The 144,179-nt window shown below is 34.0% G+C and overlaps 2 protein-coding genes and 1 non-coding gene across 4 annotated transcripts; all 3 read left to right on the forward strand.

Moving 5' to 3' along the window:
• Positions 1-7,377: 7,377 nt before the first annotated feature.
• LOC126778137 (thyrotropin-releasing hormone receptor-like) lies at positions 7,378-108,498 on the forward strand. 2 transcript variants are annotated; one of them, XM_050501546.1, is made up of 5 exons: positions 7,378-7,572; positions 67,682-68,234; positions 83,462-83,642; positions 93,751-95,241; positions 107,120-107,232. In XM_050501546.1, exons 2-4 carry the CDS (start codon positions 67,790-67,792, stop codon positions 94,829-94,831), a joined length of 1,707 nt encoding a protein of 568 aa, XP_050357503.1. In that variant the 5' UTR covers positions 7,378-7,572; positions 67,682-67,789; the 3' UTR covers positions 94,832-95,241; positions 107,120-107,232. The 2 variants fall into 2 exon arrangements, with proteins under 2 accessions (XP_050357503.1, XP_050357502.1); XM_050501545.1 differs by lacking the exon at positions 93,751-95,241 and having other exon boundaries at positions 107,120-108,498.
• A 1,587-nt stretch (positions 108,499-110,085) lies between these two features.
• Positions 110,086-110,159, forward strand: Trnan-guu (transfer RNA asparagine (anticodon GUU)). The gene has a single exon. It is a non-coding gene; the product is annotated as a tRNA-Asn (tRNA).
• Positions 110,160-124,723: 14,564 nt separating this feature from the next.
• On the forward strand, positions 124,724-128,734 carry LOC126778063 (zinc finger protein 433-like). Its single transcript, XM_050501411.1, is given in 3 exon segments — positions 124,724-124,754; positions 126,875-127,074; positions 127,076-128,734. Coding segments are annotated over 3 exon segments (1,470 nt in total). The 3' UTR covers positions 128,315-128,734.
• The last annotated feature ends 15,445 nt before the right edge of the window (positions 128,735-144,179 follow it).

Raw genomic sequence — 144,179 nt, forward strand, 5'->3', positions numbered from 1 at the left:
AGCTGATAAAGCTGCGCGGCATTGACCCATACTACGAGTCCGACGTTGAATCATTTTCATATGAAATAAGCGGGATTTGGTTTTTATTGATGTTATAAAACATTTTAGGCATATGAATGTTTTTCCTCGTGTCGGATTCGAATTCAAAAACAGTTACTTAAAAAAATATATATTATTGAACGAGTATGTAAATATTGTCTATGATAAAATCTGAGGTACAACAAATTCAGTATAATTTATTTTAGGTCCTTTTCATTCATTCATTCATATTCAGCCCACAGACGAGCCGGTTGGCGTGGTTGGTAGATACTTGCCTTTCACGCCGTAGGTTGTGGGTTCGATTCCCACCCAGGACAGACATTTGTGTGCATGAACATGTCTGTTTGTCCTTAGTCTGGGTATAATTATCTATATAAGTATGTATTTATAAAAGAAAAGTAGTATATGTAGTATATCAGTTGCCTGGTTTCCATAGCACAAGCTTTGTACAAGCTTAATTTGGGATCAGATGGCCGTGTGTGAAAAACGATCCAGGATATTATTATTATTACATTAATCCACTGCTGGACATAGGCCTCCTCACATGATTATATGAGTTAGAACAATTAAAGTAAATTAAATATCAGGTTCAGGGTAGCGTTTTGTCGTACTGACCACTTTGATCTGAAATATCTTTGATTAAGAATTCTAAATTCAAATTTATAAATTAATTTAGCTGGTGCATTTGAGTATTGAAAACAGTCATTTATTTGTTTTTTTTCTGGTGCATACTTCGATTAATTAAATATATTTTACAAAAAAAAAAGATTTTATATTCCACCCGTACAAAACGCCAATTTCATATGTAAGGACCTGATATTTAATTTGCTTTAATTGTTCTAACTCATATTATAAATGCTGTGTATTTAGTTATTTGTTATTTATATACAACTTTTGTCCATTTGACACAGGCTACCTATTACTTGACACGTCACAAACGTTTGACATATATAGTTTGTTCCTTTATTAGTCAATTGATGGTTTACGCCTCTGTCGTATCAAATACTCGGTTGAACGATTACTCGATTTCTGTCCCTGATGTTGACACATCGTTCTGTCGTATTAATTGATGAACATTTTTGGTTCGGGCTGCTCGGTGTACATATTATTGTGATTTGTTTTGTTTTCTGGCGTTCTGGAATTTTATTGGAAGCGTTTTGACTATATTTGAGTGGGTATTTTTAACTAATGTTTTTCTGTAATTCCATTTGTATGTGATGTTATTTCATTGTGTTTATATAAATATATAGGGTATTTGAAATTTTAAGTATACTTATACTTATACTATATACTTTTTTAAGTATTATTAATTTGTAATTTTATGTATTACTGAAGTTCAATTTGTGTTGATCAAATATTTGTCTTTAGTCTATAATTAGACATAATGTCCCACAGCTGGGTTAAGGTTTCCTTTCCTCGTTTTTTAAGAAGGTGCTTCATGACATAAGCTTAGACTATCGTTGCTCTAAAGCGGATTACTGAATGGTCATGGCATATTTTAGTTATCTTAGAAAATTTCATTCTTCGGTTTTACGTAGTATCTAAAAAAAATATATAATAATATTCTTTAAAACTAGTACCAAAGACGTTTAAGCTAATAAATTTTGCTTATTTATACTAATTTATATAAATAAACCTTCTCTATAACTGGACCGATTTTGATGCTACTTTTTTAAATAATACCTGCCCCCTCCCCCTAAACGTTTAGTTTTAAGTACGTTGCACGAACGTTACGTTCGTGCAACGTACAATGCCAATGTCTATGGGCGTTGATGACCACTTACCAGGTGGCCCATATGCTCGCCCGTCTTCATATTCTATAAAAAAAATAAAAAATATTGACGTGATGTCATAATTCATCATTTAGTGACAAAATGATCCATTTACCGAAACCAGAGAAAACTAGATGGGGAACGAGACGATAAACTAGTTTACGTGCATTTCAAGACACGGGTGTGTAATACTGTCAATTTTGTGACTCTAGGATGTTGCTGAGAAGTCCTTAATATTTTAGTGGTCTGACCGGAAACCACCAACGACGTCATTTACGTAAACACCTGCTATGAAACTTTCAATACTAACATTGTGATTATATATATTATGTTATTAAAAATTACCTATCCTGATCCTGTGTGATTCTCGCAGATAAACATACGGCCAAACCATGGTAATAATTTATAATTTACAGCAAACTCCAAATTCACCGCAGAACGATCGTGAAATGTCAGATAGTGATGCGACATTGACTGTAATAACTATAACATTTGAAGGAACACGAATCAAAATAGCGTATCACTATATTGCGGCTTTTAATACTTTACGAAGTGAGTTCTTATAGATGATGATGTCACTCCTGATTTGCTATATAACCAGTAACAGCCTGTGAATGTCCCATTACTGAGCTAAGGCCTCCTTTCCTTTTTTGGAGCTTATTGCACCACACTGCTCCAATGCGGGTTGGTGGAATACACATGTGGCAGATTTTCTGTGAAATTAGACATGCACGGTTTATTGATATTTTCCTTCACCGTCAAGCACGAGATGAATTATAATCACAAATTAAGCACATGAAAATTCAGTGGTGCTTGCCCGGGTTTGAACCTACGATCATCGGTTAAGTTTCACGCGTTTTAACCACAAGGCCATCTCGGCTTTTATAAATATATAAAAGAAATAATATTTATAAATTAAAACTATGCAAAAATTTTGTCTCTTGTTATCAATGTCGCACAGACGTGCGTGTTGAAATGAAACGATTTTCACGAACATTGTTGTTCGTAATATTTATATGCCAATTTAACCATACATACATATATTATTAGCTGCATGTCCCGACGGGTGATTTTTTTTGTTTAATTTAAATCATCTCTGAAACATATAAAAAAAAACATTGAAATCGGACCAGCCGCTTAAGAATTCAATACACACTTAAAATAAGCAAAATCGAACAGCTATTGTCCTGCCTGTGTATAGTATACTAGCTGTCATGGCAATCGGTTGAACGGTGTAGAGGTGCTGCAGCGCAAGCAGAATAAAAAGGATATGATACAGCACAAACCAGAGTATATAATATATTTATATTCATTTTATAGACGCTTGTACACTTGACTCCATCGAGTCAAGTCGAGTGTGAAAAATTATATAACCGCAATTTTCATATCATAACTTAATTAGGAGTTATCAGAAAAAAAAAAACTATTTTCAAGGATGGTGGACGTCATGGGAATCACACAATCTTCGTGGATAATTTTAAGTATATTTAGTTTTTGGGTGCGATTCAGATTTTTTTATATTGGATTGTATATATGATTACTTAGTTTTACGATCCTGTGCAAGCTTGTCTGCGCTTAGACATCAGATACTATTACTACTGGTATATCTACTGGTGGTAGGGCTTTGTGCAAGCTCGTCTGGGTAGGTACCATCCACTCATCAGATATTCTACGGCAAAACTGTAGTACTTGGTATTGTTGTGTTCCGGTTTGAAGGGTGAGTGAGCCAGTGTAATTACAGGCACAAGGGATATAAAATCTTAGTACCCAAGGTTGGTGGCGCATTGGCTATAAGCGATGGTTGACATTTCTTACAATGCCAATGTCTAAGGGCGTTTGGTGACCACTTACCATCAGGTGGCCCATATGCTCGTCCACCTTCCTATTCTATAAAAAAAAAAAAAATATTCTACACATCAGATATTCTACCGAAAAACAGTAGTAGTTAGTATTGTTGTGTTCCGGTTTGAAGGGTGAGTGAGCTTGTGTAGCTACAGGTACGAGCGACATAACATCTTAGCTCCCAAGCTTGATGGTGCATTGGCGATGTCTATGGACTGTGGCCATCTTGCCATCAGGTGGTACCAATTTGATCGTTCGCCTATTCTATATGTAAAAAAAAATACAAGATTAATTATATTTATATTCAAAAACAAATAGAGCTGTTCTACAAGGACGATAATTTCGTTTGATCTGAAATTTGATTTTAATATAAATTGTTTGGACGTATATTAATTATTATCTAAGCAGTCACAGATTTATGTGATATCTAATGCTACACTTACAAAGCATTTAAACAGAGCTTCATCTAGATTAATTGATAATAACATTTTAATATGAAAATATATTTGAATTTGATAGAGTTCTAATTATTATATCGATGATTTTAGTAATTATTTTGAAAGAGCGTTACAGTTCTTTTTTTGAATGTACTTTTATTTTTCTCTTTACATACATTACAAATATGATATTGGTTAAATGTAACGGGTCTCACATTTTTTTTTATAGTATATGTAGGCGGACGAGCCACCTGGGGTATATGGGCCACCTGATGAAAAATGACCACCACCCATGGACCTCTGCAACACTGAACGGCCTCCTGCGAGAGCATTGCCGGCCTATAGTAGGGTCCTTATCTTTGTTTCTATGACATATCGGTTCGGAAAAGCCGATGAAAGCTGATTTTACGACGAATTTCTAGTTTGTTTTTGAAAAATAGCCTGCCGATAATATATATTAATATTGTATCTGGTTCGTAGTAATAAATTTGTTATGACTTTAATTCTGTTTCTATGAAACATTAAATTACGTTTACATGTATTAATCCGTGTTTGTTTTCATTAGTTATTACATATGAAAATAAATATGCCCCAGTTATTACCGTTGTGATCATTTCAAATAAAATTTAGTTAGAAATATTATTAAAACCTTGTGGAAAAACTTAATTTTATTGAAGAGAAAACTTTTTAGGTCTGTAACGCAAAACATTTTCATCCTCGGGAAATATACTTCTCGCAATTTTTCTTTGCTTCTAAAATTACATATGTTTTAAGTTCTTACTTCCGTTAAACCATCTGATTAGACCTGGGGCGATGGAGAGATGTCTTATAGACTGATACTTAGATATATTGGCCCGTCTTAAGTCAAAAAGCCACCCTAAATGTGAAATAGGCGGTTGATTTTTTAAAATTATATCTTAGGACATTTCGGCATAGAGTAGAAGAGGAAATATATCAATAATATTAAAGTAATTAACAAAGAATGGATGTATCAATTCAATTTATTCGTTTATAAATAATATGTACATATAATCATGATCATTACATAGGATTTGATTTAAATTTACAATATTAATTTTTATTATTTTAGTCAAATTTTAAAATAGTCCCTCCCGATTTCTACCCGACGCAAAGCTGCCCATAATGCAGGCCGCATTTCCGCGTTGTATGGCAATGGACAACCTTTGTGCCAAGTGGGACTCGGAGCGACTGTCAAATCCCCCGCTCCCGCTCACGCTGCAAAACAATTATAATTCGTTTATTATAATTGTTTTGCAGCGTGAAAAAAAAACATTTTTATTATTTCATAATAACATTAATAATTGACCTTTATAACATTCATCGTTACTATACGATTTAATTTTTCTACTTTTTTTTTGTTATTTTCTCTGTGAGTGATTTAAATGTAAATCTCTTAAGAAAATAAATATCTAACCGTAACACAATACATAAAATGGCTCTAAATCGATCTTTTAATTATGTGGCCACTGCATTTATTAAGATCGTTCTTAACGTTACAAGGGAGTTTTTATATCGATTTAAAAACCCAATTTTTTGTCTATAGACGAACATTACGTACTCTGAATTGCTTTGTTGCGGTTCAAAGGTTACTGAGTCGGTGTAATTACAATTACAAGGTATAAAAAATCCCAAATTAGTGGGGCATTGACGATGTAAGGAATGTCTTGAGTTTCGTGCAGTTCCAATGTTTGCACACTGAGTTTCTAGAACTTTTGCCAAACTAAGATTTACTTACCAAATAAACACTGAACGTTCATTGGTCGACTTTTACGTCATCAGCTGCCATTAACCAATCACAATTAAGATTAAAGTAAAATTAGTTAATTTTAAATTTCGGTGTTTCAGAAACTCAATTTATATTCTCAATTGCATATAAACCGTACTCCAGCTTTATATGTAAGTTATTTGTTTTACTGTAACAGTTTTTCTTAGTGTGAAATAAAGTGTGTTGTTATTTTATTGAAGATAGTTAATTTATATACAAGTATATAAATTAACAAATCTTATTTTTTTATGTTCCTTAGCATTATTACATAATACTCATAATAATTAACATATGTTATAGATTCTTTATTCCTTATACCCTTATTCATATATATATGTCATATGTCATATTTATATATCTGTTGACTTCAAAATTTAGGAATTATATCAGATTTCATTATATCATATTTATATATATCATATTTTAGAAAATCTCATCACAAGTAGTATGTCACTATATTTTATGATAAAAATCTCTAGGAAAACTGCAATATTCATATTAAAGGCCGTATCTAAGTCCATTCATTGCTGTTCTAGATTAGCCTGAGCATATAGACAGGAGCGCTCATATATTTACGACTTCAGCGCAGTCAAGGAAGATATTACTTCCCTTTTTGCTTCCTCTAAGCATTGTAAAAAGGCAACAGATTAAATAAACTGTAAGGATGAGCGCTATGTTAATAAAACCTCTTTGAAGGCTTTTAAAAAAAGATACATTCATTAATGTGCTCTAATAGAAATAAAATAATAGCCGAAATGCTCACGTAATAAAATTCTGAGTTTTCATATGCTTATAATCCCTTTTGTATGTTAAGGAAAACGATCGAATCTATTTATAATAGTATTACGTTAAAACGAGCATACACACATTTACTAATTTTTATCAATCAGTAGTACAAAAAGCAATACACAAATTAGATTTAAGATTATTAAAAAAAAAACCTTCGAATTCGTTAATAAAATGTTCGATCGCATCAAGGATGGTCCACTATAATCAATCAATTTTTTTTAAAATTATTTATGTGCAAACAAATAAAATAAATAAGAGAAAGATAATTCGCACATTGGTAAATTAATTATTACAATTAATTTCCGAAGAATTTAAATGTACGTAATACTACTTTTTTACATTATTCTATCCCTACACAGTTAGAACAGCAAAATAAGTGGAAATATTTTGTCTATAAAAAAATTAAGGATTTTGTTAGTTGACTTAGCACTTAAACATTGAGCAATGATTTAGTATTCAATTATATAAAGCCATCAAGGCCATACCAAGCGAAGAAGGTTCGACTGCTATCAAAACAGATAAAATTACAATAATAGTGGGCGGAATCGAGAAGACCTTTGTCCTTTTTTCGATAAATAGAAACAATTTGACCAAAGACAATACGCGACTTACATTCATAGTTCGAATGATATTTCCCGCCCCTAATGCGTAAGCGAAATAATATGAAAAATTAGGATTTCTTTCAGTCAGTCAGTTCAGTAGACGCGTGACAAGCGCCGAGTGCAGACGTGTTCAAAGTTAATGCTCAACGATCCAAAGTTTCCCGCGCGAAAGTTTCCGATCCATTGCTGAACAAAGTGACTCAATATAATTTTATGACCGTGTTAAAAAAGTGTTTTAAATACGTTTTTATTAGTGCACCCGTGTTCCGTGATTAAAAATTGCTCGGCCGAATTTTTTGATGCACGTAAGTTATTTTAATAATTTAATTTACTTTAATGTTTATAATTAAGTCGTTTTGAACTCGAAACCTACAAAATGAGACGTGCATCGTTTTAATTACATCATAAGTTCTAAAACGGCCGTTGAGAAAATAAATGGCATACGAAATTTATTGATATGGGCTTTCGAGATTTTAATTAAATTATAGCAATGTTAGTGTCACTTAAGATGTAAAATGTTTGTTATTTATCATTTTGATAGAAAAAAAGTAATAATTACGTCGCTGTCTATTTTAAAAAAAGGGTTTTATTTTTTATAGAAAACCGTTTTTAACTTTAGAATTAAATATATAATTATTATTTTAATCATATACACATATTTTTCATTTTTTTTCTTATACCAAACAATTAAACAATAAAATTATATGATTAATGGTATTGTCATTTAATTTTATTTATATATTATTTATAAACTTTATTATATATAACCATTATATATTGGGCTCAAATTTGTAGTCTATTTGACAAAATTGTACAAATAAAAAAAACATATTTTAGTATGTTATTTTATTATACCAAAGCTACTAACATACATTAGTCATAATATTATGTCTAGTGCATAAATGCAAACAGCTATTGTCTTTTCAGTTGTTATCAGAAACAGCAATTTATTGTTTCTCGACCATAATGGTTTAAGTGACCCCTCATAAGTCTTCATTGAGAACAAAATAAATGTAGGGAAACAGTTTTATTGCATAGATTAAGGAGTAAACTACAATTTACATTCGAAATATTTAATCTATATTTCATATTTTTTATATTATTTTTTATATGATGGTGTTATACTGAATCTAGTTAATATAAATTTTTAATCTGTATATATATAAGCTTTTGTCATTTGCAAAAACATCTATTAATAATTTAAAAAAATATATAAGTATCAAGCGGAAAATTGCGAAAAAAAATTACTGTGTGTGATCTACATCTTTTGTGGGGCTAAATACGACTATCCCAAAAACCCTAAAAATGTCACATGTTTTCTTTACTATTTTTTTAAAAAGGAAAGGGACTTCCTTTGCAATTGATTATTAAACAATAACTGACTTTATAGAAAATAACGTGTTTTGCGAATGAAACAAATGGCTATTTCTTATATTGAAAATAATTATTATGAAATTTGACAAAAATACATTTAGTTTCTTTCTAATGAAGTTTGCTTTAACTTTTTTTCTATTTTTTTTTTTCAAGTGGGTGGTAGTTTTTACTTTTACTATAATAAAACCAAAATATACATTACAAATGCATAGCAAAAACACGCAGTCTAAAAATTATCCTGTGGCATTGTACCCAAGACGCTGGCACTATTGCCTCTGCACCGCTACACTTTTTGTTTTTTTTTTTTTATATATTATTAAAATGACTGTACATAGTTTTTTTACTATTAATATTGTAGCGACTATTGTAGTAACTGTACTGCATCGTAGTACCGAGTTACCGACCCAGTGGTCATCATCATATTCGTCTTCTTTTTTTTGGCATTAAAAGTACGGAACACTTCGTATATAATAATAATAATTATTATAATGTCCTCCAGACCGATTCCGGCCACGGCGGCCAATCTCTAGAGAGATTAGCCACCTACGCAGGAGATATTATAGTGCACAAGTGTGTGCGCAAACACAGGTGCACTCTCTATTCCCTAACTCTCATAATCCGATGGGACGGCAATCCGGCACGACCGGAAAAAGTTCAGGTGCAGGACCAACGGCTTTACGTGCTTTCCGAGGCACGGGAGTGTACACACTTCCAACTTCCAGAATCCGGGCTGCTACTGAGAATTTTCTGACAGAAAAATCCAATAACTTTTTATTGGCCCGACCTGGGAATTGAACCCAGGACCTCTGGGTCTGCAGCCTTATATCAAAACGACTAGACCAACGAGGCAGTAAATTTGTGAGCTTCAAGATAGAGGTCGTCAACCTTTTCGTAGTCAAGTACTGGATTAGAAAAAGGAGACTATTCGTAAAAATAAGTGTAGTGTGTAGTAATTAAGGTGAAGTAAATACTGATATTGTATTACTATGCATACTATGACAGCCCCTTGCAAGTGTTACTTTTATAAAATTTTATTTATATAGTTTTTTGATCTGGCTGGAAAAGCGCTTTTCGCGTTTTATCTCCTTGTAGTTTATGTGGGACTCGCCAACGCGGAGTACGCCGAAATACCCTCGTATAGTAATCGCTCCGTAACTTCGGGGAGCGTCATGGGATCGCTTGCGCATACCGTGATGCTACCTACTACCAAGTTGCCTGACACTTATCACGCATATTGTGCAAGTCACACAATTTAATCATGCCAATGTTGCCAACTAAATTAAGTAAAATGTATTGTATTTATTTTAATCTATTTTTTTTTGTTTTAATATTCAGATTTATTTTTAATATTTGTTAAATTTAGATTGTTATTATGTTTATAATTTTTTCATTGTCTGTAATATGTGCTTTTTGAATCTAACTTTTTTTTTCTGTATACATTTAATATTCTTTCGAAAAACTTGTAGTCAACCATTAGATTTATCACAATTGATTAAGCATCCCTGAACTTCTGTAATAGAAGTATCATATACGACCACTATTAAAAACATGGTAATTTTTTAAAACCAATCCAGCAATTTATTCGCGACGTGGCATAGACTGAGAAACGAATTAAAAAATACGTTTATTGCCTTTATCTCTATATTAATGTCCCACAGGACCACTATAAAAAAATCGTACTATTTTTTTGTATTTAAAAGAGACGAGCGAGTGGGGCACGTGATAGCAATTGGTGACTAATGTAAATATTAGCAATTTCTTACATCGTCAGTAATTTAGTGTTTTTTGCACAGTGGAGCATTATAATAATAATAATATCCTGGGACATTTTTCACACACGGCCATCCGATCCCAAATTAAGCTTGTACAGAGCTTGTACTATGGAAACCAGACAACTGATATACTACATATACTATTTTTCTTTTGTAAATACATACTTATATAGATAATTACACCCAGACTCAGGACAAACAGACATGTTCATGCACACAAATATCTGTCCTGGGTGGGAATCGAACCCACAACCTTCGGCGTGAAAGGCAAGCATCCACCAACCACGCCAAGCGGCTCGTCCTATTAGCATTTATGTGTTGTTTTAAGATTATAAGTTGTTGAGGTATACACAAAGCCATACAACCAAATTGACTGTCATCGTGAATGTTAATTGCAGTTGTATTTATGATTATAATTAATTTCGTTGGTTTGTTGAAAATTTTGACACATATTATGAATATTATGTAATAACTACGAAGCGATTGGAATAACAAGAGGGAAAACCTTTATCCAGTCATTTATGGAATGGTGTTTAACATGATACTATTTTATTATATTATTAGCAGAAACCGCGGCTTCGCCAGCGTGGAATTCAGTTTGTTACGTAAATCCTGCAAAATCTACCGTTCGTTCGAACATAATGCATGTTTAAATTATATATGATACAAAATGTTTAGACAGCAGTGAGATAAAAAAAATGTTTTGGTTTTGGTAACTCACAAATAGCCATATTAACTTTAAAAGGGCAGTTATTTTAACAAACAGTCATTTCAATTTTATTTATTTGTATAGAATTTGTTAATGTTTGATTTCTGTATATTTTATGTTATACAATCTACCCGTTCCGGCTTAGCAAGGTTGGTATAAGGGTTTATATAAAAAATTGTATTGAAAGAAAAAAAATCAAAAAATAATTCTTGTCTTTTCTTGGGCAGGGCTTTATCCATCGTCACTTTAGCATGCGAAAGCGATCCCGTGGCGCTCCTCGTTACGACGGGAAGGGTACCGCTGGTTTTTTAGTGGGTGTTCCGTTGTTCGGGGCGCACTCGGCGCCTTGGACACTGGCGAGCCCCACATACCCCCCACTGTTCCCGTGGGGGAAACGGGTAACGAATTATTCCAGCGTTAAAAAAAGGGCTTTACAGTTTCATCAAAATTAGATAAATAGTTTAGTAACGCATAGAGGACAATTATACAAACACTTTTTATTTATTTATTGAGAATATATTTTAAACGATGCATATTCGTTATGTATTTAAAATACAAATACAACACATATTTAAATAAGATGCGTTGATCGACGGATGTACTTTTTGTACCATTTGTGTAGTAGGAATTCCAAATCTAGCCGCGGGCGTTGCGTTGCAATTATTAAAAAAAAATGATAAATACATACTTTTAACGTTCACTAAACTGTTACTATCATTAGAACGAGAATAAGTCAAAAAATTAATTAATGTTTATATTATATGGAGTAATTTAAATTATCGTATTTTTTTTTAATTTATGGTTAAAATCCGCTACGACTTGAATTTTACGGAACAAAATGGTAATTTAATCAGCTTTACTAACTTGGTGTAGATGTGCTTCGTAATGTGTAATATAGTAATCAATTGTGTACCTTAATCTTTAAATTAAGGTATTCTTTTGAGAATCCACGCAGGCTTTAATTATCAAAACTGTTTTAATTAGGAGAGACAGATATATTTATTATATAGACAACTTTTTATTACAGTCAAATGTTTGTGACATCGCTGCTACTAATAGACTGAGCCGTGTGATCTAGAATAATAAGTGAAACAAATTAAAACAACACAAACGAAATCTTGGTACCACGCAATTTATTTTATAATATTAGCATTTTTTATATGCTACATTAAAAAATCTTTAATAAATCTTATATTTATTTAATTAATTAATTTATAATAGCACACTTACAACATACATATAAAGCATTAAAAAGATTAATTTATAAAACAATAATAGTATATCTAATATGCATGTCAATTATAAGTGTACATAGCACTTTCAGATTCATCTAATCAAATTCAAATTTAAAGTAACAAAAAAATCATCAGCAATTTAAAAAAAAAAGTCAAATTTAAATAATAAATAATGTCATTATATAATAAAAAATCAATCGGCGAAATCATAATTAAAAATTATTAAAAGTATTAATTAAAACTAATCATGCATTTTATAATAATTAAGTAACTTATTTCTAAAGCTTGAGGGAGAGTCACAAAAAATGTCAATGTCCGGAATTGATTTAACGATATTGTTATATATTTATATGAAACAAGATGATGGTAGATTGCTTGAGATGAAAATATATTGACATTTTCATGGAGAAAGTTTGTTTAAGAGATGGTCAACAAAGTATAGTATTTATTATTTACTATTATATATATCTATACGTTATAGGACTAGAATTATAACGAATAGTATTTGGCTTCTGAACGAATGATAATGTCCTTCTGACTGACTTCGGCCATGACAGCCAATCTTAAGAGAGATTAGCCAACCGTTTAGGTTGTATTATACAGCACTATTGTGAGAACACACTCAGATGTACTATTCCTTCACTCTCCTAATCCGATGAAAGAGAAGATAGAAAGAGTTTAAGCGCAGGACAAATGACTTTATGTGCTTTCCGAGGCATGGATGTGTACTCACTTTCAACTTCCAGCCTCCGGGCTGCCACAGATAATTTTCGACAAAAAAACCCAATAAATAACCTTGTGTAACCAACGAATGTTTGCTTCGCAAATAATAATTTGGCTTCAATTATACAATTTTTCTGTTTTTGATCACTTGATAGAATAAATTCATAATATTTTACTTTCCATTGATATTATAGATATGTATAGAGTAAAATTGCGCTTTCTAGAGCAACGTAAATGTATGATTAGAAATAATAAAAATAATTAATTTATTGTATTTTTGTTATTCTTATTCGTAGGTTTATGACGAATATTGAACTAAACATTCGTTGTAACTTTTATTTATTATACTATCTACACTTTGTTGTAAATCATCCCTAATTACACTCTACAGCATCAACTTGAACACTGTTCAACAATTGCCGTTACAATTATAATAATAATATTCTGAGACATTATTCACACACGGCCATCTGATCCCAAACTAAGCAGAGCTTGTGCTATGGAAACCAGACAACTGATTTACTACATATACTACTTTTCTTTTGTAAATACATACTTATATAGATAGTTACACCCAGACTCAGGAAAAACAGATATGTTCATGCACACAAATGTCTATCGTGGGTGGGAATCGAACTCACAACCTTCGGTGTAAAAGGCAAGTATCTACCAACGACGCCAACCGGCCCGTCAATTGCTATAAACACACAGGGAGGACAACCTACCATTCACTCATCGCATATTCTGTCACCAAGCAGCAATACTTATGACTGTTCCGGCTTAAAGGGTGAGTGAGCCAGAAACAAGGGCCATAAAATCTTAGTTCTCAAAATTCGTGGCGCATTGATGATTAATGTTATCTTACAAAAGCCAATGTCTATGGGCATCGGTGCCCACTTATCATCAGGTAGCCTACTTGCCAGTCTGCTTACCATTTAACGTCTTTATTTCTAATTTAATACTAGACAATTGTGACAGTTCAGATACATGAGTCTAAAAAGATAACCAACATATTCAAAACAAATTTACGACTTTATTTAAATAATATATTAATATTTTTAAATCAGCTGTTGAATATTTCAAGTGTCAAGGACATATTGCGTGATGTTATTAAAATTCGCGATGCTCACGGATTTTGTAATATTACAAAACATTCTTTAACTCATAAAACTATGGTCTTTATGTATTAGGTTCATTATTATATTATTAATGTAAATAATTACTTATTATTTATTTGTTTTTATTCGGTTCTTCTTAGTGGAATAAATTTCGAAACTAATTTCAATGTTAAGTTAAAATCATGATTCAAAATTCAAGTCAAGAGCCTAAAAAAATATATTTTGATTTTGATATGAACGCTCGTCAATCGCGTCGGCCATCGCCTCGCTCAAAATACATTCGCGAATCGCGTGATAACGCGTAATGGTGTGATAACGCTCTTACAGTTTAACCATTTTCAACGCATCGTCATTTCATTCGTACGTGTTTTAACCAAATTGTGTCTATTATTTATATGTATTATGGCAAAAATACATATTTAACACATATGCAAGTATCCGAACACGTGTTATTATTATTATTATTTTTTATAGAATAGGAAGGCGGACGAGCATATGGGCCACCTGATGGTAAGTGGTCACCAAACGCCCTTAGACATTGGCATTGTAAGAAATGTCAACCATCGCTTATAGCCAATGCGCCACCAACCTTGGGAACTAAGATTTTATGTCCCTTGTGCCTGTAATTACACTGGCTCACTCACCCTTCAAACCGGAACACAACAATATCAAGTATTGCTGTTTTGCGGTAGAATATCTGATGAGTGGGTGGTACCTACCCAGACGGGCTTGCACAAAGCCCTACCACCAGTTTAGCTAACCTCCTAACACTGACAATGTTAGCCGTTGCTTCTAAGTAATGCTTCCGGTGCCTATAATTACACTGGTGGTAGGGCTTTGTGCAAGCCTATCTGGGTAGGTACTATCCTACTACAAACATGTCTAGTAGTATTGTTGTGTTCAGGTTTGAAGGATGAGCAAGCCAGTGTTACTACAGGCATAACAAATCAGTTCCTAAAAAATAATAATATTTAATTGTTTATTTATTACCTAACATTTTAAAGTAAATAAATACAGAGATATCAATAATAATATCCTGGGACTAATAATGTCCCACACATGACCATCTGATCCCAAACTAAGCAGAGCTTGTACGATGGAAACCAGACAACTGTTATACTTCATATACTACTTTTCTTTTGTAAATACATACTTATTTAGATAATTACACCCAGACTCAGACAAACAGACATGTTCATGCACACAAATGTCTGCACTGTTCTGGGTGGGAATCGAACCCATAACCTTCGGCGTGAAAGGCAATCTACCAACCGCTCCAACGACCCGTCTATAAACTAAGTTCTTTTTTATTTAATTTAAATTGTGAGTTGCATACATATTGCGTACTATACAATTACTAAGTTCGAAGAATCAAATTAGATAAATCTCTGTGAACAATAATACAGTTGTCCCCTGCTAGGATGTGCCGGCGATTGCACTGACCGCTTGCTATAAATTTACACAACCAATTTATTCTGCAACTACTTCTAGCCGACAGTATTCTACTTTATTGAATTGTTATATATTTTTTTTTAATTGTCTCAAATAGGTAGGCGCGCTGTGATAAATATTACCGACTCGACAATACCATACCAACTTGTAGTTATACTGGCTAACTAACCTGTCAAACCGGAACACAATAATACTAAGTTGGCTTCTTTGGCAGTGGAATATGAGTTTGTTGTTTAAAGTGATATATATATATAAGGATTAACAAAAGTGGCTAGAAGTGCCAAAGGTGGCCATAGTGGTCAAAGCAGCGATTTCCAGGACACTTTTGGTTGGTGAGAAAAACAAAAATTGTGCCCGTCACGGGACATCATCTAGCAGGTGTGAAGCATCAAACTCAATGGCTATTAAAATAAATTACAATTATAAAAAACTAAATATAATATTTAGTGAAATAAATAAAAACTAAATTTCATTAATAAAATAAATATATAGCAACGCAGTATAAGCACATCACACATAATGAAGTTAAAACCGGCAGCGACGAAGGGATGTGACGGCATAAGAAAGCATCACGCCGTTAGCCGTCATGGCATACGAGACACCCAGGGAATGCCAATATATATAACACATTAAAATGCCCTTTGTGGGTGTACTCGTTTGTTTTGTAGCGCTCGATACAAATTTCAATTTACCCAATTCTAAGATTTAATATCAAGAGACTTCTTGTGATGAATAATTAAATATAGGTTAACCTTTCGAACCATTGATTTAACCCTTTGAGATGTGTATTAACAATTCATGAGTTTTTAAAGTTATAGCGTTGCCTAATATTAATTAAAAAACCCGGTTCTCACTCACAACAAAATCACTTTCGGTCCAATCTATCAACGATTTTCCCTAAAGTGCTGCAGTCTTAATAGATTTAAGGCCAGCAATTCAGTTACCCTTTGATAAGTTCCCTCAACACCATAGATCTCAAAACTAGATCATTAGAACGGATGCTTAGTAAATATCGCTTACTTATACGGAATCAATACGCCCTTTCAATTCCTAAATTATAATGTCGAAAACATTTTGAATAAATTTATCCAGACTTTTTAAGGGTTAGAAAATTGGTTAAAATTGACACAACTTGAATATTAACGAGTTAGTTGAAACTGTTTAAAATTAAAATGGTCCAATAAAAGGGTAAACTAACCAAAAATATAATAGGACACTGTCATTTTGTCCTGTAAACTTCGCTGTTAAATTATTATTCATCACGTCCAGGCCTCATGGAAGTGGTAATGGGCTGACCCTAAATTGTGATGCGTTGAATATAGAATTATTTTTGATTAACTCAGATTTATACGAGTGAGTTCTTCAAAGAATTTTTTTTTTCATAAAAATACAAATGAAGCCGAGACAGAACGTGTAACTTGATACAATATGGATATTTTCTTTCACCATCAAACACAAGACTAGAGATGAAGCTTAACGAATAATAAATGTTATAATCAATAGTGGGGTTTTTTACCTATAGCAATATCAGTGTTTTAGAAATCTCTATTATAATATAATAAAGCTCAATAGTTTTTTTTTTGTTTGAACATGCTAATGCTGTGATACTTATTCTTGCTTTGATAGTCTAATTCCTAAGAAAGGTTATAGACTATTTAACCGGGTTTTAACGCCGGTCGGCGTGGTTGGTATATAGTTGCGTTTTACGCCGAAGGTTGTGGGTTCGATTCTCACCCAGGACAGATATTTGTGTGCATGAACATGTCTGTTTGTGCTGAGTCTGGGTGTTATTATCTATATAGGTATGTGTTTACAAAAGAAAAAATAGTATATGTAGTATATCAGTTATCTGTTTTCCATAGTACAAGTTCTGCTTAATTTGGGATCAGATGGCCGTATGTGAATAATGTCCCAGGATATTATTATTATTATTATTAACTTTATGCTACGGCCCGCGGGGATGTAGCAGGACTGTTCAACGCGAGTGAAACTAAACTATTATAATTAATATTTCTATTTTTCGAGACGACAGGAAACCTAAGATCAGTACCAGATGCGGAGTAGTAAACGTATTGTAAAGCCGGTTGAGCTACTGAGGTCTTAAGAATCACGTACAAACTTGCAGTAAAGACACAACAGGGCAGATTAAACATGGATTGATTTCTAAGTCTAACAAGATAAGGGTTGCAGAGATTGAATATTTGTATATGCTCAACAACCCCTATTGCTCTACAAATCAAACTAATTAAGTTTTACATTGTTGGACTTGACAAATATGTTAAATGTATTTTATGTACATATATAATTAATTTAATCATAAAACTACTAAAAATTTATATAAATTCGTCTACGTAATTGAGAATAAATTGTGTGGTATCAACTTTATGAGATGTAATTTTTTTTTATGTAAAATGATGTGTTACCTAAAAAAGTGTTGAGTGGGCTTTTATTTAAGCACTTTTGAATTGACATTTTAAAGGATAATATGAAATGTAAAGCTAACATCGAATTAACCGAGAAAAACCTGATAAAACTCAGTCGTTACTCTTTTCCTCACATTAAATAACAAAGTTATGAGCATTTAATACAACTAAGTTTATACAGGAAATTCAACAAATACTAACTTTTTTGTCATCTACATAATCCTGTGTGATTACTTATTTATTAATGTTTTTTTTAACAAAAGATTTAAATTTATCAATTGGTAAAGTTAACTTAAGATGAGTATTGGCCTTGAAATTTTACAGAAAAACTAACAGTACTTTCTGTCACTGTCAAGTAAATGTCATTCGTGACATTTGACGTTTATTTTTTTTAAAGTTTATCTCTCACTCTCTCTCTGTACTCCTACCATCGGGTACAGTTGCTTAGATACCTTATGATACTCTTAAGGAATGAAATCCTTTTTAATCCTTGCGGCTGATTTTCTTTATATATAACCTGAACTGTTCTATATAAGCTAGTCTTAATCACGGAAACGAACTGCGAACTTTTCAAATATGAATTCACCTAAAACATTGCTTCTTAAATTATTAATTTACTCACGTACGACGCGAACGAGTTAAACTTACAACTGAGAAGCTTATCTCATAGACCAATAAGTAGTATTTTAAACATATATATCAGCTGCCCGTACCGACGTGAAAATGATTTTATTTATATAATTTTTTTTTGTTTAAAAATATCCTTGTACATGATTGCTGCGCCACTTACCATATATAATCTTAGCCCACTCAAACATACGCATTTTTATTTTATCAAAAATCGGTCTAGTGCCTTTTATGAGTTGATTGACATACACACTCACACATGTTATATTTGTGTATAGATATATTATTTGGACTTGAAGCGAAATTTTGTACACTTCCAACTCAGGGCTGCTACTGAGATTTTTCGACAAAAAACCAGATAACTATTTATTAGCTCGACCTGGGATTTGACCCTAACCTGCGGGTCTACGGTCTTATATCTAGCCACTAGACCAACGAGGTAGTCAAAAAATGTAATATAATAAATCGTGATAAGTTACATATAGTAAATCGTGAAAGGTAAAAGAGAGTAAGAAATATTTTATTAAGTAATAGCAAAAGATTTCACACATTTTTATACATAATTAGATTAAAACTCTTTTCTTTCGGTTTTCCCAAAGACTGGCCGAAAAAAAACTATTAGCTTCATAAATTAAGCCTTCTCTTCTTAAACCTTGTTTTTACGTCTTAACGCAAAAAGTGAGAGTTTATTGCGAAGCCTTTGTCTATCGCAATTCGCGGGCAAGTTTTACAGCGATTTACAGCGCTGCTGAGTACGGGGATGAATTATGGACAAAATATTCCTATATGATAAACTTGTGGCGCTTTTTCCGATATAAATGCATGATATTTAATAAAAGATATTTTCATTTTGTTACGACACTTATTTCTAGTCCTTTATTCAATAGTAAAGCGTTACACTTGTAGTATTGCGGTTACAAACTCAGGCACTATACTACATGTGTCTAATTTCACTAAAATTCTGTCACATGTGTATCCATCAAGCCACATTGGATCAGCGTGGTGGAATAAGCCAGCTTTCGCCACAAAAGAGGTAGCACATAAGTGACATACACAGCTTTTAATATACACTAGCCCAATGAGTCAGTCTAACAAACAACATGAATATTAATAGTAAAGTAGGTTCTATACACATTGAGTTATCGTTTATAATTTTATGGGGATAAAGCCAAAGCCGCAAGAAAGCGGTTGCATTGGTAGACAAATCAATATAATATACACTATATATATATACGAAACATATTAATGATGAGTTCTAAATTTGCTCATTTATAAAATGAATTATATTAACTAAACATTTATAACTTAGGATGATATGTAGTTAAAAAGCATAAAATGAGTACTTTGTTGATTTTCATATATACATACATACATATATGTATATAAATAAATTGTATTGAAGTAACACAATTATGTAATTTAATATAGGTTACTTTGTAAGTTCACGAAACCTTAAAATACGAAATCTTGAAACCTAACGCTAATCAAAGTGGAATCATTCAAGTCTAGATTAATCTTATCGTATTACGTTTCCCTAATTTACCGACTAGACTGAGTGATAAATAGAAAATTAACAAGCTTAAGTTATCGAGAAAATTATATTTTTTTACAAATTGAAATTACTTTAAACAATTTTTTTTTTACTTCAAAATATTTGAATGAAATTTAATTACTAAAAGTTGTGTGCGGATTAATCTGTGCGTGAAATTCTGTCGTAAACAGAGGAAGACATACTGTTTTGTAAAATGGTTCGAATTACGTAGACATAAAAACGATCAGAAACGCTTGTTCATATTAACTTTATTAATAAAAACAATCCCATAATTGAATTCACATTGTAAATTTAAAGTAACTTCTCTAATTCTTCAGCTTCAATAAACAAGAGGGTTATAGAGGGATGAATTATAGTCGAAATAAGCAGTAAAAGTCATTCTTGCAATTTAGTGGTTGGTTTCTAGCAAAAATTTTTAGTCGAGTTAATTTTCTTTACTTGTTTGTGACTTCATCCGTGAAGTTTTTGAAAATAAACTTATAGGGCTGTCTAAAGTTTATAGGGCACTTGGAATAATGAGAATTGCTGTCGATTTAGCTTCAGACTGCATGATGCAAATATGAGCCATAGATATATATAGAGATAGAGGCCGCGAATAAAACAAAAACCAAAATTACTCCGACCGTTTATCGTTAACTTTACCTTAAAATTGTTGATTAAATATGAATTCGAATTAAAATAATAATATAATAAAATATATATAATAATAATATATATAAGAAAAATAAAATACTTTTAAACGAAACGAAATATGTGTTTTGTACGGCTCTGTGAATCTTGACTCTTAAAGAGTTTTTATAATTTTAAATGGTTTTTTTCTGCTGTGCTACGAAGGCGGTAAAGTACTGAATACGTATGAAATTATTATATTTATTATATTATAATTTGTAAAAATTATAATATAATAACTTTATATATTAACTATATTATGGTTATTAAATTAGTTAAATTGTTTACTTTTAAAGTAAAGTAATAGCTTATAATGTCCTACTACTGGGCTAACGCCTCCTCTCATTTTCGAGGAGAAGGTTTGAGTTTACTTTACCACGCTCCGATACGGTGGGCATATAAGATGTATTATAATGAAATTGTGTATTATGATTTGAATAAAATATTCTTTATAAAATATATAAATATATGCGTATGTATTATTATTCATAATTGTCGACCAATGAAAAAAGAAAAAAAGCCGAGATGGCCCTGTGGTAAGAACGCGTGAATCTTAACCGATGATCGTGGGTTCAAACCCGGGCAAGCACCACTGAATTTTCATGTGCTTAATTTGTGATTATAATTCATCTCGTGCTTTACGGTGAAGGAAAACATCGTGAGGAAACCTGCATGTGTCTAATTTCACTGAAATTCTGCCATATGTGAATTCTACCAACCCGCATTGGAGCAGCGTGGTGGAATAAGCTCCAAACCTTCTCCTCAAAAAGAGGAGAGGAGGCCTTTAGCCCAGCAGTGGGACATTCACAGGCTGTTACGGTACGGTTACGGTCGACCAATGAAATGTGAAAATTTTGAAGATACTATACTTCATTCCAAACTTTTAGTCTCCTATAACTGGTTAAGGCATTATTAAGAAAACTTTTTCTATATCAAACGATTACTTGAATCAATTGATACTTCGATTTGCTTTCAATGAGTAAAGTTTGTTAGAACTGTTTTGAGAGTAAAACAATTTATAACACGAGGAAAAAGCATTCAAACGTTGTTTTCGTAATGATTCCGTCAGCTGATGTTAATTTGCACTTTTCTGCAGCTCCATTTGTATAATAGTTCCATTCGCATTCACTACTATTAAAATTAAATTGTGTTTGTGCGAGTTTATTTTTAAATACAATTAATGATTATACATCTGTATATAAGAAAATACAAATACTTGGATATACTTCTATTTTTAGTTAGATTATAATTTGTTAAAAGTTACATGACAAATATTGTAACTTTGCCGCTCTGAAGTTGGTTTGTCGAATTTAATTAAAAATAAGAATTCCAAAAATGTATTTATTTATTTTATAAAACTGGTTGTTTTTTTAGTTTTTTATTTATTATTTCAAGTAATTAGGCTGAATGACTAGACAAGGCAACATAGCACTGCAAGAACTCTTAACAATCCCTTGCACCACCAGTGCATCACCAACATTGGTAAATAAGTTGGTATATCGCTTGTACCAGTAGTTACACTAGCTCACAATCCCCTTCAAACCAAAACACAACAATACTAAGTACTGCTGTTTGGCGTTAAAATATGGTACCTAGCCAGCTAGCTAGATGGTCTTGCACAAAGCCCTAAGTAACAGCCTGTTAATGTCCCACTGCTGGGCTAAGGCCTCCTCTCCCTTTTTGAGGAGAAGGTTTGGAGCTTATTCCACCACGCTGCTCCAATGCGGGTTGGTAGAATACACATGTGGCATAATTTCAATGAAATTAGACACATTCAGGTTTCCTCACGATGTTTTCCTTCACCGTCAAGCACGAGATGAATTATAAACACAAATTAAGCACATGAAAATTCAGTGGTGCTTGCCCGGGTTTGAACCCACGATCATCGGTTAAGATTCACGCGTTCTAACCACTAGGCCATCTCGGCTTTTTATGCCACAAAGCCCTACCACCAAGTAAATAAATTAGCTGATCGATATACCAAACAACTAAAACATTAAACAAACCTGCATTTTGTCGCAAGAAAATAACGAAATATTTTAAGAAATCTAATAAAAAAAGTAATAAGACATCTGGCTTAATAATAATAATAATCTTGAAAGCTTAATAACATGCAAATGTTATTGTGTCATTTCGTTGCAAAAGAACAAGATTTAATTAAAACAACAAATAAATTTAACATGAAGCACACGTACAACTATTACAGATGAGTTAATTGTTCAGAAGTAAAAAAAAACATGAAATACCACAGATAAAGAGAGTGATTTAAAATTCGAATATGTTTTTTTGGTTTACAGTGGCCATAGTATAGACAAATTGACGGGTCCTACATGATGTACATAACTATTTCAATATTGCAGGTTTATTAAAGTTTTTATCCCATTGTATGGTATCATATAATAATATGTTTGTAAACTATGTTTGGTGAATTCCATATCTAGTTTTGTAGATCGATACGATATATCTGACAATAAGATTTCTTAATTAATTTTACAACATACTTACAATTATAGCTCTAAAATTAGTTCTATTCTTTGAAAATGGAAATTGAAATATTATTTATTCAAGTAAGCTCTTGAATAAAAAAAAAAGCCGAGATGGCCCTGTGGTAAGCACGCGTGAATCTTAACCGATGATCGTGGGTTCAAACCCGGGCAAGCACCACTGAATTTTCATGTGCTTAATTTGTGATTATAATTCATCTCGTGCTTTACGGTGACGGAAAAAATCGTTAGGAAACCTGCATGTGTCTAATTTCACTGAAGTTCTGCCACATGTGAATTCTACCAACCTGCATTGGAGCAGCGTGGTGGAATAAGCTCCAAACCCTCTCCTCAAAAAGAGGAAAGGAGGCCTTTAGCCCAGCAGTGGGACATTCACAGGCTGTTACGGAAGTAAGCTCTTACAAGAACTTTAGAATTTTCGTGTATTTATTATAACTGACTATAGTTTCTATTGAGAACAACTAGAAAGAAACTCAATAGTTGATCGTTACTACCAATTATTTAATTATATAGGTACGTTATTATATAGCCGAGATGGCCCAGTGGTAAGAACGCGTGAATCTTAACCGGTGATCGTGGTTTCAATCCCGGGCAAGCACCACTGAATTTTCATCACTAGCCCAGTTGTGGGACATTCACAGGCTGTTACAGTACGTTGTTCAATGTAATTAAATATTTACTTCCATTTAATCAATGTATACGTTTTCTTTGTTAGTAATAAGCCTTTTATATGTAAGGTCTAGATTGGGATAAACAATAAATAATACAAAATACAATACATACAAAAAGTCCGAATCATGTCCAAATTGGTTTTGTTTGATTTAAAAATAACGTACGTGGGACGCTATCTGAAACCTAGAAATTGAATTTGTAAAGAACGATTGCGATGTTCTGAATACTCGCTATCTTTCAATTTGAAGTTTCTCGGCGTTCTTCAATGAGACTTGAAACAGAATGTCGAATTATCAGAAGTGACATGACACATCAGCGCAAAAATTGAATGATGTGATTGAATAATCGAATATTTCTTGTGTCATAAATTGAAAGATCATTATGAACTTAAAAGTACTTATATTTAATTCCTGTTATAAAAAAAAATTAAGTACTTTAACATTATGATGTCACAAACATGGTAGCCATTCAGAGCGTTATACATATGAATTGTAATTAATTATCTTTATTTAAAAACATGCCAAGTCTTCTTGTCTATACTGGGTCACCAGTAGATTCCTGTCAAGAAAGGCTAGTTAATATTTCACCCAGAGGATGGGAATTGCCATTCACAGGAGAAATGTTCCAGTGTGTATTTGTACAGTAGCTATTTTTTAATTTATATTCATATATATTAAAGTATTTAATGTGAATAAAATAAATTACACCAATAAAAAAGTTTTGAAATCAATAGTTTTAAGAGTTATGTAATTATGATAACGGTGTAATGTAAACGAGAATCCTGTTACATATCCCATTTCTAAACACTAAGGCAAAAACCCTCTTTTGCTCAGAAGGTCCCCAGAGAAGTAGCAGAAAACCCTCAGTTCAATAATTTATTGAGTATAATGCAAACATTATCATGCTCTTCAATAAACTAACGACAAGCCAAGTTAATAGATGGTTCTCAAATCGGTTGGGCATTTTACTATAAATGAGAAATATCTAAAATTATATTATTATATGTTTTTGTCAAATTACGCACGAAATTGGAATATGTAAAAATTAAAAAAAAATGCATTTATCGAATGAATAAAAAGAGTAGTTTTTTTTGGATTATTTGCACTAAAGAATCTAATTGAAATAAACTTTTGAAAAATAGGTGTAAACTCTATTGTTGGGTTATAGGACTCCATATCTATATCTACTGGTGGTAGGGCTTTGTGCAAGCGCGTCTGGGTAGGTACCACCCACTCATTAGTTATTCAACCGCAAAACAGCAGTACTTGTAATTGTTGTGTTCCGGTATGAAGGGCGAGTGTGCCAGTGTAATTACAGGCACAAGGGACATAACATCTTAGTTCCCAAGGTTGGTGGCACATTGATTGGTAGTTCCTATGGAGATACTATTTAAAACAAACTAACTATTGCTAAATTATACATAATTAGTCAATTATCTGGCGATAAAAAAAAAAAAAGCCGAGATGGCCTAGTGGTTAGAACGCGTGAATCTTAACCGATGATCGTGGGTTCAAACCCGGGTAAGCACCACTGAATTTTCATGTGCTTAATTTGTGATTATAATTCATCTCGTGCTTGACGGTGAAGGAAAACATCGTGAGGAAACCTGCATGTGTCTAATTTCATTGAAATTATGTCATATTTTTTTTTTTTTTTTTTTTATAGAATAGGAAGGCGGACGAGCATATGGGCCACCTGATGGTAAGTGGTCACCAACGCTCTTAGACATTAGCATTGTAAGAAATGTCAACCATCGCTTACATATCCAATGCGCCACCAACCTTGGGAACTAAGATTTTATGTCCCTTGTGCCTGTAATTACACTGGCTCACTCACCCTTCAAACCGGAACACAACAATATCAAGTATTGCTGTTTTGCGGTAGAATATCTGATGAGTGGGTGGTACCTACCCAGACGAGCTTGCACAAAGCCCTACCACCAGTAAAACATGTGTATTCTACCAACCCGCATTAGAGCAGCGTGGTGGAATAAGCTCTAAACCTTCTCCTCAAAAAGGGAGAGGAGGCCTTAGCCCAGCAGTGGGACATTAACAGGCTGTTACTGTACTGGCGATAAGGTCGTCGAATGATCTTGTATATTTTCCTGTCGTGCTCGTCTATAAGAAGTAACTTCTCTCACTCGTAAAATGTTGGAATTTGATATGGGATTTTGATGCTTATATCATTTAAATGTTATATTTATATGGCCAATGTTGCATAACACTTTCTGACATTTCACGATTGTGTTCTGCGGTGAGTTTATAGTTTGATCTTATAGGCTTTGAGAGTCTTCTATGTCTTCTAGTCTAAGTATAAAGAAAAATATTTGTACTGTATTGTATCGGATGAATAAAATTGTTTTTATCAAAATTATTAAAATGCAAATAATATAAGATTCAAGAATAATATAATATAGCATATATACACTGGCCGCCAAAAAAATCGACCCACCCGTATTTTTTTACTTACAAAGTTGTTATCTTAACTATGCGACGACCTAGGTGGATTGTTTTACTTATGGGACATACGTTTAACATTTTATTACCCACTTGATATTGATTTGGAGGAGTTGTAAGTGTTATTGAGGATATTTGGAATATTTTTAAAGTATTGATAAGAAAACGTTACTTTGTGCACAAAGTGCATGGTTAGTTTATTTCCAGTTCTTAACGCGGAGTCATCTCGGTTCGATGTTTATTATTGATTAAGTGTATGAAACTTTGTTGAAACAATAATTTTAATAAGTTTAAACATAAAAAATGGATACTACTGAAGCAGAAGCTGCTCAAGTCGTAGCTCTTATTCATGAGGGGTTAAGTCAGCGAAATGTGGCTAGAACACTAAAATTAAGTCGTTCAGCGATGCGAAGAGTGTACAAACGCTACTTGGAGACTGGGGAGTATCGCCGGAGACCAGGATCTGGCAGGGGGCGTGTCACGAACCCGACCGATGACCGTTTTATTGGTTTGACGTCTTTAAGAAACCGACATCTTTCGGCTGTTGACGTTCAAGGTAGACTCCGAGAAAGTCGTGGAGTGTCTGTGAGTGAAAATACTGTAAGAAGAAGACTTCGAGAGCAAAACTTAACCCCTCACAAGCCAGCAACAGGACCAAAACTCACAGCATCCCATCGACAAGCAAGACTACAATTTGCTAGGCAGCACGTCGATTGGACACTGGACCAATGGGAGACAGTATTGTTCAGTGATGAAAGCCGAATGTCTCTAGTAGGCTCTGATGGACGACGTAACGTCATGCGAAGGCCAGGAGAACGCTACTCTCAGTGTTGCATTCGAGAAACAGTCCGATTTGGTGGAGGCTCTACAATGTTTTGGGGAGGTATTTCTTTGACGGGACGCACAGAGCTGGTTTTTTTCCGTAATCGTGCTGTTAATGCTGAAACTTACATAACGGACATTCTGGAGCCTCATGTGATGCCTTACGCTGGATATATTGGGGATAATTTCCAACTTATGCACGACAACGCACGACTTCACGTCGCTAGAATTGTTAAAGACTATCTCAGGGAAGTCGAAATTCCAGTTATGCAGTGGCCAGCCAATAGTCCGGACTTAAACCCGATAGAGCACCTCTGGGACCAGCTAAAACGTACGGTTCGAGCACGAAATCCAATTCCAGAAACCCTGAATCAACTGGAAGCTGCCCTAACTGAAGAATGGCAACGGACCCCACAGGAAGACATTAAAAAGCTAATCAGGTCACTTAATAGGCGTATGCAGGCAGTGATTAGGTCAAGAGGAGGAAACACTCCCTATTAAAGTAAGATTTAGGCACCCAAATTTAAAAACAAACGGCATAATCGTTTTGTACACAAAAAAATAAAATTGCGTAAAATTTTGTGTTTTCGTGTTTTGTCACATATTTACCTAAAAACCTATTTTTTGCGCACTATTTCTGTTTTTGTACAATCCTACAATTGCATTTTTTCATTATCAATCTTAAAAATATAAATATGTGGTAGTTTTAAACCATACGATAGCTTTTTTACAAAAAATGTAGGTGGGTCGATTTTTTTGGAGGCCAGTATATAATTATATATATATTATTATATATATATAATATATAATAATAAGCATTTATTAATCATCATTTTACGAGATTGATTTAACGTAAAAATATGTAATTGATTACTTTTTGCTAATTATAATACACAAACACATTAATTTTTATTTTGCATTATTAACTGCTGTTAAATGTACCAACACAAGGCTTCCTTTGCTTTTGAGAAGAAGGTTAGTGAACACACGTGTCAGAATTTTACCCAAAACATCCTCGCGATGATTATAAATAAATTATAAATATAGATTAAGCACATAAAAATATCTACTTACCTGGATTTCAACTTGCTATTGTCGGTGAATATCCACGCGCTCTATCAACTGGGCTATTACGGTTTTAATTTAAGTCATCTTTAATTTACTCAAACCTTAATGGAGACTCAGATATCGGGGTTAAACTTAATAAAAGTAAATGACCAATCGACTTCGTGATGTTAAAAATAAACGAAAAAAATCTTACAAAGAAATGAGTGTTCTGAAAAGCGTGAGATCCACTTTCAAAGCGATGAAGACTATTTCATTATAAGCCTTAACTCTTGTTACATTGCATTTTGTAAAATACCTGAAATTAATTAAAATATAATGGAATTGCTTGTTCTACCCGACAGTTGAAGTAAGGATGGTAATTGCTTTGTATGCACAGCACTGGCCCACTGAAACTTCATTTTTTTTTCTGCGGAGCATTTAGACTCAATTATAAATCATTTTACGTATATAAGCGTTTAGCAAAAATAAAACTAATATTCGTGACATTGTTATTTTATATAAAATTGGTAAGTAGTCGGTCAAATGGGTCACGTGACTTTAAGTCGTCACCACCGCCTACAGGAGGCTGGTGTTATACTCTATCTTTTTCTCTACTCTTGACAACGTGTATGCAAAATTTTATGTTAATGAATGAAGTAATTAGGGCGTGAAAGCGTAACAAAGAAACAAATAAAAAAAAACACGTTTGCAATTATAAATTAGTGTGATATAAGAACTCGCCATACGTCTTTCTTGCATCCACCTCGAACGAACACTAATTACAGTAAAAACTCGTTTTCCCCGCACGTTTCGTACAACTCAATTTTAAATTGAACAATATATATTTATTTACGGCATCTTAAGAAACAGTTATTGCAGGAAATCGTAATTGCTAATCATCACACTTACACACTTTTTAACACACTCAAACAAACACTGTGTCTTCTTCTTTCGAATGTCAAATCAATAATTATAGAAAGAGAAGAAAACCAACGTATAAGGCCGTAATGTTTTATGTTTTAATTATCATTTGGTGATATTGTGTTTTTTGAATATCAGTTTTATATTCTTACAAAATACTAAACTTTTTTTAAGTGAAAACTTTTTCAATGGACTTTGGCTTAGCGCATATTGCACAATTATTTTGCAAAACATAACCATTAATGGTTTCCTTTCTTATCAATGCATTTATGCATTTCCTTTTAAAAAGGCAAAACATTTTTCAGGGCCATAATTAGTGTCATTAATCCTGACACTAAAGAGCATTTTCCTTCGACAATGGGTTGAAAGTTACACCTAAATGTAATTGAATTTAAACCATACGATAGAGAAAATAAAGTGTATTTTTAAATGTTTTTCTACTGTAAAAATGAACCGGTTATGCGAGTCAAGATAATCGCTGTAATGACGTTGAAGTATTTTGATAAGAACTTCAGCTGAAGTTTAAAATTTTCTTCGTTGACATAGTTTCCAAACGATGTGTTTGTCAAGAAAAGTTATTATTAAGATATTTTCGCGTATGTTTTAAATATGGAACGAATTCTTTATGACCGGTGTTTTTTTTAATTCTTTTATGTATGTATGTACAGAAGAAAGTATATTATTAGACTTGATTTTTTTCGTAGTACCCATTGCTATGTTTTACCACATTTTTGAATTTGGAAATTGAAAATAATTTAAAAATAAACATTAGCGGTCTTACTTATTAACGTTGTTTAGTTAAACATTGGTTTCGCTCTTTCTGTCATCATTGATTTGACATTCGAAAGAAGAAGACAGCATTGTTTAACGTGGTTCATTTCATCACCCGCTAAGCAACGTTTAATATTAGCAAGGCCGTTTAACATTATACCAATAAGTGAGCATTAATAATTCATTCAAACATAATATAAATGCAAAAGTAACTCTTAGTTAAGTAAAAGTTAGATATTAAGTTACTTACCAAAATAATCTAATGATTTAGTCATATACTTCATTTTTAAACTAATTTTAGGCAGCCAATCCATAAATGTTTTAGCTGGGTATAAAAATAAAACTGCATTTTCCATTAAAGAGAAGGTCAATAGATCCGGGTATAAATAAATTAAAAAATAATAATTTATTATACATGACAGTCGCTCCGGGTCGCACTTGGCACAAAGGTTGTCCATTGCTATACAGCGCCGAAATGCGGCCTGCATTATGGGCAGCTGTGCGTCGGGTGGGAATCGGGAGGTACTATTTTAAATTTGACTAAAATAATAAAAATTAATAATGTAAATTTAATAATAATAATAAATTATAATATTGGTCATTAAAGACAATTGCAAGCTTTTATATAAAATATATTATTGTAATAGTTATTAAGTATTGTGAATAAATTTATAGAAAGATAAAATTTAATATATGTAACTATACAGTAACAGTAACAGCTTGTTAATGTCCCACTGCTGGGCTAAGGCCTCCTCTCCCTTTTGAGGAGAAGGTTTGGAGCTTATTCCACCACGCTGCTCCAATGCGGGTTGGTAGAATACACATGTGGCAGAATTTCAATGAAATTAGACACATGCAGGTTTCCTCACGATGTTTTCCTTCACCGTTAAGCACGAGATGAATTATAAACACAAATTAAGCACATGGAAATTCAGTGGTGCTTGCCCGGGTTTGAACCCACGATCATCGGTTAAGATTCACGCGTTCTTACCACTAGGCCATCTCGTCATATCATATGTAACTATACAGTCAATCATATACAAATTAAGTATAAGTATAGTGTGGTTTGCGTTAAACGTTACAGCTCCTCCTTCAAAGGTAGCAACACGATCTTAAATAATTTTAACCTCTAAATGGACTATACATACTATACAGATTATCGCGTTCTTACAAACAACGCTTCAAAGCTATTAGCATAAATTGTTAAAGAAGTTTGATAATTTAAAAGAAATTGCTTATCATAAAACCGTTTATATAAGATGGATTTATTTTTCATTATCAAGAAAACTGTATAATTTCGTTATCTTGGACGTAGAATTAGTAGAACTAGTGAATGAAATAAAAAAGGCAACATAATGTATTGAAAAAAAAACTTAAGAAACCTTTATATAGCTTGCAGACGAATTTCAATCTAAAGATATATTAGCGGACACAAATTGAACAAGATTTGCATTCATCCTATTAGGTCTTTCTTTGGATAAAGTAGGATTCTGACGTACGGTCTATTGGATGAAAGCTAATGCTGATTGATCGAAAAAGTTTTCAGTCGAATGCTGAAGATAATTCTTAGTTTAAATTAACGCGTATTATTTTGTCAGCGTGTTTCAGTAATGAAATATTTGAAGACAGGGATACCAAATACTACTTATTTATAGGTGTATGCTGCCAATTCGACGCCGAAACGAGTCTAAAGTTTTTATCGAAATCTTTTTAGCAGATGGATGTTATTGTGATTGTATTTTTGATGGAACCTTTCCTACACTTAAAGTTATAGATGAGCAATAAAAAGTTTTCAATTTGTATCATTTGAATACCTATCCATAAGTATTGCCTAACTGGATGCCCACCCTTTCTCCTGGCTAAGACCAAAATCTAGAGCATTGGTAAACCGTAAGGCAATGGTGTAATCTAAGATGGTTCATTAATTAATATGGTTCATTAAATTGGTTCATTAAAAAGTCATATGGCAGTCCTCCTGTCTAGTAATAACCGGTGTAAACTGGATAAAAGTGGATAGCAGCAAGTTTTGTTAAAATTTTTGGGTAGAAGCGAAAATTAATCTGCTTAACTAAAATGACTTTCTTGTATTTTGAATATAAGTCGAGTTAATTATCAATAATCGTTACTATTATTAAAAACCGTTAACAATTGTTAAAATGACCACAGCGGTCAATCTCAAGATAGATTTTCCTACAGTGCAGGGCTTATTAGAGTGCACAACTGTGCCAACAGATGCACTGTATTACTTCACTCTCGAAATTCGATATGACTTCAATTCGACATGACTGGAAAGAGTTCAGGCGCAGGACCAACGACGTTATGTGCTTTCCGATACAGGAGAATGTACACATTTTCAACTTACATATTCCGGGTTGACACTGAGATTCTTCGACAGAAGCTCTACAGACCAGTCTCTTCTATTTGTCAATTGATTTTCGCCTTTTTCGTTAGTATTATCATTAAAAAAAAATAAAAATTGGAATTGATTTTCGATTTTTTTTAAAACGATTATGATCAAATTTCGAACACTGGATGAAAACTTGTTTGAAGTGTGAAAAAAATTAGTGTGATTAAATTACCCACTCGAAAATATATTTTTAGTATTTGTGTTACGAAGTTACGAACATTCTCATTCATACATCATAATAACGGATCTTAAATACGAGGAAAGATAGTTATTTTTATTAGTTCAATGACTGTAGTCTTTCGATTAGCTTCGTAACTTAAATGTCGAACCAATAAAATGTTTATAGAGTCATAGTCAGCATTAGATAAGGCAGTTGTCTATTTTCTTTTAATGGAGTATTTATAATGTGGTTTTCTGTATAGCGTTTCGTTATAGCATTGTATGTGGTTCACGGCATATGCTTGGGCACAAATTTGATCTATGAACTTGTCAGTCATCCCTTTTATATTAATTCATATAATTCCATGTTTATTCATTTGTTTTTTGTCGCAAAACTATAATGGTGTCAAGTAGAGTAGTATGTATATTTTCTTTTATCACCTATCGGAAGTCAGACGAGCGAGGCTACGTAAATTGTCATGTCTACCATAGACATTGGCATATCAAGATATAATAGACATTGCGTTGTGAGCGTTAGAAGTTGTACCTTTGTTTACTGGCCCAGTATGATTACAGGCACAAAGGCACAACAAAGGTCCAGCTCACCGTGCAAATTGAAAAAAAACAATATGAAGCATTCATATTTTAAAATAATAATTGAGCTCATAGAGATAGGTCGGCAAGAAAAAGATTCAAATATATGCATAATATATGTTGCAGGATTTTTTCTTAATTTTTAAATATTATTCATTGTTATCTTACTTAAATATTCAACTGCAGGTAATGGTTTCCTCTCCTTTGGTTAGGAGGAGGTTATTCCACCACGCCACTTCAATGCCGGTTGGTGGTTACAAATGTGGCAGTACTTCATGTGTTACATGCGGAATTCCTTACGATGTATTTCGTTCATAGCTCACCGGTACTGGCCTTGGGATTGAACGCGATCTTCGTTTAATAAGCAAATTAATCTTTCGAATCTGTGGTAGCTTTTGACGATGGTGATGATGATGGTGATAATGTTCATAACGTTCATAACTCAGGAAGGTATGCCCATCAAAAGTGTAATTCTATTAAATTTCCTGACCTTTACAACACGTGTTTAACGTTTAAACCTTTTATATGCGAATATAAGCGCTATAAAGGTGATGAAAATGTAACAATACAAGCACTTTGACTTAAATGCAATTTTATCTTCTATCTACGAATAAAACGCTTATAGTGCGGGATATAATGTGAAAATTTCATATCTCAACAGATAAATGTTCATTTTGTATTATGTTTTGAATCTTGTTCTTAGCGCAGAAGTATTAAAATCGTAAATCGTATTCCAGCTCAATATTTCCTTAATTATTCTTTTTCAAATAGACCAGTACAAATACGAGTTATGAAGTTACAAATCAAACTACCGGTTCGGAATGCTGGTTTTTACAATAAACTGTTAAAAATACTTCGTTTTAAAATTGTTTACACATCAATATCATTATTCAAGTAAACTCTTAAAATTACTATTATTTTTGAAACAGTTTGCAAGATTTAAAAATACCACCGGTTCGGAATGTCGATTCTACCGAGCAGTGCTCTAGAAACTGTATTTACTTTTTCTAGTAAAGACGCAAAAGCTACCATTGAAAATCAAACATGAGTTTTTCAAACTTAATATAAAAACTGAAGATTACATGTAAAACAGATTTATTTCATTGTGTGTTTGTTTTATTTTTATTTTTTAATTATACAAAAATGTGGTATTATTATATTTTTAATTTGATACAATTTAATTTTAAGTCATTACTCTGTATCTGCGATACTTATTTTCTTCTCAATATTTGTTTTCTATCTTACATCTACGCATATCTATTATATATTATTGTTGTCTGATAGTTAAATTATTTAACTATCATCTCTTAAACTTTATGATTAATGTTCGGAATGAAGAATTGTCATTTAATTGCGACTATAAAATACTTAATTTAGTTTTCTTAACTATTTACTGAACTCAATCAGCTTGCTAGGGCGATTAGGGTTACCAACTGATCTGATTTTGTCCGCTATGACGGTTACCAACCGTTATGGTTTTATAAAATAATTCCTGATTTTGAGTGTGTTTAAATATATGGTTGTTATATTAAGCAAAAAAATAAATTTAACAATAATAAACACAAACTCGAGTTTTTTTGGTTGAAATCACAGAAGTTTTCAACTCCGTAAAGTCAATAAACCTTTCCTGTGGGAGGAGTTTTTATCGCATAATTCCAATGATATTTTTAATTATTTCGTTCTTTAAATTTAAATCTGATGTTAAAATGGCATTAGGCGTATAACTCAATACAAGATTATAATATATAGATGATAAAAGGGTTTGTATTTGTTGATGGCTATATGTAAAAATTAACTGTTTAACATAAAAATATTATTGAGAAATAGTAACCAAAGAGTTCCTTTTCGGTTTTTTTGCCTAAACCTCGAAGCCAAATAAAATAACTTATATTGAAGCAATTTTTCAAGTGTTGGGAATAAAATAAAGCGCGTCCAATCAGTGTGCCAGAAGTTTTCGGACTAGTTGTAATCTTGGAGTTAGTGACTCCCAAGGGGACGTTTTTAACAAAGTCGATTTACTTATGGTAGCGTCACATAATATTTTTTTTTTATAAAATAGGTAGGTGGATGAGCGTATGGGCCACCTGATGGTAAGTGGTCACCAACGCCCATAGACATTGGCATTGTAAGAAATGTTAATCATCGCTCACATCGCCAATGCGCCACCAACCTTGAGAACTAAGATATTATGTCCCTTGTGCCTGTAATTACACTAGCTCACTCAACCTTCAAACCGGAACACAAAAATACCAAGTACTGCTGTTTTGCGATGGAATATCTGATGTGTGGGTGGTATCTAGCCAGACGAGCTTGCACAAAGCCCTACCACCAGTATATTAACATCGGTGTTGTATAAAACACCAACAAAATCTTTTATTTTGATAGAAACGATGACAAATATTATATTAACTCAATTAGTAATAATAATCTTGCATTGATTCTGCAAAATTATTACATACTTCCTGGAGCAAAAGTATTTGATTTTATAATAAAATTAGTTTTCGTCAATGTATTGGGGGGTGGGTAGGTGTTAGGTAGTAGTAGTATATCTCCTTGGGGTTGAGGTTTCTTCATATCAAATTTTATCAAAATCGGCTCAGTGGCTTAGCCGTGAAAGCGTAACAGAGAGATAGAATTACTTTCGCATTTATAATATAAGCATTGATCAGGCAGATACTAAATATGATTTCGGATTACTACCCCTTAGTAAGTTTGCACAGAGCCCTGACACTATCTACCGCAACATTACTAGTCTATGAATATGGCTCTATATAATGAAAGAAATTCATAGTCCAGGGTACATGTGTATACAGATTATTTTAGTACAATTCTATTGTAAGTACATTCGTAAATAATAATAAATCAATATTTCAAAAACAGAACAGCAATGGAAAGCACTAATATTATTACAAAGGCCACGAAGGAATGGAAGAACGTTGCAACCGTTAGAATAACATCGAGCTTGGAGATTAAATTCTATGACGTCACAAGTTTCAATATCTGCGGAAAATATTTAAGCGATAATAATGGTTACGTCGTATATATGTAGAGGCGATAATAGCCTGTAGTAAATGTGTAAGTATCATGTCAATATGAGGGATATGGAAATTTTACATACCTAGTAAGTGTTAAACGTCAACTGTTTTGTTTTCAAATGTTCGTTTTAACTTGGAATCTATTTGTTGTTGATATAACATAGTTTTAAAGTTTTTGTATTAGTTTTGTATGATAGCAAATAATCTATTGAATAGGAATAAAGTCTTAATATATACAGTACAGTAAACAGTAACAACCTGTTAATGTCCCACTGCTGGGCTAAGGCCTCCTCTCCCTTTTGATGAGAAGGTTTGGAGTTTATTCCACCACGCTGCTCCAATGCGGGTTGGTAGAATACACATGTGGCAGAATTTCAATGAAATCAGACACATGCAGGTTTCCTCACGATGTTTTCCTTCACCGTCAAGCACGAGATGAATTATAAACACAAATTAAGCACATGAAAATTCAGTGGTGCTTGCCTGGGTTTGAACCCACGATCATCGGTTAAGATTCACGCGTTCTAACCACTAGGCTATCTCGGCTTTTTCTTAATATATACAAGATAAGTATAATATTAATATAGATAGATAAAATTTATATTTTGTAACGATAACCATTATCAACGGAGAATGAACTACGCAGAATATATTACATTTTTTTTTTACGAAATAGGAAGGCGGACGAGCATATAATCTACCTGATGGTAAATGGTCACCAACGCCCATAGACAACGCTTACATCACCAATGCGCCACCAACTTCGGTGTCTTGCTCCCTTGTGCCTGTAATTACTCTGGCTCACTCATCTTTCAAACCAGAACACAACAATATCAAGTACTGCTGCTTTGCGGTAGAACATCTGATGAGTGGGTGGTACCTACCCAGACGAGCTTGCACAAAGCTCTACCACCAGTATGATTTATTGTGTGTGCAAACACAGGTGCACTCTTTGTTTCCTCACTGAGCCTCACTCTCATAATTTACTTGGCTTTGTGCAAGCCCATCTGGGGAGATATCCCTTCATCACATATTCTACTTTCATCAAGCAAAACTTTTTATTGGTGTTTTGTGTGTTACAGTACCAATGTCTATGGGTGGTTACCATATACCATCAGATTGCCTGACCAGACGAGCCGGTTGGCGTGGTTGGTAGACTTGCCTTTCACGCCGAAGGTAGTGGGTTCGATTCCCACCCAGGACAGACATTTGTGTGCATGAACATGTCTGTTTGTCCTGAGTCTGAGTGTAAATAAGTATATAAGTATGTATAGTGGCCGAAATCGGTCTGGAGGACATTATTATGTATTTACAAAAAAAAAGTAATATATGTAGTAGATCAGTTGTCTGGTTTCCATAGTACAAGCTCTGCATACTTTGGGATCAGATGACCGTGTGTGAATAATGTCCCAGGATAGTATTATTTTTATTTATTATTTGCTAGTCTGCCTACCTATTGTAATAAATATAAAATATAAACGCGAATAAACTAGTTAAAAATGATAATAATCCAAGTGTTAACTAGAAACGTAATGTCCATACACTAATGTGCAGGTAAGAGAACCCGTTACTCTTAAGCCGTAAATTGATCTCGAATGAGCCAGAGGGGTGACATTAAAATGTACGGTACACACTAACAACATTGAATAACATTGAAATAGATTCATTAAACGCATGTCGACCCACACAGCTTTAAATATATCTGATATAATTTTATCTCGTTGCATTTTCATTAGTATGTCTAAGTATATATATTTGTCCTTATTCATAACACTAATAATATATATTTTATGTTATTGTATTATGAAGCAAACTGATAAGCGGTAGTCACCGTCAATAGACTTTGGCATTGTAAGATATATTATGTGGTGATCACTTTCCATTAGGTTATTCAATGGCCCGTCTACCCATATTATAAAATACAAAAAATCATCAACAACAGCATTGATAAAATTAAATGAGGCGACAAGAAATATTTAAGAATTATTTAAGCTGTTAGACTAAATTATGAATGAAACTAGATTTTTCTTTGAAAACATTTATTGATATTTGTTCTTGTTTTAGAAGTTTTATTAAATAGATCAATTTATTAAGCAATTTAGCCTTATAAAGCTAATATAAAATTTCACGTAAATAAATTCAGCGTGATTGACATCTAACGCAATGAGCGCCATCTATTGATTTTTTGGAACATCATTATCAGCAGAAACTATCGTGTCTTAAGCTTAAATTATTCCTAATACCCAATTTAAAAAAAAGGTTTTTACGGGACTTCCCCGATGTGCCTCACGTTTATAATTTCTACGATATTTTTATTTAATTCGTAAATGTCAGGTTCGTTGTTGATATCTGTAAATAATTGAATAAAAAATATTTCTAAAAGGTTAATAGCAAATTGAAAGAGAAATTCCACGAAACACGACATTGGACGTCTATTTGGCTAGATTAGAGTTCAACATCAAAGCATTGGAGCTCGGCCAACTAGTCATACTTCTGTTTTTAAAGGTGGTTCTACACTCTCGCGTAAGTCAATCGGAGGAGCGAATAGAATATAGTGGCTGGGATTTCAAGTGTTCCCTAGTGTAAAAATTTACATTTATAATTTATATTTATAAACATAATTGACGTTGGGCCTATATGTCCAGGGGCTAGAAGACGTGCATCTCAATGGAAAATTGTGATTTCATACCCGTGCAAGCACCACTGCATTTTTCTGTGCTTGATTTTCGTATATATTAATAAAAATATCCTGAAACCTGCACGTGTCGGATGAAATTGTGCCACACCAATTTGTATTTGAGCTGCGTATAAGCTCCAAATCTTCTTCTCAATAGACATGTGCCGAGCTGTGGGACATTTACATTCTGTTACTTTATTGTTACCAGGTCCGAATTTAGAGAGGGCCTCCAGACGAGAGGGGTGATTTCTAAAACGAAATATCCTACTTTCAGAAGTCTGCACATTCAATTACTATATATGTATATATATAGTAATATAAAAGAAGAATCCTTGTATTTTACTATATTTTTATATGTTTGTTAAAATAATTTATTTAGTTCGCGTTAAATAATTATTTAAAGAACCGAATGAAATAACTTCTTTCAATTGATTTGGAAAATAATTAGACCCGGACTTGGTCCAGGCCTCTAAATGCGGCTCAGATTTTTACAATATATAATTATGATTTAATACTTACATTAATTGAGAATTGTACAAATTTATCGGTTGTAAGTTTTTCTGTTAAATGTTGAAGTTTGTAGTTGTATTACTATTTTCATTCATGGGTTGGTAAAATTATTTTAAATATTGAATTTTGAAATGGAGATGATACGTATCCTCTAAGTAAGTATTTCTTTTAAACAATTAACATCAAATAGAAAAAAGCTTTATACATAATTTTATAACATATTATGCATAACTTGGGCTAGAACCCTTATTTACAAAGAGCTATACTTTGTATGTCTTCCGGTTTGACCTGTGAACGAGTGAGTGTAGTTACAGGCACAATTTATATAATTAAGTTTTGCATTGTTCTCATAGAAGTCGTTATGTCTTATTTGTGAATAAATATATATTTAATCAGATAATGGATATCATCTTAGATAGACATATCTTAACGGCATAAGAGAGCGTACCGTTTGCCCCCACGGCATACGTGTAGCTGTTACCTCCAAAAGGCGCCAATTTTTTATAAAAAATCGGTGCTGTATTGTACATAGTCTCGAGTAGTCTCATGTCTCGCCGAGAGTGTGCACACGATATAAAAGAATTATTAAGACCTCTATGATTTATCGCATAATAGCGATTATTTACGCAGCTTTAGAGATGGCAATCAAGAGAAATGGTTGCTCAGTATTTTTTTTATGATATATTTATTGATGGTATCGAAATGACCGCCTCGTATCGGATGTTTGTGATGAGCAAAATGTAGATAAGTATCTAACTGATGCTCTTGGAGATTATATGTGAAATATCGTTTTTACTGTGACATACATTACTTTGAGCGGAGATTGACCAAGGTTTTTAGGGTTGCCATATCAAATAATGATGGCCTGGATAAAAAGCGGGAAATCCAGGACGTATTTATTCGAAGCACTTAGTAAAAACTGTTCCCAATTTTGCTGTAATCTATTCGATTTTTGAGCAATTGTAGGTTAGTTTGATTAAGTCAAGATGGCCCAGTGGTACGAACGCGTGAATCTTAACCTATGAACGTGGGTTCGAACCCGGGCAAGCACCTCTGAATTTTCATGTGCTTAATTTCTGTTTATAATTCATCTCGTGCTTTTCAGTGAAGGAAAACATCGTGAGGAAACCTGCATGTGTCTAATTTCATCGAAATTCTGCCACATGTGTATTCTACCAACCCGCTTTGGAGCAGCGTGGTGGAATAAGCTCCAAACCTTCTCCTCAAATAGGGAGAGGAGGCCTTAGTCCAGCAGTGGGACATTTACAGGCTGTTACATGATTAAGTTAAGTTACCAGTTATTCAACCAAAATGATTAGTATTCTCTCTGCTATGACATGTCAGTAATTACAAGTACAAGGCACTGCACGATCACACTAGTCTTAAGGAACTGTTAACATGTTATGCAGATGTTCCTCGCATAGCTTGTTCGCTCTACTTAATTGCTTAGGCAAGTGAGGAATTGTATTGCTAACTTAAATTATAATAATTATATAATTATTTTTTAATGTTTTATTACATGTCTACTGGCGGTAGGGAGCTAGGATCTTTGTGCAAGCTCGTCTGGGTAGGTACCACAAACTCATTAGATATTCTATCGCTAAACAGCAGTACTGCTGTGTTCCGGCTTGAAGGGTGAGTGAGCCAGTGTAATTACAATCACAAGGGATATAACATCTTAGTTCCCAATGTTGGTGGTGCATTGGCTATATAAGCGATGGTTAACATTTCTTACAATGCCAATGTCTATGGGCGTTGGTAACCACTTACCATCAGGTGGCCCATATGCTCGTCCGCCTTCCTATTCTATAAAAAAAAACATGAAAATTGTCACAAGCAATGATTTTCCATGCTCATTTGTCCGTACTCAAATGTGTCGATTGCTTTCGTTGAAAATGAAGTATGAATTATAATTAATGATGCTGTTATATAATTAAGAACAGAAACAGGGTAAGTGCTATTTTAAGGTGACTTTCCACGGTGCATCAGTGCGGGATGATAGGCGCTCGTCCGTAACATCAAGCACCGTGACAAACCACCTTTTATTTTTTATTTTTATTTTTTTTTTCGGGGAGGAAAGGCATTTACGCCTGCCGCCCGGTCCGGAGGGACCGGGACGGGTATGTGGGACTCACGGGGCAGAAGGCCCCGTCCTACCCACTAAAACCTCCCCGGATTTCCGCCTCTCCGCAAGGCGGCGGGGTCACGGGAACGTTGTGACTTACAACCGCAACCCCGCCAGCGACCCATCTCGAGAGCGCGCCAGGATGTTAGGGCGCGCCTCCCTCCTCTCTGTGCCTCCGTCCTGTTACGTGACGGACTCCCCCGAGTCCGCCACTGGAGGCTGGGCGTCAGGGCTTGAAGCCCCGCGGCAGATCAACAGACTGCCTCCGCCGCCAACCACACCTTAACTCTGCGGCAGCGTCCGGCCTGCGAAGGCACGTCGCCGTCGAAGAGGTCTCCTTCTTCGTTGCGGGAGCGAGTCCACGTCGTCCTCTCGCTCCCGCTCTGCCTTCTTCTTTTGCGACATGACGCATGCGCTGAACCGGGACACTGCCGCCCAGATCTCTTCGCTTCCGGCCATCTTCTCGACGACGGCCGGAAGCGACAGGTCTCCACCTACGGCTGTGGATAGGACCGCGCGAGGCTCCGCCCAAGCCGGGCACTCTACGCGCGTGTGTTCCGCCGTATCCACGGCTCCTCCGCCACAATGGTGGCACTCTACCGTCGCCTCCCTACCGACCATCTCACACAGGTACCGGCCAAAACAACCGTGGCCGGTCAAAAGCTGTGTGAGGTGATACGTGGGTGGGCCATGCTTGCGCTCGACCCACTTCCTCAACACCGGCCGAATGGCCGCAACGAGGTCCCGGCTAGCACCCGGGACACCCAGACCGTGACAAACCACCTTTATGTACTGTAACTTCCTTGTTGATCGAGTGGTTATTTATGTGGCCATTTAACTAGTCGTTGGAATTTTCTATCACATTTTTTTCTGAAAAGCCATTAAGATAGAAAAATGTCAGTTTTATACTCGTGTGTCTCGAAAATAACGTAAAACTGCTGGTGTGCCCGATTTGTCTATGAGACGATGAAAGTCAGGGAATAGAGAGTGCACCTATGTACACAATCTTATATACAGATCTTTGAGAGTGAACGTCGTGGCGGAATTTGGTCAGAAGTATATTATAATACGTTCTTTATGCATTTTTCTTTGTAGATATTTACTACATTAACAGCCTGTTAATGTCCCACTGCTGGGCTAAGGCCTCCCCTCTCTTTTTGAAAAGAAGGTTTGGAGCTTATTCCACCACGCTGATCCAATGCGTGTTGGTAGTATACACATGTGGCATAATTTCAATGAAATTAGACACATGCAGGTTTCCTCATGATGTTTTCCTTCACCGTCAAGCACGAAATGCATTATAAACACAAATTAAATTAAGCACACGAAAATTCAGTGGTGCTTGGCCGGGTTTGAACCCACGATCATCGGTTAAGATTCACGCGTTCTAACCACTAGGCCATCTCGGCTTACTAAACATTAGTTTTTTGGATTGAAAATATGTATATATATATATGGAAATGAACATCTTATTTTAAATAAATATAATACAATTTTAGTTTGGATTTATTAGTAATCAATACTAACATTATGAGTTTTTGAAGAAGAATTATGTATATAAATATATTATAATCAAATAGATTTCGCAACAAATATACTATACCAGAAGCAATATTTTGTACATGTATGTAGTAATAGTGTATGTAAAGAAAATTATTATATACAAACGCTTTTCTTAAATCTGCGTCGAGTTATCAACTGACAGTTGTCAAATTTAAAAAAAGAATAAGATTTATAATTTTTAAGTCAAATGATGAATAAGAATAAAATGTAAGGAGACACATTAAAAAAGTCTTTAAAAGTTGTTTTTGTGATTTTTTCAGAAAAACGCATGTATAATTTTATTTATTCCTAGATACTCCAAGAAATACATATAAACAAACATTATTATATTCATAACATGGCAATGGTACCCACATTTATCGTAATTTAGTCGTACTTTAATAATAAACATTTAACTGGATATTACGTCGTACAACTAAACATGAGTGTATTACTGTTTAATAATTAAGTCAGTACACATGATGTTTATTATCTATTGTGCCAGTATTATTTATAGTACTGCCTCGTTGGTTTAGTTATATAAGGCTGCAGAACCCGAGGTCCTGGGTTCAAACTCCCGGTCGGCCATTATAGAGCTTATTTTTTTTTTTTTTTTATAGAATAGGAAGGTGGACGAGCATATGGGCCACCTGATGGTAAGTGGTCACCAAACGCCCTTAGACATTGGCATTGTAAGAAATATCAACCATCGCTTATAGCCAATGCGCCACCAACCTTGGGAACTAAGATTTTATGTCCCTTGTGCCTGTAATTACACTGGCTCACTCACCTTTCAAACCGGAACACAACAATATCAAGTATTGCTGTTTTGCGGTAGAATATCTGATGAGTGGGTGGTACCTACCCAGACGAGCTTGCACAAAGCCCTACCACCAGTATGTACAATATTATGTACAGTCTTGTGTACTACAATAGCCAACGTGGACGTAATCATCCAGGGGAACATATCGATATGTTATAGAATTTTATCAGACACATGCTTTCCAGAAAAAAAAATCCAACTCAAAACATAAATTATAAACACAAATCAAGTGCATCAAAATTCTTCATCAAAATTCAGCGTACCTGGATTTCACCTGATCATCGATAGATCTACGTACGATATATGTTTCTCAATAGTTTTCTACTCAACCCGGTATTTGAACCCGCAATCTTTGTGACCTGCAGCCTTATAAGTTAGTCACAAGATCAACGAAGCAGTTCAGCCATATATGTGGAAGAAAGAACTTCAAGTCTTTTCCTTAACAACAGCCTCCTCCTTTGCCCAGCTTAGGGACATATACGCAATTATAATATTATATTGCTGTAAATTATATTTATATGACCGTCAAAATAATATTAATATTTAATGGCTGTATGACGTAGCGTCTCCATTAAATTAAAAAAAAAACCAACAAAAATCTATTTTAAAAAATTGTTTTCAGTGTAACTTACACTGAAAACTAACATTTTCTTCGATGTTTTAATTTTAAACAAAAGGAAATGTAAATCGAGCGAGATTTCAACCGAGTGACAGACGAGCGGACAGTTGACATTATTAGTTGAGATTAGGAAGTAATGGAGTTGTTTTTAAACTAAAATAATTAATGTCAGACGAACGCGTCATCCCATACAACTGTCTTAATTACACGGCTATTTTAAGATATTAAACTTTGCTAAAGGTCAAATGTTTGATAGTAAAGCTTTGCTTACATAGAAAACAAATAGAGTATTTCTATTTAAACGTATGTATAATAAATACATACGCTATGAAATAACCTAAAAACTTTTTCCTTAATAAGAGACGAAGTTTTAGCTCAGCAGTGAGGCTGTTTACAGGTTCTTTGGCAGCTATATGATAATCAATTGGTGGATAATTGAGAGTAAAACATTTAGGACGCGTCATGTTACATTTCGTTTCATTAGCGAGAACAAATATATGACGAAGAGAAAGAGAGAAGAGAGAGAAGATATATATTTGAGAACATTCACTTCAAATAGAGACTAAACATCTTAATTAATTTATAAACAATGTCTAATATGATTACGGACGCGTCTCAACTTTCCAACTGACGTCAATAAAAATCGAACATGATGAATAAATTCAGATAAATTTATTTCAGCAATCAGCTAGTAGTAAGAGTTTAATATTTTGAATTATCATTCTAATCTTAATGTAGTTAATCTTACCGCAGACATCGCTGTAAAGCGATAAAGCGTTTGAAATTGTTAAATTGTTTTATATATTGTTGTTCTTAAAGGCTTAACCATTTATTAATTATTACAATTATTGAAATCATTATTTAATAACCTGGGACATTATTCACACACGGTCATCTGATCCCAAACTAAGCAGAGCTTGTACTATGGAAACCAGACAACTGATATACTACGTATACTACTTTTCTTTTGTAAATACATACTTATATAGATTACAATTACACCCACAATCAAGACAAACAGACATGTTCATGCACACAAATGTCTGTCTTGGGTGGGTATTGAACCCACAAACTTTGGCGTGAAAGACAAGTATCTACCAACCACGCCAACCGGCCTGTCATAAAAGATCATTCAACACATAAAAATCCAGAGGTGCTACGAGTTTGAACCCAAAAGATCAATATTCACATATTGTAATCATTGGGCCATATCATTTTACTAGCACCAAATCCAAGCAACCAGAAATCCAGGGTCTTAGGATAGATAAACTCGCCATTATCGAAGAAGTTTAAGCCGACAAAGACTTTATAATTAGCATTTTCTATAATGTACTTGTGCCCATACCTTCAAGACTACCCACATTCTGTTATTGGACGTGACAAGCAAATTAATATAGTCAACAATTAACATCGTCTCGCTCACTTGAGACAGCATCACTAATTCATTTCGTTGCCAAAACATCGATCAAAATGTTATCGCCTCGTAAATGACTTGGCTCTCAATTTTAAACTGGATTCATCTCTATTACAATTTATTTGTAATATTGAAAGGAAATTGTCACTTCTGTATTTCTTATTAGAGTTAAAAGTTGCTATAAATTTGTAATAGTATGTAATTCCTCCGGACCGATTTCGGCCACGGCGGAAATTTCAAAAAAAATTAGTCAACTGCGCAGGAGATATTACAGTGCAGAAGTGTGTGCGCAAACACAGGTGCACTCTCATAATCCGATGGGATGGCAATTCGACACAATCGGAAAGAGTTCAGGCGTAGGACCAACGGTTTTACGTGCTTTCCGAGGCACGGGAGTGTCACACTTTCAACTTCCAAATTCCGGGCTGCTACTGAGAATTTTCTGACAGAAAAACCCAATAACTTTTTATTGGCCCAACCTGGGAATTGAATCCAGGACTTTTGGGTCTGCGGCCTTAGATCAAGCCATTAGACCAATGAGGCTGTCAAATAGGAATAGTTATAGTATAGTTGTGTAATAATATGTATTTAATATATAAGATAATAATATGTTATTCGTTTCATTATTTTATAATAATTTAGTTCTTAATATCACACTTTACTTGTTATAAATGTTTTTATTTTAATTTTATAAGTTTTGTAAATTTGAATTTGAAATTTAGTTATATTTTGCAACACGTGTAATTAAGAAGACACTTGATTTATATAACTTTACGATTAATGACTCATTTGTATTTATTAGTGTACTCCTTGTTGGTGTTGATATTTTAATAAATAAATAATTATAATACAATTTGTTATTTTGGATATGATCAGCTTTGAATGGAAATGAAATGCTTTCGAAACTTGATAATTAATTATTATTGACATTTATAAAACGATTAGATGTCTGCGTATTAGTGTTTATTTATATAAAAAGCTGAGATTTTTAAGTGGATATAATAGATAGGTCGATCTTCTTTCCTCGTTTCTGATACGCACCGCCAAGGTCTGGAATACCCTCCCGACCTCCGTTTTTCCTACCACCTACAATATGGGTACCTTCAAGTCAAGAGTGAATAGGCATCTTCTAGGCAAGCGCGTTTCATCTTAGACTGTATCTCACTTTCCATCAGGTGTGATAACAGTCAAGCGCTAACCTATACATTTTAAAAAAAATCTTAATCGGAAGCTACGAATTCCAATCTGAATAAAAATTACTAATTATATTTTTAATTTATAGTTGTAATAAAAAAGGCTGTTATAAAAACAGCTTCACGGAAACTCGGAGTTCTGAACAAGGTGCGGCATTTTTTCACGCCACAACAACTGTGCCTGCTGTACAAAACACAGGTACGGTCTTGCGTGGAATATTGCTCGCACCTTTGGGATGGCTCCGCTAAGTACCTACTTGAAGCCTTGGACCGGTTGCAGCGACGTGTCATATGCATTATTGGCGACGTAAAGGTCACAAACACCCTTGAACCTTTACAATTGTGTCGTGAGATAGCAGCACTGAGCGCTTTCTACCGACTGTGTCACGGCGAGTGCTCTAAGGAATTATTCTCTCTAATTCCTGCTTCCCCCTTCCTTCTTAAGTCCACGCGAGCTGGTTCTCGATGTCACCGCCTAACTGTGACATCAATTCCATCGCGAACAAAAAAATTTGGCAACTCCTTTCTTTGTCGCACTTCCAAAAAATGGAATTCCTTACCAGCTCACGTGTTCCCCTCCTCTTACAACCCGGGTTCCTTCAAACGAGGCGTGAAGAGGCATCTTGCGGGCCGGCAAGGCGAAGGCGGCTAGTGCAGAACGTTTTTCCCGTCTGTACTGGCCGTCGTCGCGTTTGGATTCTACTACCACTTACCATCAGGTGGAGTAGAGTCATTTGCCCTCCCGGCGAATATAAAAAAAAAAATGTAATATAATAATAATTTCGATTCTGGCGGTGAAGGAAAACACCGCAAAGAGACTCACGTATTGGAAGATCATATGTGTGCGTTGGATTAGGAGAGAAGACGTTCGAACTGTGCTCGTTGAGAGAGAAGAATGGTTAAATGCCTTTGCCAGTAATAGGAGCATTATGAACACAAATATTTGTGACGTTTTATATTTATAATTGTGTTCTAAGTATAAATTGTATGTGATACTGAAATTATTTAAGATATTATTAATGCTTCAATGAAAATCAAAAGTTGTCTTCCTGAAGTTATTGGAAAGTTCCATCATTAGGTATACAAAGTTTTTATTGAGTCTGATCATTTCGTTTTGAATATTTTTTATAACAAGCTTTACATCCGCGTTAAGAGTTAGTAAACCAGCGCCCTCAGTGTATTTATTTATTATTCTTTGGATCACTTACCACCAGGTGACCTATTTACTAGTCATCCTACTGATTATAAAGAAAACATTACATTACACCTACATATAATTTATGATCTAAACAATAACAAAAATAAATGAAAAAAATTTACCAAAACAAAGATTTAAAAAATTGTTTACAAGAACAATTATATTGCTTGTTTACATTTTTTTTTATAGATTAGGAAGGCGGACGAGCATATGTGCTACCTGATGGTAACTTGTCACCAATGCCCATAGACATTGGCATGTAAGAAATGTTACCCATCGCTTACATTACCAATGCGCCACCAACCTTAGGAACTAAGATGTTATATCCCTTGTGCCTGTAATTACGCTGGCTAACTCACCCTTCAAATCGGAACACAACAATACCAAGTACTGCTGTTTTGCGGTAGAATATCTGATGAGTGTGTGGTACCTACCCAGACGAGCTTGCACAAAGCTCTACCACCAGTAAACATTGCATGTATTTAATATAACAAAAGGAGGAAGCGATATATAAAATTATATATATAAAATTCTCCCTTAAATAAATATTGTATGAAAAAAAAACATTGGTAGCATCTCTTTTATTCTCACTCAGTTTTGTACCTGAGACTATACGATAAGGTCCTTGCTCTTAAATAAAATTAATATCTATCAAAATTAATATAAACTACATAATATGTTGCAGATTTTAACAAGAACTTTTGTCGTAATTTTACAGGATTATATTTATTTGTTTCAAATGGGTAGACAGACTGCCAAATGTGCCTGATGGCAAGTTGACATCACCGCCCGTAGACATTTGCACTAAGAAATATTAATCATTCCTTACATCATCAATGCGCCACCGACCTTGGGAGCTGAGATGCTATATCCCCTGTGCCTATAGTAACACTGGCTCACTCACAGTTCAAACCGGAACACAACAATACGAAGTATTCCTGTTTGGCGGTAAAATATATTATGATAAGTGGATAGCAGTCCAAGTAAAATGTTATATTATTAATTATATTAAATATAAAAACCAAAAACTTATCGTAAAGTAAAGTCTCATATTGTTTTAAATTAAGATAAAAGGTTTATCATGAAATAGGTACAATAACGTTATTTAAATAAAATGCTCAAGAGAGCCACTGGCGAATAGATTACTATTTAAATATAAATAAACCTTTATTTTATTAAATGGAGACAATGTTTCTATGATAATCTTGCGTGGGATTGTGGGAAACTAGAGCGTACTTAGAAAATATTATTTACAAAGTATAATAAGAATCGCTATACATAATTGACTACAATTATTCTATCGCAACTTCGCTCGCGTCTTGTAAATTATTTCTTAAACAACCCAAATGCTATCTATTTATTTATTTTATATATTTTTTGACATATATAAAATAAAGTAGCAGCGGTTTTCATCTCCTTTTAATGAGTTTTTCTTTGAGCTTATTCAATGACGTCGTTTTTATGTACATATGGCAGAATTTTATCTGACACATGCAGGTTTTCTTCGCGAAATTTTATTATATATTTATAGTGGTTGGGCTTTGTGCAATCACGTCTGGATGTCTGGTAGGTACCACCTACTCGTCAAACATTATACCGCCAAACAGCTATACTGTTGTGTTCCGGTATAAAGGGTGAGTGAGCAAGGCGCTAAACGTACTAGCAAGATACGTGTCATCTTATATTTCTTACATCGCCATTTTCTATGGGTGGTGGTGACCACTTACCACACAGTAGCCCATTTGGCAGTCAGCCTCAAAATTATATATTTTTTTTACCTTGATTTAAACCAAGGTAAAAAATGGCTGGTCATGTAAATTGGGTTTAGAATAAATTTGCAAGAATCTATGTACCTAGTTAAGAGGAACAACGTTATAAAGATACAAAAATAATTTCAACTTAAATATTACGCATGTATTCATTTATTTAGTAATATCAGAACAATATGATCATAGCAGACTTAAGATCGATCTTTGGTACATTCATGAGTTATTTTATACGCCAAGATTTATATTCTAGTACACTTAGGTTGAAAAATAAGTATCTAAATATGTACTCCCAATGCTTTTAATGTAATGCCAATGCTAATATAACATACAGTACAGGCAGCCTCAAAAATATCAAAAATTATATAAGGCTTTCGCTCCAGGACATGAACTCGTTCTGGTCGTTTTGCGTTTTGTTTGCTCACACACACTTGTGCAGTACAACATTTGCCAGTTTTTTTTAAATTATTATTGTTGCTCGCTATTCACAGATGTGATGTCCGTACCTTTATTGTATAGTTTATATAATCTGTATTTACGCGATTATCGTTACGTTATGTCAACAGATAAAAAAAGTTTGACAAACATTAGAAAAGGGGGCTTTATAAAGACAGTCATAGTCACAATTTATGACATGAAATATTTTTTTTTAAATTATATATTAAAAACTACTTAATAAAAAATCAATATAATATAAATGTTTACGAAGTATTGATGTTGACTGTATGTTTGTCTAACGAGAAGTCATAAGATTATACAAATCCCTTATATTTGATGGACATACTAACCATAAAATTTTGTATCGTACCGACCACTTCATGTTTATTAGCTGAGCTTACTGTGACGAATAAGTACAATACTTTTCGTTTATATTATCTGTCGTAATATTTCTTATTGTAACCGCTAATGAAAGGAAAACCGGACTATTTTTGAAGTTTTAGATCTTACCTTTAGATCTTACGTTACTAAGCTCAAAGTCGAATTTGAACAATGTTTCTTTTTACTGTTACTTGGTGGTGGGTCTTTGTGTCCGTCTGGGTAGGTCTCACCCATTTATCATATATTCTACCGCTATATACTCCTTGTGTGTGTTTGTGTTTTTTTTTATAGAATAGGAAGGCGGACGAGCATATGAACCACCTGATGGTAAGTGGTCACCAACGCCCTTAGACATTGGCATTGTAAGAAATGTCAACTATCGCTTACATATCCAATGCGCCACCAACCTTGGGAACTAAGATTTAATGTCCCTTGTGCCTGTAATTACACTGGCTCACTCACCCTTCAAACCGGAACACAACAATACCAAGTACTGCTGTTTTGCGGTAGAATATCTGATGAGTGGGTGGTACCTACCCAGACGAGCTTGCACAAGGGCCTATCACCAGTAAAAAGTTGTTGCGGTTTAAAGTGTGAGTAGGCCAGTCTAACTACAGGCACGAAGGGCATCTTTGTTCTTAAGGTGGTTTTTTTTATATAACAGTAACAGCCTGTTAATGTCCCACTGCTGGGCTAAGGCCTCCTCTCCCTTTTGAGTAGAAGGTTAACCATATACCACCCATTTATCATATATTCTACCGCCGATAGTTTTGCTGAATGAGTTATGTGTATGTTATGTGCGATATTTGACGTGTGAGTGGACCAGTGTAATTATTATTATTTTTTTTTTTTTTATAGAAAAGGAAGGCGGACGAGCATATGGGTCACCTGATGGTAAGTGGTCACCAACGCTCTTAGACATTGGCATTGTAAGAAATGTCAACCATCGCTTACATATCCAATGCGCCACCAACCTTGGGAACTAAGATTTTATGTCCCTTGTGCCTGTAATTACACTGGCTCACTCACCCTTCAAACCGGAACACAACAATATCAAGTATTGCTGTTTTGCGGTAGAATATCTGATGAGTGGGTGGTACCTACCCAGACGAGCTTGCACAAAGCCCTACCACCATATGACAATCCATGGATTATCTTAAGCATAATAATATAATTAATTAGGGCCCATAATTGGATTTGTACGCTGTGCCTAAAAATATATCGTTAGGAAAAATAACGATACAGATTTGGTATGAGTATAAATATAGTCTTATATACTACGGGATATCCCCCAATATATAAATTGATGTTTGAAATATCTTAATCTTTTTTTTAAATCTAATGCCTGTTGTATTTAATAGTCGGTATAAGGGTTTTTACTTGTTTGAGAGATTGTGAATTACAGTCAGTTAGAATGATCATCAAATCTTGTAGTTTCTGAGTTATGTGAATGTTTTGTTGTCTCTATTAATGACAGTATTAATAATAGAGACAACAAATATTCACATTTATGCCTATGTAGGCATTTTGAAACAATTTTTGGCGTTGTTTTCTTTTTGGCGGATGGTTAATATTTCTTACAGTGCAAATATATATGCGTGATGATGCGTATTTTATATAAAAAACAGCCCTGGGAACTAAGATGTTATGCTCCTTGTACCTGGCTTGTCGCTGGCTCACTCGCCTTTCAAACCGAACTCAACGATACCAAGCATTGCTGTTTGGGTATCTACACCGAGGGGCTTGCACCAAACTGTATCGCCAAATAAATTTGTCGTTATATATTTACGTAAACAAAATTACAGAAAAAGCTTAATATTACCTGAATTTTCTTTTAAAATATATTTATAAAATAAAAGACGAAAATTACAAATGCTCATTACTAGCCATAAATAATTGTCCGCAAGTGTACACAGCCTACAGAGTAACGCACTTAGCGCCACTGTTAACATAACCCGGCTTAGACGAAATCAATATTACGATTCCATTACGTCACTATTAACTTAATGCTTAATTCGTATACTCGATAGTTTTATATAAAACCTTTTTTTATTGAAACTTCATAATCGTTAAATGCCAAGATGGCCCAGTAATTAGTTGAGTGATAGTCAGTCACTTGCAGTCATACCGTGTGATGTACGCGACACACGACACGACAGGTGCACTCTCTATTCCCTAGTTCTCATAATCCGATAGGACGGCAATCCGACACGACCGGAAAGAGTTCAGGCGCAGGACCAACGGCTTTACGTGCTTTATGAGGCACGGGACACACTTCCATCTTACAGACTCCGGGTTGCTACTGAGAATTTTCTAATAGAAAAACCCTATAACTTTTTATTGGACCTCCGGGTCAGCGGCCTTATATCTAGCCACTAGACTAACGAGGCAGTTGGAGCAATAAAACCTATTCAGACAGATTTACAAATATCCGTGTATCGGTATTACATTATATTTAAAAATTTCTTTGCAAAGTATTGCAAAGAGACATTATTCTTTGCACGTCACGAAGTTCTCCAACATAAAGCTGACTTCGTATAACGATTTTGAACGGAAATGACCGAAGGAAAAGTTTACGACTCAACGAAAACTGTCAATTACAAAAGTTTTCATCGTTTGAAGTTTTATTTATTACATGTTAAACAAGTTTTAAGGTATATTATACTTTTATAAAATGATTTGCGCCGAAATATATTCTACGACATTTGAGTAACGCCGTAAACAAACTTCGTGGGCCAATCGTCGGCCAGGCAAGTTATTCTATCCATATTTTTTTTTAAATAACATTTACAGCCATGAAATGTCCCACTGCCGGAAGTACTTTCGTCTTGTTACGGTGAAGGTTTCGAAGTTATTTTACTACGCTATCTGGTGTATGCATGTATTTAAGTGTTAGAATAGCATCCAACGCGTACTGGTTTGTCTCACGATGTCTTCCCTCGAATAAGCAGTGATTTTTAAAATGTAAAGCCGCGATGACAGTAGTTAGAACGCGTGAATCTTAACCTATGACTACGGGTTCAAGCGCAGGCAAGCACCACTGAATTTTCATGTGCTTAATCCATCATAATTGTGTTATTCATCTGGTGCTCAACGGTGAAGGAAAATATCGTACCTGCATGTGTCTAATTTCATTGAAATTATACTACTTGTGTATCCACCAAACCGCATTGGAGCAGCGCTGTGGAATAAGCTTCAAGCTTTTTCCTCAAAATACAGGCCTTAGCCCAGCAGTGGGACATTCATTTGCTGTAAAGGTCTTATCACCATTAATTTCTTACTACTACTTTACTAAGCATTGATAAGCTTTATTTGTGTTTATGTCGTTTAGAACATAAGTTTGGTGGGTTAAAATTTATAATAGAAGAAAAGGAGGCCATTGTACAGCGTTGACACTGTTATTTTGGTTTCATTTTATTGTTTAATTATTTATTTTTCCACACTTACACCGAGCGAGTGCAATCAGTTTTTAATTAAAAGTCGGGCAGTCGGTTTGTAGCTAGCCTGGAATGTTCTGAATTGAATTTAAATTTAATTAAGTGCAAGAGTTTCCTGTCAGGTTGATCAGAACAGATGCAACTGCAATTAAGTATCTTGTAAAGACCAAAAATTAACGTTTTAATATGCGATATTGATACTTACAGTCTTCAATTGTAATCATTATTATGTTCAATTTTGTATGCCAAGAAACTTCGTTACTACATTGCATGATCGAGTTGATGTGTAGTTTTAAAGTTAACCTTTATTTAACTTGATATTTATTTCGTTATTTTATGGGACAATAATGTGCGTTTCATTGCAATTATTTTATGTTTTGTTGGGGATTGTTTGTAATTGGGAGTGAATTATTAAAATCTTTTTTTTTTCAATAAGGTATGAGCTAACATACATGCATGAACATTTTACTGGCTTTGAGCAAGTCCCTCTGGGTAGGTACCACCCACTCATCAGATATTCTACCGCAAAACAGCAATACTTGTTATTGTTGTGTTCCGGTTTGAAGGGTGAGTGAGCCAGTGTAATTACAGGCACAAGGGACATAGCATTGGCGATGTAAGTGATGGTTAACTTTTCTTACAATGCCAATGTCTATGGGCGTTGGTGACCACTTACCATTAGATGGCCCATATGCTCTTCCGCTAACCTATACTATAAAAAGAAGCAATTTACACATTCTAGCACTTTTGAAGACACATTTTGAAATAAGCAGAGAAATAACCGACGTATAATGGAAATTCTATTGAGAACAGGGGACCATTTCTGCTATCAAATTGTCATTTTTGCAATCGAATCGGAGCGTTATCGTTGCCGTTTATTAATTTTCCTATTCTTTAATTTTATTGTATACCATTGATATAAAATTTTACAATTAAGTTTAGTTGGTAACTTGTAAAAGATCACTTTTTGTCACAAAGGTCTTATCACCATTAATTTCTTTTTTTTTTTAATTTTTTTTTTCTGTTATGTTTGAGGACTTATCGTTATCGTTTTTATTCGTTCTTATTGTTTATAGTATGTGTATTGTTTACTTGTAATTTTGTATGAATTTATAATATAATTTATTTATTGATATATGTTATGTGTGTTTTATATTTGCATTTATTTATTATTTTAATCATAAATTATTGTTATCTTATTTATTGTTGGAGCACCACCTACCTCATATCCTATGAGTTATCACTTACTCCGTTGGTTGCCTGGAAGAGATCGCTATATAGCGATAAGGTCACCAAAATTGTATACTACTTTTATTTAGGCAGTATCCATGTAATTTTTTTCTCTTTGTGGTGTACAATAAAGTATAAAGTAAGTAGGCATCGTCATATCGGTTTGTTTCAGATCTAAATATATATAGAATAGTCAAAGTTGGACTGGAATTGAATCGGGAACGTATCGTAATCGTTATAAATTAGTTGAATTGATTCCCAGGTAAGACACTCAGTGATTATAGTAATCATTTATATCATTAAATAACATAGATATTAATAAAATACAATTTTTTTTTTCTCGCTGGAAAAACACATTTATGTGTTTCCCCCACATGAGGTGGGGGGTATGTGAGACTCGCGGGCGCTGAAGGCGCCGGAATACCCACTAAAAAACCAGCGGTACCCACTCCGTCTTGTCGAGGGACGTCACGGGATCGCTTGCGCATACTACCGTGCCGTCCCGACGGTTGGCCCGCTTCTGCGAGCCTCCAAATCCTAGGGGGTACTCGGGGTACAGAGACCCCCTGGCCCCGGCGACACTCACGGTGGGAGGAGAAGATGCGCATAGCGCCGACGTCTTCTCCCTGGTCTTCTTCGGCGAAGCGGGTCAGCGGAGGCATTCTTCTCGCGCTCCCGCTCCGCGGCCTCCATCTCCATCCAGCATCTTTCGCTACCAAGCATGGCATTTATCACGCTCGGCAGCGAAAGGTCTCCGCCGATTAAAGTCGCCAGGGACAGGCGCTGTGGCCCCCAAGCGGCACAATCCATCAGAGTGTGGCATGCCGTGTCCGTAGGCGCACCACACTCATGGCAGGAGGGCGTTACCTCCCGCCTGACTATTCCGTGCAGGTACTTACCAAAGCACCCATGTCCAGTAAGCACCTGAGTCAGTCTGAAGGTCAGTGTGCCGCCTTTTCTCGTTACCCAGCGACTCAAGTGAGGACGGATCGCCTCCACTGTCGCCAGGCCTGCTGATGGGGACCTCAGATCCTCCTCCCACCTGCGAATCAGGGCTTGCTGGACGAGAGTCCTGATTCGCATAGAGACTATTGGGGAGGCACCCCGTGGTATCGGAGTGCCTCCTCAATAGTCTCGAAAGGAAGACTATTGAAGGCGTTCGCAACATCTATCGATACTGCCAGAACTACGTCCCCTCGGGCCACCGCATCCGTGGTCCGGGTTTTCAGGGCGTCCAGGGCGTCGATAGTTGATCGACCCGCCTTGAACCCGAACTGAGCCTCTGACAGACCCGGCTCCACCTCGTCGAGGTGCTGAATAAGACGGGCAGCGAGAATTTTTTCGAAGAATTTGCCCGTCTCGTTCAGCAGCACAATCGGCCTGTATGCCGAGGAACAATCTGGCGGTCGACCTTGCTTTGGCAACAGGACCAACTTTCCCTCTTTCCAAGGCTTCGGAAACTGCCCTCTGCACAGACATTGGTCGAACAGCTCCCGAAGCATTACGCCTAGGTATATTTATTTTTCCTGCTTCAAAATAAATAAATACCAATTTCAAGCTTTGTTTATAATCTTGTATTGATTAATAAAAATGGTAAAGCCTGTAAATGTCCTATAGCTAGGCTTGGAGTTTATTCCATTCCGCATCTCCATGGGGGTTGGTGGATTCACATGTGGAAGATTTTCACCCGACACGCACAAATTAATTACGTGAAAATCAGTAATTCAGTAATTCCAGAACTCTGGACTCTGGCTATCAAATATTATTATTCATTAACATAAGATTACAATTTATTAACGGGCATAGTTAAAAATGATTACAAGCCCGAATAATATCCTCGTACTTGTAACTGATTAACAAAACGAGAGTTCAATGAACTTCATGAACGTAATAATATTTACTATTGACAGGAATTAAAATCAAACTAAGTAAATGTTTATTTAACATGAAAACAAAAAGCATTCGAGTATTTTAATTGGCTACAATATTATTAATATTCTTGAAAATAAATACGTATTATCACGACATGTCGAATAAGTTTACTTTTAATAATTATATTGAAGTATAAATCCGGGCTTAAGAAACTTTATTGTTTTCTAGAAATTTATATTCACTTACATGAAATTAGAAATACTTAATAATATTTATTCAATTACTTGCTAAACAAGAAAAGAATGTATTTTAGAATTACTGACTTCAAACCTCGGTTAGGGCAGATAAAAAGTTATTGGGTTTTTTGTTGAAAAATTAATTTTATCCGTAGCAGCCAGGAGTCTGTAAGTTGTAAGTATATACGTGATCACGTAAAGCCGTTGATCCTGCGTGTGAAACTTTTTCGTTTGTTACGTATTTGACGTTCCATTGGATTATAAAAGTAAGAGAATAGAGAGTGCATATTGCGCACACATTAGTGTGCTATAATATGTACTACTAAGTTCGCAAGCTTCCCTTGAGAATGACGTGGCTAGAATCGGTCAGGAGAACATCAGACATGTGTTAAAACTTTATCAGCTTTTTTCCGTACTTTTATTCAAGTATAAAATATAGAATAAGCTATTGCATTATTGCACAAATCCGTTTCTAACTTCAACCAATCTCCCGTTCAAAGTTTCGGTATATCTGTTTTAGTTTCACCAGAGTTTGCCAGAAACGTACTCGGATCGTCGTTTTTTTTTCTGAGTACAACAACGTGTTCGGTACTTCTCATAAAATATAGAACATACTCATATAACTAACATACATATTATATATACTCTCATAGCTTAGAACTATTAACTGTCTTGGAACTATTTGGTATAATAATGTCAGAATTTAAATATTAGTTTTTTAAAACATAGTCATATGCAGTTGTGTTCAAGTAATTTTGGTATAAATGTCCTAATAATTGTAATTTTTAATTGTTTTTGATGACACGAACAATAACATTCTGATTAAAAAAGTGGTGGGGGGATCTCTAAACCAATACAGCTATTGTATCAAAATTCCAACAGAATGATGTAGCTAATGATTATCTTAAAAATTACGTTAAGAAAACATGTACATGTTTCCTATGTAAAATTTGAAGAATAATTTGTGCACTTCTTGGCACAACTAAAAGTCTTCTTATCGGTTCTTATAGAATAGGAAGGCGGACGAGCATATGGGCCACCTGATGATAAGTGGTCACCAACGCCCATAGGCATTGGCGTCGTATGAAATGTTAACCATCGCTTACATCACCAATGCGCCACCAATCTTGGGTACTAAGATGTTATATCCCTTGTGCCTGTAAATACACTGGCTCACTCACCCTTCAAAACGGAACACAACAATTCCAAGTACTGCTATTTGAATTGACCAACACTTGTTGCTGCACAATATTGAATACGAAAAAAATACAATTTGAAATTAAATGAATCAAAGTCGAAAGAGATAATTAAATTGAAGCGACAACAATCCATTCAGGATTGTAATCGCTTCAATTTAATTTAAACTTTATCCAAATACTTCAATACACTATCGACTTAGCAATTGCTCCACTAAACGGTTTTTGCAAATAATTGAATTCAAATTTTTTACATTTTCAATTTGTTTTTTTTTTTCGTGTTTATACAAATTCTCGCTCGAAAGTGTATCTGCAGTTGTCGTGCACTCGATTCCCTTTGAATCGCGACTTTAGTCAAGTCGTATAATAGAACAAAAGCACTGAAACATTTCACTAGAAATAGCGTTACTGCTATGAGATTTATTTTTTGTTCAAACTTCTCTTTTAAAGAAATGTATTTTAAAGCCGCACACATTAATTCCGTAAAAATTGACTCTTAAATTATTTCATTCTATCTAGTTGGTACCAATGCTTAACTTATAATTATATAGCTGCTGGGTTTCATTCAAACTCTGGGCAAGGCCATTATTTAATTACTGATCTTTTCTGTCTAGATATTCCTAGCAGCAGTCTGGGAGTTGGAAGCAGTCCGTTGTGTCGTGCCGTCTCATTGATTTATATGAGTGAAAGATTAGAAGAGTGCACCGGTGTTTTCGCACACACTTGTGCACTATATTACGTACTGCGTGCGCAGTTGGCTAGTCTCTCTTGTGAAAGGCATCGCCGAAATCGATCAGGAGGACATCTTAACTATATTAATTTAATTTCAAACCGTACGACGATTTGCTTTTTGCATAATTTTATTTTATATCTGTCAAAAAAAACCCATTGTGTTTCTTTCATCGGTTCTCAGGGTAGGGTATTCTCTTCCGAACTGTTAGTAATTTTTATTTGACAAACAATAAGTGTAATGTTTCTGTGTATAAAAGATTTTGAATTTGTTATCCAAAAAAGTAACAATTTATGTAAGTCATCTACGTGTTAAATTGGGGTCGAATTTTTCCTACACTATTTATATAGCCTTTTAGAAAGGTCTTAGATACCATCTAGGGATGTGAAATATTAGGCACGATTTTGACCCCTGGGGTCTAGTTGTTCTATATAATAAAAACAATGAGTTTCGTTAATTAAAGCAATATATTTCTCTTATAATTATTTTTATATACTATCTTAGGATATAAATGAAATATGAATTAAAAATAAGTAATACATCACAAAATTATGAATTATTTTATCAAGACACGTGTTAGACATACTTATTTATGTACTTCACTTAATATGTTTAATAATTACATATATATTGTATCTGATTTAATAAAAATATAATCGGTTTCAGAACGTCATTGGTATTGTTTGGTAAAAAAAAGTTAAAAAAAAAGTTTTCCCGCGCATATATAAAAAAAAAACGAGAACTGAACGATTGTCATCGAATTAACAATATATGATATTTTATTTTAATTAAATTTAAAAATATCTCATAAGTTATTACATTAAAGATATTAAAATTAACAAATAATAAAATTTATTACTTCTACTGGTGTATTTATTTTTTATTTTTTTATTTTATAGAATAGGAAGGCGGACGAGCATTTGTGCCACCTGATGGTAAGTGGTCACCAACGCCCATAGACATTGGCATGTAAGAAATGTTAACCATCGCTTACATCACCAATGCGCCATCAACCTTGGGAACTAAGATGTTATGTCCCTTGTGCCTGTAATTACACTGGCTCACTCACCCTTCAAACCGGAACACAACAATAACCAAAAACTGCTGTTTTGCGGTAGAATATCTGATGAGTATCAGACGAGCTTGCACAAAGCTCTACCACCAGATTTATTACACGAAAGGAACAATTCAAATTAGCTAATTATGCGATAAAAATCAAATCGATATATTACACTGACAGTTAACAACTACGCGCCAAAAAACATAATTAAAAAAAAAAAGAAACCCGTGACGGCTACGATGTGTGTGCTGCCAGTGTTATTGTCCACAGATAATCGCTAACAATATATATACGCGCCACACATGATGATTAAGAAAGCATTATGTCGTCTGCCGTTACGGCACACAGTCATGCCCAGCAGCAATACATGTTTTATATCAAAAACCGCTCAGTAAATACGGCACTGCATTATTTATTGTCTGAAAACAATGTTGAGTAATGCAATGCTGCTATCTTTCAATGTAAACTGTATTTATTACATCGTTTATCAATAAAATTAATTGATGGTGTACTATGTTATCCTGTGGTTGTTCTCGTATTATGAACTCTAATACTAATTACCGTTTAAGCATGATTAACGTTGCTGTAATATATCTGAACCCTAGTTGGTTATACGAACTTGCCAAAATTGTTTTTTAAAATTCGTTATAGCGATTTAATACTCAAATTAAGCACATGAAAATTCAGTGGTGCTTGCCCGGGTTTGAACCCACGATCATCGGTTAAGATTCACGCGTTCGAACTCGTGATTATAATTCATCTCGTGCTTGACGGTGAAGGAAAACATCGTGAGGAAACCTGCATGTGTCTAATTTCATTGAAATCCTGCCACATGTGTATTCTACCAACCCGCATTGGAGCAGCGTGGTGGAATAAGCTCCAAAACTTCTCCTCAAAAGGGAGAGGAGGCCTTAGCCCAGCAGTGGGACATTAACAGGCTGTTACTGATTTAATACTATATTTATAGGATAGTTTTTATGAAAAATACTCAACATTCACACACGCTGACATATTAACTTAATTGTATTTTATATATTATAATTATAAGCATTTGAATCTACGATCCTTTCGATTCCTTGATTGTCTCTGATGTGGACCCACCGTTACTTTTTTTTTTTTATAGAAAAGGAAAGACGAGCATATGGGCCACCTGATGGTAAGTGGTCACCAAACGCCCTTAGACATTGGCATTGTAAGAAATGTCAACCATCGCTTATAGCCAATGCACCACCAACCTTGGGAACTAAGATTTTATGTCCCTTGTGCCTGTAATTACACTGGCTCACTCACCCTTCAAACCGGAACACAACAATATCAAGTATTGCTGTTTTGCGGTAGAATATCTGATGAGTGGGTGGTACCTACCCAGACGAGCTTGCACAAAGCCCTACCACCAGTATACTGGAAAATTTTACTTTCCAAATCTCCAGCTCTAGTATGAACTTTCGTCACAGTGCAGAATCTGCCACGTATTGCTATTGTGGTGTTTTTTTATCTTTTCTATATCAATCTTCTTTTTTATATCAATTTGTAAAAAAAAACAATTTCAAAATTAAATTTAAATAAAATATTGAAATGATTCACACTTCGTTTTATACTTTTTTAATGACTAGAAATCCAATACATCTATGTGATGATAGTTGAAGTGACTGCTCCAATGTCCGCATATATTTCCATTCTCAATAACAACGTTAATATACTTCTCTATTGTCCCTGCTGATTTCATTACCAAGTAACAATGGGAGGCAGCCCTTATATAGGGCACTGGTAGTGTCAGCATAATAATTATTAAGCAATAAGTATATGTATCAAAAAACTTTACTACTCAATAATACTTTTTAAAGTAGATTATGCTCTAGTTTCGGAAACGCTGCTCATTTCGGCATTTCATTTAGGCTTAGAACTAATAAGCTGTTAACAGTATACTAAGCTGTATTGAGTTCTCGGGTAAACTAGAGGAGTAGAGAGTAGTAGAGGGAATACTCTAAATGCGAAAGTAACTCTGTCTCTTACGCTTTATGAAATTTGCTATGAAGCAAACTTGAAACCAAGAAAGAGGCATAGACATTACTTTTTTATACCTAACATCTCACAAAACCCCCCCTTCCTCGAAATACGCAAGCAAAGCCACGGGCGAATAATAACTTATAATTAAAAATAATTTTGTTATTTGGCAAATTTGGTATATTTACTTCTATAGGCTCCTTATTTTCATCTCATTACATTACATATATATTTTTGCGCACTGTACCACGTGACCATAAGTTATACAATTAAACAAGGCATAACCGAAAGCAATATCCATGTTAACTTTAACACGTTCATGACGAGTTACTGAATCCCTCGTAAACAAACTTAAGCGAGGGAAGTAATGTTTATACAATGAGATTATGAATATAGATGCGTTGGTTTTGTAGATCTGTGGGCGTGTACATATGTTCTGTGATTGTTTGTTAGTGTGTGTGTGTGAAATGTGTATGTAGTACACAATAAAATATGCAATACATTATGCGTTTACATATCTAAAACTAATTAAGTAAGGCGGTGTTAAAATATCCTAAAAACATATTTCTGTGAGCCAATTAAAGCCTTCCAATTCAGAGCGATTCGGGATAATTCAGGTGTCCTTTTTCGTAACGACCAGTTACTTTCCGGAATAATATATTCCTTCCATATTTCGAAATACATTTTATAAATTCCTTCTGAGCGTACTGCAGGTTTCTTTACGATATCTTTCTTCACCGTTGAGCACGAGATGAATTTTAAACACAAATTAAGCACCTGGGTTTGAATCTAACCATTGGGCCATCTGGACTCTTCAGAGTTAAGTGCAAACGAAAAACGAGAGCAAAATTAAAATCATACACTTGACTTCTTAAGCTGCTTATGAAGTAATTTAAATTAATAGGTAACGTACGCTCGCCTTTCTAACACAACTTTACTTTAAACTTGCTTTTTCAAGAAGCGATTCTTAAAATGATTTTGTCTATAAATATGTATAACATTATAATAGTTTATATTCTGGGTACATTTTTTATGTTATAGGTAGGCGGACGAGCAAATGGGCCACCTGATGGTAAGTGGTCACCACCGCCCATAGACATTGGTGAGGTAATAAATAATTACCATTCCTTACATCGCCAATGCGCCACCAACCTTGGGAACTGAGATGTTAATATAGATTAAATTAATATTAAATTTATTTTTATTATTACGTTAAAGCGTATTTAATTAAAATAACATATTAACTTAATAACTCTAATGCCTAAAAGTTGTAAATTGTTGAATAAAATTGGATTTAACAACTTCTACACTATAAAGTTGGGACTTAATATAATTGGGTAAAATACGTAATAAAATTCAATAAATACTATTAATAATTGTAAGGTATTAAAATAAATAATTTAACTAGCAAATCAGCTTTGTCAGAAAATATATGAATAATACATACAAATAAATAAAATTAAAGTGTTTCTCTGTAATTTTAAAATACCTTCATCTTTTTTATTTAATATGGCTATTTGCGAGACCGAAACAAATATTTTTTTCTTTAGACTACCATAAGCCGAGATGGCCCAGTGGTAAGAACGCGTGAATCTTAACCGATGATCGTGGGTTCAAACCCGGGCAAGCACCACTGAATTTTCATGTGCTTAATTTGTGATTATAATTCATCTCGTGCTTTAAGGTGAAGGAAAACATCGTGAAGAAACCTGCATGTGTCTAATTTGACTGAAATTCTGCCACATGTGTATTCCACCAACCCACATTGGAGCAGCGTGGTGGATAAAGCTCCAAACCTTCTCCTCAAAATGAGGAGAGGAGGCCTTTAGCCCAGCAGTGGGACATTCACAGGCTGTTACGGTTAGACTACCGCTGTTATATAAATATATATATAAGCATTGTGTAAAAAATATGTGATTTTAAAGGAATTTTGTCACTAACTGAATTCTACGCAGGCGAAGACACGGGTTTTGCTAGTCTATTAATAACTTGACCACCACGGTATACTGTATACTTACCGAGTATGATTTTATGAAATATTTATAAATAAAGACGAATCTTAAACGATGATAGTTGGTTTAAACCCCGGCAAGCACCACTGAATTTTCATGTGCTTAATTTGTTCTTATAATTAATCTCGTGCTTGATGGTGAAGGAAAACATCGTGAAGAAACCTACATGTGTCTAATTTGACTGAAATTCTGCCACATGTGTATTCCACCAACCCACATTGGAGCAGCGTGGTGGAAACCTGCATTTGTATAATTTCACTGAAATTCTGCCACATGTGTATTCCACCAACCGGCATTGCAGCGGCGTGATGGAATAAACAAGTACACGGACGCTTCGTCTCTGGAGATTTAACAATATATACGTAATATGTATGTTTACTGGTGGTAGAGCTTTGTGCAAGCTCGTCTGGGTAGGTACCACCCACTCATCAGATATTCTACCGCAAAACAGCAATACTTGATATTGTTGTGTTCCGATTTGAAAGGTGAGTGAGCCAGTGTAATTACAGGCACAAGGGACATAACATCTTAGTTCCCAAGGTTGGTGGCGCATTGGTGATGTAAGCGATGGTTAACATTTCTTACAATGCCAATGTCTAAGGGCGTTTGGTGACCACTTAGCATCAGGTGGTCCATATGCTCGTCCGCCTTCCTATTCTATAAAAAAAAAAAAAATAGCAATGAAGATCATTTCTATATATTACATATAATTAAATCAAGTTAAAAACAAAGGCTTAGTCTGTTAGTACTATATAAAAAAAATAGTTGATATATATCAACCAATCAACGCTGTCGCTTTAACGAATTTCTCCAAGTTCGCCAATCACATTTTAGATTTATACTGTGCCATCGCACCCTTTAAATCTAACCGGTCTATCTTACACCATAAATCACGAAGGTACACAAGCCGATAGATTTGTACAAATATTGGCTGAATTTATTGGTTATTTTTTTGTGGGCTCCATGGGGTTGACATGTTTATGTACTTCTGTAATGGATAAATACACTGACATGTTGACTGATCCTTTAAAAAAATGTCAATAAATCAAATAAAGTGCACTATAAGGTTTGAGTCGTCATGATACAGTATTGAATTAAATGTAAAGCTACCACCCGTTCCAAATGTGAGATTCTACTGAGAATGACCAGCAAGAAATTCAGTTGTTACTCTTATTCATCTTTTTGAAATTCATGAAAATGTTTTCATAAATATAGTTAAAACGAATACATACACTGATATATTGTGTTTGTGTGCGTGCGTATAATATACAAATCCTTACTAATATTATAATTGCGAAAATGACTTTTTTTTTTATTTATTTATTTAGGATCACCAACATGGCATACAATTATAATTACAAATTAAAAGTTTACAAACTAATAGGTCTAAGGGTAAAAGTTACCCTTAGACCTATTAGTAATATAGGTAACCACGACGTGCAAAAATGACACCAAGCATCTTAAATAATAATGAAAGAAAAGATAAATAAAGTTAAAATAAATTTCACATTATGGCATCAATATTAAAATACTACTAAAACTACATAATAACAAAATAAAAACACTTTGTTTGTTTGTTACGTTTTCACGTCTTAACCGATCATTATGCAATTTTACATATTCGTTGTTAGGGGTACAGAAAAGGACATGAGTACTACTATCTCCCTTAAGCTACTGATCCCCTTTCACTCACGGACATGGCGTGGTCGGAGACTAGTGCTATATATTATATAGAGTTTTCTTCAAAGTAAATTATTTATGTATACAAAAAAAAATTGTTTTAAGGCAGGCGCCTTGACAAGATTGAATTGCCATAAGCAGCTTATATAGTGAAAATTATTTAGTCATTTTGATTACAGAATTCACAATTTTATTATAATTTTATCAAAAATAATAATATTTTATTGTAATACCATATACAATTAACGGTCGTGCTCAATCAACTTCGGATATTTCAAGATCATGTTCTGTAAGCAGGCAGCAATGTCTCCTTTACATGTATTAGTACTTACGTCAATGTAGTTATGTGCCAAAGCCTTGTATGAGTGTAGTTCCTGGGAGCAAAGCTCGTGTCGGGACAGTCAAAATGACTTTTTGTCAAAAACTCACATATTGTACTAACATTGACTGACTTCGGAAAGCACTTAATGGAAAGCGCTGTTGGTCCGGTCGTGTTGAATTGCCGTTCCATCAGATTAAGAGTGAGAGGCCACTGAGCACTATAATAATTAATGTCTTCTTGTCTGATTTCGGCAAGTGTGTACGCAAACACAGGTGCACTCTCTCTTCCCTCATTCTCATAATCCGATGGGACGGCAATCTGACACGACCGGAAAGATTTTAGGCGCAAGACTTACGGCTTTACGTGCTTTTCGAGGCACGGGAGTGTACACGCATCCAACTTCCAGACTCCGGGATGCTACTGAGTATTTTCTGACAGAAAAAACCAATAACTTTTTATTTGCCCGACCTGGGAATTGAACCCAGGACCTACGGGTCTGCGGCCTTACATCACTACAAGCCAACGAGGCAGTCAAGTCAGTCAGTCAGTCGCACTATAATATATCCGCAGTTGACTAGTCTACGTAGATAATGGCTGCTGTGCCAGAATTCGAAACCAAATTACCATCATCACCGTCTTAATGAGTCTGAAGGTTTACATTGGGTTCAAAAATACTATATACTAAAGTTTTCAATATACATAGTGTATCTTTACATCCATGTGTTTTATTTTCATTGCTAAAATTAAAAATATACTCACGTAATTTATGCAAGAAAAAATATGGAAATTCAGCGTCAAAAATAATCATTCCCGGCGATCCGTACAACAGTCCAATTCGTCTCAGTCGCAGCGTATTTTTAATGTTGTCCCGTGAAATGAAGTAATCAATCTGTGTATATTGTTTCAGATCACGAAAAGAATTCCTTTGACGTCAGAACTCAAGCTAAACTGAATTGCCAAAGAAGTCGAAAGAAAAATGTGAAGCTCACATGTCCACCCACACTCTCGCACGCACATGATTTCAATAGCAAATTTCACGCAAACAAATACCCAAACACCGTTACAGTACAATACAAACACATATAAAAATGCCACACAAAACCGCGAAAATACTGAAAACTTATTCGATAGATTCGAATTTCAGAATGTTACGTTCTCAAATAACTCAATATCGAATTCAACGTTCGAAATGTCGAATAACTTCACCGAGTACGCTGAGATACCTTATTATATAAAGGCAACATCGATGACGTTTTGCATAGTGATAATGTGCTTGGGCGTGATAGGCAACGTGATGGTCCCTATAGTGATATTAAAGACTAAGGACATGAGGAACTCCACGAACATTTTCCTGGTGAACTTAAGTATAGCTGATCTGATGGTGTTGCTTGTTTGTACGCCGACTGTGCTCGTCGAAGTCAACTCGAAACCCGAAACATGGGTGCTGGGGAAGGAATTATGTAAGTATGTTTTGTGTTTCATATTACACATGTATTTCAATTAGAACAGACAGACATATGGACTATGTACATAAAATAGTAAGTATGCATATAATACTATGGTTTCAATACGCTATCAATCAGCCTATTGGCTCATTTTGGTTTAGTTACAGCAATACAAATTTTGTTTAAGAATGACTTATAAGTGTGTTACCTACAAAGCACCACCAAAATAAAACACAATTTGCGCATTATATATATTCGACGTAACCAATGCTTTGTGCATTGTAAACAGTGTGCATACATCCTAAGGCGAGTTCGATCCATACGCAAAGACCTTGCACTCTTCTTTCAGACTCTTCCTTCCAATTGTTTTTCTTAATTAACAGAAAATATTTATTAATTATCAATTTAAAGTACATATTTGTCAAAGCTCTTCATAAATCTTGAAAGTCACTTTCTAAATTTTCTTTATAATATATTAGTCAAAGAAAAATACTTTTATACATAACATTATAATACTAAAATAATTAAACGTGTACGAAGTCACGATGCTGTAATGGTCTTGTGTTTGTTCAGGTGGTAAAGAGTTTATTATTATAAAAATATCGTGTTCGTGATGGAAAACATCGTAAAAACCTGTATGAGTCAAAGGGAATCTTAAAAGTGTGTATCCACAGAGCGATCATCCATAAGTGGGATATTTATGCGCTGTTAAATAAAACGTGCTTAGTAATAACGTTTGTACGTGTATTGAAAGAAATCATGAATTTCCATGGTAATTCTGATGTCAAAACACCAACACATTGGCACTGTAAAGTAACCAATTCAAGTGCCTATAAATGTCCCACTGCTGGGCTACGGCCTCCTTTAGAAAGTTTGGAGCGTACCTACGACGCTGCTCCTATGCGAGTTGGTGGATACAGATGACAGATTTTTGTCCGCCACGTGCAAGTTTCCTAATGATATTTTCCTTCTCCGTTGAGCACGAGATTAATTATAAACACAAAATAAGTACATGAAAATTCAGTGGTGCTTGCCCAGGTTTGAATTCAGACTCGTCTGTTAAGATTCTCGTCTTCTAACCACTGAGCCTCCATGACCGATAGTGCTTAGAAGATGAGCACTGTAAGAATTATTAATAGTCCCTTACATCGCCAATGCGCCACCAACTTTGGGAACTATGATCTTATTACCTTTTGTCTATACTAACGGCTCACCCTTCAAATCAGAACACAAATAAATAAGTATTGCTATTTGGAGGTATATGTCTTCCTCTTATAACCTGGCAGGCAAAGTAGTAAGTAAATAAAATTACGAAAAATTTCGAGCCAGTGTCGTCACAAACTTAATATTTTTTTTTAATTTAACTTCTATATATGAAGTTCCTAAATATTAAAGTGAGCGTGATAAGTCATTGACGCGTGCCTTGACATTGACTTTTCATTGGAGTTCACAATGAGTTATGACTGAGTTTCGTCGAATAGCGTGAATACTTATGTGATTGACGATTTCTATTCAATTTCACGTTTTTTTGCTTTATAATAAAATTTAGTATTGCGTCGACAATAATTCACGAGATCGATGCTCGTGTGTTGCATACTGATGAATATTTTCATATGCGTTCAAATGTTTTAATATCATCTATATGTAAAAGAATAACTGATTGTGATAACTGGCCCAGTGATAAAAACGCGTGAATCTTAACCGATGATCGCGGGTTCAAACCCGGGAAAGCACCACTGAATTTTCATGTGCTTAATTTGTGATTATAATTCATCACTTGCTTGACGCGTGAGGAAACCTGCATATGTCTAATTTCACTGAAATTCTGCCACATGTGTATTCCACCAACTCGTATTGGAGCAGCGTGGTTGCATAATTCTAAACCTTCTTCTCAAAGAGGGAGAGGAGGCCTTAGCCCAGCAGTGGGACATTCACAGGTTGTTACTGGTTACTGGCTACTGGCGTATCAACGCACAGTCGTAACTACTGCTAGCACTATGAAAATTTACATACGGGTTCCTTTAACACAGAAGGAAAATTTGCATTTATCTTTTACAAAGAAGGCTAGCAATAAGGAAATATTTTATAAAAGGGGTGAAAACTTGTATGAAAATCTTTTATTTTTGAAGATAAAGTTGCTGCAATTGGTTTCTAATGAAACAATTCTGAATTACGACGTGAGCAAAGGCTTTTTTCCGTAAGCGCTTGGTCTGAATAAATGACCAAAGTGTTGAGAGGTGTCAACGACCTTTAGAATAAAAGCAGATAAGCCTTTATTACTTCTTATTTTACGTGATATCCCCAATCGCACTCTCACGAGTACTTTAAATTGGATCAGATGGGAAGTATACCCAAAATTGTAGAGATCACACAGACTAAATAAAATCTAATTAATTAAAATTTGACGTTCGATCAAGGATGAATCGAATCGTATTAGTAGAATAGTAAAAAGCTAACCTAACATAACACAGTAAGGATTACGTCAACAATTATGTTTCGATTCGATTGCGAAAATGTGATAATAGTAATACCCTGGGACATTTTTCACACACGGCCATCTGATCCTAAATTAAGTACAGGGCTTGTACTATGGAAACCAGACAACTGATATACTACATATACTATTTTTCTTTTGTAAATACATACATATATAGATAATTACACCCAGAGTCAGGACAAACACATATTCATGCACACAAATATCTGTCCTGGGTGGGAATCGAACCCACAAACTTCAGCGTGAAAGGCAAGCATCCACCAACCACGCCAACCGGCTCGTCAAATTATATAATTTGTTAGTAATATCGACGCCCACAGTTTTAGATGTTTCTATTACTAATCCAGAACCTTCAATAAAACCGCAGAATTATATAATTTAAAATAAGAACGACGTAGCATCGTTTACTCGATTTAGTATTTTTCGTTCCCCTTAACATAATATACAATAGCAGCAAACATTTCACGATATTTCGAAATCGGCTTAATCAAAAGCAAAATTCGAACAGTAAACTTTTTAAACGGAACTCATAAAACAGTTCCTTTGCGTCTTTATTTTAGCCTTAAAAACAAAAATATACGTTTACTCTCAATTATGAACTGTTATGCTTTTTATTGGAGCTCTGACCACCCCAATATAATCTGTATTACAGACTATAATATGTACCGGCGAACAAATATTCTTATATCTTCATGCAATTATAGATCTTATTGCACGAGAATAAGGTATGATTTATTTTATATATAATAGAATAATATCAGTTCTTTTTGTTTTAAAATAATAATTTTAAAAATCGATTTATTCTCGATTCCGCGATGGAATCCGAAAAGCCACGGAACGAGCGATTTTATGACATTTCAAAGAACGTATAACAATTAAAAATGGACGATGATTTTTTTTATTAGTCATCATAAACAATTATATCAGTATATTGGAACGTTAATGAAAGGTCCATATAAAAGGCTTATGAAGATATAAGTAAGAATTATAGTAATAATAATAATCATTATAAAATACTTAAACGATTAAAGTAAAAGCATTACTTTACTCAAAATTACCGTAATGAAAATCGTTATAATAAAATTCGAAGTTTAATTAGATGCTTATATTTTTTTAAAGATCTATAAATATAATAATTTATTGAAAAAACTGAGCTGATTGCACGTTTAATATTTTAACTTCAATTAAGTACTTTTATTTAAAATTTTTGTTGAAGATTAATGTGGAGACAATTTATTTAAAATGTATATTATGTTTTTTCAACTGATTGATTTAGTAATTCGGTTCAATTCAGTGTTATTGTATTAATTAAAAAATAAACAAATAATTGCTTTAAAATATGTGGTAGGCAGCAGGTAAATGCTTTTTTAAATTTTGTATTTATTACTCCTTTTTTTTAAAGTTTACTTATATCTCCTCTATCTCCTTTATTTTTGAACAAAACAAAACTATGAATTAAAAATAATAATAAAATATATTTATAATTTAAAAAAAAATATCTTTGCTTAAAATATCGCTTTATTTATGACCACACTTTAAACTCCTTAAAGACGATCACATATTAATATTCAAGGACACTGCCCAATAACAGATTTACAGAAACATTTATAATCATCCTTATGCTAATATACAAAAGGTTAAAACTCCTTTGTCGAAATAATATTTTATATTTGTAACACGCGACCCAATTAAAAATACTAAAGTTTCTGTAAACTTGAAGAATTTAAATAAAGTTCAAAGAATAATTTGAGAGGATCCTATACGACTTTTTTTTTATTGTTTAGCCGTGATTGTTTCGAAGGTAAATGACTGGTCTGTGTCGAAATATTCCTATCGTTATTGATACTATATTTTTTCTTAATACATGAAATAAACTTACTATACATTTTTTTTTTAATAGAGGTTGCCTGGATTTACTCTGTAAGGCCTTGTGATAAGCCATGCTTTATGAATTATCTGTTCTTTCATATACTGTTAGTAAATTGTGTGCAATAAGACTTAATAAATAAATAAATATAAACTAAATACAAATATATAAAGCCGTCTTAGTTATTTGTAATTTTTTTTTCTTGTCTTTAACAAAACAGGCGAATAAACTAAACTGTTGTTACCTAAGTATATCCGCCCATAGATATTTGCTATTATATACCATAAACAAGCTACAAATTTTGTGATCCAAGATATTTATTTAAATGATAAGTAAAATACAAAATAAAATCATTTTATTTTTTAAAATTATTTTTTTGAAAATAGAATGCAGTTCAGTAATGTTAGCCTGTAAGAACAAATTTTAAACTCATCGCAGTAAACGGTCGTGAAATGTCAGAAAGTGATATGCGACATTGATCATAATAATTGTAATATTTCAAGAATACACGCATCAAAATAGTATATCACTATAAATCGGTTATAATATAATAACATTTCATGGGTGAGTAATGAATTTAGTTAGTAATTCAGTTAGTAACCACTTGGCCATCAAACGCACCGTAACAGTGTAATTACAGGCACAAGGGACATAAAATCTTAGTTCCCCAAGGTTGGTGGCGTATTGGCTATAAGCGATAGTTGACATTTCTTACAATGCCAATGTCTAAGGGCGTTTGGTGACCACTTACCATCAGGTGGTCCATATGCTCGTCCACCTTCCTATTCTATAAAAAAAAACAGCCTGTGAATGTCCCACTGCTGGGCTAAGGCCTCTTCTCCCTTTTTGAGGAGAGGGTTTGGAGCTTATTCCACCACGCTGCTCCAGTGCGGGTGGTGAAATACACATGTGGCAGAATTTCGATGAAATTAGACACATGCGGGTTTCCTCACGATGTTTTCCTTCACCGAAAAGCACGAGATGAATTATAACAGAAATTAAGCACATGAAAATTCAGAGGTGCTTGCCTTGGTTTGAACCCACGTTCATCGGTTAAGATTCACGCGTTCTTACCACTGGGCCATCTCGACTTCAATGTCGGCCATCAAACGTAAGAAAGAAAATAAACTGTAAACAAATACTTACAAGTAACCATACTGAATGAACCAAATGAAATAACTGTCTGTACGATTTTAAAGTGCTCTCAATAAACACCAACAGAACAGATGTGACATTTTAGTTTCGGCACAGAACTATTCGACTAATGAGCGAACGCTTCGATCGAATTTCGCTTGCTAACAGCGATATTAAATTTCGCGAGCTAGCTACCAAATTGTTTTGGCAAGATTCGTACTGTCTAAGAGCAATTTCATTTCAAGTGCTTAAATCGCTAAGTTGTCAGATATGAAAGGTTTCATTTTGAATCAGTTAGTTTAAAATAAGAATCTTTGTTGTAGTTATTAATTTCGTTTTGAATTTCGAATGTTATTATTTTTTTGGAATGATACAAAGTCAATGTTTGTTCTGTTGGTACAATTGAATTACTTTTTAAATATACATTATGAAAGTTAATTTTGATTGTGATTCGAAATGTAGACTATAAATAACAAATCGACGAGCCGGTTGGCGTGGTTAGTGGAAGCTTGCCTTTCACGCCGAAGGTTGTGGGTTCGATTCCCACCCAGGACAGATATTTGTGTGCATGAACAGGTCTGTTTGTCCTGAGTCTGGGTGTAATTATCTATGTAAGTATGTATTTACAAAAGAAAAATAGTATATGTAATATATCAGTTGTCTGGTTTCCATAGTACAAGCTCTGTACAAGCTTAATTTGGAATCAGATGGCCGTGTGCGAAAAATGTCCCAGGATATTATTATTATTATTAATAAATATCCTATATGAAAATCAATTAATAAGCAAAGCAATTAATTAATTTGTAAGACAGTCAGTAAGGACAAATATTTTGGGTAACTTTTAATTGGTACAAGTACTCAATATTTTAATATAATAATTATAATTGTACCATGTGTGTGATATATTGTATTGTCTTCGTAAATAGAAACAAGGTTCTATCAGGATTTAACAGTTAAGGGTTTGTAAACAATATTCTGACACAAGCTTTCAAGTTGTGTGGGACAGTTGGAACTTGTTCAAAATTTACTATTATTTATATTCTACACTATGCTTCGTCTCTTCTATAGTACAGAAACATTAAAATATTAAATTTCATTATTACTTACATTTCTTTAAAATTATTTATTAGTAAAGGTATTTTTTTGTTATGTGGTAGGGCTTTGCAAGCTCGTCTAGGAGGGAAACACCCACACATCAGATATTCTACCGCAAAACAGCAGTACTTGGTATTTTTGTGTTCTAGTTTGAAGGTCTAGTGAGCCAGTGTAATTACAAGCATAAGGGATATATTATCTTAGTTCCCAAGGTTGGTGGCGCATGTAAGCGATGGTTAATATTTTTAACATCGCCAATGTTTGTGGGTGGTGGTGACCGCTTACCATGGTCCATGTATTCATCCGCCTACCTATACTATAAAAAAAAAAAAATTAATTTCGAGTTTTGTCTGTTTTCAACCGACTTTGAAAAAAGAGTATCTCAATTAGTCTATATGTGTTTAATTTTTTTTAAGTATAATATGTTCGAGTTTAACTTTTTTATTATATATTTTGTCTAAGGCTTAGTATAGCTGCAAGACAGTCCTTTATCAAATTTGGCATTGGGCATTACTAAGTTTTTGAAGCGACATTCGGGCAATTTTTTAAAGTCGGTTGTTTTATGTTTATTATTTTTATCTCAAATACCTACAAGTCTTGTTTTCTATAGTAAAAATGTTTAAAATATTTTACAAAAATTTATATAAATTAGGTTTCTTATATTTGTTCCTCCTGCTATTGGACAAGGCTGTATGTTGTATATCTGTATTCATAATCGACGATTAAAAAAATGAGTGCAAAGATACTTACGAGAATTTATCTGTAAATAACAACTATAACGCTGACGACTTTTGACGATCGAAATCTTACGCTGACATCTTTTGACGCTCGAAATCTTATGCTGACGTCATCTGACGTTTGAAATGTTACGCAGACATCATTTAATGTTTGAAATTTTACATATACTCGTCTGACGCTTGAAGTCTCAGTTAGTCAACCGTTTGCCGAGCGCTAAGATAAAAAAGAGGCTAGTCAGAATTTGAACTAGTGGCATTCTGTTAACATCGTGTAGTTCTTTCCATTGGGTCATCTTATTTCTATATCATTTCGTCGTTATATAAATGGTTTCAACTTTAAATGTAGTTAGCTAGTAAGTTTTAGCGGATTTAAACATCTCAACTCGACTTTAAAACATTCACAGTGGTAATACCTTGGAGATATCAGGCATTTCCTGCTCACATAGTATTTTCTTATATATTATTTATTTATGGTTTAGATTTTTATATATGTGTAATTGGATAAGCTTAAATTTATATTTATCCAATCAAATAATTCCTTATTCGAGTAGACTTATAAGCACCGGTACGGAATGTAGATTCTACCGAGAAGAACCGGCTAGTAACTCGGTGGTAACATAACCTTAAAGAACATTTATTTTGGGTTATTTTAATATTGTGATCTCTTATCGCGTCGCAGCACTCTTAGCCTTCCGGATGAATAATGTTCTGCGATTAAATTGTGGTTTTGGAAAATGTGGTTTCCATGAAGCTGACCGACTGGTATTCGTTATTCAATCTGACTACACGTAAACTTCAAATCCACGTTTTTACCATTTAGACACAATTTAAAAAATAATAATTAATATATGTTATAATTATAATACTAATTAATTAGATGTGATTTTTTTTTATAGAATAGGAAGGCGGACTAGCATATGGGCCACCTGATGGTAAGTGGTCACCAAACGCCCTTAGACATTGGAATTGTAAGAAATGTCAACCATCGCTTATAGCCAATGCGCCACCAACCTTGGGAACTAAGATTTTATGTCCCTTGTGCCTGTAATTACACTGGCTCACTCACCCTTCAAACCGGAACACAATAATACCAAGTACTGCTGTTTTGCGGTAGAATATCTGATCAATGGGTGGTATCTACCCAGACGAGCTTGCACAAAGCTCTACCACCGGTAATTGATGATGATATGATTATAAAGATGCCTCTCATGGTGGCGTATCTGCGGATAATTCATGCACATACGTGGAGTATGATCACGGACAGCCACGCACCGTCAGTCTGTGTCGGTCTTGAGATTCGATGCCGTTTTGTCATTCCAAAATGTAAAATACGAGGAAAATAATTGTACAATTATTTTCCATGTATAAAATAATTGTACAATTATTTTCCATGTATTTCCATTACTGGAGGTAGGGCTTTGTGCAAGCTCGTCTGGGTAGGTACCACCCACTCATCATATATTCTACCGCAAAACAGCAGTGCTTAATATTGTTGTGTTCCGGTTTGAAGGGTGAGTGAGCCAGTGTAATTACAGGCACAAGGGACATAAAATCTTAGTTCCCAAGGTTGGTGGCGCATTGAATATGTAAGCGATGGTTGACATTTCTTACAATGCCAATGTCTAAGAGCGTTGGTGACCACTTACCATCAGGTGGCCCATATGCTCGTCCGCCTTCCTATTCTATATAAAAAAAAACAAACATTTTTTTAATTCGTCAGTACTGTAGCATAAGTGGATATCAAAAATAAATATAAAGAACGGCAAGGACTCGAATTGAGATATAAATAATGCGCGTATATACGACTTTAGCTTGAACTTCTACTTACTAAATTGTCAAAGCTTTGTCAACTCTGTGTATATACCAGATCACATAATTTTACGCTATGAGCTCCGGAATTAAACGATCGCCAGGCCATTTTAAATATAAATATGAATAATTGCTTTCTAAATAATAATTGTAGGAAAAGAAGAAAGAGAAACTGAGTTTCGCACCGGATCTTCTCAGATTCTCAGATTATTTATGATAATCTACTTATTTATTGTCATAAAAAAGTATAATGCTTTTATTTTGAATGAAAGTCAGATGATTGAATATCTATACAAAAAATTGCTATGTTATTATATGAATTATACCTAGGTATCTAGTGAAAAAGAATTATCCACTTAATGAAAACAATAAAAATGTAATATATTATTTTTTGATTTTTTGTCATCAGAACATAAATGTATTAATATAATAATTATTTATATATTATTATTATAACCTAAGGTGTATTCTAAAATACTGTTCAAAAGGGTTTACTCAGACTGATTTAAAATTAGGTCGCATTTTACCCACAATATAATTTAAAATATTAAATTACAAGTTATTGTTTATATGTTATATTTTCCCTATCGATTTGACTCACTTTGTGTTTTCGCGTTACTTTCTATAAACTATAACGTGAAGTTAAATTAAACCACAAGCTTGTACAAGCTTATAGCCAGATTTACTACACGGAAAACTCTGTCATGCTAGATTTAAACCGCGGTCTTTTGTTTAGATTTACATGTTATATGTTTAAATATTTTTATTCCCATCCGGCTAGGAATTGGTTGACCTCGAAACTAGGTTAGCAGATTAACGGAGTTAAGAAACGTTCCTCACCCCTAAAGAGATCAAGGGTCACCCTTAAGGGCTTTAAAGTTGAGTATTTTAGGTTCAGTAAAAATGTATGCAATGCAAAAGTGAAACTGTTAGTTTATTACGACTTACGTACCAAGTTGATCGCAATTAAATTTTAATATTACAGTAAAGTGGGACTTGAGTAACGATATAGGTAATTAAGTGTATGTATTCAGTAACAGCCTGTGAATGTTCCACTGCTGGGCTAACGCCTCTTCTCCCTTTTTGAGGAGAAGGTTTGGAGCTTATTCCACCACGCTGCTAATCATGAATAATTATAATCACAAATTAAGCATATGAAAATTCAGTGGTGCTTGCCCGGGTTTGAACCCACGATCATTCGTTAAGATTCACGCGCTCTTACCACTGGGCCATCTCGGCTTTTTTGTGTATGTATTGAATTTATTTATTTGGATCTCCAACAGTTGTATATAACACACATTCAAATCACTTTTTACATTAAATTAAAACTAACTAAGCACAACCGATTATAGGAGAACACACCATTCCCGAACACAATTACAAAAAGAGGTAACAAAATATCAATTTTGCGCGTATGAAGTCGCGGGTAACATCTAACGCAACTGTAAATATAATAAATTGTTCTAGATTATAACCTAAGTCAGCATGCATTCTCTTTAAATTTATTTTTATTTCATCTTAATAGAGAGAGACTCAAAGCCCCGGGTAGATCGGATTTCGATTCCGCAACACATTAAAGTTCGGAGTAAAAATAATTAACAATACATGTGTGAGAATCGTTTTAATAAAACCTTAGGTTTATTTTGTAGTTATTTAAAAAAAAGATAATCAGTGTCAGCTTCCTAACAAAACGAACAAAATAATAAATAAAAGAACATACTCACTTTTGCATTTATAATAGTAGTAAGAATAAACAAGATATACATCCTTTTTTATATAAAATACGTAGGCGGACGAGCCTATGGGCCACCTGATGGTAAGTGGTTACCAACGGCCATAGACATTGGTATTGTAAGAAATGTTAACCATCGCTTACATCACCAATGCGCTACCAACCTTGGGAACTAAGATGGTATGTCCCTTGTGCCTGTAATTACACTGACTCACTCATCTTTCAAACCGAAACACAAAAATACCAAGTACTGCTGTTTTGCGGTAGAATATCTGATGAGTGGGTGGTACCTACCCAGACGAGTTTGCAAAGCTCTACCACCAGTAAAAATCTGTTTTGTTTGTCTATTCTATGTGTTATCTATTTTTTTGGTCAATATTATATTTCTTAGGTATGATATTTGGTATTGTGTTTGTAACTTATAAGTATGTTGTCTTAATAGTTGAACTGTCTTTTTTATATCTGATTATCATAAACGTTGAATGGTAGAGAATGCCTACAGGCATTAAGTTTTGCCTTCAGGCCGTGTTTTAACTAAACAATTTGGTTGTTCAATATGGTTTTTAATAAATAAATATAATAATTCAAGTAAGATGTATAAATAGAGATGTATATATTTCATTTAGTAATATTATTGTGAAATGAAAACGATATCGGGACAGAACGAAGCTGTTCTTTGTCAAATTATATTTTCCTGTTCAGATTTTTTTTTGATAACTTGAAAGATATATATTTATATTATAAAATATATATAGTAATGAATATTCAGAAAGATCTTCGTTACATCAATCCATGTATATATATATATACAATTATTTACAATAAAGCCTTAAAATACAAATAAAAGAAAAAATAGCTAATGTGCAAATCGTGACTGCGTGAAATGGTGGCAAACATAATAGCGACATTTCTCCTTTAAATCGCAATTCCGATCCTCTGGACGAAAAATGAACCAGCCCTCCTGTCACCAGTAGAGGCAATAAGACGGGTCGTTATATTTTTACTGAAAGTTTTTGCACTATTACTCCAAGGTCCAACTGATTGTTTCAACTGTAAACGGAACAAAAGTAAATATACATAGATATGTAGGATGTCGGTATATTTGTTTGAGATTTTTTAAGCCTTAAATAAATACAAATAAAAATTAAAAATAGTTACAGTTTGAGATTAATATACTTTAAACACCCTTAGACTGTTCATCATGAAAAGATTTAGGTAAGTCACGAAATAGTAGGCTCTTCGTGACTAGCGTGAAGCCAGTCTGTCTGCGGGCCAAAAAGGTTTTTTCCTTTTCCCGGGCAGTTTTTCACCATACATTTATTCTGAAAAAGGTCAAGCGCAGGAGCAACGACTTTATGTGATTTTAATAATTATACTGTACCCGATAATTTTGTAATATCCCGACCTTGGGTTTTGAACCCAGGACCTTATATCGAGCCACTAGACCAACGAGGCAGTCAATATATAAACATCCAAATTTAGAAAATTCTAGTTAAAAAGCTTGCCTGTTATTTTTATCTATGAACGTTAGTTTTAAATGCGGGCCTAATTTATAGATACGTCATTTACTCCGTATAAATTTTTAATCCTAATTATGCTGGTAGTGACTGATTAAACAATGTCATTATTTTCTAAGTATAAGGTTAGAAATTTATTAAAATTTTATGAATAGGTAGCAAGTCCGTCTGAGTATATACCACCCACTCCTCAGATATTCTACCGCTAAACAGCAATTAATATTGCGTTAGGGTTTAAAGAAGTGAACCAGTGCTATAAGCAAAAGAAACAACATCTTCGTTCCCAAGGTTGGTGGCGAGGTAAGGAAAAGTTAATATTTTTTACATCGCCAATGTATGTGGGTGTTTGTCATATCAGGTGGCTTTGCTCGTCCGCCTAACTGTATAGTAAAAGGATACGAAACAATTTAAATTCGACTTTGACGTCACAATTTTTGAGGGGACAAACGTAGCGAAAGAAACGCTCACGAGCTTATCGTAACCCCGTTTGTGACGAGGCTGATACAGCCGAAATAGTCGCATCTCGTCGGCCCGGCTTTGTTTTCACAAGACAATGCGACAATTACAAATAGAGATTGCGAAGTTAACTATATATATTTATTTTATTTCATTATTTATCTGTGAAAAATGTTTTTTAAAGAAATTTAAAGTTTCCTTTTCCCTTTTTTAATTACAAAATATGTATGTTCGTTATTTCATTAAATTAAATTAAATTGATCATGCAAAGCCGAGATGGCCTAGTGATAAGAACGCGTGAATCTTAACCGATGATCGTGGGTTCAAACCCGGGTAAGCACCACTGAATTTTCATGTGCTTAATTTGTGTTTATAATTCATCTCGTGCTTAACGGTAAAGGAAAACATCGTGGGAAACCTGCATGTGTCTAATTTCATTGAAATTCTGCCACATGTGTATTCTACCAACCCGCATTGGAGCAGCGTGGTGGAATAAGCTCCAAACCTTCTCCTCAAAAGGGAGAGGAGGCCTTAGCCCAGCAGTGGGACATTAACAGGCTGTTACTGTACTGTAAATTGATCATTTGTCATTTTGAAGGTTAATTGTTTTTAGTATATTAGCGATAATAATAATAATAATAATAATATTAACACGGCCATCTGATCCCAAATTAAGCTACAAGCTTGTGCCATGGAAACCAGACAACTGATATACTACATATACTACTTTTCTTTTTTAAATACATACTTATGTAGATAATTACACCCAGACTCAGAACAAACAGACATGTTCATGCACACAAATGTCTGTCCTGGGTTTGAATCGAACCCACAACCTTCGGCGTGAAAGGCAAGTATCTACCAACCACGCCAACCGGCTCAAATATGCTCGGATGCTTATATATATGGCGGCGCGTTGATAAATTCAGTGGGAGATTAAGTAGTATACATATTTTGCCCCTTTTTAATGGTCTGATAATTGTTATAACAAATTGTTTATGACAGTTAGTTATTTGTGATAATATAATTATTTTAAGAGCGGGTAATCCCGAATAGGGTAGTGTGTTGTAAAACGTCACACGACGCAGACACTTTCTAACCTATTGGCTCTCAATCCAAGTTGATCAACCGAACCGTATTTTATTGTGTGTATTTTGTACTGGGAAATTATATAACAGTGTACTGAACAATTAAAAGGTGTCTTATTTCGAATATTCCGCCATTATCACGCCCACCATGTAGGATAACAGCCAAGATCATTTTAAAGGCCCTTCTGAAGTTCCGACATATATATATATATATATATATATAAGCGAAATACCACTTATCACATCTCCTAAAGTATCTATAAATAGTATAAGTATCTATAATAAGTTACTTGTGGTAGGGCTTTGTGCAAGCTCGTCTGGGTAGGTACCACCCACTCATCAGATATTCTACCGCAAAACAGCAATACTTGATATTGTTGTGTTCCGATTTGAAAGGTGAGTGAGCCAGTGTAATTACAGGCACAAGGGACATAAAATCTTAGTTCCCAAGGTTGGTGGCGCATTGGCTATAAGCGATGGTTGACATTTCTTACAATGCCAATGTCTAAGGGCGTTTGGTGACCACTTACCATCAGGTGGCCCATATGCTCGTCCACCTTCCTATTCTATAAAAAAAAAAACCGATTGACTTGAAATTTGTCACATTTCATCCTTTCCCGACGTATACACTCACTTATAACAGATTATATGCAAATCCTATCTAAAATACATTTTTCTTCTCATCTACCCGTGCAAAGCCGGGACTATTAGGTTGTTTATTATATTTGTAGTCTGAATTATTATAATTATTTGGCGTCTAATACTGAAAAAATTATAAGAGATCTTTCAAAGATACTGGTGCATACTACTGGTGACCCAAGAGCTGGTGCTTACTTAGCCCAAAGGCTGAGTCTAGCGGTGCAAAGAGTGAAAAGTGTCAGCGTCTCGGGTCCAATGCCATGAATATGGTATGACTATTAAGCATACTTATATAATATTGTATTTAATAGTACCTAAAAATCAGTAAAAGTAGTACTCGTACATAAATACACATAAATTATTATAAATAATTTCAAAGGCGGGAATTAAAATTTAAGTCCTTAAATCATAGAAAGTATCTTTTGCAATTAAATTTAATTGTGCAATTACATTATTAAATAAATATCCTTATTAACGTTGTGTTTGTTTTTTTTTTTTGAAATATCTATGATAATAATTTATCGATAATAAATGAAAAATATAGTTTTGCTTCGTAATTGAAAATATTAAACGACGAACATTTTTTTTAATTTTGAAACTTTTAAATTTAGAACGTATAGTTTCTATTATAATATACACTTATTTTTTTAAATGTGATAATTCTTTTTCAGGCCTAGCAGTTCCATTCGTGGAGCTGACGGTGGCGCACGCTTCGGTACTTACAATCCTGGCGATAAGCTTCGAAAGGTACTACGCTATATGTGAGCCGCTCCGAGCTGGATACGTCTGTACGAAAACTCGCGCCACGCTTATATGCGCATTGGCGTGGTTCTTCGCCGCCTTATTTACTAGGTATGTTTACAACTTTTTTTAAATTATATATAATATAAATGCAACATAAGGCTTGCAGCTTTCATCGTTTGCAAGACCTGAAATAGTGATCATCTACTTGTGGTAGAGCTATTACTGGTTTTTCCTATCTTGTAAGGTATGTATGTATCTAGGTATCATTAATTCTCAGTTATTGTACCAATAAACCTATTTACTTTGTAATAATACTTTTTAAAGAGTCAGTGAGCTAGTGTTATTACAAAAAAAGGTATTTACCCTATGGATAAGGAGGCAAGTGCCTGGGGTGGGAGCACTTGGAGGGGCATTATAAAAGGCGTATCGCCTTTTATAATATTACTGTTAATATTAGTGTTACTTTTTGATTTGACTCGACTAAATAAACTTGAACCTACCTAATCAAAATACTTACTTGGTGGTAGGGATTTGTGAAAACTCGTCTGGGTAGGTACTACTCATTCATCAGATATTCAACCGCAAACAGCATTACTTAGTATTGTTGTGTGACAGTTTGAAGGGTGAGTGAGCCAGTGTAACTACAGGCACGAAAGACATAAAGTCTTATTTCCCAAAGTTCGTGGCGCATTTGCGATGTAAATGATGGTTAATATTTCTTTCAGTGCCAATGTCTATGGTACCTACCTATACATAAACCCATATATAATTAAGAGTATAATACGTCTTTTTGCTTAATTTGTTAGTTTCGAACGATTAAAATACGGTACAGCTTAGATTCTTTAGTCGTTAGCATATTGTGAGGAATGCCTTATACTTTAACCAAGTGAAGATGAACACTCTTAATCAGGTGGTCAATTTGCCCATTGCCCGATCAAATAAAAGGGGTAAATAGGAATATTTGTAATTTCCTTAAAAAGGGAATTGCTGATATTTTTTGGCCGCTTAAGACAGAATATAATTATTTAATTATTATTATTTACCTAATTATTTTACCTATAAATGTCTTTGAGTCGAGATGGTCCAGCGACTATAACACGTGAATCTTAACCGAAGATTGTGAGTTCAAACTCGGGGAAGTACCACTGAGTTATAATAATTTTATTAAGAGTTTATAAGTTATCTCGTGCTCGATGAATGAAAACACCGTGAGGAAACCTGCGAAATATTTATCCATCCTAATTGAAGCAGCGTGGTGTAATCTCCAACCTCCTCAGGAGGCGAAGACCTTCGTCCAGTAACGGGACTTTCTGTTACTTAACTTTCTTTAAGTATATTGAGGCAATGACATCTAACGCAATGTTTAAATATAATATACAAAACGAAAGTAACTTTAGCAATTTTACAAAAGCGTGGTCGAGATTACTCCGTATGGATAGAAATTGAAAGCGTTTCAGCTAACAAAAGATTTCGAGATCATTATGTATGCTTGTAACAAAATTGTCCACATTACATCACTACGTGTATAAGAGAAATGAGTAATGACACGCAGATGACACGCTGTAGGGTTCCGTAGAGTGATATTTGAAGGGACAAAGCTGTTACATACATATACAAGTAAATACATTGATTTATTTAACTATTTACTTTAACGCAAAGAAATGAAAAAGGCGCTTGTTAGATGTGATAAATTGAAATTCATGGTTAATTTAAGAAAATCAATTAATAAATATGGAGTAGAATAAACAAATAAACATAAAGTTTCGGTTATAAATATTCGTCGATAAATATATATACAAAGTATATAGTGCACTCTTTCTACTCTCTATCGGCGGTGAGAGAGAGAGGCAAGATGACATGCAATAGGTGCTTTTTCAAGTTTCAAAGTTTATTCAACAAGTATTTATAAATAATACGTAGGGTACATAAATACATAAAAAATATTTTATATTATGAATTTGACATATTACATATACACGCCTTAAGGTTACCAAGAATTCATTTATAATACATTCATTTTTGCACAAAATTCGAGCTGACGACATATTAATACTTCTATTCGAGCATGCACAAGATTCAAGGCACATATGTACCAAATCTAAGGAGATCAAATACCAACAATTGCATTGAATTGCAACAACAAATCAAGAGTTTTCAAACTTGGCAACACCGAAATCACAACTTGGCCACGGTCACCGCCCAAGTTTTAATTGTGTTTACCGATTTCCAACTTTACATACAACTCTAAATAGTTTTAAACCACAGCTGTACTTGCTGCCATTTTGTTATCCTGGGTACCCTAATAAGTTACCAGTTTGATTCTTCATTCTCAATCATTGTAATTATAATCTCTAGGAATTATTGGACCCTTAAACGTATTTTATAAACAAAGTCTATATATTATAGCCCGTCTTTTTATCGTAGATTATATTAATTTTATGATGATGTCGAAGTATCCATACAAATATTTGTATTTAGTATGAATTATTATATAATATAAAAGAATTTATTTAATTAGGCTTTGATAAAAAGTTATTATTCTGCTGTATTGGTTTAAGGCTATGAACACACAGATTAAGCCAAAACCTTTCTTGCTTTATGTCAGTTTATTTTAGGCAGTGGATACGCCTATACTATGTTTATCTAATCGTAAGAGAACTTTTAAAATCATAGTTTTGTTTTATATTTTCACTAGCTTCTCCTTCCTTCACAAATAACGCGTGCTGGCTCTCGATGTCACCGCCTAACTGTGACATCAACTCCATCGTGACCGAAGAAATTCGCAACTCTCTTCTTTGTTGCACATCCAAAAAATGGAAGACCAACACACATGTTTCCCACATCGTATGACTTGGGTTCCTTAAAACGAGGCGTGAAGATGCATCTTGCGGGCTGGCAAGGCGGAAGCGGCTAGCAGATGATCCTTTACGACTGTTCTGGCAGTCGTCGCGTTTCGACTTTACTACCACTTGCCATCAGGTGGAGCGGAATCATTTGCCTTCCCAAATCTATAGAAAAAAATATCATCGTCAGCATTTATTTATAACATTTCATTTATTATAATTATGCCAAAATTAAACAAATATATGTTACCACTCTGGGATTTTAATTCTACCACGGTTTCGAACAGCGATAAGAAACAATAAAAAATTCTAAAAGAAAGCAAGTGAACTCATAAATATTTTTCTTTGTAATACGGATGAAATGTTATATAAAATTTACATTGTTAAACTACTCGTAAAATTATATTGCGTATTTAGAATAATTTTCTTTTAAAGTCTTTGCGTGCAGCTGTTTCTAGCCTTTTGGTCTGAAAGTTTTAGTAATTATAACACCATTATAACCGCAAACAGCTTGCCGTTTTTTGCGAGCTTGCTGGAATATAGATAAAATGTTTCTATTTGTTTTACAATAAATATATTTAACCATTATACGAAAGTGGTTTCATAAAGATCAAGCTCTGTAAACATAAAAAAGTACTAATAAACTACATCGAACAGGATTTTGAATAATATCTTTTAATATTATGAGCAATTCTTGCGTATAAATATATATTCTGCTTATCTCGTTTTCCTTCAAATTATGTATTTAGATAAGGTTTTGCTTTTTAAATTTATCTATTTAGGAATTTCCTGAAAAAACGCAGAAATAAGTGAAATAAAAAATATAGTCAATTATTATTAATGCCGGGCGATCCATTGCCCAGGTACTAATAAAAAAGACAGTTATTGAATAAATATTTTAACAGGTTAGTAAGCCGTATTTACTTTTTTAAATATGTTAGAATGGTACCAAATGAGACACATGATGGTAAATGATTACCATATATATATAAACTCTGGCGCTGCAAGAAGTATAAACCACTCCTTATATCGTCAATTCGCTGCCAAACATGGGTTTTAAGATATATCTTTGCCTTTAAACATTGCTGGTTTATTTACCCTCTAAGCCAGGACATAGCAATACAGAGATTTTTAGCGGTTGAATAATTAATGGGTAGCCACCCAAACGGGCCTAAACAAAGCTCTACCATCGGGCTAATTGGTTGATATATTGAAACAGATTGATTTATTTGACTTTACTTATTTTACGTATTATTATATTTCTTACGTTTAATTCAGTCAAATTGTAACCATAAATTTATTACACTTTAATTTATGACAAAAGGTTTTCATAACTTAAAACAACTCTGTAGGATAAGAGAGTGTGATTTTAATACAGATCTGATATAAACAAAACATTTATTGTAAGTTTTAGTCGAGATGGCCCAGTGGTATGAACGCGTGAATCTTAACCGATGAACGTGGGTTCAAACCAGGGCAAGCACCTCTGAATTTTCATGTGCTTAATTTCTGTTTATAATTCATCTCGTGCTTTTCGGTGAAGGAAAACATCGTAAGGAAACCTGCATGTGTCTAATTTCATCGAAATTCTGCCACATGTGTATTCTACCAACCCGCATTGGAGCAGCGTGGTGGAATAAGCTCCAAACCTTCTCCTCAAAAAAGGAGAGGAGGCCTTTAGCCCAGCAGTGGGACATTCACAGGCTGTTACGGTTGCGGTATATACCGTTATGTCAAAATTCATCTTAATTGTTAACTTTTATTTCAATAGTCGATAATTAAATTAAAGAATAGGAAAACGGATAAACGGCAACGATCACGCTTCGATTCGATTGTGATAAAGTGACAATTTGTTACTAGAACTGTTCCCCTGATCCGACATCATAATAGCATAATTTATTATACTTATTTTTGGAATAAGCACCAAACCGTCTCCTCAAAAAAGTAGAGGAGGCCTTAGCCCAGCAGTGTTACATTTACAGGCTGTTACTTACTTTTACTTTTTACTTAATAAAAGCTCTCGAAAATGCATGTCGAAAATCAATTACAGAAATAATATTCAAAGTTTTTATTAACTTTAATAATTTTTGCAAGCTAGTAAAAGTACCTCGTTTCGTTCATTGATCCTCTGAATACCGAAGCGTAAACAGCGTCCGTGAAATATAATTAAAAAAATCAAATATCAAACAAACGAAACCGATTTATCGATATCAAAAAACAATTTATTTGAATAAACAAAACTTACCAATTGCAAAGTCGACTGCCGATATTATATAAGTGAAATTTAATTTCCACGCAAAATTGTTTTTACATTTTCCGCTTTTTTTTAATTAATTTCCGACCTCGAGTCTCTTAGGTGTTATAACTTCTCTCGTTTTCTATACTACCTTACAAAAGAACTTATACTTCTTACAAAAGAAAAATAGTATAATTAGTATTTTTTTTTTATAGAATAGCAAGGTGGACGAGCATATGGGCCACCTGATGGTAAGTGGTCACCAAACGCCCTTAGACATTGGCATTGTAAGAAATGTCAACCATCGCATATAGCCAATGCGTCACCAACCTTGGGAACTAAGATTTTATGTCCCTTGTGCCTGTAATTACACTGGCTCACTCACCCCTCAAACCGGAACACAACAATATCAAGTATTGCTGTTTTGCGGTAGAATATCTGATGAGTGGGTGGTACCTACCCAGACGAGCTTGCACAAAGTATATCAGTTATCTGGTTTCCACAGTACAAGCTCTGCTTAATTTGGGATCAGATGGCCGCGTGTGAAAAATGTCCCAGGATATTATTATTATTATTACTACCGACAACGTGATCGCGAACGTACCTGGGGCCGAATTCTACTCATCAATGTCTATTACGATACGTTCCCGATTCAATTCCGATCCAACTTTGAATAATCTATATTTATTCGAATCGGAACTAAACCGGTAATATGTTAACATATACCGTTATATAAGAGCCGAGATGGCCCAGTGGTTAGAACGCGTAAATCTTAACCGATGATCGTTGGTTCAAACCCGGGTAAGCACCACTGAATTTTCATGTGCTTAGTTTGTGGTTATAATTCATCTCGTGCTTTACAGTGAAGGAAAACGTCGTGAGGAAACCTGCATGTGTCTAATTTCACTGAAATTCTGCCACATGTGTACTCTACCAACCCGCATCGGAGCAGCGTGGTGGAATAAGCTCTAAACCAGCCAACCATTTTCTCCTCAAAAAAGGAGAGGAGGCCTTTAGCCCAGCAGTGAGACATTCACAGGCTGTTATGGTTACGGTATATACCGTTAGGTCAAAATTCAACTTAATTGTTAACTTTTATGGCAAATGTCGATAATTAAATTAAAGAATAGGAAAACGAATAAATGGCAAACGATCACGCTTCGATTCGATTGCGATAAAGTGACAATTTGTTTGTGGAATTGGTCCCCTGATCCGACATCATAAAAGCATAATTTATTATACTTATTTTTAACTATAAACATTGTTTTAAGAAAATTGGGCTAGTGCCTGACTTAACCAGAATTCAATTGAATTAATTACTTCAATTACTACATTTTATTGCTACAATCGTTTTCAAGTAATCTTATATTTTTATATATAAATATGAAATAGCACTTACTTATTCAAAAGATATAATCATTTATTATAATTATAATATAAATCATATAAATTGAATTTGTTTTCTTATTATGGCTCGCGATTGACCCGTGGTTGGAACACGTGAGGAGTTCTTCCGTTGTAATTGCCCTGTTTCGTTTTTGTAATACATCTCGTTGATGAAAGAAAACTGGTGGTAGGGCTTTGTGCAAGCTCGTCTGGGTAGGTACCACCCACTCATCAGATATTCTACCGCAAAACAGCAGTACTTGGTATTGTTGTGTTCCGGTTTGAAGGGTGAGTGAGCTTGTGTAATTACGGACACAAGGGACATAACATCTTAGTTCCCAACATTTTTTACAATGCCAATGTTGGTGGCCACTTAGCATCAGGTGGTCCATATGCTCGTCCGCCTAACAATACTATAAAAAAAAAAAAACTTCATAAATGAAATTCTTTCACGTGTGTCCACCAACAATTAGAAAAACATGCCACCAGACGCTTTTTACTTAATATGAGAGTAGCTTTTTTATAGACCGTTACTTTTTTTTAATTATTATCGTATTTCCATTTATATACGTTAATTACTAGTCCATATTACAGTTTAAGCTTTTAAACTCGATAAATCTAACATCAATCGTTCTACACATGATACTTACTAGTCTTAAGAGTTTTCAATACTTCAAGTGCTACAAATTTACAGACTAGTTATGAACAGATGCTTTGTGTAATATACTTTTTTTTATTTAATCGAAACATAGATTATAATCTACTGAAAATAATGCGTTAAATTGTAAGCAGAATGTTACGGTTCACAATCTTTCAACAGTTTACAATCTCGCGAGATAGATTATAATCTATAGGTTTACAATTTTACGGTGACATATGTATACAATATCATAATGGTGTTGCCAGGCAAACAAATAAATAAATTATTTAATGTCATAGTATTACCATACAAACAAATAAATTATTTATTCTTAAAACAAAGATTAACTGCATATGTAGACCATAATATTCGCAGCTTAAAATACGTACTAAAATCACCATTTTCAGGATAATTACTCTAAAAGCGTTATGAATTTAATGTACCGTTCAAGGGTTAATCCTTAAATAGTGAGGCGTGAATGAGGTAGTAGGGAGGTGAACCATTTATTATTTCATTACGATTACAAATCTCTATGCTCTAATTATTTAATCACTTCGTCTTATATATATATATATAAGACGAAGTATATATATATATATATTTTCAAAGACAATTTTTATTCGTCACCGTTGTTCCACAAACAATAATTCAATTTTTTATTACCCATTAATAATCTTTATAAACATAAATGTGAAATATAATTTGATAAAGATTATTATGATATACAATTTCGAAAGCAAGATATATATTATAAGATTTTTGAATTTACAATGAAAAAAAGCGTGGTGTTATGTTAACTATGATTTATTTGCAGAGAATGAATATCTCGATCACAAATTTGGATTATCATATGTATAATATCGTTTGGACTCTACTACCACTTACCATCAGATGGAGTAGAGTCATTTGCCCTCCCGGCGCATATATAAAAAAAAGATATCACTCGATACTCATTGTAAATAGTATTAACAACCGATAGACGTTGTCCTGTCTGTATACACCAGTTGTCATGGCGACCATTTGAAAGGTCTAGAAGTTGATATGCTGCAGCCCCAACTGATCAGATACAATAAAGTGGATATAAAAATCTTCTCCATGAAAAAAAAGTCATATTTTTCAACGTTCATTATAATCGGTCAAAATTTGTCGAAGTGTATTTATTAATCTCAATATAATTTTTTATATAATTCAGATGACTGTTAACGATGTTTTCTTATGCCCCATGAGAGATTTGAATGGGCAATATCTCTCGCAGTTAGAATTTCTTTTCTAGGTAATATTATTTTGCGAAAAAAAACAATGGCTTTCTCAAAATAGGATCTATTTTTTTCATGTAAATAAATTATGTACTGATATGTCATCGTTGTTATCGAACGAGTTCTTCTCAATAGCAGCAACGATTCATATCATATATGTGATATATAATACGCCCATTATTTAACTTTATGAGAGCAAACAAATATTAGTTATGAGGTGCAATAAAGTTGTGATAATGTCATTTTCAAAGATTATGTACTGACTAAATAGCTAAAAAAGTGTTTTAATTTTTTTTTTAAACAATAAGATTAAATTTTAAAGTAAAAGTGAGTGAAACATTTCCAACGAAAAAAAGTTTTTATTAAATCGCCTATTTTATCATCAAATAAAATTTGATATTCCGCAAAACCGTATAATAATATTTACTCTGTGCAAAGTCGTCGACTCGTTACTCTCCGTGATATTGGTTCGGTCCGTAAATAATAGATGGCGCGACTGGTAATGTGCTTCTGATAGAATGTCGGTCCATATTGCATTGGCACATTGGCACATTTTTCTCTTGAACAAATGGTTAAGAATAAATTGCTTCCTATTGAATTTTTAAATATTGCGTACTATACTGATATCAATTTATCTCGTCTTATAATAAAAAAGTAAATATAGCTTACTTAGTTCATGTACATTAAAAAAACATAGAAAAAATAGTTGAGGTACAGTAGTTAAAAAAAAGACTGCTGCTTATAATATAGCTCCATACACAATTCATGTAGGTAACTCTTATGCTTACATTGAATTTATGCTATTAATTATAAGCCCATTAACCAAAATTGAGATACTTTAAGCTTAGTATAGTCCACCTTATAAATACCTTGTTCGCTCAATTTTTTAAAGAATCACAGATCCGATTAAATGTTTTAGGGTACCTTAAGAAATCAATTAAAAATTTTATAATTACCTTGGTTGTTAAATTGCATGGGTAGATTTCTTACACTTACCGTTACTTTACCACCCATCAGTGCTTTATCTATCCATGCATGAATGGAAATGCATACTTATAAATAATAATATAATTACAGGCACAAGGCTTAACAACCTTAGTCATATAACCTATTGACAATATAGAATAATAAAAAAAAAAAAAAACTAAATCCTCTTTGTTATTTAAAAGTAGTTAGTTAATAAATAAATAGGTTTCTTCAATAACAAAGAATTAATTTAGTGTATCGATAGATCTTAATCACAATACTTTTACATCAGCGACAGTAAAAGTGACCTGCAACGTGTGTGTCACACTTCACCTTTAAACAGACTCGGTGGAAGTGCTGATGGAATTTTGTTCTTCATAATAATTCCAGGAACATGAAATACGGACATGTTCTAAAAAGCTTTGAATATTTAACCGAAAAAAAACCCTTTGTGAAACAAGGTTCGTACATCCTTTAATATATATGGCTTATGTACGGAATGCTTACATGTCTTCGGGGCACAGTTTTGTTTACCACCAGCTTCTTTGCACACTTCTTCTAATTTAAATATTTATTTATGTACCGCACCTGCCATTTACATTTAAAAACTTAATCAACATATTTTTTTCTATCTTTATTTTCTTTATATATTTTGTTGCGGTTTTAATCTCATTTAATTAAATGTATTTACATTTAGATGTATACAAGACTTAGATGTATTTCACGACGATATGGTCTCATCTACTAAAATGTATAATTATGTATTTCATTATGAAAATATTTCTAAATTAACATTATTCTATCTATAATATATTCATAGATGAGATTATTACGTCATTAATAGATTAAAATGGGGTATATTTTTATTGGCATTTTTTCTTCTTTTCAGTCCAATCCTGGCAATAGCTGAGATGAACACCGTGACGAGACAAGACGGAACCTCTTACCAATGTCTAACTCAGGCCGTCACTTTCTGGCAAATCACATTCTTCGTCATGGTCATCATATTTCTCTATCTCCTCCCTCTAATCATCCTTATTGTTCTGTATACGGTTATAGCTAAAAATTTAATATCAGCCGCTTCCAAAGTAGTTCTAAATAAGACTGTAGATCCTTATAATACTAGAGCGAGAAAGCAAGTTATCTTGATGCTTGGTACCGTAGTTCTATGCTTCTTTCTCTGTTTAATGCCTTATAGAGTACTTGCTCTTTGGATTATTATAACTCCATCTGAACTATCAGACAATATTAGCCCAGAAAAGTGGTATAATTTACTTTATTTTTCTAGAATTATGCTGTACATAAACTCCGCTATTAACCCTATCTTGTATAATCTTATGTCATCTAAGTTTCGAATTGGCTTCTGTAAAGTATGCATCTGTTACAAGAGAACATCGGAAAGAACTCAAATACGACGAGCTCATAGAACCGTAACTAATGGTTCCACAACTAGCAGCAGTTTATCGAGAACAACGAATAGTCTTAAAAAGCTGTTCACACATAGAAGTAGCTTAGATAGAAGTGACACAGAAGCAGACAGCAAAGATGATAGAGACGCAACGGTTAAAACCAACGGATTTTTCGATAGAATGTTTACGAACAAACGGTTTATTCGACAGCAATCGGCACCAGTTTGTTCCAATCCAAAAACGAAAGTTTTTACTAGAATGAAAAGTGAAGGCAGTATGCTTGAATCAGAAGATAAGAACAGAGAGTTCGGAGATACCAGAAAATTTATAGGACATTCCAATATTAGTGGTAAAAATAGGTTGGAAATAGAATTGGAACAGTCCACTCGTAATCACGGATCGCTGAGACGTAGTGTTTTAATAAATAGTGCAAAAGCAAGGAGTGTGGAGGGCGACCCTAATAAAAAGTTTGTGTCGTACCAAAAGATAAAAGTTGATTGCGTCGTCGGCTTCCAAAAGTCTAAGAGTGTGGATTATGATTTTCCAGAGAGTTTTGTGTGATTGATATAGTTTTGTATGGATAAATTTATCGTGTGAAGTTTATACATTGTTGAATAAAGCAAAATGGCATTTTACGAAGTTTTGCTTTCATATACGAACAGTTTTTTCTTGATAGTTATTTGTGTGGACCAAATGAACATTGAACGTGTTCTATTGAATATTAGTTGAAATGTTAGTTTTTCGATTTTTAAGCCATTGCTGTGCCAAAAAAGTTTTATATAAAGTTAAATCGAAGGGTAGATAAATTAGAATGATTTGTATATAAAATATTTATTCTTAGATAATTATTGTCTAGTTTTAAAGCCTGATGTAATGCCTAAATTTTAATATACAAATGTATGAAATGTTATGAGAATAAATAATTTTATTATGAGCAATATCAGGATTTTCTTCAGGCCAACTTCTTTTAGGTAAGTAAATATAACATTAACATGTCTTTGCATTTTTTTTCAGTATTTATCACAAAGGAGTCGTGATTCCTCAGTCGTGAGAATACGTGATTTTAACCGGAGATTACGATTAGGGTTCGAGCCACTGAATTTTCGTGTACTTAATTAATATTAATAATCCTTCTTGTGCTCGTTGGTGAACAAAAGCATCGTGAGAAAACCAGCATAGCGGATGGAATTCTAATGTATACCTAGCGACCTTAGCCCAGCAATGGGGCTTTTACAGGCTGTTACTTTACGTATAAAAAAGAAAATTAATTTATAGTTGTACACAATATTTGATAAATTTCGTGCAACAAAAATTTATACAAGTTTGTCTTGACCAGTACGATGTGCTTACTAGGAAATATTATGGAGATTCAGAGACAACTTCTATAACGGAACAAATACCTGTAATATTGACTTATATATATGACATACAAGTCATTCGAGAACAGAACCGTCAACTGGAACTGAATAAACATTAAACGCAGCCTTTCCAACCTTTGCACAAAAATATTTGTTTTGCTTGAGTACCATTCAAAAACATTAAATTGCAATTTATTTTAATAGGACAACCAACAGTGGACACAATATCACATCAAAACAATAATACATTTTGAAATTATCATGGCAAATATTTTAATTACAGATAGTAGTGTACTATCACATTACATAACATACATTTCCTTTTTATAGTTCCTATGTTTTATTGAGTACAACTGTGTAATATTTAGTTTATCATTTTTTTAATTTCTGCTTTCATTATTTATGTGCTAGCTGTGGTCTCCTTTAATTGATCGAGCACACGTATTTTAAAATATTATTCCGCGATGTAATGTACTCGTAAGTGTGTATCATTTGTTGGAGATCCTTAATAAATAAATAATAAATATTAGCTAAACAGTAAATATTAATAAATCACATATATGTTAATATAAACACATTGAAGTACAACAGGTACAAGCATTAAGAATTAAAATATACATAAGATTTTTTTATTAGCTAAAAATATATTTAGTGTTTCGCGGTCATATTTTTTTTATAGGCCACCTGATAGTAAGTGGTCACCACTGCCCATAGATATTGGCATTGAAAGAAATCTTAACCATCGCGTACATCGCCAATGCGCCACCAACCTTGGGAACTAAGATGTTATGTTCCTTTTGCCTGTAATTACACTGGCTCACTCACCCTTCAAACCGGAACACAATAATAGCAAGTAATGCTGTTTTGTGGTAGAATATTTGATAAGTGGGTGGTACCTACCCAGACGAGCTTGCACAAAGCCCTACAACCAGTAATCATTTGTATATTAAATCGTATATAGTAAATATATGTATCCATTTCATTAAATTTCAAATTCCCATTCTGTTAAGTTACCTGAAGTTTATTATTTATGATGTAGATATTAAATTGATTTATTATTAAACTTAGCCTTCATGACGAACTCACGTTTTTATCCCGTCGCCAAGTGTCAATAGCCTTTGATTCTACAATCATCAACTCATATTATAAGGTATGTTTTGTCGAGGAAACCTGCATATGTCGGAAGTCTACCACTAGCTCACAGTACAGTTGTGTGGTGGAAACTCTGATCCTTCTCTTCAAAAGAAGTTTAGAACTTAACCCAGCAGTGGAACGTACACAACTGTGCACATGTGACAGAATTTCTCATGCATTCCTGTCGATATCTTCCTTAATCACTAAACACGAGATTAGTTATTTATTGTTATAAATACAAATTAATTACAAATATAATGCTGCTTATAATGTTATCTGGGTTTAAAATACCCAAACATGAATGTTGTTCTTTCCCCTGTCAACTTTAATGTGACAGTCAGCCAAATGTAAAGTACCGAGCTAAGTACTATTCCAAATATAGATGACACTTGGAATATTGCTTTCTAAAATAACAGTCAACGTTATTTTCTCTTATTTTATTTTTGTATGTTTTTTATTCCGACGTGATGTAAACTCATAAAATATTACTAAATTTAATTTACATAATGAAGTATGAGCGTAAATAAATGACCGAATTTCGAATATTTGCATTTCACTGGTGTTAGAGCTTTGTGCAAGCTCTTCTGGTGGGACCTAACCACCCACTCATCAGATATTCTACCGCAAAACAGCAGTACTTGGTATTGTTGTGTTCCGGTTTGAAGGGTGAGTGACCCAGTGTAATTACAGGCACAAGAGACATAACATCTTAGTTCCCAAAGTTGGTGGAGCATTGGTGATGTAAGCGATGGTTAACATTTTTTACAATGCCAATGTCTATGGGCGTTGGTGATCACTTACCATCAGGTGGCCAATATGCTCGTCCGCCTTCCTATTCTATAAAAAAAATGTCTATTTATTTAAGGAATCTTGGCTTACAAGGAGCTATAATTAGCAATTCACACTCTAGCACTTGAATATTTACTTCAGAATAGCACTTGAAGGAAAACAAGGGAAAATGTTATAAATCAATTACATAAAAATCATTTACAATTATAACTTAAAAAAGTATAATTAAATATCGCTAAGATTTGTAACAAAGCCAAAATATACTTTATTCAAATACGCTCTCACACGCATTTTGTCATTTTACTAATATAATTTTAATATAAAGCTACCACCGGCTCGGAATGTAGATCCTAGCGCAAAAACTGGCTCGAAACTCTGAAGTTGTTTTTATTACAGTAACAGCCTGTTAATGTTAAACACAAACTTACTTTTATTAACAATAAAAAAATTGTTATGATCAAATATCCTGTATGAAGACCAATGAATTCTATTCTAATTCTTCTATCATTTATATAATCATGTACGGTATAATAAGTCTTATTTAATAAAAAAACATAATACGAGTTTTAAAAGTTATTGATAAATGTAAAATGGGTATATATAACAAATAAACAAACAATTATTATGGCATCGCGATCGCAATTAATACTTGTGTTTAATTTATCATTTTTATATTTAAATTCGATTGTTTGTAATGCTACCGCACGCATCGTACGATATATAAGTCGCATTGTTTAAGATACGTGAAGTAATGGCTCCCGTTTTATTTATCACACATTGTTCCACACAACTGCCGAACAGGCTATTTCGTGCTACTTGCAAAGTTTGCGACTCGAATTTGCTCGGCGATATTATATTTGAATAGCTGTGTCAAGTAGGTGAAAGTAGCATCGCTCTGTATAGACGGATATCACAATATCTTTTGGCGTTTTGCTTTACAAAAGAAACAATCAGTTGTTTTTAAAAAACACCTCGTTAATAGTATAGTTTTATAACAAAATTTTGTGTACTGTATTTTTTTTACATACATTGGTAGACTGGCCAATGGGAAATATGTCGGTAAGTAGTTCTAACTGTGTATAGACTTTGGTACTATAAGAAATATTAATACTAAGTATCGCACAGAGAAAATTATTTCTTACCAGATGCTGACTTCATGAAAAACATATGTTCCAAATTTTATCTGCCTAGACCCAGTTTTATTTATTCAACGTCAGTCAGAACAAACGAAATATTAAGTAAAAATTGTCTTGCCCGCTAAATTAACAGTATCAAATTCTATATTAACAAAACAGAAATAATCCTCAAACGCTGTATAATAAACGAAACTTCATTGAAATATAATCTTTTTAATTTTCAAGAAATTATGTATACCTTCATTAAACCATAACTTTACTAAATACGTACGTACACATACAGTGTTCAACATTTTATTATAGATTTTGTATGTAAGTAGCCAAATTTAAAATTAAACTTTCCGTAAACCAAATACAGTGAAACATTCAATTATATCGACTTCAGACATGACCTTTCATATTAATTTCACTATAATTCAATCGATTATAAATAAAGTGGCACTTACTGCCTCACTTCGACGCAATTGTTATTAAAGGTTACTTGAGACGCTTATTAGTATACATTTTATATGTAATGTTGTATATGTAGCGTACATAAAATTATAAATCTTCTATGGTCTTAGATGTTACTTTAAAAAGGTGATAGATTTTTCACAATCAAAAGTGTAACCTTCAAAAATAAGTAAAGTTGAAATGTCTAAATGTGATTTCGAAATAACTGCGCGCTTTTAAGTTTATATGGCCATTTGCGAGTTACTAAAACCAAAACAATTATTTTTTAGACTACCGATACAGTGACAGCCTGTAAATGTCCCACTGCTGGGCTAAGGTCTTCTCTCCGTTTTTGAGGAGAAGATTTTGGAGCGTTCCTTCCATTCATTCATTCCACCACGCTGCTCCAATGCGGGTTGGTGGAATACACATGAGGCAGAATTTCCGTGAAATTAGATTCATGCAGGTTTCCTCACGATGTTTTCCTTCATCGAAAAACATGAGACGAATTATAAACAGAAATTAAGCACATGCAAATTCAGAGGTGCTTGCCCGGGCTTGAACCCACGATCATCGATTAAGATTCACGCGTTCTTACCACTGGGCCATCTCGGCTTTACTAGACTACCGATGCTAACTAATAACAGAATTTTTTGTATGTATAATTCAAATGGGCGTTATGTACTTTAAAATGGCAGATATTTGTTACTAACTTCTATGCCGGAGAAGAAGGGTTTTGCTTGTATTGAATAAATGTTTTGAATTCAATTTGAAAAGAATTTAATATATATATCCATTAATACCATGGTCCCGGATTAAGATTCTGGATCAGGCCAGTAAAATTTACCTCATTAAATTAAGGGTCAGTCAGAGAAGATTGTTTGTTTACCTACACACTTGTGAACTAATATCTCTCATCTTGTGTACTCACAAGACAGGCAATGTATTTTAAAAAGCACTTACATTTGCAGAAAATATAGTGAACGATAAGTTGAACTATATTTTTGAGACTTATCGATACTATAACGGTCACACGATTATATTTTACTGGTGGTAGGGCTTTGTGCAAGCTCGTCTGGATAGGTACCACCCACTCATCAGATATTCTACCGCAAAACAGCAATACTTGGTATTGTTGTGTTCCGGTTTGAAGGGTGAGCGAGCCAGTGTAATTACAGGCACAAGGGACATAAAATCTTAGTTCCCAAGGTTGGTGGCGCATTGGATATGTAAGCGATGGTTGACATTTCTTACAATGCTAATGTCTAAGAGCGTTGGTGACCACTTACCATCAGGTGGCCCATATGCTCGTCCGCCTTCCTATACTATAAAAAAAAAAAAAAATATCCTCATTGGTACAAATTTAAGGTCCAATTAGTAATACATAAAGAAATATTATCGTTTATTTAAAAAAAATAATTGTGGTATACTATTTAAACATACAACTACTTTATATTAATCTCGTCCAAAAATTACAACAAAACCAAATCTATGAATACGTAATGAAACATCTGCTTTTTCATTTTAACGATTACTATTCTAGCTGTCAAAACGAGAACCTATAATTAAATTATTTTTTCATTTTTTTATATTTGTAATTTGATTTGTTATTTAGTAATATTAAGAAATAATTTATTTTTCCATCAGTCACTTCAGCTTTGCTGTCTTCGAGCTATGTCGGTTATTTTTGTTTTTCTATAGACGTCAAAGTTAAATAATATGTTTGAAAGAATCATTAGGTGCAACGAGGATATGTATTGACATTTTTATATAAAATAGGCAGGCGAGCCACCTGTAAGTGGACATTGTCACTGTAAGAAATATTAAAATTAATATATTAACATAAATTGCCAATGTGCCATCAACCTCGGGAAATTAAATCACAAATTAAATAAATAAAAAAACGATCGTTGTCCGGATTAGAAACTGCATGCGATAAAGATTCATATTATCTTAATACTGGACCATCTAGTCTCATTCATTCATTATACTTAAATACTATTACCATAGTAAGCATATTAGGGATTAAGCTGAAAATCTATAATATTAACTTAAATATTACGATTATGCTAAATTGAACGCGCCATAAAACAGAACGGTATTTTGACAGCTATTTATAAAGCAAATATTTTTTCTTTTTATGTTAGGTAATGTTATTCAACTGCATTTTATTTTATATGAATATTATAACCGTGAATTAATTAGTGAAGTAAGTGTTTTGCATCCGCAGATTAAAACATATGTAGTTATAACTACATGATACACTTACGCTGCGTTCAGTTTAAAAAAAAATAACGCTAATTAATATCTTTAAATAAAACCTCTTTTACCTGAGTAATATTTTTCACAATGTATAAATCATTGATGTTACTCATTAGGCTGTTCACAGACGCTGCGAATCGTCATACCGCGGCACAGCGGTAAGCGTTGCTGTGTGTAAAAATGAAAAGATATTACAACACACAGTGCCGCAAAAAATACCACTGCCGCTGTAATATGCTTTTGTGGTACTCTGCAGATGTTGAACTTCGCGTAACGAATCGTAATACCGCGTCATCAACCGTGAGCGGAGCTGCAGTTCAAACGTTTTTTTTTCTGCTCTTACTAATTATGTCAACTACTTTTTTATAGTGTATCACCTCTCATAACTAACTGCCAAACGTCAAAAACTTATTCTCACAGGCACAGACGTGACAGGCGCCGCAGCTTCGCTTCCTTTCCGGCGCCATTTGCAAGCCACCTAAGATATTATTTCCTTTTTATCATTATATCATCTGTTTATTATCTTTTCAAAGTGTTACTTCCGTGTTCGCATACATAAACTAATAAAATGCATTTATCCTGCTCAGAATATTTACGACGGCAGCCAAAGTGGTCAGCATAGTAATTGCGGCTTACGATAGATTGCCAATTCTGCATAAATAAAGTCATAAAGTTTGTTTACTTACAAGAAACAGCAATACTTGATATTGTTGTGTTCCGGTTTGAAGGGTGAGTGAGCCAGTGTAATTACAGGCACAAGGGACATAAAATCTTAGTTCCCAAGGTTGGTGGCGCATTGGCTATAAGCGATGGTTGACATTTCTTACAATGCCAATGTCTAAGGGCGTTTGGTGACCACTTACCATCAGGTGGCCCATATGCTCGTCCACCTTCCTATTCTATATAAAAAAAAAGAAAAAAACAAAATAATAATGATTCGTGGAATCATTGAAACATAAAATACTTGAATAATTCGTAATTTTTCAAACTAAAACACATTTTTTAGATCTTATAAAGAACGATTATAGATAATATATGGTTGCGATATATGAATAAACTACAAGAAATACAGATAAATATATAATATTCATCTTTGACGAGCCGGTTGGCGTGGTTGGTAGCCTATCGCGCCGCAGGTCGTGGGTTCGCTTCCCACCCAGGACAGATATTTGTGTGTATAAACATGTCTGTTTGTCGTAAGTCTTGGTATAATTATCTTTATAAATAAGTATTTACAAAAGAAAAGTAGTATATGTAGTATCTCAGTTGTCTGGTTTCTATAGTAAAAGCTCTGCTTAGTTCGGGATCAGATGGCCGTGTGTGAATAATGTCTCAGGATATTATTATCTGTAAATATGATAACGTCCTGAACAACTTTACAGCCATGGCGGCTATTCGTGAAACTAGGCGTCTGCGTAAGACATACTATAGTGCCGGCGTGTGTGCCTTAAAACAAGTGCACTCTCTATTGCCTCACTCATTATCCTTTCGGATGCCAAAACCAATTCGACCAGAAAGAGTTCAATCGCAGCACCAACGAATTTACGTACTTCGCACATCGTATCAGGACGATGAAAAGGTTAATAGGAATATTATTATATATATACATTCTATATATATATATTTCTATATGTATATATATATATATATATTCTATAATATATATATATATATATATATATATATATATATTATATATATATAGAATAGGAAGGTGGACGAGCATATGAACCACCTGATGGTAAGTGGTCACCAACGCCCTTAGACATTGGCATTGTAATAAATGTCAACCATCGCTTACATATCCAATGAGCCACCAACCTTTGGGATTTTATGTCCCTTGTGCCTGTAATTACACTGGCTCACTCACCCTTCAAACCGGAACACAACAATACCAAGTACTGCTGTTTTGCGGTAGAATATCTGATGAGTGGGTGGTACCTACCCAGACGAGCTTGCACAAAGCCCTACCACCAGCAAATATACTTTACAAGTTCATTTGATATCGTCAATATTGTCTTACATTGCCTTTTCTCAAGTCTTAAAGTAATTTTATAGCTTGTTCAAGAATTTTTCCAACATAAGATTGGTGGAAGCCCTTTTATTGAAAAACAAAACTTTTTTGCGTGATACATAATATTCATTTAAAATTATTTTAGAAATTAATTATTTTATTAGACTGTTATAAGAATTCGAAAATGTGTTTTTCTTCTGTAAATGAGGATACGCGTAACATCTCATTAGATTGAAAGTTGGCAGTATTGCACTCCCGTGCTTTGTAAAGCCATGTATACGTTTGATCTATCGCAAGTCGTGTCAGATTGCGATCGGACTAATAGACTGAGGCAATAAAGATCGTATCTGTGTTCGTGCAAACATTTGTAAACTATAAATATAATATAATACACAACAATACAACAATATAATATAATACATATTCTTTTTAATTGGCTAACGACCATTAAGAAACAAGTAATCGAATAATTATTTATTCAAGTATTAAGCATACTTAGGACTAAGGACACTTTTAAATTTTCATGTTACACATTTAACTCAAAGCTACAACCGGTTCGGAATGTAGATTCTATCAAGAACAACCGGCCAGAAACTCAGTACTAAAGTTTTTTCATACTTTTAATAGTAGAGTCAATCAACTACAATTAATAATAATAATAATAATAATAATAATAATAATAATAATAATAATAATATCCTGGGGCATTTTTCACACACGGCCATCTGATCTCAAATTAAACTTGTACAGAGCTTGTACTATGGAAACCAGACAACTGATTTACTACATATACCATTTTTCTTTTGTAAATACATACTTGTATTGACAATTACACCCAGACTCAGGACAAACAGACATGTTCATGCACAAAAATATCTGTCCTGGGTGGGAATCGAACCCACCACCTTCAGCGTGAAAGGCAAGCATCCACCAACGACGCCAACCGGCTCAAGTTAAATTTATGAATAGCCAACGTAATTGAAAGTCGGTGAAGAGAAGTTGCGTTTTTAATTTTTGCGTCCGAAGAAATATTTACTATTTCAAACTTGACAATATGTTCCCATCTGCAGCGCTTACGTACGCTGCAATTTCAAACCAGAACACAATATTACTATATTACAAAGTAAAACTGTTCTTCGGTGAAACAATTGAAAGTGCATAGTAGACACACTTGCACTAAGCTCTTTCTACGAATGTGACAAAATCTGGTTCACACGAGAATCAGAGAACCACTTCACTTATGTTCTGAACTAAATGGTCCATGTTATAACACAATATGTGTAGTTAGGGCTGGTACACACTTGGACGAGATCACGTTTTGTCTCGAGATAACGCACGAACGACAATGTTCAAGAATCTAAGAAAATCATTTGAGTCAAACGGTATTTTATTCGTCTCTTGAATTGATTTCGACGATGAAATTCATCAATCATGAATCGAAATTTTTTATATCATAGGTCCCTTTTGCTGCAGTTACACTAGCTCACCCACTCTTACAACCATAACACAACAATACTTTGTATTGATAAGTAAATGGTTTCTTGGGTAGAAACAAGTTTGCATACCACCCGGTACGTATCTCCTCCTACTCCTTTATAATTTATGATAGAAATATGAGTACATATAATACATGCACTTACAATTGTTTGTCGGGCCGGTTGGCGTGGTTGGTAGATACTTGCTATTCACGCCGAAGGTTGTGGGTTCGAGTCCCACCCAGGACAGACATTTGTGGGCATGAATATGTCTGTTTGTCCTGAGTCTGAGTGTAATTATCTATATATGTATGTATTTACAAAAGAAAAATAGTATATGTAGTATATCAGTTGTCTGGTTTCCATAGCACAAGCTCTGCTTAGCTTGGGATCAGATGGCCGTGTGTGAATAATGTCCCAGGATATTATTATGTCCATAATTATTATGACAATAATCACAATATAATAATCAGTGAAAAGTATTCCCTGCGTTTCGCGACATGCACCGCCCCTAAATTTAATACCAACCCTAATTGTCGTAGATAATGTCGTGTATGTGATTAAGTATGGTAATTAATTGCAATGTTCCATTTGGTAATAATATTTTGTTGTGTATGTGATCATAAAATATAAATATTGTATTACAATCAAAGGTCTGGAAGCAACTTCTTTGGTGAATAAAGTATTATGCTAGAGCTAGAGCTTGCAGAAACCCCTACCACCAGTAAAAGTTATTTTTATTAAGCACTGCATGCGTAGTGTTAGGAGCTCTTAAATCTGATTTTAACTAGATCAGAAAAACTCGAAATAAGAATTATTATTATTTAAGCCGCCAATTCCAATTTCCAATGATTATATATATTTAGTATGTTAAATAAAGAATACGATAATATTATCATCAAATGTAATCATTTTCCCTACTTTAGTTGTGGAATTCCCTCTAATCGTATATCGGTTGTGCTCGCGCTCTCGTCTGTACTATTCGTCTGCTATATTAATTAACATATTGCACTAATTGATTGATTGCACAGCGATTGGATGACGTAGCCAAGCGTGAAATCAGTGCTTCGAATATGAGTTTTAAACGAAATCGGTAGTGTGAAAATATACTGGTAAATGTGGATTATCGGATAATATGTATTCTATTATTTAAAGCACTTGGTCAGACTGGCAAGTTGTCACTACCTCCCTGGACATTCACCTTATATCGTTAACGCACCATCAACTTTGTCTGTAGTTGTACTTGTGTCTGTAGTTGTGCACTCACACTTCGAAACAGAACACAACAATACTAAGTATCGGTGTTCGAAGCCAACGCACACAAACAAAGGTAGTAAAAATACAGTATATTTTTAAATCAATGAAACGTAATTGAAATCATCAGCACGAAAAAATTTCGAACGCACAACACGATGCTAATATGTATTGTACTTAATTTTCTTCTGTTAAAAGTAACTTGTAATGAATACGCTCACCGATGAACATACATTTGTTTTACATACATTTGCAAATTGATTCGATTTAATAGAAAAAGCTCGTGAAGACATGATACGATTCCTTAGAAGAAATACTTTTAAAATAAAACGTACTAGAAAATACAGCTTTTAGCTATAATTGTTTTGTGTATGCAATTCAATAAGTAAATGTAAAACATAAAGTAACCATGTTATCCGACGGGATTGATGGATATACATATGGCAGATTTTCATCCCACCACCACTAATATTAACCAATAGGTAATTTCGGCTCAATTAAATATATAATTTTATGTAATTGTTTAACTAGAGTTAGTTGACACCACAAACGTTTTCTATTTTCATTTAGTTTCAATATATGTATTATTACTTCTCTGGATATGATTTAATAAATAATAAATCCTTTAACATTAATAAAAAATGTATTATTTTAACTTAGAATAAGATAAATATAGTAAGAAAAAAAATTGTAAAGGATAATGCTTTGCTTAATATTCCTTTAACCAAAGGTATTCTTCTTATATATATATAGAAAATGTTTTAGATTGTAAGTCATGGGTTATATATTTTAAGTAATCATACAAATAGATTTGTTATGAGTTTAATGTTGAGTGAGCTAGTGTATTTTCGCAAAGGACATAATATAATAGGCGTATTTTGATATGTTAAGTTTATGATTTCCTTATAATTTTTGTGTTTAAATACCGTAAATTTATATAATACTTTATGTCAATAATATATAATTTCATGTCATGTTTATTTTTTTTTTCGCAGTCCAATCTTGGGAGTGGCCACATTCACCTACGAACGTTACAACGACGGGACAGAAGTACCTGTCTGCCTCACTCAAGCCGACACCTTCTGGTCAGCATTATTCTTCATCTTGATCATTGCAATCTTCTTCATCATCCCCCTTGGAGTTCTTCTCGTCCTTTACAGCGTTATCGCGAAAAATCTCATGGAGAACCCCGTTATTATTGCTCAAAACACTAAAAACACGAACAATGCTGGTAATGTTCTTCGATACAGAAAACAAGTCATTTTAATGCTTGGAACAGTCGTTCTGTCCTTCTTCATATGTCTTCTTCCGTTCAAAGCTCTCACTCTTTGGATCATAGTGTTCCCACCGGAAACCATATTATCATTAGGTATAGACGGCTATTATATACTTCTATATTTTTGTAGAGTCATGCTGTATTTGAATTCAGCGATTAATCCAATATTATACAACTTGATGTCATCTAAATTCAGAGAAGGTTTCGTTAAGCTACTGAAGATCAATAAACTGATGAGATGCAGCAGAAATTTAAGAGAAAATATGCAAAGAAGAGATACGTTTAACACGACAACTTCTACGGGTTTCTCGAGTAGTCAAAACACATCCGATTCATTTTGGAGGAGATACAGTAACAGAGCATCTTCGCAAAAGTATTTCGTTAATAGAGATAGTAAAAAAATTAAAGAAGTAAAAGATGTTTTCGATACAAAAGTCCAACAAGTAAAAGTAGGTGAAATTATAAATGTCGAAAACACAAGACGTAATAGTATGAAATTTATATCAGTTCTTAATGAATTTAACGATACGTTGGGTAACATAATTGAAGTTGATACTGGGAAATGTAATAATAATAAAATTTCTAATGGTATTAACGATGTACAAGTAGAAGTCCATGGTGATTGCGCTGACGAAGATACAGTCAGTATAACAGAGAACAATAAACAGATACAAATATTAAATTTAGATGTTAAGACTAACAATGTATATTCCGTAACGTTGGACGTTAGCGAGAGAGGTGATAGGAACAGGTTTGTATGCGTGCCTGCGCAAGAGAGTAAAAATATATTTGTATACGACTTTAAAAGTAACGAGAGTTTTGTTTGAATGTAGCGTTTTGTATATTGTAATTTAGTGGTGCGTTTGACTTCGAGCCAAGTAAAACAATGCATTTAGTTAATAATAGAGTAATATTATCGAAAACTACGTTGTACGATTCCTCAAATCCTATTGATTCCAATTTTTATACATCGATATGAATAATATATGACAATAGCGTGTATTTGTAGAAAAAAAATGTATTGTAAAACTCTATAGATTACTTGTATTTAGAAATATATTTTGTTTTGTCCAAAAATATTATGAAATTGTAATCAACACTGCCTTCTTTATGTGCTACATTAAATAAATGTTAAAACTTATTTATTAAATATTTGTTTTATTCATGTATTTCCTTCGCTAGTACGAATACAAAAAAAATAAAATAAATAAACGTTCCGAATACAAATCGTATCAAAATAGTTTCGTTAAAATAATATCGAATACAAGAAAACGAATTATAGTTCCCAATAGAACCAATCACGAAAGAAAATATCGTGACAGAAGTTGTTCAAGTTATGTTAAAAGTAAAACTACTAACAATTTTACGACACCACGATCCTTGAAAACTTCAGTTAGAGAACTAAATTCAACAGGGATATCAATTGAATATAAATTTAGCTCATGTTTTAACATATTGAATACGTGTCATCGATCTTCGCTACATTTGTAAACTAAAAATAGATCATATTTACGATTCGAGTGTAACATAAAACTATTTATTTTATATCAAATAAATGTGAATATGCACTTTTCTGTTTTCATTCAATCGATAAGAATTGTTTTATCGGGTGTATAAAAGTGAAAGCTCTAGATTTTATAAAAATACATTTTAAAAGAATATTGAATAGAAATTGAAGCTTAATAAATAAAATGTATTGCGCTGAAGTTGTTTTGGTGTTGGTGGTATGTGGTCGTGGAATATATGAATCATGATACTGGCAAGCACCACTATTTGCATATATACATATATCAAATTTATCTTTCATATGTATAATTTATCTGGTAAAGCTCTCTGTGGCGACGGAACATTCTGAGGAAAGCCCATCAGCTTCAGGAATCTCAGGGGAAAATTTGACATATGTAGCCATAGATCCGTATTGGAGCTTCGTGGTAAATATTAAAATCGCTTGGCTATTTTCGCCTGTGTATTATTTTGTTTTTATTATTATTATTATTATATATGTTTGATGATTACCTACGTTTAAGCAGCCTCAAACAAGCTGACAAGGCTTATGGGTGTCAAGAATAAAAATAAATGTTAATATTTTATTGGAATAAATAAAAAAATTAAAAAAATCTTAGCCCAGAAGATAGGCATTTACAGACTTTGAACTTTGAAATTCCTTCATAAATTCGTGTATTTCAATAATATTTATACAAAATTAAAGTACTAAATATAGATTATGATTGAGGTACAGCTATGCAATTGCAGTTTTCACACTAATTCTGGACGTATCCTCGGAATTTTTATGAGGTCGAGCCTCAACTTTAAGTGTCACTCCGAGAGGACAAACAAAATTGAATTTTCTGCTCCATAAGCCGTGGAATGCGCGGAATGTTATAATCTTCGGTACTTGTTTCCACCTATGCTGTGTGAGGTTATTATTGTTATTAAATATTTTTATATCTTTTTCATAAAATAAATGTAAAATTAAAAGCTTGTAAAGGTCCCATTGCAGGCCAAACATCACTCATATCCTCTTGAGTAAATGTTTTGGCCAATGTTGCTTGAAAGTGGATAATAATTTAAGTGGAATGTGTCCAACATATTCAGGTTTCCAGAAAATATTTCTTGCAGTTATCATTTTTTAAATTAAGCTTGCATATTACTTTTAAATAGCTTATTTATATACTATATCAATGAGCCTCCGTGGCGCAATCGGCTAGCGCGTTCGGCTGTTAACCGAAAGGTTGGTGGTTCGAGCCCACCCGGGGGCGGCTATAATTTTGTAAAAGTAAATAATAAATAAATCAATATATATCTATATAGGTTATTATAATTATTAGTCTCAAGCTATCTACTTAGATTTATATATAAATTTCAATTTATATCCTTACAGCAAAATTTTCAAACTGTTGAAAGTTAAAAAAATCAACGATGCTTGTGTGCATTTCTAAACAAGAATTTGCGTTTCTAGACAATACTCATTGAATATCTTGTAATCGCTTCCTGATAATTTCTGTTTGACATTAAAAATAAATATACATTTTTTTTTTTAATTTTTTTTCAGCCTTTTGCCGTCCACTGCTGGACGAAAATGGGGGGGGGGGGAAATATACATATAATTTATTCAAATCGTCTTCTTATGTGATAACAATAAATGAAATTATTTCAGCACCGCCGGTTCTTCTCCGGTCTGAGAATCGGTCTGAATTTTCTTTTTCGAAGTGATAGTAGCTTTTTTTTTTTATAGAATAGGAAGGCGGACGAGCATATGGGCCACCTGATGATAAGTGGTCACCAAACGCCCTTAGACATTGACATTGTAAGGAATGTCAACCATCGCTTACATAGCCAATGCACCACCAACCTTGGAAACTAAGATTTTATGTCCCTTGTGCCTGTAATTACACTGGCTCACTCATCCTTCAAACCGAAACACAACAATAACAAGTACTGCTGTTTTGCGGTAGAATATCTGATAAGTGGGTGGTACCTACCCAGACGAGCTTGCACAAAGCTCTACCACCAGTAAATATTATATATTTTGTTGATATTGCCTATTAAAAGGTTTATGTAACCATTTTATTGGGTGAATAAGTTTGATAATAGAAGTTGTAATCAATCGGATTTCCTTAGTTACAACTAATAGTTCCCTACATAGATGGGCTTTTTAGAAACATTTCGATTTAATCAAAATTAATTTGATTAAACCGAAACATGCAAATGAGTCAGTTAAAATGGACGTTAAGACAAAATCGCAGGCATGTTTTCGTGTCGATAATATCTTAATGTGGACTTTGTAATAACAGTAATATACGATAGAGTTAAGAATAAAAACGTGATATCACTTAACTACTTATATCTTATAGATATCTATCTTGAACTAACCGAGACATGAGTTCGTTCGTAGATTGAAAATTAGAATAAAACATCATTGTTTACTTGGTTGGGCTAACGCAAAGCGCGTTAGCCCTTCGAGTAGGTTGCACATATTCTACCGCCAAACAGTAATACTTTACGTCGTTATATACCGGTATCCAGGATAAATGAGATAACGTAGTTACAAGAATGAGGAATATAAGATATGAGATGACGATGCCTTGACAGTGACGTAGCCCATACTTCTCGCAATACGACTGTTTATATATAGGAAGGTACCATTTACCACCAACTAGTCCTGTTACTCTTCTTCCTTATATAATAATAAAAAATATTTCCGATGTTATAATATGTTCAATTTCTTCTCGGCTCAATAATATCTAATAGCTACACCATATATGTAGTCTGTGTATTTAATATATAAGTCTCTCCCCCATTAAATGCAGTTTGGCTATAATCTGTCAACGTCAGCGTAAGACAAACAACCCTAGAAATTTCCATATCTAGTAGAACTATAGTAAATTTCCTTTTATAAGTGAAATTGGTTTTGTTGATGTTCAATCACAAAGTCGACTCATCTTCTGACGTTTTAAAGAGAAATTTTTATTAAATATCTTCTTCTATTTTTGGAAACTGCGACAGTTAAGTACAAATTAATTTGATAAACGTTATCGAATTTCAAACAGGACGTCCAGCTGTCAGTTCACTTTAGTTTGAGAACTTTAGGTTTTTTAATATCCTGAATTCCAAATTTCAATTCAATTCAATTCTCAAATACTTAATTGATATTGTAAATTGAATTAGTCATTTCTGTTGTGGCCTCGGTTTGGCAAATTGAATATATGGAGAAGCACCGCGGGCAATATTGGATCGGATAACCTGACAGTTAAAATTGATTGTTCAAAACGTAATATACGAATATGACATTTACATCATATACAATAAATTCCTTTAGTACTTTCGAAACATTAAATTACACATTAGTATAATTCGGATTGATTTTGATTTGCGTATTGAATTGCTGATGTTTGACGAGAAGTTAGCGCGCAAGAGCCTCGTGTATTACTTGTATTTGCCGTTCGTTGTTAATATAATTGAATACTTTTTGGTCTGTAAAAATGATTAATTCCATAATCAAAGACTAATTTAAAGAGTCTTCTTGGGGGTCTATACTGGTATCAGGTTATATTAATATCACTATTGCGTCACACCTTACCAAATATGAAAGCCTATTCGAGAACACTATTTTACTGTGTGAGTATACACGTGGCATCATTTCATACGAAGCTGGTTTTTACCTCACAAAGCATTGAATGTGCATTCACCCAAAAGCGTCTAAAAACTCGTTGTGCTCGGATTTGAACCCGCAATCTTCTCTTATGAAGAATCTCTTCTCTTTTGTATATAAAAGCAGAATTTTTATTTCTTATTTTTTGCATTCAAGAAACGAATATTATTTTTCATATACATTAAAATGATATTTTGTAAACAGGCCATTGTCGTTCCGTCTTCAACCATAAAATAAGGTTATGATTATAATTTAAATGGAACAAAAGCTTCATTCTCTTGTATGGATCACGTACAGTAACGCGAGGGGAACAGCCTTTTAAATAAGATCCCATTTCCACGAGAACGTGACGACATAATATCATTCTAAGTACAATGAAACTTTTAGTTGGAACAGAATTGACACTATTTAGCTAAACCGAACCAAATTTCCAAGAACTTTTTGAGGTGAATTTGAGGAGCCACTTACTGACGTATTAGTGTTACGGGTAACTAAAGTGACAGCCTGTGAATATCCCATTGATGGGCGAAGGCCTCCTTTTCTTTATTGAGGAGAAGGCTTGGAGTTTGTTTCACCACACTGCTCCAATGCGGTTTGGTGGCACACATATAAAATAAGACACATGTAGATTTCCTCACGATATTTTCCTTCATCGTCAAGAATTACGGGTATGACGGGTGTTAGTTTGAAATTTTTGCCTTTACCGACTAGTTTACCACAGTAAATGTATATTGTCTAATAATAATAAACAAAATGTTGAACAAACCATTTAGTTTATCGACAATTTGTAATCGACATAATGTGCCAAGTATGTACTTGTATGTTACAAGCGTAAATCCAGCTATGAGGTATAATGAGTCATTCACTTTATTGACTTTATAGGTAATTAAAATTTAATTAGCATTGTATTCGAGTTTTTAATTTAAGTCGATATCTGTGAATAATAGTCGCAATACCATCTTTATTCTTTACCGGTGGTAGGGCTTTGTGCAAGCTCGTCTGGGTAGGTACCATCCACTCATCAGATATTCTACCGCAAAACAGCAATACTTGATATTGTTGTGTTCCGGTTTGAAGGGTGAGTGAGCCAGTGTAATTACAGGCACAAGGGACATAAAATCTTAGTTTCCAAGGTTGGTGGCGCATTGGCTATAAGCGATGGTTGACATTTCTTACAATGCCAATGTCTAAGGGCGTTTGGTGATCACTTACCATCAGGTGGCCCATATGCTCGTCCACCTTCCTATTCTATAAAAAAAAATACAGCTTATTGCTCAAATAAATATCTTCACGAACTATTAACAAACCCAAGTTGTCACTATCAAAATGAAACATCTAGCCCGTGATCTAACAGAACGACATGACACGTCAGAGCATTCACAATAAACTAAATACAACACATGTTGTATATATGTGCTAAAACTGTGTGTATACAATAAATACATATAACATCAATTGAACCATATCAGCTTATCAGTGTTACAAATTTATTTAATTTTTCAATTAAAGTTTTCTTAGCGATGCGTTGATGGACTTAAATATTTTCCACTTTATACAGTAGGTTACATGTTTGAATACGTGTATATAAGATAAGACTTGATTAGTATTAGTTAATAACTATAAAATTTTATTATAAGTTGAAACTATGTACAGACATTTTGATAATGTACCAAATTAAAATAAAAAGAACAAAATACACATTACAAATTTAAATCAAAAACACGCCGTCTAAAAGATTGTCTTGTGGCATTAATACCCAAGATGCTGGCACTATTGCCATTGCATCGCTAGACTTAGCCTTTGGGCTTAATAAGCGCCAGCTCTTAGGTCACCATAATAATTGTAAATATTTTAATGATATTGTTAAATGTGTGAAAACGTCTATAGTAATAGGTGTTCTGTGAAAATTGCAACTGGCTAAATATTACGGTGCTCAAGAGACCGAGAGACAGGTGACAATGGCGTTGTAATAGTGTCCCCTTTTGGTACAGAACTTTAAAAATCGTTTTAATATAATCGAGTTTTGAAAAAAAAATATTTATGAACTTTCTTTTTTCTATTTATTTAATAGCAAATGGGTCACCTGATAGTAAATCGCTGATAGACATTAGCGCTATAAGAAATATTAACCATTCCATGCTTGTAGTTACACTTTTTCACTCTCTACTTAAACCACAACACACAAACACACACACACACACAGAGAAACAGCAATACATAGTATAGCATAGGCGATAGGATAAATGATGAGTGGGAGGTACCTACCCAGACGCGCTTGCAAAAACCACTACCACCAAACCCTAGAAGCACCAAAAAATATAAAACGTTCTATGGTTTTTCCTCCGATTAATTATATTTAAGCACATTAATTATTATTATATAAACGGTACTCGCAGTGAGGATTGTTACGTAAAATTACTCTATAAGAGTTTTTCACTGTCCCGTATTTAAGATATCACGTAGATTGTCACGTGCACGTGCGGGGTTAACAGTCTGTTTAGTATTACGACATATTGTGATATAAAAGCAGAAAGTAAATGTAGCAATACAATGTACATATATATTTACTAGCTGCATCGACTTCGTACGGGTAAAATAAGGATTTTATCCCATGTATTTTTTAATCAATAAGGTATAAACAACCACAACCTTCTCCTCAAAAGGGAGAGGAGGCCTTAGCCCAGCAGTGGGACATTAACAGGCTGTTACTGTACTGTACTGTTACTGTAAGGTATAAACATTTATCAATCTATATGACTAGACTATGCTTTGTGTAATTTAATATACATAAAGCATCACCTTGCGTATTTTTTCATGCGTTTGTTTATTATTGTTTTTTTAGGTTATGTCTCCGGATTTTATGTGTGAGTGGTTATTGACGAGCTGGTTGGCGTAGTTGGTAGATACTTGCCTTTTACGCCGAAGGTTGTGGGTTCGATTCCCACCCAGGACAGACATTTGTGTGCATGAACATGTCTGTTTGTCCTGAGTCTGGGTGTAATTATCTATATAAGTATGTATTTACAAAAGAAAAGTAGTATATGTAGTATATCGGTTGTCTGGTTTCCATAGCACAAGCTTTATATAAGCTTAATTTGGGATCAGATGGCCGTGTGTGAAAAATGTCCCAGGATATTATTATTATTATTATTATGTAAGTGGTAGCTCATCGTACATTCGTCCCACATTATGAGACAGAACTTTTGAAAAATGTGGCCCGTTATTTGTTTTCTTTTTTATTAATAGTAAATGGTCACCCCCACCCATATCTATTGGCAATATAGAAAATATTAACCATCCCTTACATTAAAATAGATTTTCTTTATTTATAGCTAAGGACACTCTCGACCAAGTCTCCTTTCAAACAAAGTTGAATAAAAATCGGTTCATCCACTTAGAAGGTACGATGCCACAGACAGACACACTTTTTGCATCGAAGATTAATTAAAACATTACATGCTTATACTATAATTAATTCAGTATCTTAACACGCGTATTGATATAACCACTGGTGGTAGGGCTTTGTGCAAGCTCGTCTGGGTAGGTACCACCCACTCATCAGATATTCTACCGCAAAACAGCAGTACTTGGTATTGTTGTGTTCCGGTTTGAAGGGTGAGCCAGTGTAATTACAGGCACAAAGGATATAACATCTTAGTTCCCAAGGTTGGTGGCGCATTGGCTATATAAACGATGGTTAATATTTCTTCTAAGGGCGTTTGGTGACCACTTACCATCAGGTTGCCCATATGCTCGTCCGCCGTAGTATTCTATAAAAAAAAACTATGTAAAATAGCCAACTATTACCAGCAGTGCGTATTTAAGAACTTACTACATTACTCACCCGTGAAATATTGACAACCGACTTATGGTGATGTACATTTTGATGCGTGTGTTCTTGCATTAGTTATTATTGTTGAATTCGAGTTTGAAGGGTGAGTGATCTAGTGAAACTAAAGGCACAAGGGACATATAATCTTAGTTCCCAAGATTGGTGGCGCATAGGTGACATGAATAATGGTTAATATTTCTTACGTCGTGAATGTCTATGGGCAGGTTACCACTTAAGAACAGGTGGTCCATTAACAAGTCAACTTCCCTATTTCAAAAAAATAATGTCATGTGAATATAATGTCAACGAACGGTCTATCTAAAACAGAAATATAAATAAATCGGACTTATAGTTACCCGGTGCGTTCAACTCCAACTTTACTATGTAAATATATACAGTATTAATGATAGAAGCAATTGTCTATAAATCTATTTGATTTAAATACCGAGTAAAAGCTTATTCCTTATATATTTTAAGAGAAATAGTTGACAGTCAAAATATAATATAAGGCTAATAACAAATGTGATTTTGTAAGTGTCCCACTAATACGATGAAAATAAAATGCCCGTTCGGTATTTCATTAGCCGTCTTTTTTTCACGCATTGGCGTGCGACCAGCCACCTCCATTATATACTGAGATTCAATTTAAGAGTGGCTAGTGATGTACATGTGTTGCTATCGACAAATATAATAATCGGTAATTAAGTGGTGCGGTATTTATGAAGATATGATTTTGATTTAAATATAGTACAACATTATATCAGTTCCCACATTGAATGTACACACAGTGCCACATTTTTATGCAACTCAACATCATTAACTAAATCGCATATAAATATCTGAATCGTTGGGAAGTAGTACTGAGTTCGAATTCGTTCGTAACTACATTAATTAAAAGACGTCGACAAGTTGAAACATTAATATACGCAATAAAATAATCAAACACAAACTATTATATGTTTTTTTTTTGTTTATTGAATAGGAAGGTGGACGAGCATATTGGCCACCTGATGGTAAGTGGTCACCAAACGCTCTTAGACATTGGCATTGTAAGATATGTCAACCATCGCTTATAGCCAATGCGCCACCAACCTTGGGAACTAAGATTTTATGTCCCTTGTGCCTGTAATTACACTGGCTCACTCACCCTTCAAACCGGAACACAACAATATCAAGTATTGCTGTTTTGCGGTAGAATAAAAATATAGTTATATATATATATATATATATATATATATATATATATATATATATATATATATATATATATATATATATATATATACATATACATGGTGTGTGGCACATTATCAATAATATATATATATAATAGTATAGTACACCGAGAGCGTGTATATAATAAATAGATTCAGTCCGTCAATTACGCTTCGTTACATCTATATTCTCATATAGAAAATAATATTCACAATTGTTACATTAAAATTGTAATTTTTAATATTATAATTTAATAAATTAGAATCTCTACAAAATATTTTTAGGAAAGACTATTTAAAAAAGGTGGCAGGTACGGGATGGATGCGGACTGCCCAAGATCGGGATGGTTGGCGTTCTATGGCTTTCGTCCAGCAGTGGACGGCAAAAGGCTGAAAATAAAAATCATCCGCTAAACAACATTTATAAGTAAGTTTGTTTGTTTTCATACGATTGTTTTTGTTAATTTATGTGGATTTTTTGCATATGAATGAGAGAATTAGCCATTACATGAATAAAGTATATTACATTTTTGATTGATTGATAGAAAACCAATTATATATGTATATAATGTCATAAGAATAGATACTAGAATTGAACTATAGTATAATAATAATTCTTAACTGATAAATTATAAGGTTATTTACACAGTCGATATAATTACCCATCCCTATTACAAGGAGGTCAATGTAACTCCTCGGCCTGGGCTATTTTTCTCAATCAGCAAGCTTTCCCGCTTAATAATACCAGTAGGATAGTTCCGCGATAATACACTTATAGCGTGATTGATAATACTCATATTAAAATAACGACTTGTACTTATAAAATGGAGTTCTTTCATTTATAATCATTAATAATGAGTTTAGCGTATTTCCTTTTATAATGTCGAGTGTTTTTTGTATATATTTTTTGGGCAAAATTTTTAATTGAAAGGTTGTTTTTTTTCTTTTTTTTAATGTTATAGTCAGGCGGATGAGCAACGTCAGAGCGCCACGCGAAAGCAAACTCGTGGTGCTCGTCGTTAAGACGGAAAGGGTACCGCTGGTTTTTTAAAGGGTATTCCGATGTTCGGGGCGCACTCGGCGCCTTGGACACCGGCGACATCCCGTAACGCGTAATGCGTTTTTCCAGCGTTAAAAAAAAGGCACCTGGGTATATCTACGCATTACGTCTATACGCTGTAGTCTATTTTGACTGCCTCTTTAGACATTTGTGCTTCTAGTTACACTGACTCACTCACCTTTCAAATCGGAACGCAACAATACAAAGTATTGCTGCTTAGTGGCAGAATATCTGATGAGTGGATGGTACCCATCCAGACGGGCCTGCACAAAGCACTCGGAATTCTATTTATCGAAAGACTGTTTGAGTTTTTTATAAATAATGTACTTATCGTTTCTTAGGAAAACACCACTGATTTCAAATTTTTATGTGCTACGTCATGTTTATTATAAAGAGAAAACCTACTCTTTTGGATTGTCTTGCATGAAATTCTGTCGAGTGCTCATCCATCAAGCCGTCGTTGCGAGGCGCGGTGAAATTAGCTACAAGCTTTCTTATTCACATGAGTGAATATTAGCCCCTTTTAGCAAATTTGTTCAAAATCTTACTTCATACAGATATTCGGATATTCTACCGCTAAACAACAATATTTGGCACTATTGTTACGGTTTGAAGAGTGAGCGAGCCAGTATCTATAGGCACAAGGGAAATAAAATCTTAGTTCCCATGGTTGGTGGCACATTATCAATGTAAGACATATTTAATATTTCGAACAGCGCCAATGTCTATGGGCCGTGGTGACCACTTACCAGATGTACCATATCTCCGTCCACCAACCTATTTTATAAAAAAAAGTTAAAACGTAAAAGTGTAACAAAAAAACAAACAAACTCATTTTTGCTTTAATGATATTAGTAAGGACTGTAAGTAATATTAAATTGATACTTTTTTGATGCTATAGTTTAAGTGTCTAACTTTAATGTACGTAAAATATTGAAATTTAAACTGATATCAGACGCGAATTAAAGTCAATGGAAAAATATGAACTTTCTAAAGTAAGTTTCAACAGGGCAATGACAGAAACTTTTCATATCTCTAACAAATATAAATTATTAAAAATTGTACATTTTGCATAAGTTTAGTTAAACTTTGAATAGTCTTACATACAGACAGAATAAATGACACTCATTTGTTTGAAATGTAATAAAATCCTCTAAGAAAAACTTCGAACTCACAGCGACACAATCGTGAAACGTCAGAGAGTGATATGTGAAATTTACTATGATGATACTGGTGGTAGGGCTTTGTGCAAGCTCGTCTGGATAGGTACCACCTAATCATCAGATATTCTACCACAAAACAGCAGTACTTGGTATTGTTGTGTTCCGGTTTGAAGGGTGAGTGAGCCAGTGTAATTATGGGTTATAAGGGACATAACATCTTAGTTCCCGAGGTTGGTGGCGCATTGGCGATGTAAGCGATGGTTAACATTTCGTACAATGGCAATGTCTATGGGCGTTGGTGACCACTTAGAATCAGGTGGCCCATATGCTCGTCCACCTACCTATTTAACAAAAAAAAAAAAAATTTAAAAGATACACGGATCAAAATAGCGTATCATCGTAAGTCGATTTACAACATTTTACGTTCGCGTTGAGCATCTAGTGTCATACTTGTTTCTTAGAGTAACTTTGCAGGATTAAATCGTCTAAGTTTGAACAAGAGTCAATTACAAAAAGATAAGATTTTACAACTACAATTGTTGGCAATAAACACGAAGCGACCAACTTGAGTCGTTACCTATTGATTACAGACCCTTAAGAAATTTTATGTACCGAATGTTTGAAAGTGATTTTAAGTTTTAGTTTCTACATACATATTAATAAAAGGGTTTTTGTAGATAGAAAAATATGTAAAAATACTCATTTTGCTTTACGAAATGATTGGTTTTGTCGGCTTTAATGATTAGAGTATGACTAGTGAGCTCTGAGCAGAGTGTCAAGCAGTGAATTTTCAATTTTCAAACCACTTATTAATCGCAGTATGGCTATATGTGCAAGAACCCTGCACATATAGCCATACCTTTTTCATATAGCGGTATGCTATACGTGCAGGGTTCTTTAGATATGTACTTATGTTACCGCTAAGCAACAATTCGTTGCACTGTTGCGTTCCGTTTTAATTGTGCTTCAGTAACAGCCTGTGAATATCCCACTGCTGGGCTAAGGTCTCTTCTACCTTTTTGAGGAGAAGGTTTCGAGATTATTCCACCACGCTGCTCCAATGCGGGTTGGTAGAATTCACATGTGGCAGAACTTCAGTGAAATTAGACACATGCAGGTTTCCTCACGATGTTTTCCTTCACCGTAAAGCACGAGATGAATTATAATCACAAATTAAGCACATGAAAATTCAGTGGTGCTTGCCCGGGTTTGAATCCACGATCATCGGTTAAGATTCACGCGTTCTTACCACAGGGCCATCTCGGCTTTTTATTATTATTTTCAACAGGTACACTCTCTATTATTTCTGCGTCATGATTAATGGGCCGGCAATCCAACTCGATGGAAGAAATATCAAGTGGGATGATTTTATATGCTCTCCAAAGCATGGAAATGTAAACACTATCAACTTACAAACTTCGAGCTGTTACTAATCGTAATTTTTTTTATCGGTCGACCCAGGTTTGATCCTAGGGCCTTGCTGTGCTGTCCCACAATAATGATGATATACAATAATTGTTAATTCCTACAATATACATAGTTGAAATTCGACAAGAATAAAAATAAATAGCAAATAAATAAAACACGGGGGAATTAGTCTGTGGATATTACATAAAAATATTTCAAGAAAACGTTGAGTTGTATTCGAAACGAACCAGTTGTTAACTTTCGTGTTATACGCGAACAGACATACCGGCGAAATTAAAGAAGAAAAATTTATAGCCGCACCGATAATGTTGTCAACACGAATATTATCAACAGAATTTTCCAACATTATGTTCCAATGTAACCCATTAAACGTTAAATCTGAGTTATTTCGTGAAAACGCTTCGTTATATCGAAGAAATATTATCTATACTAATATTATAAGTGCGAAAGTAATTGTCTGTCTGTCTGGCTAAATTACTGAAACGATTTTGGTAAAATTTGATATGAAGTAAAATTGAATCCAATGAAAGAAATAGGCTACTTTTTGTATCTAACACCTCACCCCCCATGATTAAAGCCGCGGGCGAATGCAAATAATACAGCTGATCACATAAAGATAAGATATGTGTTTAATGAATTACCTAATTCCCCATTTATCGTTCACGACAGCCGCTAAATCTTCACCAACAAATAGTGTGTATACGAAAACAGTCCCCGACGATAAATAACCATCGTTAGCGGTGAATATTATTTATGGTCGAGCTAATTTTAACGATGTTAAAATGAGGGAATTTTCTGTGGTTCGACGTTTTTTTTTTTATACGTAAAAATACATATATTTCTTGATAGTTTACTTGGTGATAGAGTTCAAGATATATTTGTGCAAGCTCGCGGCAGGTACCACTAATTCCGTACATACTCTAGCGGCAAACAGCAGTATTAGTATGTTGAGTTCTGATTTAGGTACGTGAGTAAGTGTCTAAAGAAATGAGGATCATCTTAAATCCCAAAGTTGGTAATGTAATGGATGGTAAATATTCCTTACAGCACTATAAATTATCTACGAACAGTGGTGACCACCTACTATTAGATTGCCCATTTTTCAGTCATATATCCAATAAAAATTACGGCGCGTTTTTACTATAAATTTGTAATGTGTAATTTGTTATTTTAATTTTATATATTATAAAAATGACTGTGCATAGTTTCCTTAATAAACCATGCGATATAAGATATTATCTCCATCAGAGCATATGCATATGCGACGCATATACGATGCATTATGATAAAATTTAATTTTTGATTAAAAATTTATTATCTGTGAACACATTTATTAATATAACACATTTATATATTTTATGTATTTCAAATCTGACTTGTAATGAAAAAGTGTTGTCAGATTAAAATAATTATAATACATTTCGACTTTACTTCATGGAAACAATAAACGCTTTGCTAAAATATTAGAGTTCTACAAGCTATTCCCACGCAATCATGTCACAAAAACGAATTACTGAAAGTAAATTATTATTGAAATTTTATAATAAAAACAACAAAGGACAGTCCCAAAGTATAAATGTCATATAACGTAAATAATATAATGTTTTTACGCTTATTTAAAAATAAACAAAACAATTATTTTTGATAAAAGCGTTTACAGCGATCGTCAATTTCGTCTTGTCGTTTTTATAACGATCTAAATCTCTTTTATATTTTGTATACTCGATGAAATATTGTCAAGGGATTTATTTACTGGTTATTACGAAATCGAGTTGTTTTTACCAATATTATAATACTGAAGTTTGTAAAATTTGTTTTAATGCGATAAATTTAGAATGTAACGGTTCGATTTGAAAAAAACATGGCAGTTACAGTTCGCCCGGCAAATGTGAAACATCAAAATTAAGGAAAACCAATAGATAACTTGGAGTTTTAGTATTATAGGACTGGTAAATGGCCTCATGGTATGTGTTTACCGCCGTCCATAGATATTTTATTTTTTTTTTTTTTTTTATTATATTGATAATGTAAGAAACCATTCCGTACATAGTCAATGCGCCACCAACCTTGGGAACTAACGTTATTTCCCTTGTGCCTGTAGTTACACTGGCTCACTCACCCTTCAAATCGGAACGCAACAATACCAAGTCCAGGTTTTTTGCAGTAGAATATCTGATGAGTGGGCGGGTGAGTGGGTGACTTTCATCCGAAACGCAACAATAGTAAATATTGTTGTTTTATATATCCTTTTGCATACACACACACACCTCACATTCACGTCACATTCATTCAAACTTTCATATGCTATAAACAATTTAAGGTAATAACTTTAAATTATTTCATTATAACCTTATTTCAATTTATTATCCATAAACAGGGTGAGTATAACGTTTTTGATTCACTTACTGAAGGTATTAAATAATAACATTATAACTTCAATAAAGTTTTAATTGATTTCATAATGGTACCATGGGTAGTGTAATAAAATTTGTTTTAATAATAATAAAATATTTAATTTTTTATAAGCATTATATAAATTTCGATTAAATAATTTTTATAACCGTGAATGTTGAGACTTAAATTAAAATTTTTATTGTATATAATTTTAACTCTTAAGCCCGCATATTAAAGATGTATAAACTTATGTACTATGTACACAAATGTATATTTCTAGTGTGTTTAGGATTACGCACCGTTATTTATCAGACGGCCGGAGGTCAAGGCGAAAGATAAAAAATCCGGTGAACTATCCCTAGACGTATCTAGCAGCTGCCAGCTAGCGCTTTTTGGAATTTAGCAACAAAGAAACTGGAAGGAGTATTTTTTTAAATAATAATTATTGTCATGACATGGGCGATGTCCTCCTTCCTGATTGACACCCAATCAGGGGACTGCGCGGGACGTATTATAGTGCACAAGTGTATGCGCAAAAATAGAGTGTACACACTTTCAACTGGCAACTGTCTGAAACTCGCCAGAAAAACCAAATAACCTAACTCGGAATCTGCGGCCTTATATCTAGTCATTAGGCCAACGAGGCAGCCATAAAAAGGCTGGTGAAAAATGAATTTGACGATTTAACAGACCGTATTCCTTGTGATATCAGTTAGTTTGTTGATATCACTTTTAAATACCTTTACTTGTATGTAACTAACAAAGCCAGTATTTACTAATAAGCCCCAAGAATCATTTGGGTTTATTGTTAACGTGTCCGCTATAATATTATTACACTTATAAAAGTGTGACTTTAGTTATTTAAGCAATAATTAATTTTTTGATACATTGAAATCGTTTGTTGAAAAGACAAATAAATAAGGCATTACTCAACACAAGATTACATAGATAAAAAAGTATAGAGCGCTTGTGACTAAACTTAGAGTACTTGTTGACTTTCGGGCTAGATATATAGTATATATATTTTTTTCGTTGATATAATTTTATTTAAAATTTTGGAAATAGGGAACACTGTGGGGTATGTGGGACACGCTGGTGTCCAAGGCGCTGAGTGCGCTTTGAATATTGGAACATCCACTAAAAAACCAGCGGCACCCTGTTCGTCTTAACGAAGAGCGCCACGGGATCGCCTGCTACCATGACGCTCTAAACTTCAAGGAACCTGACCTGACCTGACATTATTACTCCTTGACACGTGTCATGATTTTTGCAATAATTGTAGGTGTCTTATAGCAATTTCACAGACGTTTTTGTTATTTAAAAAGTAAAAACAGACATCTGAAACTAGTTCTATTAAAGTTAGTATATTTTTAATATTCAAGCAAATATGAATCATATTTATTGTAGATAAAGCAGCGGCTCCTTAAATAAGATTGTAACGCCATTTCTAAAATAAATTATCGCAACTTTGTTTCTTCACAACCCTCTCAAAGTTAGTTCAATATAATTTTATTGGCGCACATTTTTGCCGCTAAATTTTTCCAACACTTTTTTTTTATTATTAGACAAGTTTGAGTCATCGCTATTCAGTCTACGTTTGACCTCTTTGTATTTAAGAAAATAACATCTTTAGTTGAGTAATGTACATACAAATAAAAAAATATAATGTCACATTTTCAATTTGGTTAATTTTACGTGGTTAAAGTGTCAAACGATTCTGTCATCACCATTATCATCAGCTGATCATAATCCACTGCTAGACATTATCCAGTCGCAAGATGAGCAAAAACTCCCTGGTCTCCAATTAACTAAAATTGACGTTCTCATATAAATAGAATATTCCAGAAAAATATCTACAAGAAGCGTAAATCTTGGTAATACTTATTCTATTACAGACAGACGCCAGATTTTATATACGTTGCTAAGATTTTAGTACATAGTCAGGTGTCCTCAATACTTGCGGTTTAGTGATGGATTGTCTCGAATTAATCAGTATTTTTACTCGCAGCCAAGTCGATTTTTTCAAAAATCGATTTTTGAAAACGTATAAAATAAATTAAAATATAATTATTATATCAATATTACGTTGCTTCCTCTTTTAAATTTTTAAGTTTATAAGAAACGTTAAAAACCCCTTTTTATGATTTATTTCTTTGCTTAGGTTAATTGGAAGGTGTATAATTAATTGAGCTATCTTATAAATTATATACAGTTTTCTGCTCATACCATAACGCTTTGTTTTATTGAATTTAAAAACGATGTAGATAATTATAGTTTTTAATTATATTTCTCAAGATCAAAGTTAAGGAGGTCACATAGATAATGAAACTTTTTTAATTTACCGTAAAATATAAGTTAAGGTATTTCATCGTTTATAATTTGTTATAAGTGAGGAACAATTTATTTATATACCTTATTTAAAAACGTTGTTAAGCTGGTTTGTATGTAAACAATATCTTTTACTTTCTCTCTTTATTGATTTGACATTCGTGCGAAGGAGATACAACATTTCTTAACCAATCATGCTTTAAACAAAATTTATAGGTAATCACTTTTCGCCTGCAACTTCGCCCGCGTTTGAAAGGGGAGGTAAGTACCTTAATATGTCCTTTTTGTCACCCTGACAACGTGTATGCAAAATTTCAAAGTGACAGGTTGAGTAGTTAAGACGAAAAGGCGTGACAAACAAACTCACTTTCGCATTTATAATATTAGTTAGAACGCCGCTCCTTATTAATAAGTACCGAATAGAACAATGTGGTAACGTTATAGAGTTTCCTAAAACATTAATTTTTGACAGAGAAAATCATCGCCGAAATAGCCGTTTTTCTAATTAATAAAAAAATCTCCACGATTCGATTGATACATATACATCGATACATCGATTCAACTCAACATATTATACGAGGTAATATCGTATTCGCAGTAGCCAGTCCAACACTTCTTAGTTTACGAGGCGTCTTTGATTCCAGCTCGTGAAAAGATGGCGATCAACCAAGATTGCTATCGTTTACGACGTTTGAGGTGAAGCAGTGTGGTATTATATTTTGATTAAACATTTTATCTGTCGCACCACATCAACGAAACTTTGTCTTGTTCATTATTGTGGACACTTAAAAACTATTTTAAAATATTCGGCCATTATACCTGACAGATGTGAAATAATAAATATGAAGTAAAATAAATATCTAGATGACTAGATATTTATCTAGTCATCTAGATATTTATTAGATCTAGATGACTTCAGGGACGATTTGAAAGATGAGAACGAGTCCGACTCGGACTACTTCCCGTCGGACACGTGCGCCGCCCCCCCGCGCTCGCCGCCCCCGCCGCCCCCCCGCGACCGCCTGCAGTGCGGCGAGTGCGGCAAGCGCGTGAGCAGCGCGTCCTACCTGCGCGTGCACGCGCGCACGCACAGCGGGGAGCGCCCCCTACAAGTGCTACGTGTGCGGCGCCGGCTTCATCACGTCCAGCAAGATGCACCGACACGTGCTCACCCACCCGCAGTGCTGGGACGATGATGAAGTCAAGACAGAAAATTTAGACATCAAGATGGAACCGTTGAAAGATGGCGACGTCGTTGACGATAAAAAGAAATTAAAAATGAAGAAAGCCCTCGCGAAGTTCTCGAAGAAGCCAAGGAGTTCGGATAAGAAGAAAAAGCTCTATCAGAAGCGACCACACGCTTGCGAGTTCTGTCAAAAGAGATTTCTACACCTGGAGACGCTGCAGGTACATAAAAAATCCCACGAAGGCGAGTCGATAGTGTACAAATGCACGTTCTGCCTCGATGAGCAGCAGGACGAGGCGACGTTGAAGGCGCACGAGGCGACGCACGACGGACCGAAGCCCTATCTGTGCACGATATGCGGGAAGGGATACAAGAAACGCGAGACGATGATATACCACAGGAAGAACCATAAGCCCGAGAAGGAGTACATCTGCGACATTTGCACGAAGAGCTTCAACGCGCAGTGCAAACTGCAGCGACACATCGTCAGCCACCGCGCCGACAGATTCGTGCTGCGCTACGAGTGCCCCGTGTGCGCGCACATGTTCAACACCAAGTACCACGTGCAGATGCATCTCGCCACACACCAGAAGGAGGGGCTAATCCAAGAGGAGAATCGCAATGAGATCCTGGCGATGGTGTTACAAAACGCGCGTAAGATACCTAAAACGCCGGACGCGCCCTCCGCCCTCACCGACATCGTACCGGCCGACGAGAGGAGTCGTGTCTGCAACATATGCGGGGAGATATTCCAGCACTTCTATTACCTGGAGGAGCATCTGAAGAGTCACGGCTCGAAAATAGCTGTAGAAGACAATGAAAAGGCTAAAGAAAAAAAACACATATGTAAAATATGCAATAAAGGCTTTAAGCTACATTATTATTTGAAATTACATAGTTTTACTCATACTAAAGAGAAGCCGTTCATTTGCCAGCAGTGCGGAAAGGGCTTCATTACCAAAGGTAAGTTGAAAAGACATTTGGAGACACACACCGGCTTGAAAAAATACCAGTGTCATATTTGTTATAAGTTCTTCACACGGCCCAGTTATCTAAGGATTCATGTTAGGACTATACACGGTACACAGGATTATAATTTTAGACTAGAAAAACAGTATGGGTTGTCTGCTGTACCCCTCATGGGGCACTCCGCTTGAATGGAGTCGAGCCACTTTTAATATAAGTGTACCTTACCTGTAATTTTATATGGAGTGATAATTTTTTACCTGTCAAACGTTTAGGCAACTAATGTCAATTTTTTTTTTAATTATATTATTGACAAGAATTCAATGTTGAGACCAAAATTTAAATATATTAATAAAAAAACAGGTTTATATAAAGAATTGTATGAAGTGGTATTTTTATGTATTTTATAATGAATATAGGTACCTTGATGCGGGTATGTTGTTTAGTTTGTACGGTTTTAGTTTTCTATATATGGGTGTAGCTGGGATACTGGGGGGCACACACAGGGGAGCACAGTAACCGTTATAAAGCACTTCTTAACTTGCAACTTGTGATTATTATTTAATTTAGTGTTTTATAGTTTTATTTAATTGTAAATCTTTTAGGGATTTTTATATAACCCTTCCCAGCTGCACCCATGGCTACTGTTTTAGCCTACACAAAAAAAAATTGCAATTTTAAAGATATACATAAAATACTTCAAATGTTTTCAACATTTCTGCTTGTATATTCTTTTTTTTAAATTGGTTGTTTATAAGTAATTTTTAAATATATAAATAAAATACTTTGGTACTATTGGTTGTTTATAATATTTTTCAAATTGATTCATCGCATTCATCACAATGAGCCGAGATGGCCCAGTGGTAAGAATCTTAACCGATGATCGTGGGTTCAAACCCGGGCAAGCACCACTGAATTTTCATGTGCTTAATTTGTGATTATAATTCATCTCGTGCTTTACGGTGAAGGAAAACATCGTGAGGAAACCTGCATGTGTCTAATTTCACTGAAATTCTGCCACATGTGTATTCCACCAACCCGCATTGGAGCAGCGTGGTGGAATAAGCTCCAAACCTTCTCCTCAAAAAGAGGAGAGGAGGCCTTTAGCCCAGCAGTGGGACATTCACAGGCTGTTACGGTTACGGTAAAATAAATAGAAACAAAATGGCTTTAATAAAATAAGCAAATTATATTTCTTTGCCCTTTGGTCTTATTAAACAATTCACACACATTTACGTGTTAATTATGACAAAGGTATCAGTTATAGCCCCTACACTTTTTTTATAGAATAGGAAGGCGGACGAGCATATAGGTCACCTGATGGTACGTGGTCACCATCGTCCTTAGACATTGGCACTGTAAGAAATGTTAACCATCGCTTACATCTCCAATACGCCACCAACATTGGGAACTAAGATGTTACGTCCCTTGTGCCTGTAATTACACTGGCTCACTCACCCTTCAAACCGGAACACAACATTACCAAGTACTGCTGTTTTGCGGTAGAATATCTGATGAGTGAGTGGTACCTATCCAGACGTGCACAAAGCTCTACCACAAGTGACACGTAGCCTTGTTATTGTCAATAATATTAAGATGTAAACAAAGACAGCACACATTTTACTTAATTGTTATGAGTTTTTTCGCGATGCCTTTTGTAGTTTTACAAGCTCGAGTATAAAATATACTTGTGATCTAGACGTATGCATTCTCTTTGTTAGTATTATATGGAATGAATGATAGATCGAAACAAGTAAAGCAATTACGTTCATGAAAAATTAATCACCAATAAATCAGCGATTCAATCGAAGCGTTTACTCCTTAAAAGTTTATACCTAAAGATCTGAGATCCAGTCAAAAGTTCATAAAACGTAAATACATTTACGACACAATAAATTCGTATGTTCAATACACCTTGACCGGGAAGTAAAAAAAATATATGATTTTTGTGATCTTCGTCCACCGAATATGATAAGCGATTTCAAAGATTTATTATTAGAATGTAAAAGTGAGTGTGAGTTTGTTTTTTGTTACGCTTTTATGTTTTAACTGCTCAACCGATTATCATGAAATTTTGTATACATGTTATCAAGGATATAGGTGACCTGCCTACCCCCATTTTTGCTCAAACGCGGGCGGAAGCTAGTCTTATACACTCAAGGCGTGGAAAAGTTATTTATACCTTAAACCTATAATTATGAATCTTGTATTTCTACTGTTTTTTTTTATAAAACTTGTCAACCGACTTGGCATGGGTAGAATAAGGAACTACATAGAACGTATAAATTTAAGAACAAACATAATATATAATATAAGAAAAAACTTTTTTTTTTAAATCTTTTTGAGCGTACGCATAAAAACTCATCAAATTCACAATCGGATCAAATTAAACCATACATAACAAACATACACACATTTTATTTATATAGATAGATAAGATTGTTTAATCTTATCTTTATAAGCAGTAAATTTTTTTATTTGATTATATTGATAAACTGAAACGTGTCCCAGTTGAATTATCCCACAAAGACTCAGCATTGTACAGTATCATGTCAAGACTAAATTCATCCTGAGGGTTGTGCGGTTTGAATCGCGCCACAGGTCCAAGTTCAATTTATTTGTGGTTAGTTGCCAACTAATCAAGCTGTAGGAATTTCGGCCGAACGGTATATTGTTTCAGCGATTTTATAGCTAACGGATACTGTGTGACAATTCGTGTAATGACTGTTAAAATGTTTTATATTTTTAATTTATACCAAATTAATAAATGATAAAACGTTTTTTTTTGTAATCCCTAACTAAAAAAACTAAACCAATATACACATTATATATATTTACCGGGGTTTTTTTTATTTAATTATTTAAAAAAAAATTACTACCAGTTCTTATATATATGCATATATAAAATAAAATTAAACAAAATAATGTACAGTTAAATTAAACTAAACACAACTTGAATTATTGAGTAGCCTAGAAAACAAATGAAAAATAAACGCAATGATATGCATGTCTACATTGTCAAATGTATCTCAGAAAAGAGGTCCCCATTGATAATTGTAAAAATGAGAGCTATATTATAGCTAGTCTAGCTATGTCTAGCTTGATTACAAAGGGCAAACGTCCTTATATAAGATGACTTAGCTAAAAGCAATCGTAAATGGAACATCAATATTTTTTCACCTAAGTTATGGAGTTTTCGGACTATGGCCAGATTACGGCTATAAATAGTACCTATAATTTGTTTTTTATAGATGAAATTTGTTTTTATAGATTTAGCACGCCAAGTCTGAGAAGTTATGGCCATAAGTACTTATTCTATTAATCAAGCCTAATTCCTCTAACCAATTTCATTAATAATTTTCATATCCAAAGCCATTAAAACTTTTACGTACGAACAGTGGGAAATGACAGTTCTGAAATTCGTTTTACTATTTTGTTTAGTTCTGTTTTCGTTTAAATTCGTATACTAAATAGATCCGAGATGGTTAAGTGGCTCGATCACGTGAATATTAACTAAAGATTACGGGTTTAAAGAAAAGCACCTCTGAGTATCATGTCTTGAAACCAGCATCTTTTGGGTGAAATTTTGCCGTGTGTTCCGGGAACACAGAGCAGACTTTTGTCCAGCAGTAGGATATATACAGGCTGTTAAATTTATAACAAATATCGCAACATAAAATTCAGTTTTTACAATGATAATCCATAAATTTTTCATTATTAGACTAAGCGGAAACGGCTCTCATAACTACAATAAAATATAATTTAAAGTAATTGTAATCTAAATTAAGTAATATATTAGGCTCACTTAATAACATTTTCAGTTTAAATAATGATAGGATCTATCAGCGTTAATTATAAAATACGTACATAAGGATATTAAAAATATGCTTTAAAAAAACCCTTTTACTTATAAAAAAAACGTACAAATTTACATTACTTATAGCGAAGATTGAAGATCTAAACAAACCTAATATGAAATTGAAATGGTTGGAAGAATGCTATCAAGATTTGGTGGTAGGCCTTTGTGCGAGTCCGTCTGGTCAGGTACCATTCATATTTCAGACTTAGCATTATTTCAGACATCGTTAAAATCTCCTGAAATACAAAGCTTCTAAACTAAAAATAGCAAAATAATAATTGTAATTTTAACTTTTTATATTTATGTTTTTTTATCAAACGATCTTACACATTTCCCTGATTTTAACTTCAGAGAAGATGTTACTTATTCACTAAATACAGTCATAGCGGTTTCAAATATACACGGAAAAAAGTCAAGTTCAACAAATTTCCGTTCAAGTTTCAGTCCGCCAGAAGAGTGTCCGGTTTTCCTTCGACAACGCCGCTTAATTAGCTGTAAATTTTAAAATGTTAACATTAATATTTAATCTCACTTTTATCAAAGAATATATCTCAAGATAAAAAAATATTAATAAATAAGGCATATTACACTTTACAAGATTATTAAAAAAGATGATAAAGGGAGTTTGGATCTAATGTTCGTTAATTTTCTTACAAAATACTTAAATTTAATTATGCATGATTATAAAGTTTATATGATTGATGGGAAAGAGTAACTATTGCATTTCTTGCCAGTTCTCAGTATAACCTACATTCGGAACCGGTGTAAACCGGAGTAAGCCAGTGTAAGTGGTGTCGAATAGAGTATGTTTTATGATTAACTATACATAGTCTTAACATGTTACATTTACGTCTAGTTTCCAAGTTAATTACACGAATTGTTTTGTGTTCCAAAACAATAGTACTTTCTTATAGTACTCGATACACATTAAATGTGTCATTGGTTTAGTGGTTGGCTTGTATGTCTTTAAGCCCTAACGTAGCTCATTACCCACAAGTGGGCTTAATATATATATAAGGTGACCACATATCATCAGGTTGCCCATTCGCCAGTCTGCCTACCTGTTTTAAATTAAACATAAATAGCGGTATACTGGCCGCATAGAGATAAGCAAGTTGTAGAAGCTGATTCTTTTAGCTATTATCATACCTCTCCTAAAACAAGCTTTACGCTTAACTTCAGGATATAGTGTGAATATTATTAGTGACTCCTTCTCTCTGTTTCTTAAATTTACAGAATAGTATTCATTCATTTAAATTTTTCCTAAAAATTATATGAGCGCATGCACAGTACAGAGCTCAGTACACGTGCCAGAAGTTAGGGATTAATCTCATCGCGCCCCTTTTATTTTATTTTTTTTTCTCGCTGGAAAAACACATTTATGTGTTTCCCCCACATGAGGTGGGGGGTATGTGCGACTCGCCGGCGCTGAAGGCGCCGGAATACCCACTAAAAAACCAGCGGTACCCACTCCATCTTGTCGGGGGACGTCACGGGATCGCTTACGCATACTACCGTGCCGTCCCGACGGTTGGCCCGCTTCTGCGGGCCTCCAAACCCTAGGGGGTACTCGGGGTACAGAGACCCCCTGGCCCCGGCGACACTCACGGCGGGAGGAGAAGATGCGCATAGCGCCGGCGTCTTCTCCCCGGTCTTCTTCGGCGAAGCGGGTCAGCGGAGGCACTCTCCTCGCGCTCCCGCTCCGCAGCCTCCTTCTGCGACATGACATTTTCGCAGAAGGAGACCATCTCCATCCAGCACCTTTCGCTACCAAGCATGGCATTTATCACGCTCGGCAGCGAAAGGTCTCCGCCGATTAAAGTCGCCAGGGAAAGGCGCTGAGGCCCCCAAGCGGCACACTCCATCAGAGTGTGGCATGCCGTGTCCGTAGGCGCACCACACTCGTGGCAGGAGGGCGTTACCTCCCGCCTGACTATTCCGTGTAGGTACTTACCGAAGCACCCATGTCCAGTAAGCACCTGAGTCAGTCTGAAGGTCAGTGTGCCGCCTTTTCTCGTTACCCAGCGACTCAAGTGGGGACGGATCGCCTCCACTGCCGCCAGGCCTGCTGATGGGGACCTCAGATCCTCCTCCCACCTGCGAATCAGGGCTTGCTGGGCGAGAGTCCTGATTCGCAGCACCTCCTCCAACCCTGGACGGTCGCCACGCGACCTCACTTCCGACCGGAACCGGTACACTTCCGCGAGCATCTCCACCTGAAGCTCCCAAGGCGGATCGCCCGCGAGAAGTGTTGCCGCCGTCCACGACACCTTACGATATCCGCGTATCACCCTCACCGCTATGATTCTCTGCGGCCTTCGCAAGAGAACCTTGTTCCGAGTGGTGAGAGCGTCCACCCAGATGGGAGCACCGTACAGAGCCATGGACCGCACAACACCGGCGTATAATCTCCGGCATGGCGTTTCCGGCCCTCCTACATTTGGTAGGAGCCGGCTTAAGGCAGCAGCAGCGTTGATGAGCTTCGGGCCAAGTTGGACAAAATGCTGCCCGAAGCTCCATCTTCCGTCCAGGGTCAGGCCCAGATACTTCATGTGGGCCTGCATCTTAATCACCGTCCCCTGGACGGTGATAAACGCCCCTCATCTCATCGCGCCCAAAGACGTTCTTCTAAAAACATTAATAAAAATATAAACAATGTTTAATCAAAATTTTTCGTGCCCTAAAATATAAATTTCTTAACGATACCTTTTCAACTTTTAACTTACATTACGAGGGTCTTAAATGTAACTACGTCGTGGAAAGTGGAAATGTGAGCCTTATGGACGCATAATTTAGGATTATATTCGACGAAAATCACGTGAAATTTTGAGAAACTCTGCTTTAAGACACTACACTGTATATATTAGGATAATGATTTGAACATGATCATAAGCTCTTAGAAGGTTTTGAAGAATACTCGCTAAAGTCATTTTTGTTTAAACGTATATTTGAGATTCTTTTTACGTTCTCGTTATTTTTTATGTTATAGGCAGTACGTCCAGTAACAGTCTCTTTATGTTAAATTGCTGGGCTAAGGCTCCTCTCCCTTATGAAGAGAAGGTTTGGAGCTTATTCCGCCATACTGCTTCAATGCGGGTTGGTAGAATACACATGTGGCAGAATTTCAATGAAATCAGACACATGCAAGTTTCCTCACGATGTTTTCCTTCACCGTCAAGCACGAGATGAATTATAAACACAAATTAAGTACATGAAAATTCAGTGGTGCTCGCCCGGGTTTGAACCCACAATCATCAGTTAATATTCACGCGTTCTAACCACTAGGCCATCTCGGCTTTTTGTTATAGGCAAATAGGCCACCTGATAGTAAGTGGGCACCACCGCCCGTAGACATTGGTGGAGTAAGAAATATTAATTACTTACATCGCCAATGCGCCACTAACCCTTGTACCTGTAGTTACACTTGCTCTGACCCTCCAACGCAACAGCACTAACTATTGCTGGTTTGAGAGGTATACCCAGTCGGTAAATGACCCAGCTATATATACATTCGATACATATAAAATATTATACAAGTTACCTAGTGTTTTTTTATTGATAACCATTGGGCTATTTTCGGTCTTGCTACTAGAACGAGCTTAACATTTTAGAAAATTCTGGAATATAATTAATGCCATTAATGAGAGAAATCTTAATCAACAACACATTTTTATTTGAAATTTTAATTGTTTTATCAATGCCTAAACAATAAAAACAAAATTGATAAAATAATTATGAAAACAGTAAATATTTTTAGTGGTATAAAATAATAAGCACTTAATACGTTTTGATTTTAATTATGCTACTGAATTAAACTAGTTATTTTACTGCTTATTTATATTCTGAAAGATGTTCTTGCCTCATTTGAAAGGTCATAACTCTTTAACGAAGTTAAATGGTTCCAATTTTAAAATAAGATTATGCTTAATGATTACAGAGTCCTTTGAAATTTACTACGATATTTCGTAAGAGGTATATAAAACATGATGATTTATAATACAAATAGCATGGTATGTATATATGAATATAAATAATTATATAAAGTATAAAGTAACAGCTTGTTAATGTCCCACTGCTGGGCTAAGGCCTCCTCTCCCTTTTGAGGAGAACGCTTAGAGCTTATTCCACTACGCTGCTCCAATGCGGATTGGTATAATACACATGCAGGTTTCGTCACGATGTTTTCTTTCACCGTCAAGCTCGAGATGAATTATAAATACAAATTAAGCACATGAAAATTCAGCGGCGCTTGCCCGGGTTTGAACCAACGATCATCGGTTAAGATTTACGTGTTCTAACCGCTAGGCCATCTCGACTTTTTTTTTTGCTGTCCCATATAAGAAAGAGGGGATAGAGAGAGCATCTTGTGTTTGCGCACTTTTGTGCTATAATATGTCCCGCGCAGTTAGCTAGTCTCTTAAGAATGTCCACTGTGGCCAAAATTGGTCAGGAGGTCATCATCATCATGTGGGCAGAATCCGTTTTGACTTGGTACCTTTTAGATACAAATTAAAAAAAAAACGCCATAGTATATATATCGAGCATAAGCTATATTTGAATTTTGGTACTAGTACGTCGTGACCTTTTCATGTTTGCTTAAGTTCTATAACTCTAAATTTTAGGGAAAATGGTTTTTAAATTTAAACAATTATATTTGTGCAAGGGAATACTAGATGAAATAGTGAAATCATACTTTACATAACTTTTTTTTAACTATATACTACTTATCCAAAGATACCTTTAATGTTTGCCCTGCGTTCAAAAATAATATTTATAACGCTGGTGCAAAGCTGTATTTTGATACAAAAAATACAGATTAATTAATAAAATGTACGCCCCCTTAAAAGATCATAAATTACATTTAATTCGTCCATTTAAATGAAATAAGACTAAAACCATGAAAACATTATGTTTCTTATTCGAGGTCATTCGTTGCAGGCATATTTTTATTTTATAGTAGCTAAGCTTATTAGAAAAATGCCGCAGTAAAATTTTCCCTCTTGTCTACAATTACACTGGCTCGCTCACCCTTCTAACCGGAACACAATAATATATTACATAGTAAGTAGCGATAGAATAAGCAATGAGTGTACAAGAGTGTAACAAAAGTGGTAACCTACTCAGACAGGCCTGCATATAGCCCTACCATAAAGTAAAATGAATGATTAAAACAAATAATTCGAAACATTAAGAAATTTGTACAATAAATTAAATCACAATGAGAAATGTAAATAATTTAAATATAGCTTGCAGTTTATACGCAAATTATCATAATATTTCAAAGAGCCAACTCGCGGGATGCGTGTCCCGAAAATTTAGGCGCCGTATTCATAAACAATATGCGCAACTCATAAGAAAAAGCGATTAAATAAAAAAACTGTAACGAACTTTTAGTTTATTGATTAATCTATTTAATCTTATGATCCTATATTCTTTTAAATATTTTTTTTTTTCGTTTCCTAGGTGATTTGAATATTATATTGTGTGTTTTAATTTTAAAGTGTGTTTTTTTATTTATATAAAAGCTGAAATAACCCTTGTAAAATAACAGCGAATGTGCTGAAAAGTAAAAAACAACTCAAAATATATGTTATGTTATGTATGTCCCACAGTTTGTCTAAAGGCACAGCTAGGCCCTTATTTTTGTCCTTGTCTTTGTAAATGTACGCTCACCGCCTTCAAAATTGTTTTACTTTAAAAATATATAATCTGTGTGATTGCGTTTTCCCGCCTTTCTACATTGACATAAGACAACAATGGCGGGCGGCGAAGACGTAAGCGTTTCATAAACAAAAGTTTTATTTTTATCACATTAAGGCAACGTATAATGCTAATTGCATACAATGATACACGAATACTACATTCGTTGCTTTTATTATCATTTGAATTGCTTAAAAACAAACCCTAAACCTATTATTAGAATCTATTTCGGTTTTACTTACATAATAGATTTAGAATATAATATTATGATTTATAAAAAAGAGTAACTTCTCAGTTTCTTGTCGATTCTTCTCGGTAGAATCTACATTCAAAATCTGTGGCGTTCTTAAATAAAGTATATTTTGATTTTTAATCGATTATAAAGTTCAAGGCATTTTTTTTATTTTATCACCTAAATATAGTGTAAGAAATTACGATGTACCCACATTTATATGTATAAAATAAAGAGTATAAAAGGGTCTCAAACGTTTTTCGAGATCAGTTTATCGTTACGCTGCCCGAAGGCAACTTAGTCGTGACATTCATAAAGTGTAATCGCGATTTAATTAAGGACTAATAATTGTGAAAGCCATTATAATTGTATTATGATTTAAGAGTGATTGATGTGTAAAGTGATTTAAAATAAAATTGTGTGATAGTAAATTGGTGTTTTTTAAATTATAATCGCCACCCTCGAAGGATTTATTTTTACAATAGTGACTAAATTCCCTTGAATAAAAGTTTACACCTTAGGTTATAGTTTGCCGAACGGGTTAAAAGTACTATATTTTTATCATTTAAGGTAGTCTTCCTACCTCTGTACCAGATAACGCTTACGACACCTATCTACAATTGGTGTTATAGATATGTAAGCCACAATAATATTTGACATAGAGGTAGTCTGTCTGATGTAATAGTTATTTTATTCCCTACTTTTTTTTTAATTTTTCTCCACATTCATTAACATTTTGTGAGATATTAGCACTTTTTTTTTAATGAAGACAAATGCTTAAATGTTCCATCACACGATTAGTGTAATTGTAGGTGTAATTACAGGCAGAGATATGACTTTGACCGTGGTTGGTGGACTTTGTTTAGTGGTTCATGTAAAGAATGTCTTCTATACCTTAAAGTCCCATTTTATATATACAGAAGAAACTCATTCGATCCATTCGCTTACCTACCAACAAATTTAATAAAAATTTTTTAAACAAAAGTTATAAGCACAATTATAGTATTTTAAAGTCTAATGATAACGCTTCTAATACATTTGATAACCTCAAAATTACGAATTCATAAAGTTAGGCAAAAAAACAACATCAACTTAACTCAAATGGCTGTAGGGGAACTCCCCTACAGCCTTGATAACCATTTGACCTTTGCTCGTTTAGATTCCAAAGTTATATTCAAATTAGACGTTACAATAATTTTACTTATAAATTATATTAAAAATAAAAATCCGCTACCATTTAACTTGCACCAACTTTAAAACTATTTAAATTTTAAATTAATTTAAATATAGCGAGAACAACAGAAACTTTAAAATAAACCACTATAAATCAAAATTATCATTCATTTATTATTAATTTCTAGTTTATTAAAATTTAATTTATTTGAATATTTTATTTTTATTGATATATTTTTTTAAACAGATAATTATTGGGTCATACTAATTACTTATTTCCTTATATTCTACTAAATATATATTGGATTTTAGCAAAATCCACAAAAAAATATACAAATTAAAATTCAGCTCAAGGTTTTGAAGGTATTAAAGGCATAATTAACATAAAACAAGGCACCGATTTGCAAGATTTAGAAAACATTATACATCCATTTTTTTAAATTTAAGCGTGATTTACTACTGCAGAACACAGCTTCATAAAAATGTTGATTATTTTATAAAAATAAATGTGTAATAAATATAACTGAATCATTGGTCTAGTGGCTAGTTTGTAAGGCGGTAGATCCCCAGGTCCTGGGTTCATACTTCGGACCAATAAAAAGTTATTAGTTTTTTGGGTGGATAATATATTTATATGAAATAAATAATTATATTAAAAATAAAATAAATAAGATATAATAATAATGTATTAATTTATAAATAGATGTGCCGACCTATTTAAATATTTACTCTTATTTATAAATTGATCACTGTAGCCATATTCTTATTTGTTTGCCCTAAGTTAGTGTAGTGGTAGAGCTTTGTGCAAGCTCGTCTGGGTAGGTACCACTCATCAGATATTCTACCGCAAAACAGCAGTACTTGGTATTGATGTGTTCCGGTTTGAAGGGTGAGTAAACCAGTGTAATTACAGGCACAAGGGACATAACATCTTAGATCCCAAGGTTGTGGCGCATTGGTGATATAAGCGATGGTTAACATTTCGTACAATGCCAATGTCTATGGGCGTTGGTGACCACTTACTATCAGGTGGCCCATATGCTCGTCCGATTTTCTATTCTATAAAAAAAGCCTGTTTTTCACGGTAGCATGCGAAAGCAATCCCATGGCGCTCGTCGCTAAGACGTAAAGGTTGCCGCTGATTTTTTAGTGAGTATTCCGATGTTCGGGGCGCAATCGGCGCCTTGGATACCGGCGAGCGCTACATACCCCCCCCCCCACTGTCTGTTCCCGTGGGGGAAAAGCTTAACGCGTTTTTCCAGCGATAAAAAATAAAGTGTAGCCTGTTTTCTTTATTAAAGATCTAACTTTATTGTATAATGTGATTTTATGCACGTTTTATTATTGTTAAATTTTAGTGTACCGTACCGTAACAGCCTGTGAATGTCCCACTGCTGGGCTAAAGGCCTCCTCTCCTCTTTTTGAGGAGAAGGTTTGGAGCTTATTCCACCACGCTGCTCCAATGCGGGTTGGTGATTTTAGTGATTGTGTAATTATTATCAACTTAGCTGATGTTTGTATTATTGTATATTATTATACTATAAGCATCATATCATTGTATATTTCTCTATAAAAGAATTAAATTCACAGCAGCAGCCTGGGGCTTGGAAGTTGGCAGTGTTTCCCTGGAAGAGCACCTAAAACCACTTCAACCTCTGGATTCGTCATCGTATGATGAGACACATGTAGTTGCACACACACACAAGTGCACTATATTATATGCAACGCAGCTGTCTAGTACCTCGACAATGTCCGCTGTCTAGTACCTCGACAATGTCCGCTGTCAAAACCGCTCAGGCAGATATCATCGTGATTTTTTCAGTTTTTTCAGTTAAGCATTGGGAAATATAATTTAAACAATATAAAAAAGCTACTTACATATATATATATATATATATATATATATATATATATATATATATATATATATATATATATATATAATGTTATTGTTATATCGTAAAAATCGTTTATGTATAGTATTGATTTATTTATATACAAATCGTTATTTAAATTGCGTTGTCTGGTTAAAATAGCTACCAAAATTTCGAAGCTACGGTAAATATTACCCAATGTACGTGTTGATGGAAAACATCGCCCGCTACCCATCAATCGGCTATCAATCAAACGGGGATGTGTTTTGCTTCCAGTGTATTGGTCTAGTTTTTTCCAGTTATTTGTGGATTTCATTTGTAACGACAAAGTTGAATAAATAATAAATAAAATCGTTGCATTTACGATCCGTGCAGTTAGCTTGGGTTGATTTTTGTGTTATACTAGGCCCCGCAGTTTCCTTTGCGTGTTTGGGAGAGGCAAGTATAAAAAATAGCCTGTCTTTCGCAGTTACTTATATAATAATTATTCACTGAAACCTCCTAAACGCGCTGAATATTTTGATATTTTTTATCTATATTGGTTGTTTTTTTTCAGTTAGTTTAATGACTTTTGTAATTAAATATAAACATCTCTATTTACTAATATAGATGATGTACTAGCTTTACATTACATTTTGTATTTCATTTTATATAGATTACTTATTATAAATACATGTTTTCGCAAAGCCAATCTCAAGATGGTCGAAGATTAAAACGCACTGATGCTTGTGTATTTAAAACTGTGAAAGCTTGGACCCGAAACATCGGCTCGATATAATTTATATTGGTAATAAATTCGATTCGTGTTTACACAATTCTCACACCTTGAACGTTAACTGTTAATAATCGTAAAAGTACGCCTCGTTCATAGCACTTCGCAATCGCTTCGAATCGCAAAAACAATTCGAAGTTCATTAACCAACAAAATTAAAAAGCAAGAAACGTCTAGTCAATGAAGACGTTGAAATTACATCTACGTTTCAAAGGATAATGATTACAAGCACTTTACAGTTCGAGACATGTAATGTAATAGTGGACAGAGACACGCGATCAAAATTTATTATCGTCAAACACGAAAGAACGATTCTATTCATACGTTCTTACTAATATTTAATTTATGAAAATTTCTCTGTGCTAAATTAATCTGTGTTATTCGTTCTGTTTGATATACAAATAATTTAAGACGAGAGAATGGTTGAAGTCCTGATTAAACAGATGGTACGAATTGCACGTAAGCTTAGCCGCTGACAAAATATTATGTATCTGAAATGAAAAGCTTTAGCATGACAGGGACAGAATGATATATAAAAAATATGAATGAAAGAGAAAATTGATATTCGTTTTAATATTCGTTTGATTTGTTAATTACTTGTACAAATAAAACAAATGATAGATCAAGCAAAAGCTATTATAAATCAAGTAAAGAAAAATTAATAGAATAATTTATTTGCTGAATCTTCCTTATTGGCAATAATACGGTCTACTGGTTAGAGATTTAAACCCGATTAAGCAATACTGAATTTTCATTTTTGAAACATGTGTCGAAAGAAAATCTACCACATATGTATCCAAAAACTCACATTGTAACGCAGTTCCTTTACGTGAATGTTTGAATCGTAAAGCTCTACAACTAAATGATATAAATAATTACATAACCCATTTCAATAGCTACGTACTTAAGTTATATATATATATATATGTTCTATTACATTATTTTTTTTATGTTCATAGGTCTACATAACAAAATGACAATAAAAAAATTCAAATGATTACATTTCTCTTGATGTAGACACGACATGCGCTTTTGATTAAGTGCAAAAAAAAGCGTCTAGTCTGTGACAGCAACAAAGACCTAAGCTTATAAGTTTTTTTAAAAGGTAAACAATTTAAACTATCGAAACAGTTTTTTTTAACTTTTTTTCAATTAGGCTATATAATCAAATTATCAAATAAGAGATACATAATAGGGTGTTGGTATGTTGTTAATAAACAGCACGTGTTCTTGAAACTAATGTTATCGTCCCTTGTGTTCTGCCAAATGTTGCCGTTGATTTAAGGCTAACATGTCAGTGCACGCTCACACAGAAATACTGAAATGTACAAATTGATAGGCATCTAAAAATATCATTTACAGGCACTCAGAGCCAACTTGGCTCAGCGATCAATTATAAATAATTACAGGTTAAAATCTGAGTAAGCTCCAATATGGTTTCATGTGCTTAATTTGTGTTTATTCATCTCGTGCCTAGCGGTGAAAGAAAATTGTTGTAATACGTAAAAATATGTACGGCTTTCCATTCGCTGCGTACGCGTCTTTAAGTGGCATAAATTGTAATTGCTAATTTTGTTTTCTTTTATTTGATTTTGTATGGGTAATCCAGTACAAACTTAAAATTAACATATTGTTTGTAACCTAATTTGTACATTATATAGGTTTTAGGAATACCATTATCGCCGTCTCTAAACAACAGAAATTTGGGCATAAATATATTTTATTACTAGCTGTACCCGCGACTTCGTCCGCGTAGAATTTAACAAAAAAGTTAATCATTTTTATTATCATTTTTTTTTTTTCTAAAATAAAAGCAGCCTTAGTTATTCCTTATTACATCAGCTACCTGCCAATAAAAGTCCCGTCAAAATCGGTCCAGCCATCAGGCCAGCCAATAGCCAACAAACAGACAGACAGACAGACAAACAGACAGACAAAAATTGTAAAAAAAAAAAAAATTCGGTGTATGTACCGTATATATATTCATATGCATGTAGTAAAAAGCGGTTATTTCGATATTAAAAACAGACACTCCAATTTTATTTATATGTATAGATTATCATTTTTTTTTTCTAAAATAAAAGTAGCCTAAGTTACTCCTTATTAGATCAGCTACCTGCCAATCAAAGTCCCATCAAAATAGGTCCAGCCATTTCAGAGATTAGCCGGAACAAACAGACAGATAGACAGACAGACAGACAAAAATTATAAAAAATGTTATTTCGGTGTATGTACCGTATATATATTCATATGCATGTAGTAAAAAGCGGTTATTTCGATATTAAAAACAGACACTCCAATTTTATTTATATGTATAGATTGATATTATCTATGTAAATTACATGGTTAATCTGTAAACACAAATAACGTAATAAATTTATGTAAAGCAAAAACAAAGATTAGGTCTTAAGTACTTACCTATTCTCGCTTCTCAGAATGCTCATTC

Source organism: Nymphalis io, chromosome 25 (genome assembly GCF_905147045.1).
Source record: "Nymphalis io chromosome 25, ilAglIoxx1.1, whole genome shotgun sequence".
In the NCBI taxonomy this organism is placed as follows: Eukaryota; Metazoa; Arthropoda; class Insecta; order Lepidoptera; family Nymphalidae; genus Nymphalis; species Nymphalis io.

What these genes read in the sequence shown, in the direction of transcription:
- LOC126778137 (XM_050501545.1), top strand. Translation starts at nt 67,790, where the DNA reads ATGATTTCAATAGCAAATTTCACGCAAACAAATACCCAAACACCGTTA. An exon ending in GGTGCTGGGGAAGGAATTAT is followed by an intron (nt 68,235 to 83,461) that starts GTAAGTATGTTT and finishes ATTCTTTTTCAG; the next exon opens with GCCTAGCAGTTCCATTCGTG. An exon ending in TTCGCCGCCTTATTTACTAG is followed by an intron (nt 83,643 to 107,119) that starts GTATGTTTACAA and finishes TTTTTTTCGCAG; the next exon opens with TCCAATCTTGGGAGTGGCCA.